This window comes from Crocodylus siamensis, chromosome 4, assembly GCF_052110815.1.
Source record: "Crocodylus siamensis isolate JL-2025a chromosome 4, ASM5211081v1, whole genome shotgun sequence".
In the NCBI taxonomy this organism is placed as follows: Eukaryota; Metazoa; Chordata; order Crocodylia; family Crocodylidae; genus Crocodylus; species Crocodylus siamensis.
In genome coordinates this window covers 198,232,527-198,376,705 of record NC_143398.1, presented here as the reverse complement: position 1 = coordinate 198,376,705, position 144,179 = coordinate 198,232,527, and the positions used below count along the sequence as shown (strand labels likewise).

At 40.2% G+C, this 144,179-nt stretch overlaps 1 protein-coding gene and 1 long non-coding RNA gene across 4 annotated transcripts; both read left to right on the top strand.

Moving 5' to 3' along the window:
• The first annotated feature begins 31,488 nt into the window (after positions 1-31,488).
• UBE2E3 (ubiquitin conjugating enzyme E2 E3) lies at positions 31,489-115,681 on the top strand. 3 transcript variants are annotated; one of them, XM_090045305.1, is made up of 6 exons: positions 31,489-31,612; positions 33,366-33,568; positions 35,847-35,897; positions 108,157-108,289; positions 109,763-109,910; positions 113,289-115,681. In XM_090045305.1, exons 2-6 carry the CDS (start codon positions 33,375-33,377, stop codon positions 113,384-113,386), a joined length of 624 nt encoding a protein of 207 aa, XP_089901431.1. In that variant the 5' UTR covers positions 31,489-31,612; positions 33,366-33,374; the 3' UTR covers positions 113,387-115,681. The 3 variants fall into 3 exon arrangements, with proteins under 3 accessions (XP_089901431.1, XP_089901433.1, XP_089901432.1); XM_090045307.1 differs by lacking the exon at positions 31,489-31,612 and adding an exon at positions 31,753-32,110; XM_090045306.1 differs by lacking the exon at positions 31,489-31,612 and adding an exon at positions 32,272-32,604.
• Positions 115,682-116,330: 649 nt separating this feature from the next.
• Positions 116,331-126,159, top strand: LOC149867402 (uncharacterized). The gene is made up of 4 exons (XR_016441627.1): positions 116,331-116,484; positions 117,184-117,247; positions 122,281-122,373; positions 124,908-126,159. It is a non-coding gene; the product is annotated as an uncharacterized LOC149867402 (long non-coding RNA).
• The last annotated feature ends 18,020 nt before the right edge of the window (positions 126,160-144,179 follow it).

Below are 144,179 nucleotides of genomic sequence, written 5' to 3'. Positions count from 1 at the left end.
CAGTGGGGCGAGGTGGGCAGGTTGATCCCAGCTGGGGAGGGTTACTACATGCCTAGTAAGGGCAGGACACAACTGGCACTTACTTGTAGGTGAGGAACCAGCAGAGATGAAGTGGCACACTGCGCTGCTGCGGCACTTTATCAGCACCTGCTCCCTGCAGGTCAGGTGGTGCATGGAATGTGGTGTCACACCCCTGTGACTTGGTGCCACTAGAAAAGTGGGAGAAGGGCTGCACGAGCAGACAGGTCACAGTGCACTGGACAGAGGGCTAGGAGCAAGCAGTGTTGTCTCTACAGCCTGGAGACCCAGAGGGGTTTCTAGCTAACCACTCACTTGGCACCACGGGGAGAATGATTCCCCATAGAGCACGGCATCCATACCCTTGGAGGGAATGACGTGAGTGAAGTAGCTGCTGGAGCCAGGAGATCTGGGTCCAGTAAAAGGGCTGCCACCTTCCAGGGTTTTTTTTCCTTTTTCTTTTAACTGAGGCTAATCCAAGGGTAGCCACCTGAAAGCAAAGGGGCATGGACTTGAAGACTCTGAACTGATAACCATCCAAATATTAACCAAAAGGGGATTGAATTCATGCTTGATTTTTTTTTTATTGCTAATTGGTTCATTAGAATTTGATTGAAAAGGTCATCAATTGATATCAACCCCACGCTAAAAAGGGGGGGAACACTGTTGATTTAACCCAGCTTTAGACTTATTTTCTACTACTTAAGCTGTCCTATAGTCTCACAGCTGAGCTAAGAGCCCACTACGTAACCCATCATGCGGAACCTGAGCTGCATCTCGGCGTCATGAGGACCTGGGTAAGGTCCATTGTCATGAGACCCAAACAGCCAGAGCACAAGCCTGCTGTCATCACTAAGCCATCAGTTGGCATGTAGATGGGGTGTAGAGGAGGTGAAGCCCCAAGGAAAGCCACCACAACACAAGTGCATCCACAGAGGTACCCATACAACCCTAGGGCCCTCCTTTTTTTTTTTAAGACCATGGTAAGGCTGGCGAGTTGAGGGTGGTGCCCTGTGCACTCACCATATCATCACCTTACCAACCCAGTAATAACATCACAACTTCCAGTTCTTCCTGCTGGTTTCCCAGGCTCCGTGCATTTGTGTACAGGAACCTAAGGTAATTCCCTAGGCCATATGAATCTTATCTGAACTAGAATCAACTGACAGTCCAGGAGTATTTAATTTTTGGAAACTGTTAAAAGCAAATCTGAAGAATAAGTGATAAAAGTTACTTGGAAGATGTTTAGTGTTTCCAGTCCAGACTCACTCATGCTTTTCCTACTACTTTGTAACGCAATTGCACAATTTTGTTACTAATTTGTAACCCAATTAATGTCCTAAACCATCATGGTAGTTCTCTTAAGTCCACTCTCACACATTCTGCTAATGAAAACAACTATTTAAGTAACGGACCTACTTTTTCTCTAATGTATGAAACAAATCAAATGGACAGTAAATGACATTACCTGAAAAAAAATCCTTACCAGAAGGGGAAGAATACTAATTTAACTGGCAAATATATTAAAATATTAAACAAAAGCTGAAGGAGGATTTTAGCTTAAAATTAAAAGAGCCATTTTTTTTAAGTCGTTGAATAGGTTAAAAAGATGTTTTTAGAAAAGCTGATCTGTGCTAAGGAAATAATCTTAAAGTCTGCTGGTTCATGTGAAATATCATGCAGAATAACATTAAAAACATTTTTCTTATTCTGTAGTTTTTATTTTATATTTATATTAGGTGAATGTAATGACTCTGCTGCGAATACTGAATTCGCACTGCCTGCTTTTAACACAGACAAATGAAGTATTTGCCTTTAACAATGTCTTATATATTAAATTCATAACTAAATCACAATTTTATGAATGACTTTTTAATTTTTTATTCTTCTGTTTTAATACACTTTCAGAGATAAATCATTGTGTATAGTGTGGGGGGGGAAGTGGGGGCAGATGGGCAATAAGAATCCTGAGAAATGGGTTAGTTCAGGGGTGTCAAATTCATCCCAGGCCCTGGGCCAGATCCAGACTTCAGGGGCTCCTCCTCAACCATGTCCAGAAAGCCAGCAACAATTGCAGTGGGTCCATATTTGGATGGCAGAGTGGGCCTGGGGGATGTGTTTGGGTGGCAGCACAAGCCTGAAACAGGGTCCAGGCAGCAGCCAGGACCATGTTTGGGAGGCAGCAAGGGTTTGTATTCAGTCAGTGGCGTGGGTCAGAGGGCCTGCTGCCAATGCCATGTCCATCAGGCTCAAGGGATTCTGAATTCTATATCAGGCCATGCCCACCAACTTGCAGGAGCCTGCCACACTACGGTGAGCTGGATGCAATGGTTCTGTAGCCTGCATGTTTGACACCCCTGGTTTAAGTCACAATGCACTGGATCCTAATTAATTGTTAAGTTATCCAAATACAAAACTTGAGAGATTCCAGCACAGTGAAAATCTGGGCAAAATGGAAAGAAATAGTTCTGAGAACTAAGCACAAAATTGCATTATGGTGAGAAGAGCTTTTTTCCCTGCTAGGGACATAACTTCAAAGCAATTATGAATATCACAAGTTTTCTGGGGTGAGTAGGAAAACTTTACCAACTGGTCTTAGAAGAGCATATCTTTGGGTGGGCTATAAAATAATTACATTCAACAGTAGGAACAGCAGATATCATGGAAAAACAAATATGTTCTTGGAAAAAATTTTGCTCTGCTACATTACTGGAACCCCATTATAATAAAGCAATGGTTCCAGTGCAGTAGAAGAAAGTGGCCTTCCAAATATTAAGAGAAGGCACAGAACAAGTTTAATGGATTATCTGGTAACTGACATTCTAACAGGCAAGCACATAGCCAAGCACTAACTAACATAAAAAAAAAAACTAGTTAAAGAACATATTGCACAGCCTATGTGCACAGGGAAAAAAAGGTATATTTTACATAAAATAATCATAGAAGATAAATTTTTATTCTGGAAACTAGAAATTGTTTATCATTGTATGACATCATTCCATACAGAACTAGAACACACCAGTGCAAAGCAGTTTAAAAACTGATGACTCCTTTATCTTAGGTTTTCAGTTCTTAAGCTTGCCACCGGAAACTGCTTTACTTTAAGTTACTGACACCAGATAATGCTTTATGTTAAATTCTTGCAGACATTTGGTAAAGCATATTTAGGTATCTTTATATTTTAAGGCACCATTATAACATTACTATAGCAACACGATAGTTATGGCTGAGAAGACACTTTTCTAAATGTTTTTTATCCTTCAGGTGTTTCTCACTTGTGAAGCTATGTGCTCTAACTGAAATATCTCAAGCTTGTTGTCAACCTGTTCGTGAATAATTTTGAAAAGCTTTTTGGGGGAAATCTGTTTGAGTAATTTAAGTGGAAAAATATTATCCTGTTTCATAATTACATATGTTCAGAAGCCCAGGCAACTCCGTGTGCTCTGTGTAAAGAAAACTACAAGCAAAAAAAGGCTGATGCAGTGCCATTAGTTGTAAGTGTATACACACAGTCAGAGATTTAAAAAATGATGATCCCCACGGCACTTGTAATACTGCCCTGTACACAGAGGATAGCATAATAAGCAGTGAACACATTAAGCCCTTAAAGTAAACTGCATACACAGTAATACAAAATAACCTGTGAGCACAAGTTCAGGTTTCTTTGGGAAATATTTTTTTTGACTAGAGTATAACAAAACATGCTAACTTGTTTTGCCAAGAAGGTTTGTGAGATTACTCTTGTGGAGTTTTCAATTGAATTTTTCGGTCAATGAATAAGGGTTTGCACCCATTTTAAGCATTCAGGATTTCAGCCTACAAACCTACAGGAAAGCCTGAGGGTTCAGTTTACCCTCTAGAGAAAGTTCTGCTTTCGCATGGACCCTGGGTCAGCCTAGAAATCTGTCTTACTCCCTGGTAATTTTGAACTAGATTGCTGAGCTTTGCTTAGCCAGAGCTTGCTTTTGTTCCCCAGAGAAGCAGCATGCTGGGAAAGTTAGGGTACTCTGAATTAAAAAAAAAAATCTCTTTCTGTAAGAAACAATTCAGAAACACTATCAAGCCAAGGAAAATCTCCCTTTGATTCCCACAGGTATCAAATGAGACCTAACATTTTGTATAGAAGAAAATGGACATTTCTGCCTCTATTTAAGTTTACTTCCTAGCCTTTGGTGTCCACAGAACTAAGATTTAAGAGAAGAGTAAAATACTGATGTGAAAATACCTCTATTTTTTTCCCATATGGAGATGTGATCTGTACGTGGGTAAATCTAATCTATATGATTAGTGCTGGGAGAAAACTGAATTTTCTGTTTCACCAGAAACTAACCTCTTGCAAATCTTTTTCATTCTAAACCAGAACAAAAAGACAAAATTTCTCATGGACAAAATTCCCCAAAACTTCTGTTTGGGAGCATGGAATCATTTTGATAATGGCAAATATCTTTCTTCTGATCACAGTGAAACAGCATCAAGTAATAAATATAGAAAGTTACATATGCCTTACAAATATATATACACAAATCAGAAATAATTCAAAATAAGGAAACTGAAACAAAACATCTGGATATTAAAATATTTGAAATATTTAAAATATATAAGATATTTGTTGAATTTTCCTGGAAGTTCATTAGTTTTAATAGACACATTTTTCTGAAAAATCTCACTTCTGAGGAAATTTTTCTTCTTCAGCAGAAGAAAAAAGGTACTATCAAATTTTTGTTCCAATGTAACTTCTTTGACCAGCTCTTCTCAAAACACACACTAGCTGTAATGCTTTTTGAATGGAATGTGTGTTTGCATATGATGGCCATTCTCAATAACCTAGATATTGGAAAAAACCCACAAAATGCAAGTTCATATGTTCACCCATAAGCCACCTTTTAAATAAACTGAATGAAAAAGAGTGACTAGAACCTTACCTTGAGGATCAGAGTTAGATATTCCTAATATAAGCAATGGAAAATAAAAATATTTACTGTATTATCTCACATACAACATGTCCCAAATGGGACATACATCTTGTTTCTGAGAGGCAGATGAAAAAAAAATGTAAGCATGGTATTTTCTTAAGGAAAACAGGTACCTGTATGTAGGAGGGGAGCAAAAACTTATGCCTGCTCTTTTAACCCCCCAGCTACAGGATATGGTGACCACTAGGCTCCAGAGGCAGGGCCAGGCATTTCAGCTCCCCCAGAATTGGGCTGTTCTCTGATGCCTCTGGCTGAGCTAAACTATCCAGCCCCATTTTTCAAGGTGTGTGGGATTTTAGCCAGCTTGGCAGGCTCTATTAGCTGCCTACGTGGCTCAAGGAGGGACTAAGCAGTTCAGCTCCTGCAGGATCAAGACCTCTGCTCCCTGCATGTCCTAGTTCAAGATGTATACTTCCTATTTCCAGCATCTAGTTTTTGAAAGAAAGGCATGCATCGTAAGTGAGTAAATATGATAATGTTGTGAAAGGTTGTTGCATGGATTCCTCAGGCAAGCAGCTGCAAAGATCCACACAGAATGAATTAACAGAGATGTCATGTATTGACAGAAAATGGTTTCCTTTAAGGAAAGAAGAAATTTGACATTCCCTGAGGTCAAAGACCCACAGCTGTTTTCAGTGTAATCAGAGAAGAAAATACATATGGAAAATATACTTTGACTAAAAGGTTTGTTTTCATCTGCTTTTTTCTCAGGAACAGCTGACTACATTTAATGGGTCAAATGCTTTCCTTTTTCATAGCTTCATTTTCTACCATAAAATGCTGATTAAACATGACAAACAATGGATGAGAAAACATATTTAAAAAGCCACACATGCCAGTAACTGCTTGGGCATGAACTACAGAGAATTTTAAACTGAAGGGCAGAGCAGGGATGAGGCTGAAGCAAATTTTTGGATTGGAAACAGGTTTTTTTAAACTCAATATGCACATCAGTCAAAGAAAGGACTAATACTAGATTCTGCTAGGAGCGAGAGCATGCTGACCTAACCTGTTGTCTGAGCAGATCTGCTGTTTATGGGTAGATGTTAAGGAAAGACTGCTGAAGGACTCATCAAATCCTCTGACCACTACCCCCTTCCACCTAATCCACGTTGGCACTAACAATACTTCCAAGGATGACTGAGAAGTTCAAAAAGTGTCATTCTAGGGCACAGGAGTAAATGAGACAGAGGTTCAGACTGTGTTCTCATCTATCCGTTCATATAAGACTATAGGTCCAAGCAGAAGCATTTTAAAGATCATCATGTGGTTGTGCAGGTGGCATTGCCCACAGAGCTTTGGCTTCTTTGTTCATGAGGTGGAGTTCACAGAAGACCTGATCAATAGCAGTAGAATCCACGTAATGAAGAACAAGGGACCATCTTTACTTACAGACTATAAACAGACCTCACATTTCTCCAGGAGAAAGCCTTTTGTCCTGGGTTCCTACAGACAGATAGGCCCATTGTCTTGATTGAAGTGACTGTGAACTGTGTGAGTTAAAAATATGCTAACACATCTCTGCATGTATCTAAGTTAACTGCAGGTCATTCCAACAACAATGCCTGCCTAGTGCCTAGCTGTGTGCTCTTGCTGGCCACCTACTGGCTGAAGAGGAGCAATGCAGCTTGGGCATGCAACACTGTAAATGGCTGCGCCATTCCTATTCTGACCCAGGTCAAAACCTGCAACAATCAGGACTCTCAAATGACAGATTTGTTTATACCCAAAGACCCGCTAACCTAGTGAGGAGGCGATTTAAACTGGGTCCAACTAGGATGACAACAAAAAGCAATAGATGAGTAAAAAAAAGAGCAATCTTGACAAAAGCCTAGAAATGGAGGAAACATGGGAAATCAAGGTCGTGAGAGAGAAAATATCTGAGTAATCAGGTAGTCTTCTTAAATGCCTATATAATAATGAAATAGTAGCATGGGGAATAAGAAAGAGGGACTAGAAATGTTAATACAGCATTATGAGTTGTGAAAACAGACTCAGTGGGATTGTTCACATGACTGGAATAGTAACATGGATGGTGTTAGCAAATAAAAAGCTAGGATTCTGGACTAGCCTCGGGATTGACACGACACCTCATTTGATGAGGGACAGAAAGGCTTTATTTACTACAAGTAATCAAAATCAAGTTAAGTGAGCCCAAACCATATCAAAGTCCAGTAATTAATTATAAGGTGATGATTTTTCACCAAATAGGCGACAAAGAAGTGGTCTGTTTCTCTTCAACTTCTCAAGTAAGTCAGGCACATCAGCAACTGGTGTCAGAGAGATTTCTCACTCTTGAACTGCGTGCGCTGTTTGCTGTTTTACTGCCTTCTTATACCCTTAGCTTGGTATCTTCTAAGCATTCTTTTAGTTGTGTAAATCAAAAGAGAGTCCCAAGCAGCAATTGACAGGAAAATCCTGTTAATCAGCCTGCTCATTATTTGTCATCAGAAATTTTTAATTTGAATGAGTTACCTTCCTCAGTGACAAGAGGTTATCCAGTTTGGAACATGTCAAGAAACTGATTAACAACAAGGAAAAACATACGTGTCCTTGGAAAACAAGGTAAATCATTAGAGAAGAACAAAAACAAAACTAAATTAGAAGGAGACACCTATCGCATATGGAGAATGTCTCTTCCTGCACATAAATGTGAGTTAATCACAAAAAAAATATTTACCATACTAATTAATCAAGGATAGACATTTCATACGGTTACAAGCCAGACAACTAAGAGCCTGCCTGAAATCATCCTGAATATAGCAAGATAAGCTGGAAGAGATACCTCATTATTTCTTCTCAGATGGCCTAGCCATTCTTGTATTATGCAGTTAGCATTAGTATTGTTTTTTAACTTTTGTGAGTAGGCCCGAGCTTAGAGTTTCAGAGTCATCAGATGGATATAGCTCATTTTGGAAGGACAGTGGGGGGGGAGGGGAGGGAAGGAGGTAGTATTGCCTTGTTCTAAGGCCCAGAACAAGAAGGAGATAGATCCATTGAAAGTCTCTGAGTTAAGATGAAAGTAAATAACAGTAAGGGCAATGCCACTGGGGGTATTTACTACAGACTGAGGGTGTCAAACATAGGGCCTGTGAGCTGGATCCAGCCCGTGAAACTGCTCTATCCAGCCCACTGCAATATCAGTATGGCCAGAGGGAGTGGCCTACCACAGAATCTGGGACAGTTGGGCCCTGGTATGCATGATGACCAGCAATGGGTGGGCAAGTGAGGGCTGACACAGCCCCAGTTACCCTCTGGCCACTTTGCCTATCTGCATTGCCATGGCCCTACCACCCCAGTCACCAGGCCCCACTGTGTGCCATATGTGGGAGCCCAAGCTGGAGCCATATGTCCTGGGTCAGATCCAGAACCACTGCTGTATGCTCTGGCTTTGGTTCCAACCCATCGCTACCACAACGTCCTTGTCCTCAAGCTGGATCCAGCTTGCAAGTAGCCTTGTGGTCCAAATCCAAACTTAGACACAAAGGAAATTTAACACCCCAGCTACAGAACACCAAACAAAGTAATGGATGAGGCTTGCTTCTCTCTTTTTTTTTCTTTTTAAACAGTTAACTGATTATTATTTCATCCTCAGAGAAAGCAGCAAGGCACAATTTAGCAAGCTCTTCAGCAAGAGGAAAGACAGTACAGACTAACATTTTATGGAATATTTTATATAAGGATCATATTGCCTAGAGCATGGGTTGGGACCAGATCAGGGAAAAACATAGGACCCATGATTCAGACCCAACCTGCAGATCCAGTTTCATCTGGATCACAGGGTTCTTACGGGGGTTGAGAATTTGAGGACAGGGTGACCAGGAACAGAGCATGCCTCTGAAATCCCAGGCATAGAGCCCTGTTGGGGATGTGGTGATGTCCACATTAACCCCAGCAGCTCCCTGATGCTGCTTGTCCCACTGCAGTATCTGCCACCAGGGCTGTCCCTGGTGGGGGAGGGAGCAGGGGGCAAATTGGGGAGACCGCCCTAGGCCCGCAGTTAGTGCTGTATAGGCATGCACCACTGCCGCCACTGCCGAGTGCTGCCATCTCTGGCTGCTTGCCACCCCCTGCCACTCCACTGGCTCCAGCCGCTTACCAGCCCTCCACCCCCCTGGGCCCCCCACAGGCTGATATGCCTCGGACCCCGTACACCCCTAGGGAAGACTCTGTCTGCCACTTCTGGATCTGGCCTGCAAGGGACCCCATAGTCTGGATCTAGTCCAGGGAACCAGGTGAGTTTGACATCTCTGAACTAGATGAGCTCCCAAGGTCCTTTCTACACCTATTTTTCTTTAAAGTGGTCAAAACATAAATGCAAGAGAAATATTGGAAGCACTACTACAATCTTTATTTTATAGGGGACTGAAGTTGCCACTGCTAAGGATCTAAATTAATTTGTTTTCTTAGAAGTCTAAAGGAACAACAACAGAATGCATTGTTATTAATATAGTTAAGAAAAATCGAGAAACTAGAACATCTGAGAGCCAAAGATATGTTTCTGTTTTGAGGCAATTTGATAATTTAGAAGCAGAGAAAGCTGACAAAGCACAAGACACAGATGACATATAGTGCCCCAGAGAGTTTGGAAAGAAATACAGAAAGCTTCTGGCAAAGACTTTTAGCAAGACCTGGTATAATGCAATTGCAACACCATGGAAATCACTAAATTTAATCATATCTAAGTTTAGGTTTTATAAAGGTGTCAAATTCAGTTGTGAGCTTCCTTCCCCCTTTTTTACCATAGTAATAACAGCTAATCTAACAGTCATTGACTTCATGGAAAGATAAATTATAGTATTAAAATAGTCACCCCAGAATTTTTAACTGTTTTTGTAGGATGTGACCGATATATGCTTGCTTACAAAAGTGCTGAATGGGTGACTGGTGAATCATTACTTGTGGTTTCTTGTTACAAATGAAAAAGGCTAGGGATCCCACTCCCTTTGAAGTCAACGTGGAGAGGCTCCAAAGAGAGACACCACTGTCTGGTTTAATTTTCCACATGAAACGTTTCACACAGCTCTATTCTACAGAAAAAGAATTCTGAAGAATCAAAGATACTGAAGTTTGTGCCTGACAGTATATGCTATGATGGCTGTATTGCAACTGGCTACATTAATCACTTACCTAAAGTGGCTTAATGGCATAATACTTTTTCTCCCTTCCCACAGGATTTGCCTACTTTTTTCTGCCAACCTTTCTGTGAAATGCTGTAGTATTCAAGAAGCCTTGTGAATTTTCTTGTTTTTGGTATAAAAGTCAACATGAATCTGGTGTCATTTTAGATATGAAATCAGACCTGGGTGAGTGCTGACAAAACAAGGCTAACATTTCAGTTTGATAACTGATGCCGTAAAGGTGATGAATAAATGTGTTTGTTGTCAAGATTACTTGCTTAGCACTTGACATGGTGGAAATGGGACAGAAGTATCTAGAAACTTGGAAGTGGTGGTTAAGATTTAAATATTTGCTTTACTGTGTATTTCAAATTTGCAGTTAAATCTCTGATTTGGTTGCATTGATAACAGGTTTGTCTTTGCTACCAGCTCAGGCCCTGAATTGTATATAATGCATTCTAATATGTAGGAGGTGTCTTTGTTTTAAAAATTAAGAACTGATTAATCTTTGCTCCGTACCTGTGTAATTAACTAAACCAGTTCAAAATGTTATCAAATAGGAACCTCAGGATTTTGCTCTCATCTGAATATACAAAGTACATAGCAAAGTGAATCAAGATACAAAAACATTCCATTCTTAGACAAATTCATCAACGTTCCCTAATATATCTTTTTATATAGAATAAGATTTTTAATATGTTTATTTCTTTCATGTAAGTACTAGGCCTGTGCAAAGTAGCAAGTACTCACTTCAGATTCAGATTTGGCCAACTTGGAGGGACAGTTATTTGATTCAGTGATTTTAATCACTGTCCCGATTCGATTTGGCTGATTTGGATTTTGAGATTCAGCCATAGACTATAATGGGGAAGTCACTAAAATACCTGTAACTTTGTCATTTTTTTGCAGATTTAAATGAAAACAACAGGAATGGTAGCGCCTTCTGAGGGCATGAAGCCTACTAAGTTCCAAAGAGATAGGTGCAGGGGTTTCTGTGAAAGCGTACCTCAAACTGTTGAAAACAAAAATTTTTGAAGATCACCCCATCCCCCTTCCTCTTCTCAGTTTGTTTGCTACAAGCCTTCCAGATCTCTGAATCTCTCAGAATCAATTCAGACCTTTTAATGGGTCTCCCAATTCAATTTGGAGATTTGGCTGCTGAAGCAGGCTGAATCTCCTCCAAATTGAATTGGCTACCGAAGCCTCACACAGCACTAGTAAGTACCTGTACTTCATTGAAGATTTATTGGTTGCCTATAAAATTCAGGTTAACTTTTATAGGGTGAAAGGTTCTTTTCCATCTGTATTCATGCTTCTGGTCAAGTATTTATTTCTCTACCTCCCCTTAGAACCAGAGCTCATATGGTAATAGGCAACGGTTGTTCCCTTATAGTACACTCCCTGTTCTTATCAATATATGCTGCACAGGTACACTAAAATAATTCATCTCCTTTCAAGTGATATATCTATTCTCTGTTCCGATTATACCAGGATGACAACACTTCCATATGCCCCAATATTTATTGTATGCTACATGCTCGTATATTCACACTATTTCTAGGGAATAAATATTGAAATATGTAGAAATGCCACTTCAACTTACAACTGTATGAAGACACTTTAATCATAGAATCATAACGTAAAATCAAGATTATCATCTTCATCTTGAGAAAACAAAGCTTAACCTATGCTGTAATGTTCTTCAGACACGAAGCAACACTTTTGATTGTTTTGATTATGTATTGTTTGTATTATGGTATTCTCTATAGGCAAAGAACAGAAATAGGAGATCCCTGCTTCAAAGAGCTCACAAACTAAACAATGAACATAAAGAGCATCTTTACGCATACTCCGGGGTGGGGGGCACTTTATGTAGAGTGGCTCCAAGAGCCATTTTAATTAAAGAAGATGCAGTATCTCGTGTATTCAATGTCTTGCACTTCAAAATGGCAATAGGGGCACTTTAAGTAAAGTTTGCTCAACGAACTTTACTTAAAGCACCCCTGCCACCATTTTAAAGTGCAGGAACACTTAATACGTGAGGTGCAGAGGCTGCTGGAGCATGCTAATTAGCACGTTCCAGCAGACACAATTAATCAAACTGATTAATTAAGTCTGCTCCAATACTGTAATTGCAGCACATTGGAGCAGCATCCCCACACGTCTACACAGGCACCTAAAGTGATTATAAGAAACTACTAGAGAGAAAAAAAAACTAGTATGAAGGAGATGGTAACAAGGACCGTGTGTTGATAAGGTTGAGCAAGCTGCTGAATTTATGAGTGTAAGAGCTGCTCCAAGATAGTAAATTACACAGAGGATTAGAAGGCAGAAAGCCAACAGATCAGATGAGATAGGATTATGAATGTTTCTGTGAATGTTAGGAGGAGGGCCAGGGATCAAAATCAGGGAGGAAGGCACTATATTGATTCAAATACAAGATGAGATTTTTTTTCCCCAATTGGCAAGTGGAAAAAAGCCCCTTGTCTTATAATCACATACAAGAAAACCTCATTAAATACAGTGTCTATTACTAAACTGCTGCCAAAAGTAGCATGCCCTCAATAATGAAAACCAACTATGAAGTTGAATTAATGTAGCCAACACTAAACGTGACTATAAAACACATGGCCCATATTGGTCAAACTTTTGTCTTTATATGTATACAAAGACAAATACAAAGCCTCTGGGCCTGGGGTTTGCAAGTAGGATGCCTGCCTGGATTTGGAGAGTATCTGAAGCCCCAGACTGATGCATCTGGGAAGGAGGATACTTGCCTGGTGGTAGAACCTCACAGACTTGATGATTCAGTCCTGCTCAATTATTGGGCTTTGCCCACTTGAATCTGGAACTAATTTTCCCCTTGAACTACTACTACTAACAACAACAACAACAACAACAACAACAACAACAAATCTGAACCCCAAGGTCTCCGGGCCTGGTGCTTACATTTAGGATGCTTGCCTAGATTAGGGAGCATCTGAAGCCCCAGACTGATAGGTCTGGGAGGAAGGATACTTACCTGGAGGTAGAGCCACACAAACTTGAGGACTGAACTCTGTTCATTTGAATTTTGGAACCCAACTATTGGGGTTTGCCGAACTGAATCTGGAACTTATTTGGCCTTTGAAATTAAATATTAAAAAGAAAAATATTTTGTACTACATATAAGTAGGTGCCACAATGCTGCTTAAAAGTGTGTTTATGGAGTACCTGTGTTAAAACTTGCAGTAGTTTCAAAGAAAATGTAACATGCATCAATTGTGAATAAACTAAACATATGGGTACTATATGCAAACTGCTACAACCATGTTTAATTTCAAGGTTATTGTTTGCAAATTTGCTTCTCACTTCAATGTGCTCAAGGACAGCAGGGTCTGACAGTAAGGAGTGAGGGAAGGGGCTTCCAGGGGAAGAAGTTGGGGGGAAAAAGAGAGCAAAGGGGCTACCTGACCTCCCCCTGCCCCGCCCCCCCCCCCCGGAATTATTTTCCCTGCTGTAGGACTGGGAAGGGGACAAACTTAAGGCCAATCTCTAATAATTAGATTCTATACCTGGAAAATATAACAAGTTCATACATTTTCCAGATATAGAATCCAACTTTTGTGGGGAGGGTCATCTTCTAATCAGGGTCATTTTCTATTGGAGTAAATGTGGTAGATGAGAAAGAAGCAGTGAGGAAACTGAATGTACAAGAAAAGAACAGGAATGGTAAGGTAGAAGAGGGAGTTAGAAGTGGTTTGCTTGGTTGGGAAGTCTGATACTTACATCCTAATCCTCTGGGAATATTAAAGGTTGATGCATGTCTAAAAGGACAACAATGTAAAAAAGGGCAATGGCAGAAAGGGAGTTTGGGTTTCACAAGGTGCCAAAAGTGGCTATAGGAAGAATTGAAGAGGTTGCGGATGTCAGTGATCTCTGAGGCAGAGGCAACAATGCAGAAGTAGCAAAATTAGAGGAGAGACTATATAAGACACTGCATAGAGTCAGCAAGAGCTGGCAAGTGTCCAGCTCTGATGCTAAGAAGGACATCTAAAAACTGACTTTAGCAAAAGGAAGTTTACGCTTAAGGACTGCCTTGGGAGCAGGTTATGATAGAATATGTAGTGTGGGTCTGCGGAAACTAAGCTACTAATGTGTAACTGAGTAACTGTTGAGATGAGAGCTGGTTAAAAAAAATCTAATGATAATGTCTTATAAAAATGGGAATAATTTCTCATGACTTCTTTTGTCAACAACATCTCCATTATTCAACTAGTTGTAGTTGAAACAATTTTCTGAAGGGGAAAACAGAAGACAGTACAACTAATGCACAGTTAGAAATGCCTATAGTCAGAAGTTTTTATGTATGAAACTAAACAGCTCCACATAACCACCAGCCTACTGGCAAATAGATACATGCACAGGATATAATCACATAATCATACTTTCTCTCTCTGTAACAGGAAGACACATGCAACTAAAAAAAGGTAGTGCTAAGTGATAAATTACTAATAAGGAAGGGTTGGGAACTTCAGTGGTCACAAGTGCATACAGCTATATCATGTTGAACAGATATTTCATTCACTGATGAGTCAGCAGTGCTCCACAGGTTGGCCATTTGGCTGTACCTAACCAAGGACTTTAGTAGCAGTATATCTCCTTATTGACAGAATAAGGAAGAATTTCCTTTCTGAGCAGACCAGTGGTCTATGCATTTCAGTGGGTCCACCTACACATGCACTATACTTCAGAGTAGACTAATTAGCTTCACAGTAAAGCATCACCATCTACACATGCACCAGTATTAGGGCACAGTAAATTAACTAACTGCCATAAGATAGTATTGTCAGAGACAGTACTATCTTAGTCGAGTAATTTACTGTGCTGAAATGCACATGTGGATGATGTCCATGGATGTAAATTGTGCCCAGTCAGCCAGGGACCTACTCTGCCCCAGCTCAAATTGCTGCTGTCCCAGGTGCACCTATAGATGCAGTGCCCAGGAACAGTTTCCTCTGGCTCAACAGGTTCCAGGGTTAATTGTGTCACATTAATTGCATATGTAGATGCACCCTGTATGTTTGAAATGTTAGTACCATGTATTTTAAAGGCATTGCAAGAACTCTCAAAGTGGACAGTTAGGAAATAAAGTGTTCACAGGAAGAGTTTTATCTTGATTCCTGTCAGTTAAGTGGATTATTTATAAAATAAAACAGGATTATTCATTTTATGAAATAATAGGAACCCTCTTATCTTATTCAGAATTGGATGATCTCATTATGTATATACATGTCTAACCCATTTGAATCCTGCTAAAATCTTGAATTTTCTAGTAGCGAGTTCCATAGAGTAATCATTTTCCAATATTTCAATTTTCAACGTCTCTTCCTATGGAAGTCTTTCATACTTCAACCATTTGTGTTGAAAAGCTCCAAATCATTTTCCTACTTGTGCGAGCATTTAGCAACTCCAGTTATGTGAATGAAACACAGCACTCCAAAAGAGGAAATGTTATTCCTTTATGTGTCACAATATTTTCAACATGTTTAAAATTACTTTCCATAACACTTCTGACCACTGCTGCATATTGACTTCTCTGAATTGATGCCCAATTTATTTTTTGAATGTTTTAATTAAATTTAGAAACCAGAAATATGCTACATTTAAAACTATAGCATTTTGGAGAAGGATTTTTTTTTTTTGCTTTATGGAAAATGTATATTTATCTTTAAATTAACAGAAGAAATGAAATCTAGTATTTCTGAATGAGAAATGAAAATGTCATCAGGCTGTCTCATAGGAGCTGGAGTCTGACTGCTCTCATGACTCCATTCTCCTTGCCAGACTGTATCTCCCTTCCACTGCATCCTCTCCTCTTTTTCTCTAAGGAATTGGGGGTGTCAGCTCTAGACTTCATCCAGCCAGGGTGTCACCACTCTGGCAATTCTGCAACATGCTATTATTATTATTTTCTCTCTTTTTTGGACTGAAAACTTCAGGTTTTGCATGTTCACTTTTTTGAGACAGTTGAATTTTCGCACAGAAAAAAAATCCACTTTGCAAAAGACTAAAACAGAAAATTGCCAAACAGCTGTAGTATCCGTACAAAAGAAAGACAAAACAATTGTGTTTGCCATTGTGTCATTCATTTGTCCTGTTTTTGCTAGGTCCCTGTGAAGTTACTGTCTTCATTAGCCTACTTACCCCTAAACAACTTCTGTCACTAGCAGTTTCCCATCTCACTATTCACTGTCTTTTCCAGTTAATTGATTAATATACTGACCACTGATCTGACACTTCCACCACTGCTGTCATACTTTCTCCACATTGGAAATCGACTGCTCATTTTTCCGTTTATCTTTAACATAATCTATAGCACCCTCCTCATGTGTGCTGGATGGGAAGAAATGTTACAAAAGAAATTTCAAAAGAGTCCACACACTTTTAAAAGATTAAAGTCTTTATAGCATTTATTCCAAAACTTATTTTCCTTACTGTGTTCTCAATTATTAGCTTTGTTCATTGCCTCAAGTTATGCGCCAGTCTATGGCTACCTTTAGCACTTTTGTAAGACTTCCCATGGTCAGACTGTTATTTAATCATTAAATAATTAAGAACCGGATTCTGCCATTAAGGTACAGCCATAAGTAGAGCATGAAGTCATAGCGGAGCATCAGCAGGCATCCGAACTGAAAAAAACATAAATGTGTAAGTTTATTTCCGTTTCTTAGCTGCCATAATCAACTAGATATCAGGGCTGTGCAAAGCTTCGGTCCCCGATTCAATCTGGTGGAGACTTGGCCCAATTCAGTAGTCAAATCTCCGAATCAAATCAGAAGGCCCTTTAATCTCTCCGAATCAATTCAGAATCCTCCAAATCAATTCAGAGAGATTTGGACAGATTCAGTGATTCAGACATAGATACAGCTTTAAATATTTTTCTATGTACCTCTAGGTAGCCGGGGTTCTGAACGCTGTGATGCTGGGGCAGATGCAGTATCCCACAGAAGCATGAGGGTTCCTCAGCACATTTGGCAGCAGACCCAGAAGTGGACCAGAAGCACTACCGGGTCCACTGAGGAGTGTCCTGGGGATCCCCCGCATCTTCCTGGGTCTGGGGGTGGGGGGAGCACCCGGGGTCCCTCTGTGGTTGATCACTGAGCTGGGGAGGCATGGGGGGCCCCCAATGTGCTCCCTGGCAGACCCAGAAGCAGCCTGGAACTACTTCTGGGCCACTTCTAGGTTCGCTGCTGAGCACGCTGGAGAGCCCCCTGCACTCCTGTGGGATGCTCCATTTGCCCCAGCACCACAGCAATCACAAGCCATGCTGCTACCTCAAGCTATGTAGAAAAAAAAGTTTAAAGCTGTGCCTGTGTCCAAATCACTGATTTGCCAAATCAGCATCAAATCATCAGATTCGGATTTGGCTGAATCGAATTGGGGACAGTGATCCAAATCAACGGCCCGAATCACTGTCCCCAATTTGGCCAAATGCGAATCAAATAGGGCTGTTTCGCATACCCCTACTAGATAGGGCAAAGGGACTATGGCTGTAGCACAGCTTCTTCCTGCCTGATTTTGAAGACATACCTGGTCCATTTGAAGGCTGCAACAGGTGCGGGAGAGATTCACTGCACACCCTGTGTCTTTTTATGGGCTCACCTCTGGGATTTCCACAATTTGCCCTTGCTTGTGACAGAGGCGTTGAGTGGTTCTCTAGTACTGAAGTATGTAAAGCATGTGCTGATGGGGGAAAGGTGAGGCTGGTACTTTGTTTTTAATTGCTAGAAGTAAGCAGCATCTTGTCTTTACAATTTCAGTTTTGTTTCCAGAGGCTGTTCAAAGAGCCTTAGTAGTCTCTGATGCCCTCTTGTGCTTGACGTGCTATGATGGGCACGCTGACATTGTTGCAGCTACAGTAAAGGTGCTTAGTCTTTTTGCATTTTAAAATTAGGTGTGGTATTTTAGAACAAACCTCCCCCTTTTTAATTTGCTTTCTTGAAGAGAGACAGCAATGTTTTCCGATATAGAGTTTATATAGGGTCTTCCAATGAGGATCGCTAGAATTTGGTCAATGCTTCTTTTAGTTCATGAGAGAGACCCAGTGTCAGAAGTTGTCCTACACTTCGATAATGCCCTCCAACTAGTAAGCACAGAGAATGTTAATACATAATTTTAGCCTCACAAGATCCTGCGATGTAGGCATTATCTTCATTTGTCAGGTGGAGAAACTCAGAACTCTCTAGCCTATACCAGAAGTCATTATGGCTGCATTATCTACCTTGTCTATCAAGTCCAAGTTCTTATAGTGCTTCCCTTTATTTAAGTATTTTAGCATATCTCTACCAATAATTTCCTAAATTATGCTAGATTAGTAACTTCATTTCTAGTTTTCTTCTCTCCTGATAGGGTTTGTATTTTCTTGTCCTTACCTTCCTTTTTTTCTAACTGCTTTACAATGTGGGAGAACAATTGTAGAGCTAAAATGTGAAAATTACATTTTACTCTCAGTAGTGTGAGATTCCTCATTTCTCATATTTACTCCTATAATGAGCTTGAAAGCCTCTTCTCCATTCCAAGAAATCCCTGTTTTCCACTCCCACAAAAATCTACTTCTGAGGTCAACAGCATCAATGCCCCTAAAGAATATGAAAGTCAGAAAAACAGGAAGAACATGAGGTGCTCTTGTGAGAGGTCATGGCTTGGGAATACCTCCTTGGAGATCTCTGAGAACTGATGATTCACTGAATATAGTGAAATCGACTCAGAACTGTAGGGGGGAGAGCACAGTCCAGAGATTCCTCAGTTGATGTGTTGTTAGGCCCCAAGGTAATTAAAATACTAGTAGGATAGAAGCACATGGAGGTAGTCCCACTAGCTTCTATATCATCTTGCTAAACAATGGGATAATTTGATACTCAGATATAGTTTGTAGGATCTGTTGGATCCGGACATGGTTTCTGGACAACTGGTTGAACTGCAGAGTGGAAGGTAGGTTCCCTTCCTCACAGCTGGTGTTGACAGTCTTTCAGCAGCACTGCCAGGTGTTTTAGTGTGATTCATCAGACATTAACAGGCATGAGTCCAGCTCACCAGTGGCAAATGATTTCTTTCAGCATTTCTACGGAGTGCCTTTCTCAAGGAACATGCTGAAATCTGTGCAGCAGCAGAAGATAAGTATACTATGCACCAGGCTCAGTGTATAATTGCTGCCATCAAGAACAAGCAGACATGCACACACACATGCACCTCCATATGCAAGGCAATCTTTGAGAAAGATTACCTTCTTCCATTATACAATGCTAGCTTCTGGCATGCAGTGTATACAATGCAGGTTGTGAAACCAATTTAGAATCCAGAAAAGTCATACTGGACAGAATATAGGTGCTGAACTAGGAAAGGGGAAAATGTCTTAATTTCTATCTTGGCTACCATATAGGACGGGGTGGGCCAAATGCAGCCCGCAGGCCAGATTTGGGCCGCCAGGCCATTCTATCCGGCCCATGGGGCCCTTAAAAAATTTAGAAAATTAATATTTATCTGCCCCGGCTGCCTGTCATGCAGCCCTCGATGGCTTGCCAAAACTCAGTAAGTGGCCCTCCGCCAAAAAATAATTACCCAACCCTGACATAGGACCTCAGGAAAAGATTCACACTGGACATTTTTTAATGACTGTTTTCCCCAAACAACAATCTAATTTCCTTTCCTTTCAATCCATCTGAGGAAACTATTAGGAAAGGAAGATATGCAGAGACAGTGTGGGGCTGGGTATATAGTAGATGTGCAGTGGCAAGGGTACTGTCATATGTATGCATCATCTACTCTTCTGTTGATTGATTCAGACTGATAAAGATTTAAGACAATTCATACATATATGAAACTTAAAGGCTGGACCACAATGGTTGAAATCTTATCTTTTTAAATCAATTTGGGCTTGAAGGAGATAAAGAAATTGATCAGAGTAGGTCATATACTTACTCATGCCTGCATCTACATCAGTAATTGACTGTGGGGTCTGACCAATATGTGCTGAGCTGAATTTCACTTATCCATGGTGGATAGACTGTAGACCATTTGTTTCTGTTCTGCCTGGAGTTTGAGAAGTCTTCTAGGAAACTGACTGATGTAGTGACTGAGCTCAGTGTCATTTGTGGCAGCTCTCCCTCTCTTGCTAGTGAAAACCAACCTGCAAGCTTCCTGTCATTTTGCAAATGAAGGTAAATGCACTCAAATGATACTCTTTTGTCTATTTTGCATTTGTGGCTGGATGAAAGCAACATAGCCATTAATCCCTTTGGGCAGGATGAATTAAACTAGCCCTGGAAATGTGATGTCAGTTAACCAGGTTTTGATCATGCAGGTCAGGGTGTGATTTTAAATCTGCCACAAGACCAGAGAAAAAGTTTTTTTCAGATAGCACTGAGCAGCCTGACTACTGTACAACAGAAGCACACACATTCACTTTGGTCCAGGGCCTTCAAGCAAGTGGCATAATTGCTTTTCTTCTGTGGAAACTTCCTACCAAACAATAGTAAAGACACAGCTAGTGAAGGTCATTTCCCGAATTCTGAAGAGATATGGGTCTTATTCCTCCCATTTCCATCTCTATTTTTTTTCCTTCTGCATATAGAACCTTGGAGTGTTACCTCCCAGCCTTGTACCTGTGCACAAAAACATGTTCGGCTCTTCTGGACATACTACTTTTTTGTGTTGGTTGTGCCTTGTGATTATTCAGAATGAGCTTCTCAATAACATTTAAACTGATTAAAAATAAAAAGAAACTGAGTTCATTTGGACCTGCAAAGCTTATCTTTTAGATGCACATTATATTCCAATCAGATTTCTTAGAATTCTATCTAATAAAAAAAAAAATAAAGGCAGATTTAGTAGTTTCCAAAGTATGCAGGGAACTAAAATAAAGGAATGTATTGTAACATCGTTTCTGCCCCCACCACTGGCATTCTGCATTACTTCACTGTCTTCACCAATTGAAAGAGTAGTTTTTCATAGTTCCACAGCTTGATTGCCATTAATTTCCTAATGTAAATTTGACTGAATTTGGCCAATTGGAGTTTTTATGGAGCATCTTAACTTCTTTATACAAATAAAGTATCATAAGGGCATGTCACATGAGTTTAGAGTAAGTTTGAGGGAAAGGCTAGGCAAACTCAGGAAATATACACTAAATAATTAAAAATGTTCATAAAAATATTAAATGAACATAATTTGACTATTCAATTAGCATCTTTTCATTGGCTAGAAAATGTATATCTTTGAGGTGATGTAATTACACCAGATATAGAAAGATAAGATAAATATATTAGAACACTGACTTCACTGAGCACCACTAACTGCTCAACACTTGAAATCCATGGCACCTGTTTAGGCACCTGAACACGGGTTTCAGGATCTAATTTTAGGCACCTATTTTTTAAAATCCTGATTTCCATATATTATCTCAGTTCATCTCTAATTTCATGAGTGGAATGCCACTGTCTAACAAGTGATCCAGTTAAACTATTTTCTTTTTGCAGTAGTAGCATAAATACGGACTAGTAGCAGGAAAGTAACTACTCAAAAGTCCTGATCATGCTAATAGCAAAAGCCATAAGGATCGTTCTCACTCATGGCTGAAACCAGGACAAAAATAAGCAGACCTCAAGAAGCATGATTTCCATTTAGCAAATTAATTATAATAACTTAAAGTAACTTAGGGATAAGAATACCCCTGAGAGAGGTTGTTTTTTTATGACTTGCAAGATCATGAATACAGTACAAAGTAAAGTAATCTTTTGATGTCAGAAGAGCATAAGCAGCTTCATCAGCATATTCTTCCACTGTTTTGAAGTTAACATCAAGTTCTTATTTGTTCTAGCCTAATAGAGTCTCCTTTATTTTTATTTAACTAGCCACTTAAAGAAAATATCAATATTCATATCATAGGTATTAGCAAGTATACAATAAAAAGGAAGTAAAAAAACAACTGAAATTCAAAGTTGAATAGGCAAGATTATACACAGAAACATGCAAATAAAAGTTCAGTTAATCCTTGTTTTCTCTTTAAACAGTCCTCCGAACCCTTGCTGTTTAAAACATAAGAACGGCTTTTCTGCCAACCCAGGTTGCACACATTCACACATTTTAAAGTTGTATTTGAACAGACATTCTCACTGTGCTAATTATAGTTTCAACTTTAACCTCAAGTTACAGCCCTTCTAGATCGTAACTTCCTCATAAGTAGCATGTTTGATGATACAGAAGTACAGTAGTGCAAATCTTCCACCTGAAAAGATACAAAAGGTTGTTTTACATATTTATCAAACACGGTAAGTGGAGAAACACACTGCAGAGCCACTTTCCATTACCAGAGGGCCTCAGTAGCAGCCAGGACTACTGCACTAGGAAAAAAACATCTTGTTACATTTTATTTGCAGATATAAAAATGAATAAAGCTACAGAAGAGACACTAGAAGCCTTGGAGACAAAGACAAGTTTAGGGCCAGATATGCTGCTGCTCTGAACTGTCCTGGGTGAGACCTATAATTGATCTCTCATTTCCTTAGCTGGGAGTGCTAAGAACACCCTGCACTCAGTATGCAGGGCTAGCCTCCTGTCCCTTGGTAGCAAACTATCCAGCCAGTTAAACAGTAGTATGAAAGGGTCCAAAGGGAGTGTGGGTTAGTCCTTGCCTGAAAAGAGAACAGTAGCCAAAAGCTGCAAAATAGAGAATTCTATTACACTGCTATTTGAAGAAAGAAAGGAAACACAGGAGTTCCTTTTTGGAGACACAGGGCAAGTAGGTAAAACTGTAGTGGTATCACAGCTTCAAATCACAAACTCTTTAAGTGAATGAAGATTGGTAGCAAACTGTACTAAATGGCTGCATCCACAAAAGCATGCACGTGTGTTCTGTGGTGCCTCAAAGGCTGTTGAGGTGCTGCAAACACACCCCACACGTGTGATTTGGTTCTCCATGCTGCATATTTGCAGCGTGGAGCCAAATTTCCTAACGGGAAATCCCGGTATTAGAAAAAGTTTGCTACCAATCTTCATGGAAAAAAGCGGGGCAGTGCATGGGCAACACCATGTACACCTGAAACTAGAGTCTGGCTGGCCAGAGCCACCCATGCTCCATGTGCCCAGATCGCCACTGCTGAAGGCCTGGAAGATAAGGCTGTTGGGAACTACCCCAGGCCTCCCCTACCCCTCCTGGAGCATTTCCCCCCATGCTATCCCCACATGCAGGGGCATGTGCTGGGACAAGAAACTGCATCATAAATTTGTGCCACTGCTTTTTTCCCCCTGGCATACATATACCCCTGCTCGTGGGGATGAGGCCAATGTATTATTTAAAACACAATTTCATCCTGACATCATACAAGCAGGGTGTTAAAGCATGTGGTTAACATTAATGTTGTATAGGCACTTTAGCATTTGTACCATTTAACGTATTTAGACTTTTGAGTAATTTTTCAGCCTATATACATAGTCAGTAAAATTTGTGTCCTTTTTATATCCTTGCGTCAACCCACTCTTAACTGCCCTAAGTTTTTGAGGGCTCCTTGCACTTCCCGTGAAAGTAGGCTGATCATGATTTCTTGAGGAAGATGCTCTCCTCAGCTGATCTTTTCTCCAGCGCAAAGTAAACAACAAATGAAAATATTTTATAGGCCTTATCCTGTAATTATGCATACTAAGATTTTGTAAGCATTGCATGTACATCAATATAAGGTCTTTTACTTAGAAAATGTTGAGACTGCATTCAAGGAAGTGCAAAGATTTTTTAACAAGGTGGCTTCTTTCTTGTTTGATGTGATGTCATAAGTGATGTTCTTTTAAGCATTTAGATACCAAGTAGGTTCAAGGTTATTTTTTCCCCCTTAGATCAGCCTGGGAAGTTGCTCATGCCAAATTTCTGTCACCACTCCTAAAATTAATGGAAGAAGTCTCCCTCACAGGCCAATCTCAGATAAACACGTTAGCCAGATTGAAGCACAAAGGAGCCAACTAACATCCAAATATTTTTTTAAATGGCACCCTAGGGATGCACCAAGTTAATCATGCAAATGGCTAATCATTAAAAAAATGCTCATCAATCAGCTTGTGAATAATGTCATGACCCGTGTTTATGTTTCCTATTGCCCTCAATTCACTCAAGTGAGCTTGACTTTTTCATTATCTTGCCTTTTTATGGTTGGCATGAAAGAGGATATTGACTCTAATACTAGGGTTGAATTTCCCCCTTTAGTTTGATTAGTATAAGCAGGCGTTATGGAGCCAAAGGTTTAAATTCTACTTCATATTTAGGCAGTGAAAGGAAAACATAGGCAAGATAGTATGTGTTTGCATAAATGCTTGCAGATGAAATTATCTGGAGTATCTTAAAGTGGAGTATCTCTATTTGCAACATGGAAATAGCAGCAGCACCAACAGCAACAACCTAACAGGTCCTCAGTAACTGGCTGTAAGGGCTACGAGAACCATTGTGGATTACCGCACACTAGGAATTACAGCCTGTTCTTATGAGGTTGTGAATGTGTCATGGAAAGTGCTGTGTCCTTAACACCGTTAGTGGTTTTTTAGTTTGTTAATCACCTTGGCCTAGTGTGGTATCTTTTGCTGACTGTGGAGCTCCCCAACAGTCAATATAAATTGAAAAAAAATATTCATAGAGTTTATAGATGCATCATGCACACACTTTGATATAAATAAGTCCATGAGCATTTTCATTATGATCTATTCTACCCAAAGACCTATAATCCTACTCATTGTGCTAAAGTACGCCAAAGCTATCAATTAAAAGATAACTTGGCAATTTTTATTTTTATAAAAATTTTAAAAGATGCCTTTTATTTTGCATTTGTATGAACTGAAATGGCTTCAGTACCATATATGATGTACATTATCACTCCACTGAAGCTTCATATTGCACCTGAAGTACTGCCCCTTAATTTGCCTTGTGTTTTTCTTTAAATATCCAAGTAAAAAGCTAATTATAGACGTTAAATGTTGGCTGCTACAAACTGCCATCAACAAATATTCTTATGGATTTTTTTTTTTTAGCACTGACACTCACTTTGTTTGCACAGCCACTGGGTTAATATAAATGACTACAAGAACTCCAAAGGGGCTGTGGTGTTTTTTTTCTTGCATCAATAATCTATAGAGTAGGAAAGATTTACACAATACAAGGATGCCCTGGGAGCACTGAAATAATAAAATTTTCAAAATAATTGTGTGCTCCAAAATATGCATTTACCTGATAGGTTTTTAAGTGCTTAAAATTAACCTACCCAATAAAACACTAGTTTCCAACTGACCTTTTTCCTTTTCAGATATACAAGAGGTCTACCAAAATAAGAGGTACTGCCTAATAATACATACCTTCTACCTCACAGGGGCACTGTGAAGATTAATTAATATCTGTAATGCTTTGAACATATGGTAAGTATTATAAGGATTTACATATTATAATGCTCAGTGCTACGACAGCTACCCAGCTGGATCATTCTCATGCTCAAATAAGTACAATTGGCCAGGCTCTTTCTTTCTGTGCTTAATTTGGGAACATAAGGAGCAGGGAAAAGCAAAGGTGGCTTGAAAACTTTTTTTCATTTCCCAAATTCTGGTTCAGGCCATAGTTTAAGTTACAGCAGGCTCAGGATTGCTCTAGTTTATGCTCCTCTGCTATGACTTCCTAGGGCAACCCCCAGCAAAGGTGCCAAAGTGTAGCATGTAAAAGTATTTTGCTTGGCACATGCACCTCCACGTAGACAGCAGAGAAGGGGCCAAGGCTGTGCTGCCACAACAAGGATCAGGCCCCTCGTGGGTCATCCACCCCTGGCACGCCAATATCTTACAAGTCGATGATGCACTCTGACCAAAAACGTTGTCGACCCCTGTCCTATGTGGGGCACTCATCAGACAAAAGTAGCAGCATCGTTGTACAGTACCAGCACAATCCTTCCCCCCAGCCATCCTCCCTATCCTAGGATTTCTGAAGGTGTAATATAAAGGTACTGCATGAGCTCTTCATCAAATAGGAACCACTTTAGATCAGAGATAAGGTCTCTCAAGGGTTGGTTATACCATTGGATGAGCAAAAAGGGGCTGAAGCAGGTTCTGACCCACAGTGGGCACTAAAATACATACTTAACTACATATGAAAGATAATTAACACAAAGCACTGTTTCTTATGGAATATACACGCGTGCACGCTCCTCATGGATAGATTCTGAAAAATTATAGTAATTTTTTGTTCTACTTACATTTTTCCCCAGCAGAATAAGAACATAAAAAGACAACTACTTTCCTGGCTTTTATAGGTCTCTAGGTAGGCCATGATGAGATATGGCTTAGGCCTGCAGGCCTCAGACATCTGTAAGAGCTGTAACACACCCAACATTATTAAATATTTATAAGGTACTACAGTCCAGGTTTCCCCACAAAGAGTGGCACCCTACTGTAATAAGCAGTGTAGAGACCCGGTTTGTTCCTGTCAAAATACCATATTTCATTCAAGAGATAGAAATGTGTTTCAAAGAAGTAATTTATAAATTTTGGGTGAAAATAATCCAACTTTCTCGAAGTATTTGAGGTAACAAAATTAATTAGGCACAAATGGAGCCAGACCATGCCAAGACAAGAAATGTAAAACCTGTCAGCACATCTCCACCAGTTCCACAGTAACTACTCCCCAAAACAGAACCATCACCCTTTCCGATCTTATACCTGGGCCTCCAGAAATATAATATATTTTATCCAGTGCACCAAATGCGTGATGCATGGGCGACTAGTGCCGCCTTAGTCAAGGAGGGCACATGTCCTACCAGCGACCAGTCAGTGACGGGGGCGGGGGCCGCAGTGAGCGGCCGTGCTGCTCCTGAAAGCAGCCACAGCACTCCTGGAAGCGCCCGCAGGACTTCCGGAAGCAGCCGTGGCCTACATCTGGTGCTCACATGCCCCAGCCGGCGCTCGCGGGGTGGGCACCGGCACTCCTACTTGCCCCCTCTGCCTGTTGCCTGAGCGGAAAGCATGGCCTGAGGGGGTTTCAGGGGGTGCACATGCACTCCCTATGCGTTACCACTGCTGTGATAGAAAATATGTAGGAGAAACCAAACAACAACTGCGCACCAAAATGACTGCACACCAAAAATCCTTCGAAGAAAAATATCCAATCACCTATGGGTTAACACTCCTCACAAGACAATCACTCCCTCTCTGATCTCTCAGTTCTAATCCTCAAAGGTACCTTACAAAACACCTTTTGTAGACAAGCCTACAAACTTCACTTCATAAATCCACTGGATACAAAAAAAATCATGGACTTAATATAGACATTGGACTTATAATGCCTTACAACCTGCCTGATATCTGACACACCAGGTAACCTGCCTCCAGCTGACCACTTGCATTCCTTCACACGTTTCCCTCCCTTCCCCACCCTTCCCTCCTATCTCTTCTCATTGTCTTCCAAACTTCCACTTATTTCCATTTTCACAGACTTCTTGTTTATTTTAGCTTCTTTTTCACCTTGGATAACACTGAAGAATAGCAGACTCTCCCAGTGCCTGAAGAAGGGTATTTGTGCCTGAAAGCTTGCAAAGAACTTTTTTCCAACTATTTAGTTGGTCTAATAAAAGATATCACATCTACCCAAAGAACCTTGCCTATGTCCTTAGACCAACATGGCTACAACAAAAACACCTTGAAATAAAATAGGAATTTGGTTTTTTTTTAACCACACAAACAGTTCTGCTGTCAGACAGTCTAAATAACTCTATCCTTAATTCATTGCAAAGCAAAAAGATGATAATTTTGAAGTTCAAGTTACTGACTTGGGATTCAGGAAATGTGGTTTCAGTTGGTGTCCCTATAATAGACTTTCTGCATGCCCTTGAGTAAGTCACTTAATCTCTTTGTGCCTCAATGTTAGACTGTTATGTTGCCATTCTTGTCTGCCTTTGTCTATTTACACTGTATGGCTTTTTTGGGAATGGGATTTTTGTGTATTTGCATGCTGCCTTGCCTGACTGGGCTGTCTTGACTGGGGCTTCTAGTTACTCCCATAAAACAAATGAACAGCAGTAAAAGTGTGATTTGATTTTTATCTCATAGCAACTCTCTCCTAAAAATACTTTATTCATTTTTCAAACTGTGCAACTGTTGTATTTGCAGCTCTAAAATTGCAGTTGAATTGCAAAATGTGTTCAGTTACCACAGTGTGGTATGGAAACACAGATAGAACAGAACCGCTCACTGCTATTTGAAAATATATTTGCTGCCAGGAACGAGTGATTTTTGTGATGAAGATGGACCACATAACTATAAAGTGTTTTCAGTCAAGTTGCTCTTGATGAGGAAGTGACACTATTCAGGCTTCTTTTTACCATGTACAGGGCCTTAAACTGTTAGAAGCAGGGAGTTCAGGCAAGGAGTTTATCTATGGATAGAAGCATGTTCTGTCACCAGACAATGAGTTACTTTCTGCTTCATTATAAATTTTAAAATGTGGAAGAATAAACTATTAATTCCCAAACCTACAAAAATGTTCATGTACACAGGCCTAAGCAGCAGGTAATATACCAAGAACACGGAAATATCTGTCTCTGTCAGAATAGTCATTAAGCCACGTCCCCCCAAAAAAGAACTCTTTCTGAAAAGATGACCACAGCAGTTTAGGGCAGACCTTGATGAAAGGACAGCGGCCAATGCAGGTATTTAAGGTCAGGAAAAATACGATATAGATCTCACTTCCAGGCAACTGTCCCAAATCGTGAAGTTAAACATAAACTGTCTTAAGTGGGCTTTTTATACTTTCTATTTTCTGATGTTAAATTTCCACTTTGAAATGCAACAAATTTTGAGTGATGCAACAAATTAGCTGAAAAACAACCACCATGGTACATACATAGATGATATGTGTAGCAATCAAACTGATATCAACTCACAAAAGTCATGTAACTGTCAGTGGCTTTATAACTTGTTAAAGTTGGCTTTCAGACAATATCATTCCACTCGGCACACTGCTTTACATGCAAGTTCGTTTTTTTGATATTTTTAAAAGGTAGTTGAGAACCTACAAGTGGCAGATACAAACTCTTAAGAGAACGTGTCATCTTTTGGGACTTGAGGTGAAATGAACAAATGTACATGCAAATAAACACCTGTTATTAAAACAGATTTATTACAACAACTTGGTAATATAAGGTATAAAAGCTGGGGGAAAAAATCACATCTAGTCTGGCTTTTCAATTAATATCTGTTATAAATGGACTTTTGATACATTCATTTGATATCCTAAAAGCCACAGAGGAAGCAGTGCATTGCAGGTGACAGTGAGCAACCCTTGACCAATCTCCTTACATTTACCTGGCCTACTCACACTTACTATTTTCCTTCTTTTAAATGTCTGGGTTATATTAACTTTTACTTAAAACATGATTTTAAATGCATAATCTTGCCTTTAACAACTCCCATAATCTAGTATGTGTTATCTGGCAGCAGCATCCACAGTTTAGCAAGAAGCTTGCAATGCTGACTGATAGATTTTTGATATTTTCATGCCTCTCTTTTACTAATTATGCCCAGATTGCTCATCATGCTAGATACTGTTTATGCTAGGAATTTTCTACAGCATACCTCAGGGGCAAATTGCCTGTAGTGGTGAGCTGGGAATTGTCTACAGCCTACTTCAACAAACAAACTTCCTCTATTTCTCCCCATCATATCAACACATACAAACCAATTCTTTAGTGTAGTTTTTGTTTGATCCAACTTGTTACTCAGAAAGCTATCACCTCTGTCATACTGATTGTTTATTCCTTTTAGACCACAATACAAATACCAGCTCTTTAAAACCACCACATCTAAAACAATGGAATAGTTTCACTATAGTAGGCCATAAACTGGGCAGTAACAGTCAGTAGAGATTTCTTGTTAGTTGATATATTGTGTCTTGACACAAATATTTAAAATTTGTTTTGAAGTCTTTCTTTCCTGTTCACACCCCTCCACATCAACTTCCAACCGCTTTTATCAAACATGGTTGAGCTGCAATCAATTTTTTAGTGGTAGGCAATTTTACTTTCAGTATGATCCGACTTCTTGACAAGGTTGAAATATTTACATTTGTCATCCTGCCAGTACTAGGTGGACAGTGCTTCTACTTTTGCCACAAAGAATACTTTAATAGCAAATTATGATTAATTGTTTACCTCATACACTAGAAAGGTAACCACAAGAAATGAATACATGCATGGCTAGAAACGAAATGAATCATCCTATACCATCTTCCCTGTAGCACATACATGCAGATATATATTGCAATAACCATTCTTCTTGATAGCTTTCGCCCCTTTAAAAAGGTTAACAATTGTACAGCTTGGTACAGCTGATCATTTACAAGGAAGCTGAGATCAGAAGGCTCTTCCTATTATGTTATTATTATAAAGAATTAGAATCTATATTGCTAACTTTGCTGCTGCTTCACTTGTAGATCTACTGCATTTCCTATAGTTGTGAAAAATGCTCCACCACTTCTTAGCATTATTGCACTTCAGGAAGGTATTAGTGGATTAGGAGAAACTGTATGCATAAAAGTTTAGATGGCTAAAAGGAAAGGCACAAAGCCAAAATACCATCTCCAGAAGTACACAGGTGCCAAATTAGTTTCTGTGGCTTTCCTGTTGTCAGGATGTGTTTGGGTCCATTTTGGGGTGAGGGAAAGTGGGAGATAAAAGCAGCATTTCTTTTCCACTTTGATGATCTGGTTTCTGCAGTTGTAGTTAACATCTGTCCAAAAGCCTAAAACATGAAATGCAGAATGAGCCTTGTGCTGTCCTGATGTTTGGAGGCGCTGGTGTTTGAAGTCTTAGGGTGCAGTATTAGAAATTAAAAAAAAAACAATTTACACTTTTTTAATTTCAGGGGCTGAGGCCTAAATATTTGGCTGGATCCAACAGGAGCTGGAATGTCATGCCCCGGTGAACTGCCTGGGTGCCTTTTGCCTAGTAAAAGTAGGTAAATTTTGAAGCCATTTAAAAAGCGAAAGCTTTGGACTTTGGGGCAAAATAGGGCTTTTCCTCACACTCCTTCATCCCTAGGTTAGGTCCCAGGGTGCCCACTTGGCTCGGGTGCCCAGGGAAATCTATTCCCCTTCCCCTGTGTTCAGGGCCCCCCCTTTGCAGCCAGCAGGCCGAGGGACAGCTGCTTCAAGCCTTGCTCCTTGCGCCGGCTCCACCGCCCCTGCCAGGCACGAGCAGGATTCTGCACACGCGCTGGTGCCTGGCACGGAACAACATCCAGGACCTCATGCCCGCCCTCCCCCCGCTCCTGCCTGCAGGTCTCCCTCTGTCCCCGCGGCTGCTCAGGGGGCTCCAAGCCGCTAAGGAAAGGTGCCTGCACTGGGGGGATCGGCGGCGGCGAAGCCAGCGAGAGGCAGGCTGCAAACTTAGGGGCTGCAGAGCCACCAACTCTTTGTCCTTGGCCAGCACGGGAGAATGCACGCACTCAGCAAAGGTAGAGAGCGCGTGCGCGCGCCCCAGCCCAGAGGGGGGCGCGCTCCAGCAGCCGAGAAAAGGGAGCAAGCGCGCCCCCCCATCCCCCCCCCTCCATCTCGTTTGGAACTTTGCTGACTGCAACATTCTGAATCCGAACGTAGCGACACAAGGGGGCGGAGGCGGTAGAACGCTCGAGTCTCCCCGTTCCATCCGGCCTCCTTCCCCCGGGGGAAGCTCGTGTTCTCTCCCCTCTGACCCCCTGGCCCGCCGCGGGAGCCCGCTCGGCAAAAAGGGGGCACGCCAGCGCCACCCTCCGGCTCTCGGCCCGCACTGCAGCCTCCCCCCGTCTCCCCCCTGCTCCGACTCTCAATGTTCCACACTGCCCGGCCACAGAGCCTCCTCTGCTGCTTTATATCCCCCCGGCTGCCTCCATCCCTTCCACGGAGCTTTTCTCCCCTTCCCTCCCCCCCTCCATCCCTCCCCTCCGACCTAACACCGGGACAGGACGTCTGCGAAGGTAAAGGAGAAGCGGGTTAGGTGGCTGCAGCAGGAGCCTGGGCGAGCTTGGTGGGGGGAGGAGGAGACGGAGGAGGAGGGGGGGGGAGGTTGGTAGAGGGAGCTTTGTTCTTGTTTTCAGCGCTTGCTGCCTGTCGGTGGCCGGGAGAGAGAGAGGAGCCGGGACTGAGTTCACGCCTCACTTGGTGCACACACACCATGCTGATCCTGGAGAGCCTCCTACCATAACAACCCCTCCATACCCTCCTCGCTGGGAGCTCGAGCTCTCCCCACAAAGCCAAGCTGGGAGGGGAGGGGAGGGGGGGCCGTGTGTGTGTGCAAAGCTGCATTTCAACCCTGCTGCAATTCCCTACCAGGAGCTTCATTTGCTTTCCAGAGCCTCCAGTTGGGGTTCCTCCCGGGTGTAGCTATTTTTTTTTTTTTTTGGTGCTAAAAATGTCGGTCTGTTTTGTAGAAACTGATCAAGAATCGGTGGCGTTGAAAGCTTTGCAGAAGGTGCAGTTTGAATTATGCTTCTTCCCCCTCCAGCAGCTCTGTGGTGGCCAAATGCAATTCTTTGCTGCTGGCTATGTAAATAAGCCAAGCTTCTGCTTTCTGAGTTGTCTTGAATGCATCTCGGGTTTTTTGTTTTTTTGTTGTTTTTTTTTTAACCCAGCAAACCCCCCCCCCTCTTCCCCACGGCCCTTTAAATGCGAGGAGACAGAGGGAGAGTGTAAATTTCAATCTGAAATGAGCCCAAGTGTTATTGGCAATATATTGTCTCGGAGAGAGAAGGGAGGGGGGGAAGAGGGGGATCTGGCTTCTTGGACCCAATAAAATGCTCTGCTCCAGTGTAAATATTTACAGGGTATTAGTGACTTTTTAAAAAACATTTTCAGGGAGGGCTGTTATTTACAATGTGTCATAAGTTATTAATGCTCATTGCCTAAGTACCCTGCTAAATCTCTGTCTCATGCTTCAGAACAAAGTCGACCATTGATATATTGTCCAAAGTATGAAAAAAATGTGAGTGGGATTTTTTAAAAAGGCAATATCAATATTATAAATAAAGGGTAAATATTGCTTTCTACCTGTCAAACTGCAGTCTAAACCAAGGTTGAGAGGAGGGGATATTTTTTCAGCTGATCTCTTGCTTTAAAATTGGTGACAACTGTATTGCTAAGCGCTGTGTTTTGAAGGAGAACTTGGGGAATGGCAAAAAAAATTGTCCTGATTGCCACATTAACTCTGCCTTTTTTTTCTCTCCCCCTAAAAAGTTCACCACGATGTCCAGTGACAGGCAAAGGTCAGATGATGAAAGTCCAAGTACCAGCAGTGGTAGTTCAGATGCAGATCAGAGAGACCCACCAGCACCTGAACCTGAAGAGCAAGAAGAAAGAAAACCTTCTGCCACTCAGCAGAAGAAAAATACCAAACTGTCCAGCAAAACTACTGCTAAGCTATCTACTAGTGCTAAAAGGTAATAATTATTAAGTGATAGCAAAATAATCTGTAGTAGTACATATCTCAGTGTTTGCTTGTATAATTAATTCTTGTGAGGGTATGTTGAGTTGCATACTGAACTTCTACATATTCTACATATCATATATATGTTGTCAGTCAGTATCTTCACCAATTACATTGATAGATAGTTGAACAAACTTGCTACATGTCTTTTGAAAAGACATTTAGAGATTTGATAACTTGTACATTGGCAAATCAGTGTTTAGAGCCCAAAGTGAATTTCAAGTAGCAGGAGAACAACAAAAGTCTTTTCCATCTGAGTTAAAAGTAGTGGCTCCCCTGTCCCCAACCCCTGTACTGGTGTAGGGTACTGTCCTAGTCTATTTTAATAGGCCTTGCTTATTGTTAACAAGGAGTGCTGTTGAATTCAAGTATTTACAGAAGTTCCACTGCCTTTTGATGGCAAGGGAAGAGGATGGGACATGAGGGGCACATACCAATATTTTATAACTTTCCATGCCAGGGAACAGCTCATCCTTACATGCAGTAAACCAAATATAGTATTATCAGGCATCTTACTCTGACAAAACTAACTTCAGTTGGACACTTGCCTTAATATGGACTGCAGGATTAGACTCTGGAGATTAATAGCCTCTGCCTTTAAGGTATCAGAACTGCAAGAGGTTTCTGGAGCTTTTATCTGCCATATCTGTATTTGCATATAACATTTCTGGAAATATTTTTGGGAAGTTCACTCTGATGGACTCAGCCATATGAAACAGACAGACTTTAAATCCCTTGACCTGCTGTGGTCTTTTGAGAGGAATGTAATTTGCCAGTACTTTTCCTGATGTTCCTTTTTCTTTAGAATATTGGCTATATTATAGCCAATAGTAGGGAGGTCTAAGTAGTAATAGTAAGAAAAACATTTTTTTTTTTTTTTTAAAGAGGTCAGTTCTTAGATTAATTCCCTTCAGTATGCACACTGTAGCCAAACTTTCATAAAAGTCTCAGGAATTCTTGTCAGAATTAAGTTAAACAGGTACCTGAAATGTGTTAGCCATAATATAAACCCCACCCCCCCCTATGTTTTGGGGGGTTTTTTTTCCTGTTGTAAAGAAAGTTTTGGAAATTAAATGCCTGAAAGGTAGACACTTCAAAAATTGGTAAAGGCAAGAAGTTTGATGTTTTAGTAATATAATATATTATGTATATAATATTTTAGTCATGTGTCTTGAAAAGCTTCACATATATTGTATAGACTCTCATCAGTGGGGTTTCTCTTAATCATCATGGGTCTGTTTCCTTGAGTGTTGGATAACTGAGAGTAGTCAAATTAAATTTAATGGGACTTGTGAAAGGTCTGTCAGGATCAGGTTCTATTTCTCTCATTTAAATTAGAAACATTACAGTACTGACAACTCCTCAGTAGTATTTTTATGGGTCCTTGTCTGTAAGAAGCCAAGTAGCTGTTCACGTGAAGAAATTTAGAGGCAAGTAAAATCTCTTTTCCTAAAAGTAGTTTAGCTTGCACCTTATTTTCTGGATTACTTATTCATTTGACAGAAAGTTTTAAAAAAAGATTTCCTTCCTGGATACTAAAACTTCTAGGACTACTATTAAAGAAACAGCAAAGCTGTCACTGGTCTTTCTTTTAAGATCATGATTTATTTAAAGTGATTGTGTAAATAAAAATAAGAGCTACTGTACAGGGTTGGCAGAGGACACATAATAAAAAAGTATGTATGGAAACAAAGTTGATTCCCGGGTATTACTCCAGTAATATAGAGAGCTTGACAGATTCACTTTTAAAATGCTGTATGAAGCATCAGGTAAACATTTTTAAGCATGTATTTTACTTTAATGAAGTTTGTTAATTCAGCCTCAGAGCTCTGCAACACTGGTTTAAAGTCATTGTCAAATGTGCTTGTATCGCCTCCCCCTCCCTCCTTGCCTCATTTGCATATTAGCTTGAAAAGAAAATCTCTCTGATAAAAAGTGTTCAGATATGGATAACAGTTACTTTTCTGAGTACTTGTGGGAGATTCCTACCAAACTCAGATGCAAGTGTTCTGTATATTTACAGTATCAAGTAAGAAAAAAAGCTGAAAAGTTTCTCTGTTATGGGATTTGGGTTATGCCTCTGAGAACAAAGAGGAAGCAGCCATGTTAGCATTACTGAAGGCAAAGCCAATCTTGCATTTAACTGCATGGTGGTAGAGGGCAGTGTAATTCCCTGATTTATTCTATAGACTATCTCAAACGCTTTGTGTCTGTTCTCATTTCACCAACAGAATTCAGAAGGAGCTAGCTGAAATAACCCTTGATCCTCCTCCTAACTGCAGGTATGTAACAACTTTTTAAATCGGGGACTGTGATAGGAAATTAACAGGAGATGTTAGTTCAGCAGAACAGAGAAGCCACTCTCTAATGCCTGTAAACAGTTTTTGGTTACAGTAATTTTATTTAAAGTAAATTGAACTGCTGCAGGGAAACATTTGATAGAATGTTTCACAAAGTTTGGATTTTTCTGGGCACATTGTAGGTGTCACCAATTAATATGAATGGTAAAGCAGATTTTTTGTAGCTATTCATTGCTTATTTTAAAAACACAGACATTCATTGCGTAAAACTTCCAGATGTACTTAAGCTTTGCTTTGAACCTACTGCTTGTGCACAATTTGAGCTGACTTTAAGTGCTGAGGTTTATAAAAAGTTATGTTACTATGTTCTATAATTAGATAAAGAACACTGTGTGATGTTTATGTGTTTTATCTTACTACTCTATAGTGCTTGAAGCACTATTACCATTAAAGTTTCTGTCTGTTGGCCAGATATTGTATTCTCTTGATTGATGGTATTTTAAGGAAATTCTCCTGTTATGTGGTAGCCACTCAATCGTTTTAGAAAATGAAGTTGCAGGGTGAGAGATTACTGAAAAATTCATTTTTAGAGAAAGCAAAGATTACTGTGCCCATATTTTTATAAGAAAGTCACAGTACCATAATTGACTAAATAGCTTCTTTATTTTTACTCTTTCTTGAGATTTGCTTAATTCTGGAAAATGTTTATTTTAAGCACAAATTCAGGTAAATGTCATGTAAGGCCAGATTTGAGAAACCCAACTTAATGTTGCCTATAACTTATGTTTCAGTGGGATTTCTGCCTGTAAAATATGTTATGTTTAATGACTGCTATGTAACAGGCAGCACTGGTATAATGTGAAAAAACTGCCAGTGCCCTCTATTTGTTTTTTTTCCCTTTGTTTGGTGTGTTGAATAGTTGGAAAAGTTTGGTAAAAGGATTTTTACAATTCAATAAGGATGCGGTTGTTTTGATGCTTATTATGAAGCATAATCTGTATGACAAGAATTAATCATAGCTTAGTTGTTTCGTCTGATTTTTGGTAAGGGTGTCTTACCTGGAGGTCCATGCTATGGATTTTTGGTGACAGACTGATGTATTTACATAGGGAGGCACTGCCTTCCCTCTTCAAACCAGTACGGCTTTCTAGTTATGTGCCTGCTGTGTTTCAGCACTTTCGAGATCCTAGAATGATATGGCAGGATGCATTTCAAAGAAATAAGCTACTGGAACTTAACCTTTTCCTTCCAGAATTAATGCAGCACCAGTTTGGGTCACAGTGAGTTAGACTTAAAAGGAAAAAAAAAAAGTATCTGATATTTAGTTGCTTGCAAAATATGCTCCCCTGTGGTATCAGTGTAGTATATTTTAAAGAAAGTCTTAATTGCTAATGTTACCACCCAAAGCATAGGGACCCTATTAAGATGTATGAGAGAAAAAAAAATGTTTCAGATTATACAAGTTTCTCCTACAGAGTATGGAGGAAAGATTATTTTTGGCCAGCGGTGAAGTCTCTAATTTTGTCCCCGCACTAAATTTTAAAAAGGAAATTCACCATTCTTAGAATCATAGAAAATTCTTCTCAGAGCATCTTCATGACTAATACCGTCCACTTAAGACATCTTGGCATTCCCTACAGAAAGGTTAGATTTGCATGAGAGAATTCCTTAGGATTATAATTTTTTATTTGCATTTTTAAAAATCCTAATATGAGGACACAAACACTATTTCATTGCATGTTGCATGCAGGGCAGCAAAGGGGAAGACATTTCATATGCCTTCTGGAAGCTTGCAATAGCGTAGATCAGCAAGCATAAACAGACACAGCAGGCATGCGACATACCTTCACTTCATTGCTCTGTGTGCAACTAGCAACAAAATGCAACATTAGCTCTTATCTTTTTGATTGGGAGTAATGCAAGGAAAAAACCCCTGCTCAGTAGTTTTGCATTGTAGATTGTATGTGCTTTACAAAATTTAGACCTTGCCGGGGGGGGGGTGGAATCCAGACAATACTGTCAGAGAAGTGTTTTCAATTTTACCGTAAACATACCCCCGTCATTTGCAATCCACACTGCAATGCAAAAAAACCCCAACTAGAAAGTGATAACAAATAAAGTTATAAAAACATAAAAATAAAGTTGTTATTATTTTTTAAATTATTTAAAAAAAATTTTCAGTGGTTAGTCTTTAATAAGACAGAAGCAGTCATAATAAGCTTAGTAGCAGATACCAGGAAAATATTAGTGCTTCTGTAACAGCATTCGATAGAAAAGTTGAACAGTGTATTCAAGCCTTTTGTTGTGCTTTTTTATAACATAATACCCAATTCAGTAAAAGTTGTTGGATAATGCAATATCAAATTGCATTTAGTTTCTTGTCAGTGACTCCAAGTGCAAGTACAGACAGCTCTGTATACAAGTTATATGTTTAACTCCTTTTAAAGTGTAATTGTATTATCTGGTGAATATGCTGAATTCAGCAGACAGACAGTTGAGGATCTTAATGAGTCAATCTTGTTTACCTTTTTCCTGGTCTACATTTATCTAACAGCTCTGTTAGCAGTACAGGTTTACAGAAATAGCCATGGCATGAGCATGAGAATACAGCCCATCAGCCATGGAGATATTTAAGGATTTAAAATAAACTTAAACCAAATGCCTTAAAAGGGTTTTTAATTAAAACTTTAGAATTGTATTGTTTGTAGGTCTAGGTAAAAGTACATTTTTAGAACTACAAATAAATTGTACTAAAACTTAAAAAAAAAAAATGAAAACTCAACTTTTTCTAGTCAAGCGTATGTCTGTGGCACCTCAGTCCTCATGCAAGACAAGTGTACATTTCCCCAGCTGTTAAGCTTCCTACAGCCACATCTTCTACTATCACATCTTTTAAAAGATGCTAGGGCCTCATGTGAAAACCACATTGCTTGGGTGTAGAGAGTTGCCTTTGATTTCTATTTAAAGCACTTGGATACCACAGTGATGAGCATAGTATAAGAATTTAAATACAGATTTTTTTTTGTCTGCTTGTACAAATCAAACTGTAGGGGTTGGTCCTGCATTTCAGACTCTGCTCAATTGATTGCATTCTTGTCATGGTAGACAAATCAAATTGCTCTGTGTGTGTGTGTGTGTGTGTGCGCGCGCGCGCGCGCATGTGTGGAAATAAAGATAGCCTCCTAGTGGGGCACAATGTATAAAATCTTTGCTTTAACAATATTATAGGATATTGCCTTTTGCAAGTTACATGCTGAACTCCTATGTACTTTGTTCTATTTACGGAAATCCTAACAATGGCATTGTATGGTTCTAGACATCTGTGTTAAAATAAAATTAAGATTCAGACTCGCCCAAGAAGAGCAAGGAAATTGTCACTTTATCCTGAAGTCCTCCTCTCTGTAACTAATGCAGGAGTCTTGGATGAGTGAGTCCAACATATACTGTGTAATACTAGGACATAGAGGTAAATTGAGGACAGAGACTTAATGCTGAATTGTCTTGCTTTTGTTGGCTTAATTCAAAGCCTTATGATTTGGTGCAGTGTGTTGCACTTAATTTCTTTTGTGCTTTTAATAGTATAAAGCAAGGCTAAAAAAAGGCTCTGGCCCCATTGCTTCTAGGCAGCTCTATTTCAAACCATGGGCAAGTGCTGAAATATGCTTCAAGGTATGGAAGTGTGCCAAAACCCACCTTTATATATTCTCAGAATACTACTGCACGGATCTTTCACATAATGCATTATAAATCCATGCTGTAGAGATTTTCTTAAATAGGTATGACACAAATATCTAGAATAACTATTTTTAGTTCATAGCATAAAGCTGTTAGGAGTGGAGGTCACCACTCTGTAGTTAAGGTTATACCTGAGGCTACCATTCTCAGCTGCGCAGCTCAGAAGCTGTGGCTTAGATGGAAGGGGGAGAAGCTAGATTTAACATTTGTGTATCTCTGGGATTCTGGATTTGACACTTGTCACAGTTTAGAGCACTTCCCAGAGCAGCTGCAAGTCAGGACTGTGCAACTGGCAGTCTGTAGGCTGCAAGAGGCAAGGGAGTCCATGAGACAGTGCATCAAGGAAGACGTAGTAGAGGCCACCTATGCAAAAAGTTGAAATTTGGACAGCCCTGCTGTAAATTGCAGCAACTTCCTTTACCTGCTTTGACCTAATTCGCTTGTTTAAAATAGCTGGAGTGAATGTCTTTCTGGATTCTTTCTTCTGTTTTCCACCTGAGAAAGATGCATCAGTTTAACCTAATGTGTGAATTTAAATACATTTAGTTACACGAGTGCAAGCCTTTGCGTGGACACTTATTTCAGTTTAACAGCAGGGGTTGTCTATTTTGGTTCAGCTTACTGGGAATGTGTTGAAGTTAGAGTAAAATGCCAGCATGTATCCACTGAAGAGCTTTCACTAGTTTAACTAACTTGGTTTCAAAGAGGAGATAAGACCTGGTAGAAGTTTTCTATGACTGCGGCCTCTATCTCAGAACACTACTATTTTCTAGCTTATTCTGTCAATTGCTTCATTGCAGCCAATGCTCAGAAATGTTATCAGACACTTGATAGCTAGAGGCCTAAACATACTGGGGAAAATCTGCAAAGGGAAAAGATGCAGTCCTCTTTGCCCAAGGACAATACAAAAGTCAAGAGTTAACCTTCTTCACTAGTTGTTGGGAAATGGTATTCCTGGGGTTTTCAGCAAGATGCAATCCTTGGATCTAATACGACCATATATTCTTGTGACCCATGGGTTGAGAAATATTAAAGGGTTGCGAACAAACTTTAAAAATGGATTCTCCTCTAAAGGAGAAAAACGTGGGAAATAGTGGGTTTTCCCTTGCAGGCTGGCAGAGCTCCAGCAAGGGCCTCTTTGGGGCCTCCCATGTGCCCTGTGCTCCACACACTGTGAGGGGGGGGGATAGGGCCTGGAGGTGCAGGGCAACAGGTCGGGAATGAGGGGCACCAGCAGGGCCAGGGGACTTTGCGTTTAAAAAAAAAAAAAAAGGATTTACTGGGTAGGGACTGGCCATTGATGTTTACGAATAGGTCCTGGTCCTACAAAAAGGGTTGAGAACCACTGCTATTGAAGGGTATGCTCTGGTTAGTACGTAGGCTGATTAAATCTGAAGGGTGCTCTATAATTGCATATGTATTTTCAAACTCTGTAGTTAACCTTGTTACATAAAGTCTCTTGATACAAGAACTCTATTTTGCTGTTACTTAAAAGAGAGGTATTCTTTTCCCTTTAAAGTTTGCAACCAGACTCAATTTGTAAGTTATTAATTTTGAAATAACTTACAAAATTGATTAAAAGGTGATCCTGGGTTATAGCTGTTTATTTAAAATAAAACCAAACCAAACTCAAAACTTTTCCTTAGTTTGATTCATGTTATGAATCACTCATGCCTTCTTTGTCACACCTTTAAAAAAATCTTTTCTACACTCATTTTTGGTTATATTGCTTCTGTAATTAGCTTTACATTAATTTATTAGCTTAAAATATAAATCGTGATGGTTCTTTTCCTTTAAAAAGTGCATGTGGTCTGTACTTCCATCCTTTTGATTTGAGTGATCTGCAGTTGTTGCCTGTGAATGTTGGTGTGCCTATATTCAAATAACTGTACTCTGCCAAGTTCTCTCTTTACCATATTTCTGTAAATATGGGAACAGCATGCAAAAGGCTGCCTTAAGCCGACCCGGTCTAATCTATAGGAAGAGGTATTTATATTGCATTGCATAATGCAGTAGTTATGTAGGATGTATTGCAGTACAGTGCATTAGGACTCTTGTTTTTCAAATATTGCTTTGTTCTGTTAAAACCATACTGCGTCTCACACCCAAACTACATCTGTATTACAGATCTGTTGGCAGAACTAGTTTGGTGATGGGGGAGGGGGAACCTCTTCTCCCTTGCCTCCTCCCCCCCACCCCCGCAACCTACCTTTTCTGACAAAAGGTATGGTGTAGGTGTAGCTACAGGTGCTTTTGTTAGCTTCATTTGTCATTTGGAGAGATGGTATAGCTAAGCTGGCACAAGTTTTCCTTTTTACCAGTGTGAACTAAAAAAAGGCTTAGCCTAAACTGGTGAGGAGATGAGAGAGAGGGGTGTAGACCATAGCATGGCACAGTATAGGGGATGTATCCCCTAACAGCTCCATACTACCAATTTTAATTCAATAAGACCATATCAATATGACAACCTATTATTAAGTTTAGTCACAACAGTGCCGTCAGATGCCCTTCAAGTACCTTTGTCCTTTCCATGTGGCTTAAACGTTGGCACTAACTACTAAAACATCCTTCCACGCTGATGAGTACAGCCTGTTCCAAATTATGTAAGAAGCAGGATGCTGTGAGCCTAGATTACTCTATATAGTCAGAAGAGCTTTCTGACAGAACACTGTGCACATGCTTCTGGGCAAGCAAGTGATGGAAAGCCCAACATGGGGAAAGTCAGACCTGCCAGGAACTCTTGTTGGCCCATGTAGCTCTAGGCCTCTGATTTTTAATTCAGTGGGACCATATTGGTATGATAAGCTACTATTAACTTTTGTCAGTCACAAAAAAAGACAGGCTTCCTGCCCAGGTAGCTGTTAAAGATGAGATTCACCCGTAGGGGGGGCAATAGGTTATTTGGAACTGGGTTCATTTGTGGCAGTACCTAGTCCTTATTTCTCTTCTCCTCTCCTCTCAGCTTGGGGAACAGAACTAGAGCTCCCTTACCCCATCTGATTGTTAGCAGCTGCAGTGGTTTCTTGAAACTATTGGTAGCTGTCGCAGCTCTGGCACATCCGGACAAAGGTGTCTGAAAGAGGATTTTCTGCTTGGCCACCATCCAGAATTCCCAGTAGTATTCTGTAACATTCTTAAACCCAGTAGTTCCGATTCCTGAGCTGAAGCGAGTAGGGTTCTTCTTCCTAATACTTATTCTGAACCGGATTTATTTTTCTTGTTCTACTATCTGCAGGGGCTATGAACAAATCTACTGGTATTCCTTCAATTGTATTATCTTGAAGTTATTATAGAGTTGGATCATATCCCCCCAAAGTCTTCTCTTTCCCCAGTAAAATTTAATTCTTTTTTTTTCTCATCCTGTGACTCTTCTAGCTGTTCTTTGCATTTTTTCTAGTTTGTGTACGTTTTGAAGGGGGAGAAAGCTATTCCAGGTGCAGGAACACCAAGGCCATGTAGAGCTGCACTAGGTTTTCATATATTTGAATATGGGAGGAATTACATCACAGAAGATTACTGTCTTTTTTTTTTTTTTTTTTACTGCGGTCTCACATTGTAAGCTGTAGTAGCTGTAATTTACTTTCTATCACGCTGCTTAGACTTCTGGTTTTTAGCTTCAGTTACTGTACTTTAATTTTGCATTTATTCGGTTAATTTCCTCTGATTAGGCAAAAGTCTTCAAATTAGTATGTATAACATCTCAGTAACAAGACTGTTGACTGGCTTGTTTATTACCACATTGCTTGGGAAAAAAGAGAGAGAGACAGAACTGTGAACATTAAGCTGTTCCTAGTAAAGGGAGGAGTTAATTAAGCCATGTAGAAAAGAGGGTGGATGGGGAAGAGCCACAAAATGCCTATGTTGAATTAGAGATTGAGGGAGATTGAATTAGAGAGGCCCAAACTACTTAATATAATACAATATACTAGTTAATTTCCTTCAGCGCTCTCCCCCCCACACTTATTTGTTCTTCAGTATACCACCGCCTGCAGTAACAGTTTCACTCCATGGAAACGAAGGTATAAAGCAAAGGTTTCTGAATAGTCCTGCATGTGTACATTTCTTCAGTTAATTTTAAATACCCTGCCTTATAAAATAAATGCAATAGCATTTGTATCAGTATATCTTTTGTATCAGTATATCTGCATCTATATAGTTATATATCTATAGATATACATCAAGGAAATGTGCCCCTCAAACAAATATGTAGTTCTTATTTCAATGAATGCTTGAGTACTCCGCAATTGTATCTGTCCAGCTCTAGTGATAGGCTATCAGTTCCATCTGAGATATTTTCTTCATCATTAAACTCTTTGAAGGTAAATCAATGGGTTGCAGCCATTCAAAGATATGTTTATCTAATGATAACCTTAATTTGGCTATAACTACTTCCATCATGTTTTTTTTCTGTATCGTTCCTTTTTTCTTCTTCTTACCAGGGCTCAGTTTAGGCCAAATCAATGAAGAGTGGTATAATTTACTCCAGCAGTCACTAAAATGAAATATTTTTGTTCACACACATTTGCAGCCCGATTCTGTCACCTTCAGTCATGCAGAGTGCTAATTACCTAAATTTGGGAGTAGTTGATGGTACTACTTGAGGACTAAGATATCAACAGAATCGGATTCTTAGGAAGAAGTAAAAATAAAAAGAATAGGTAACCTGTAGCTAAAGCATATTATTACTTAACGGATTTTAGATAAAACCGGCAAGTAGAAGATGGCTGTAAAAATACAGCAGTACGAATCAATCAGCTCATGCTCTTTACAGGGTCATTTAGTTAAGGTATTATCCCTATTTTTCCATGCTTTGAGTATGAAAACTATATTCTTCTTCCACTTAATCTTTTTCCAGTGTGGTATTGGTAACTACAGCAGTTTCTTTTCTCGGTACACGGTAGCGCCTTACAAGATGCATAAGAGCAAAACCTTGCAAAGAGTTTCACATATGATTAACTTAACCATATGAATTCAGGTACTATGGACAATACAAGTCTACTTGTGGGAGTTCATTGACATGCTTGAGTGCTTGCAAGTTTGGGCCCTTACATAAGAAGTGTCCACAATTTCCCTTTTGTAGATGCTCTTGAGAGGTAGCTGCATGGTAGTCACAGGCTTCATAAAATTCATGCCAGTCTTCACCAGTAATCATGTCAAATTGAAGAAATAGAAAAGAATCCTTTCTCTGGTCATCTTGTATTTACTGTGGAGCTGTATAAATTATTTCCAACATTTATTGCCCAAGAATTGGTCTTGGGAAACAGAACATGGACAGACAGAATGAGGTCAGTTTGGAAACCATGAGAAAAAATCCCTCCCCCAAATCCAAAACAGAGTTAAACTTTAAACTTACTTTGGTTTAACAGATTTGTAAAATATACAGAAAAGTATGCACTGGTTTAAAGGAAAACTCATCTCTTCAAATACCATAGTAGTAATATAAAATCCTTTCAGACACTGTGTTAATGCTGATTACTGCACACCTTGTGTATGCTTTGCATCCAGCACACATTAATCAACACTAGGCTATTGTGTTTATTGCTTACCAAACAGGATGGATGTATAGTAAGGCCTGTGCATGTGGAACATGTTCCCTGGATTCTGTTTTCCGTGCATCTCAAGTCAGATAGAAAAGCAATTTCTACTCACTTGAGGCCTGTTGGTGTGGGGCACTTAAAAAATGTTGAGTCTAAATTAACTAAAGGTGTGAATAAAAGCAGTTTTCATTAAACTATATAAAATAAAGTGGACTTAATTTACTTTTGCATAATCTGAATTAAGGCCACTTTAATTTTGAAAGCGTGTTGCAGGAGTTTAATGTGGTTTAATTAATGGGCCTGTCCATATAGGGAACTACATGGTCATTCTGCACTTCATATTTCTGAATGACTCCATGAGGACATTCAGAAAGCAGGGTTAAGATTTGAAATAGTGGGTTAAATTGAACACAAACAACTCCCCTGTCCTGGGTTAACAATGTCTGACAGGATGTTACACAGCAAAAGCCATTGTTGCATTCTGCATTCATATGCTTAGGCACATCTTACTAAGCTAAGATGTGCCTAAGCACTGGAAGTTAATTTGGATTAAGTTTTCCGTGACCTTTTACTTCTTAATTTTCTGGTTTGCTTCTTAAATCAGGCTATGATGCAATTGTAGGCCATCTACAGACTGGCTGAACCATCATGAATAGTGTCCCAAGTACAGGTAGTGAAGAATATTTTCAGTTTTCTTAGGAATTTAAGTGGCATATCAGAAGTGTTAACCTACCAATAGTTCTCTAGTTGCTGTATTATTTTTTCATAGAAGCTATTCTCTTAAAACATTATTTTAATGGTCCTGAAGCAACTCTCTTATTTTCTCTTCGGTTTATTCAGATTGCTTCATTAGAACCTACCAATAAAAAAAAAAGAACTACATTTAACACAACAGCAGCATATATATTCCAGAACAGTACAAAATTCTGTGCAAAGTTGTTAATTATTTCCAGTCCCTACAGCAGATAGCAACAAACCCTTTTCTCCTCAAGAAGAACTTAAAACAACCAGTAGCTGGTTTCTGGTTTTTTTATTTTTTATTTACTAATTATTTTAATTCCTTTTTTGGTTTTGTCTCAGTTGTGAGACTGTTATAGACAGATGCCACAAGACACTCAGACAGACTGAGCATACTGTGGAGGTGCTGAATTCCTTCAGCATATGTACAAGGTTCCTAACATAAATTATGCAGGGAATACAGGATCAGTCCCCTCTGTGCAGCCTTGCAACCATTGTCAAGGATAGCACTATCCTTGGATTAGTATTTAAGATACATATAACATTTACTGATTGCTTCTGCTGTACCAGTGCACAAGTATTATCAGTGTATACAGAAACAGGGCCAGGGTTCCCAGTGTATTGATGTAGATTAGGAACCTTGTACATATGCTGAAGGAATGCAGCATGTAAATTAGGAAGCACCTCCGCAGTATGCTCTCTCTGTCTGGGTGTCTCCTGTGGTGTCTGTCTACAAGACTGCTCTGGAGTCATGGCTTGGAAGAGGGAAGTGGAGATGTAAGCAATCTGGCAGATTTCCAGCTGATGAGTTAATGCTGCTATAAAACTTCACTCACTCCTCTCTGAAGTTAGTCATCTCTGATGCCTGCAGGAGGGTGCAGCCACTGGGAGAGTAGCCAATAGAAGCAGAGACCAGAGAATAATAGTCATCCTGAAGGATCCACATGATTGGGCACTTTGAGGCAATCCCCCTGCAACAGCTAAGCAGGAAGACTCAGGATAAATCTTCATTGCAGCTGGGGATCAAAGTAGCTTAGCCGGATTGAGAGCAAGCACACTGCAATTAGTCAGTGCTCTGCAAGAAAAGGCGTGTCCTTAACATTAGTTTGGTTACTTGATTTAAGAGTGGATTAAATAGCTGAAAGGTCTATATGTGCTGTTAACCCGAGTTAACTGAAATCAAGGTTAAGTCTAGAATGGATCCTACAGGAAAGTTGTAGAGAATTTTGAAGAATATTCCTCACCTGAAATTTTTCTGTCAAGGCAGTGATTCTCAACCAGACACCAGTCAGGGCAGTGCCTCAGGTCAAGATGGGGCAGGGAGGGGGATTAAATTCCTATCTCCCTTCTCTCCCACAGGCATGGAGAGCCCGGCCAGGATCTGCCCAACTTTACACCCTACTGGTTGCTTGTACAGCAGGGGGTGTGGCCAGAGATGGCCAGAGTGGCCTTACCATCTATCTGTTGAGACTGGGACTGGGGGGCTGAGCCAGGCCAGCCCGCAGGCACTGCTGAGGGTGGGCGCAGAGGTGCTGGCCCAGGCCAGGCTGTGGAGGCAGGGCCCTTCCCAGCCAGCTGCAGCTCAGCGACAGCCCAGTCCAGCCTGGTTACCCCTGGAGCAATCCAGGCGCACAGCTCCCGCAGCCCCAACCTGAGCTGCAGCTGGCTGGGAAGGGCCCTGCCTCCACGGCCTAGTCTGGGCCAAGCCCTCCATGCCTACCCTCAGTAGTGCCCGCGGGCCGGCTTGGCTCAGCCCCCCAGCCTCATGCTGGGATGTAGGAGGACTCATTTAAATTAAACCAGGAGGGGGTCTCAGACAGAAGTTCCCTAAAGCAGTTTGACCCAAATCAGTTAAGTCTGATACTACATTTAACCAGGTTTATCTTAAACCAGTTTCAGCCACTTTGCACCTGGTTTGTGCGCACTGAACTTCTGTTCTGTTACAGGTTTAAACCAGTTTGTGATCATTTAAATTGGTTTGTGTGTAATTGCTGTCTCTAGCCAGTGCATACTTTTTTATTTTTTTTTGATTACAGAAAAAAAAAAGTGAAAACTAAGACTGGCATTTTCCTAGGGGCACCTTGACTCTGTTGAGGGGTACCTCAAGTGTAAAAAGAGAACCACAGCTGTAGTGCAGTAGAGTTTGCGCCCTAAATCTCAAGCAACCCAGAGAAAGGTTATATTTATTTTTGTTTACATTTCAAATTGGATCTGGATTTTAAATGTTCTTAAAAATATATACACATCAGAAAAAGGTATAGTAATTATTATATAAACGTATTTCTGAAATGGCTGCCTATGCTGTATGTTTGTGACAAAGTGGGAAACGCCGTAGTAGCAGGAAACATGGATGGCAGCTTTGGATGTAGAGAAGCAACGCAGTCCAGTGAACAATCATTGCATGCAAAATGGTTTCACCTAGAAATTGCCGTTAGTTTCTGAAACACTTTCATATTTAGCAGCAATGGAAAAGAAGGTATAGATTTCCACTGATCCTGCTTGCTGGCAGCAGCAGTAACTGTAAGTTCTGTTTAAGTGGATGATGGACAACTGCTGTGGATTTGTTTTTTCACTCCATAGACCAAGGGCATGTCTACACTAATCACTGCTTAAATTGCAGTTTTATGGATATTCCAAAACTAGCTTTAAGCTAGCTACTTCATGTATTGCCAGTAGTATAGCCCATGCAGCATGGAGCTCAACCAAGGTATGAAGTCTTCCAGAAAAGCTGATTAAATAAGAAAGCAGTTAGTCCTTTGCTGAACTCAGTGTTGCCACAGCTAGGCTATTGAGCAGTACCTGAGTTTACTGTTTTGGGTATACCTACACAGGTTGTAATCACAATAGCATAGACATAATCTAGCATTTAGAGAGAGGTTACAGTGAAGAGGAGGCTATGATGTGTATACTAAAAGCACAATTTAACAAATTTCTAAAACACAGAATTCACTTTGATTTTTTTTGAAGCTCTGTACACAAATAGCTTGCTTTATTTTCAGTCTAAAGGAAAAAGTGAAGATATGAGGTCTTTGTCACGAGAATAAAATCCATCTACAATTGAAAAATAGCCATAGTCCCATGAATCTGAATTTGGGTGATACAGATATATAGTGAGACCTGCTGCCTGCCTGCCAGATAATGGTTTTCAGGTGATTACACAGCTCACACAAGGGAGAAAAAATGCCACTCCATCCAAGAATGCACAAGCTTAGCAAAAATTATCATAGGTCTTGGAAAGCAAACTTTATATGGAAAGTTTCTTTAAAAACAAAACAAAAAACACACAGTATAGCACTACACACAATTCCATTTGCCAAAAGAAATTTTCTTTTAAGATTTTATGTAAATATGAGGTAGTTATTGTAATGACCAATTTAACTCTCTTTTATTCTCCAGTTCTTTATTGTGGGTTTTTTTAGTACTTTGAGGTTGTGAACTAGCAAACAGATTGCTTTTTAGTAAATATTTACTGGAAGAGGTACAAGCTAGTAGGCTCAGCCTGATTTAGTTTATATTAAAAACAAGAGGTCAGATTCACTGCCTGTAAGAAATCCTCAATGGAGCTACACCAGTAACACTAGCAAAGGGCTTGACCTTATATATGGTCATTTGAATTTTATACAACCAGAGGCAGACAACCAGAAAGAGAATAATTTCTATCAAAACAAACAGGAAGAAAACACAGCAGATCCGTGGGATAAGTACAGGAAACCAACTAGTACAAAGTATTAAAAAAAAAATAAAACATTTAGCTTCTAGATAATTGTAAATTTCCCTTAAGTTGCTTCTAGTGTAAAATTCCCCTTAAGTAACTGCTTGTTCTTTGCTGTTTGTAATGCCCTAAAGTCAGAAGTTTGGCAGAAAAACAAAATGGCAAATACTAAAAGCAAGGTGTTCTTCAAGAATAAAACAAAAAATAAATGAAGGTCTTACTAGTTAAAACAGAGGAGTATATCAGTCACCTGGTTCTGAAACAGCCACTTCAGACCTGCAGCTGCTTGGCTTTGCCACACACATGGATTAAAGACACCTCTTCCCCTGCCCCAAAGCATGCTGGCGGGGAATGCTGGTTCTATAAGACTGCTGGAAGTCACTGAAGATTAGGAAGTTTTGTGGTTTGATTGTTATATGTGTTTCTCGTACTGCAAAATAATTTTGTTATTAGGATTAAAGCTAGTAAAATATGGTATAAGCCTCAAAGAAGAAGAAGAAAATTAGTCACAGGTGGTGTGGATGATGTATTGGAGCACCTTCTTGTTGAGTTGCGTTTCATCCGAATGACTATTTTTCAGTCAACAAAGAAAAGGGAGAAAAAGAAGAACCGAAGAACAGCTGTTTTGCTTATTTACTTCCATCTTAAAAAAGCAAACCAGCCAATCAAACAAAATTAACTTTGTGTTAGACTCTATTATTTTGAAGTAGATTAAAGCTGAAATGCTAATGATGGGAACAGCCCCCTTTAATATGTTGGTTTTCTTCAGGGAGGGGAAAATAAAATGGGAGCACTAGTTCTGCAAGTTCATGTGTACCTGCCCAAAGTGTTTTATTCTGCATATGTTCCAGGAGTTACCAGTATCTTGGAGCTTGTTGGATCGGGGTTCTCTACCTCTCTGTGTCCAAATTAAAATTGTTCCCATTGTTAACTCTTCACATAGGTTAGTAAACAGACAAACAACTAGCAGCTGTACTTGTCTCATGTTCTTCTTGTTTGGCAGTTTTTAATTTAATTCACTTTAAATAGGCTTCAGGAAGCAGATAGCTTTCTCTTCTGCCTTGCTCATTTTATAGTGCAAATAAAATAAAGAATAGGTTCTACATGCCTGCATCATGAGGCGATCCAAAGATCTCAAGGTTTTTGTGGGTGTTCAATAGAGAATGTTAAGTTGTCTTAAAATCCTAGTAGTCTTCAGACCCACAATGAGGGCAAAGGAAGCTACTTGTTACTTTTCTTTCCTCTAAGAAAAAGTGTCTGTACAAGCTAAAAGTTTGCAGCTAAATAAACAGGCTCTCTTAAGAAGTGTAGTTTTATCTTTGGCTTTACATCTTTCTGTGGACGGGTCCCAACTGAGATCTGTAGGCCCTATGTATTCTGCAACACCTAGATGTAAATTCTGCAATAAGGTCACCATTTTCTGCAGTGGTGCTAAGAGGCTGGCTGGAAGTACTGATGCAGCTTCAATTAAAGATTTTTAAAGGTTTTCTAATTAACTACTCAAATGATTTAATACATTCTGTACAGTAGCTGTTTCATGTTGGTATTACATAAATGCACATTGTGCCAAGACTTTGTACTGACAAGTCATAATCGCATTGGAGAAGCTGTTTGCAGAAACTGCAGTTCCTCAATGTGTCATGTGAGGGAAGGGATGCAGTTTGGGATTGTAGCACAAGGCTTGTTAACAGGTTGTTTCAGTAAAATGATGAGCAGCGAAATAGTTAAGTGTTAACAAACGCTTATCCTGTCACTTTGAGGTTTTCTGTTTAATGCAGAATTGCCACTGATGTCACTTCATAACTCATTCTTTTTCAGACTTCCTTTAGACTTGTGTGGACAAAACTGCATTAGTTTGTGTTTTGGGCTCATATTTGCAAGTTATTTTCACAAACGTGTTGGCTTAACACCCAAGCATATTCAATAAATCTTTAAAACTGGAACCCGGGTCTGAGGCGAAGTATGGATTTTATGTCAAACTCTTTGGTTGCTCAGTTCACATTTATATGGACATACCATGTCATAAACTCCCCAGCAAAATAAAGTGATTCTGGGAAACAAAAATTGCCAACAGAATACACTTGTGTGCTAACAGATCTGTTGTTTAATGTCAGACATGATCTACACTTCAAAATCTATGCAAGTGAAGGGTTGTTTGTGGAGGAATCTCAATCCTTCCCATTCTATCAGATATAGCTTCAAGGCATGAACAAGACTGCCATCTGTGTCTATCAAGGGCTGATCTTTGTTTGTCCTCTATGATGTTAATGTAGGAATAGTCAGTATTTAACATTCAACCTTTAAAGGGCTGTCATGTAATACTTGTAAGGCAAAGCAAGGCACCATTGTAAAGCAAGGCTAGGAGAATACTGCTTTGCTTCATTAGCTGTTGCACTATTTTAACCAAAATACATTCTGAACTTGCAGCAGTTTTATGAGCAGTACATAAGTACCTGCTATACGTATTCTTTCCTCTTGCAACAGGCATTTTCAGATTCTGATCTTTGAAGAATAAACATTTTCTAATTCAGTTTCTGTATAATAAATTCTGTGCTATGAGTGTATGTGTTTATACCTGGGATATGTTGGCTTCCTCCATTTACATTTCTTCTGAAAACTAACTACCTTGGGACACCTTCCAGTTCCGGTGATTGCACACCCACTTTTGCTGTTACCTGTGTAGCATTAATTGTAGAACTTATAGTGGTACATTTATTTTATTATTATTCTTAAACAAGTAATTCATGTACTGCTTCTGGTTTTCCACTGTTTTTAGGTCCAGAAATGTAAAAATTCAAAGACCACCAGATATTTGTGAATAAACAATTTTCCCCAAATCTCATTGGAGACCAGTTTTCATCTAAAAGTGTGTGCTAGGTTTGTTAATTTTAAAAACAAAAACATTATACTATACACCTAGATTCTGGGCTGAAAGTTGTGCAAAATATTTGTCTTTGTTTTTGTTAAGTGTTCACTAATCCCAGAAATGTGGATTCAGATAGGGCAAGATTTGCAACAGATGTCATTTGCAATGAATAATTTGACAAGCAATGTTTGTAACATGGTTTGTTCTCTCCCTACTTATACTTTCAGTATGTAAAATATTTGCAGTGGGGGATTGTTAGTTGTGTAGAAATCTGGCAAAGTGCCGGCCTCTGAGAATCACTAGGAAACTACAGAAATAGGTGAATATATTGGTTAAGACAGATAAGACACCAGACCCCGGAGCCTAGTCATAATGTACATGGAACAGGTCAGAGAATGGTAGGGAAGGTATCTTTCTGCTGTTAAGTCCTTGGGTCACCAAATGCAGTGTATGTTACGGTACTTTGAGGGCTGTTTAGAATGATACTGCCTGTTAATGATCCCAAGGGGATGACATTTCAGTTGGGAATTAATGGTTTTAGAAAACCATTACCCTGTTTTAGCACCAACTCACAGAGTAGGACTGATTAACAGCCTCTCTCCTGGCTGAGAGGTGATTCTGGTGGCCCAGCTATGATAACTGGTGTGTGGTTGGATTCTTGCAGACCACGATGCCAAGTGGCTACTCTGTTCTGTATCCCAGGATCCAAAAGTAAAAAATGCATCTGTAGTTGCTCCAGTTTCTCAACTTCTTGTAAAAGGTCTTATGTTTGCAGTATATGTGGAGCTTGGAGTAGTGGAATGGAGTCCTCAAAACAGTACATTAGAGCAGGGCTGAAATGGTACTTCTGTATATGATTTTGTACAAGGAAGCTTTACAGGAGACCGTTCCATTTTCACTGTTACCGTCTAAGTTGTTCCTGCTATTAGATTTTATAATTCTTTTCCTTTCTGCAGTTAATTTGTTTGTATATTAGTATTAGTGCTGCTGGATGGTTTATAAATTTAATTATTGTCAGGGGGCCCAGAGATTTTTTTTTTCTTTTTCAGTTAGTGTTAAATCTCAAAAAAAAAAAAAAAGTTGAATTACTTTTTTCTCTTGTTGGATAAGTCTGTTTATCAGGAAAATATTCCAAAATATATCAAAAGAAAGGGTTTATACTGAAGAGCTTTTTAAATCTTTGGAGGAGGGTAGAGAGGATTGATGCCCTTTAAGATACTACTACCTACTTTTTTATAACTACTGTATAGATGGAAGTCCTTTACTTTATTGTATGCAACAGTTTTCATATTTTTTCAGAACAAGTATGTGTAGCATTTATAGCCAGGAACAAAATAGAATTAGCATGGCCACAACAAGAAACACCTCCTGGATTTTCTGAGCAGATATGAATAATTACCTACCGTGTACCATTTTTAACATTCATTCTCTTCTTCAGTTATATTATTTCTTACTCCTTTCACTGTTCCTAACAGAGTTTTATCCACAGTCCTCAAACACCATCTTGCTCAGTAAGGTTGATTCTTTTGCTTCATATCCCCAAACTTATTTTCCTTTGTGCTTTCTTTAAATACATGTGTGGTCTCAGTTTTGTAGATAACATTTTATTCCATGAGGATACTCTATACAACTAGATGCTCTTTTTGCCTAGTCAGAGTACAGACCAAATTTAATGAAAAATTAAAATGTTTCAATCCAGCCAACTCTTACATTTTCTTACTTTATTAAACTATTTCAAAAGCCCTGGTGTCTGTATTCTCCCTATTAGTATTGCTACTTTCCTATTAATTTTCAGGGTCCTGGACATATGTGGCTTCATTTTCTAATTTCAATAAACCTAGATTTAGACTGTTTCCCAACCATTGCTTAAATGCCATTGGATTAGAGCTTTCTTCCTTAGGGAGCCCAACAGTACACAGATTAAGTTCCCATGCTTTATTTATTCCAAGCTATGGTTTAACTATTCTCTCTTACAACGGTAGATCTTACTGCGTTGATCTGTTTCATTGCTAGGTTTGGGCTTATGCACTAACTCAATAAATTGCTGTTCCATGGTTTCTCTGTGACTTTGCTAGGCACTTCTGGTTGAAAGCTGTTTGAATTTAGTGAATTTAACGTGACATTCATCTCTTGTAGGATCACAAACATCTGTCCATTTTGTTTACTGCCCACCACTTCTGCAGTAATGTAGTCATGCCTGTGGGTTTCCCTGATGTTAAAGGGATGCTAATAACTTGATTTTTTTTTAATGGCTAATTTTTATAGAAGATCAAGCAACATTTTTCCTTTTTTTTTTAAACTTATCTGTGGAAATATAGAGAATTCCCTCCCTCCTCTCTGGGTTTTAAAAAGATTATTTGGGCACGACTCACTGTGAGCCAAGGCTTTGTTCCTCATTTTTCCTCTCCCTGCACACATCTGCCTGCTGTGTCCCTATGCTGCAATCCTGATTCAGGAACGCTCTTGCATGTTATACATGTTCATCAGAGGATCCAGGATTGTGGCATCAGGGGTGTGGCTATACCCCCTCCAGGGGTGGGGCATATGCACAGTGAAAAGACCTCATGGCACATGTCACGCAGCCCCTTGCTGTGATCCTGAATGCCGTTGAACTTTCAGAAGCTCCTGCTGGGAGCCCTGCATGTAAACTCATCAGAGTGGGGTCTTCCCAGAGGCCCTGCTTTCAAGCACATCTTGAACCAGCTTCTTTTTGCTCCTCCCCTTGCTAACCCCGTCTTCCCAATTCAGGAGCAGGGCAAGCAGCTGCGACACAGTGTGTTGAGCTGTGTGAAGGCAGGGGTCACTACCAGCTATTCCTCCCCTCCTTTCCGTTGTTGCTGAATTGGGGAGGGAGGGATGGGAAAAGCAACGAGAAGCAAGGGACTATGGGCCGAGCCTGCACTGACCAGCAGTGGGCTTATAGAGCTGGCAGCATGCTTGGAATTCCCAGTAGGCGCTGCAGTGACTTGCAAGTGAGCTGCGAGAGCTCCCTGGGCACATCTACACATGCATTAACGCACCTTGATTACTGTGCATTAAGTTTTAGTACCTGTAATAACAGGTACTCAGTATGCCGTAAAACCAATACCGTTGTGCAGCAGTGCTGGCACATGTCTTTTTAGTGACACCAATGCGCAGTAGAGTAATTTTAGTGTGCATGAATGCAATAGCACAACTTTTGCCATGGTGTGCTTCTCCACGGTAGACTTAGTGTACTGCACATTTAGCAGTAGATTTAGTCTGCTGCACATGTAGCAGTAGAATTGGTCTACTACACATTTATTAGCAGTAGATTTAGCAGTAGAATTAGTTTACTGCACATGTGGCAGTCTCATGTACAAGCCCCCACTATTCATGAATCACACAGCCAGAGCGGGAGAGGTGTGACTGCACTGCTGTACCACCCCTGGGTCCACCACTGTACCTGTTCCAACCATTTTCAAGGAAGTGTGAAATTAAACTTGTGTGTATCCTAAAAAACGTGCCAGAATTGGCCCCGTTTCCCCTGAAGACAGCCAGCCTCCGGGAGAGCTTACGGAAGAACATGCATGTTCCTAGACTAGAAGTGCAGCTGGCTCTTCCCCAAAATAGTGAAACTGATTATGCGCACAGTGATGTCAGTTGCGTGGGATAAACAAAGGAGTATTTTTTCTTTCAGTCCCTTCAGTTTCAATAATCTTTGTTGTTACTTGAAACAATAGCGGATACAAAATTTTCCCATGGAAATGAGATCCTTCCCCTTTCATTTACATGTCCCTCCAAGGGAATTCTTTGAGGATCTTTCTTTTTTTTTTTTTTTTTTTTTAAACTTTTTGGAATCCTTCCAAAATCTGTTATTCTCTAAGGGGAAAATGTTGTTGCTCAGGAGAAGCATCAAGCTAAAAATACTTATTCTTGTGCTTTCCCACTTCCTTTGTTGACATGTAATGAAGTTACCCTTGCTGTCATTAAAGATAATTGTAAATGTTTGTAAAAGTTTTGTATTGTACAAGCTGGTATAACTCAGCTGTAAAATTTTCATACGGAATTTCTAGAATTCTTATAATGTGCTTTATAGCTGGCTTTCCCCTAAATACAGTCTGGATTCTTTATTTTGGCCAGCTATTCCTTTGGCCTTCTCTGGCTTTTGGATGCTTCATGTATCATGGATGGTTGAATGTTGGAAATGAAAAGTGAGTTTGTTTTGGAGGCAAATCTGTCTGATTTGGGACTTAATAATAACCGGGAGATGGAGATGAGAACTGAGGTTAATCTGTATATTAATGCCCTTGTCTTAACTGGTGATTTTCTTTTTCTTTTCTGTTCTTTTGGTGCCTGATTTTGTCTGTGGCAAGGGATTTTTATCAAATTACCATTAACTGCAGCAGGTCAGCTCTATTAAGGTTAGCATTGTGGGGAACTGCAGGCTCAATATTGTTAACATTGATGGAACTGAAACTGGGGAAAAGAATATACGAAAAACCTCTGTTTTCCTAGTATACACGATGACCTGCCTTTAGAGAACACACTTGACCAGTTTCAGTGCTTAATTTAAATATTTGTTTAGCCTGGTGTTAAGTTTAGAGTAAAATTAGGGAGTAAACTCTTTTTAAAGGTTTTCCTGCTGATAGTACCTAACATTAGCTAATGCTCTATATCTGTATAATCATATCTCATAGACTGTCTTACATTTTGTGGATTGCGGGGGGGGACAAGGATAGGGGGAAGCAGGGACTGGAAGTGTAACAGCTTTCCAGGTTCTTTATTCCATAAGGAAATGCATCAGTCACAGCATGTAAACTTGACTAAGCCTAATTACAGTGAGGCTTTACATAACTGTTTTCTGTTAACTTAAGCTATGTCTTCATTCAGTACATTTGTTCATTGTTGTGTCCTTGAATTATTTAATAAAGCCATGCAGTGAGACAGTGCGTTTCTGAATGTTGTATACAGAATATAAAGCATGTGGACTTTGTTTTTCAAACAGGTACTGCTATCAAAGCATTATAATATACTTCATGTTTTAAACAACAGTCATTTTCCCTGGCAGTTAAAAGGAGATACATTTACTCTGTTCACAAATGGTTATGTATCTTTTTTTTTTTTATTTTAGTACTTAAAATATATAGAGAGAGATTGTGGCTTTTCCGTTGTCTAATCTGAAAAAAAGTAAAGTTCATAATGCCTTTGGAAGTAAATATCCTCCTATGTAAACCCTTTGAGTTAACATTAAAATGACATGGAGAATCAAATCACCAAACAAATGTATAGGTTTACCTTGTTTTGATTGACAGGCGACACTAATTGTTCTCCCTGGTCTTATATGCATGCATTTCTGTTTGATGTTGTGTAGGTGATTAAAACAAGATACGTAGTATCCTGAATAATGTTTACACTGCTGAATTGTAATCAGTCTGATCCTATCATTACTTCTGCATCTTGGTTCAATATAGGCACACTAAAAATTCTCTGTATATTTTCGTGCTCAGGAACCTTTTCCTTTTAAAATTGTGTGCCTTTTTCATGTGTCATGGCTCAATTATCACATTCAGTTTTGGCTGCCAAAATAGCCATATATATTGTCTAGCAAGTGACAGCCTGGGCCTTTATCTCCTTCTGGCTGTTTGCCAGCTGTTTAATTGAAGCCCTGTGTTTGCTATGTGTCAAATCTTATGGCGGTCTATTATATCCAGCTAAAACAATATTTTGAAAATGTTTCAAATGTAAACTAATTCTCTGAGTAAGAATTTACATTTTCCTATGAGAAGATCTGTTGAGATTGTAAAGTTGGTATTTTTTTTTCCTATAGAGATGGACATTTAGACTTCAGTTATCATGATGTTTATTAGCAAGATAAATAGAATACAGACTTTTGATGCTAGCAAGTTTTTTCTCTGGGCTGTATTAATTAAAGCTATACATTTTTAATTAATTCCTTGTTTGAAGAATGCATTGAAACTACAGGCAAAATGTTCCCTTTAGTTGTGTCTTTAAAAGGCAGAAAACTTACATAGACTGCACTAAAAATCTCAAAGCAGTGAGCCACTGGGTGTACTCATTCTCAGTAGAGATTGAGTGAAAACTTTACAACTGGGTTTCAGAGTTATCCTGAGTACTTAGCACCCTAAGGACGTGGTGTCATGGCACAGTCATACTTGATTGCATATATTTAGGCTGCCCCATTGGTTATATCCAAAAAAGATAAGAACACTGAGAATTCTGTGTAGTCACGTGAGAAGAGACCTGTAGCTTGTTACACATTTTTGTCACAAATTAAGGGCAGCCTTAGAAAATCAAAGTGCAGTGGAAACATATTGAACATGCAAGTTTTTCAAGGTAGCTCTTAGAAACAAGGAAATTCAGTTGAAGATAGACTCTTGAGTATAAAGTTATGGTTTATCTGTCATAAACAAACGCTTGGCCAAGCACCAAGGAGAATTTCTTGTCATAGCTGAACAAGTAGTATCTGGCTAATGCAGGCTGGGTGAAGGAGAACTTCAACAGAAAAGATCCAAAATGCATAGCCCACATGACAGTACAGGGCAGTGAAGCTGTGGTAACAAAGATAATCAAAGAATGATCAAATTAAAAAAAAATTCTAGATGACTTTGTACATTGACGCGAACCAAGAGATAATGTGATGCTTGTTCAGCAATTGCTGACATTTTAATCAAAAGGGCAAGATTCATGCCAAAATGCAGAACCTAGGACCCTTGAGGTGACAGCTGAACCAAGTTGTGTGATTTGGGGTTTTCTTTGGCTGTCAGTTCTTTAGACCCTTTTTCCACTTGAACGTCTGGTGACACTTCTTCTCATCTCTTGGTTTTGCACCTGTCCTTTCTCTCCTTTCATGTTGGGGTGAGAGGGTGGAGAAAAAAGCCAGGACTAAGAGCTGAGCCTGCCTGTGAAATATTTGCTCTAGTGATTTGCCTTGGGGGGCTTATGGGGAAAAATATTTGACCTGGGTATCAAAATATATCTAGTAGTGCACTCCTAGTTGAAATGAACCACAGAAAAAGACACTTCCCTTTCTTGTCAAATTCGTTTTGGTTTCTCAGATCCAGCACTCTTGAATGCAGCCTTGAAACTCCAATTTTCTCATGAAGTGGAAGCAGAGCCAATTGATTTAAACTCCTGGTTGTGTCTGTTGGCAATTTCCACTAGCAACTAATTACAGCTAGCAGATAGCTGTGTTTGAATAGTGCCATCTCTTCGAGAAGGTAGTGAATTTCAGTGATCTACGACTTTTTCCCAAAAATTTGTTCTGTACAAAGCAGCACAGGTTCTCCAAATAATAGTTCCATAAAGACACCTTAAAATACACATTTTTCCAGGTACATACCAGCAGTAGACCCTTTGTAGCAGTTCTTATACTCTGAAAATTCTTGATGGGTTGTACCTTGAAATACTAGTATTTCAAGTGTGTGCATACAGTAAATTCTGATGCGAATAATCAGGTCTGCCCCACTACACCTGAGGTTTCTTATATTTAACCTGAAATGGCTCAGTTCTTTTCATGAAATTATATTATGGGTTTTTGTTCTAAAATGTTTGTACATACTAATAAAAGTATACTAGTTGCAGTAATAGCTCTACCAACTCTTGATTTTTCTTTTAGAAGAACTGATGTTTTATGTGCCTGAGGCATGATTTTTTCTATTCTCTTCACTAGGTGGCATTGCATATTAGTGTAATAACTTGAATTTTAATGTTAACTTTTCATTATAGAATAATTGAAATTAAAATAGTTTTAAAAATTTGAAATCATGTAGGCATGGATTCTTTTTCTTACTAAACAACATGTTGCTTTCCCAGAAGAGAGAAACTATTGCTTACATGTTACATCTGCATGCAGGAAAACAGTCTGATCTGATTTAAAACTGATTGACTTCTGTTATATCATGTTTCCTCCTGTGCTTCCTATAAAATCTTCATAAAATCATCACTTAGGACTGAACCTCATAGTTTGCATTAGGAAGAAACGCTGCTAAACCAGGCATTTCAACTCGGTACCTATTCAGATTACAGATGCAGCACATGTGAAGCGTTGCTGCAGTACCTTACCTTTTAAGAAAACTAAGCTCACATTATCATTTCATGCTTTGATCCCTTTAAGCAACTGATTGTAGTTTCTTCTAATCCTGTGGCTTAATACTAGAGTGATGGATGTCCCAGGGATGTTAGCACTTTAAAACTATATTTATGTTTCTTAAACATACATTATCTACTTGGAAAGCCCATTCTGTCTGCTTTTTTTAAACCTGGTTTGGTTGTTACAAGGCAACCTTTGATTGAAAAAATGGGCCTTTTTTGTTCATTTACTTTGAGTTAGGCTGCCCTGTGTGTTTGATCAGCTTCTATCTCTTATTAATGGTCAGTCCTACTTCCTGTCTCATGCACTGCTTTGAAAGAAGCTCCCTAGGTGACTCTGCCCTGAACGTTGCCAGCAAGGGCATGCTAGCATCTTCGGCACTTAAAGTTGAATGCAGAGAGACATTAGGCAGGTGTGTGTGCACGGAGAGGAAAATATAAGGGAAGTAAAGGGCCCAAGTGTGTTGGGTGGTTGTGGTTTCTCTAAAGACTTTAAAACATAATCAGGAATAAAGAGAGCTCCTTAATGTTTTATTTTAATTCTGTACTTCATTTAAATTTCAATCCAAATTTAGGATGCATTTAAATTAGTTATTTGCAAGCCACTGAAGTTGCATTCCTTCCTTTCCGTTCTTTATCAACTGAAGAATTACTATGACCAAATGATGTGTAATTTGTTTCTGTTTGTTTTCTTGACTTAAGTAGTTGTCCTTATTCATGTTGGTTGATTAATTTCTGGCAAGCAAGCTATACTATTAGGTATAAAAAGATTGCCTTCCTGTAACATTTGTATTAGAAAACTAACATTCCTTAAATTTTTACTCTGAAGCTTTACTAATTGCATTAATGACTTAGACACATAATTTTGCAGCTTAGTAAGAAATGAAACAGTTTAAATATCAAGCATGTACTATCATTTATTTTGACAAGCCTATTTCAGCAACACTCCCATGTACTTAAAGAGATGCAGAATCCGGTACTAATTGTTACAAAAATAACACTTTAGGGAACCTTAGTAAAAAAGCTACAGTGTATTTCATTATGTTTAATGTAGTCTTACCTCATCGTGGAGGAAGGAGAGGAAACAATTACATTTTTTAAGAACTGGAGTGTGAGGATACCTGTCCTGTCTTGTGTTTTAGAAGATAGCAGGCAGCATGTGCAAGAATGTTGAGGTTTGCTGGTGTAGGTTTAAGTCAGACTGAACTGAATAGCTAGGGAACACTAAATAACTTTAACGGCTGCCTTTAATTCGCCACTGTATTCACAGTAATATTCTAAAGGCCATCATCGGATGAGGCTTGCATTCAGTAATGCACCTCTGTTTGCTGGAGTTCCTGTGCATGGTATGTGCTTAGGTCCTCTTGAAATCAGTGAGCTTTAGCACGTGCAAGAATGTTTTCCTGAACTGAGATTGGAATGAATGGAGTCAGTTAAATACAAGTCTGTGCAGCTTGGGGAGTTGGGGTGAACAAGGTACAATGACTATGAACCTTAAAGCAATGGTTTTCAGGGATTCATGACAGAAAAGTCTGGCCCTAGTGCTCAAGGACAAAGTCTTTACACAATGAACTCTGGGTAATATTTTGAAAAGTGTCAATGTTTCATCTTCAGAAGCGGCTGGGGAGGAGACTAACTGCTGTCATCTTCAATGACTTCACTCTATGAGCATTTATACACATGCTCTGGGAGTGGGGAGTGGGATGCTTTAATTAGAGCAGCTCTGGGCATTACTAATTAAAGCACCCAGAGCATCTCAGGTATCAGCATCCCTGTGCTGAAAAATGGTGGCGCAACATTTTAACTCAAGTGCCCTTCCCACCATTTTTCACCACAGGGACAGTGGTATACAAGACGCTGGAGTGCAATAATCACCATGCTCTAGCAAACTCAGTCAATTGTGTCTGCTCTGACGCTGTAATTACAGTGCATCGGACCAGCCTTGCTGCTTACGTGTAGGCTCCTTATGTGAGTAATGTTTGGGGCTAGGCAGGACAGGGAGGGAAAGGAAACCCATGCAAGTGTGAACTTGGCCTCCCCAAAACTATTTCTTATTCTGAATGATAATTTCCTTCCACTTCTTCCTCCAACCCCTTCCTGTACTGGGCTGTAGGTGCTCGCTTATATGGCTCCAGTGAAATGAAAGGAAAATACCTACATCCACCTAGTTTACTTATACATTTCGGGAAACAGTGAAATCCTTTTCCCTACGTTACTGTTTGCAGACCCCACCTGATGACAGTACTTAGCATCATAATATAAATTGGGTGCCAGTTTTTCCTCTTAATTTTTAAATTTCCAATGGGCTGAATGCTCCTCTCTAACCCTGTTTATTTGGGGGCATTCAGCACATAATACTAAATTTGCTTGATTTTCTTTTTATTTGCAGGTCACCTTTTAATGGAGCTGTAAAAGTAAGTGTAAACTGCACCTTCCTTTGTCATCAGTAAGTGCTGAAGGGCTTAATGCTCAGAATGATAGTAACTCTGAGGTCAAACACTGAAACATGGAGAACTATGGGCCACATCACTAGCACCTTGTAAGTAAGTAGTTAGCAGCAAGGGAGACTGAAGGGTAGATGTGTGGCACTCATATTTTTCACTATATTCTTGTATAGCCTTCCTCGGGGATCTCAGTGCGGCTTTTACATTTTTTTTTTTTTTTTTTATTGTGGAGCCCTCTAGGAAGCATCAGTGAAGGAACAACCCATACATAACAGAAAAGAGTCCCCAGTCCAAAATACTTACAAATGTAGTTATTAGTTGTATTAATTATTACTTGTATTGGAGGGGGTGAGTCGGGGGAAAGGGCCAGGAAAGGAGCAGGGAGAGCTTGGGTTGCCATTCTGGCTGTAGTATCAGTTTGCCATGATAACTTCATGTATCAGTTTGCCATGATAGCATCTTCTTAAGGACCTTGAAGCTTTGCAGGCATGAAGGCCTGCACATTTTCTCTGCCTGATGCATGCCTTTTATCTGGTATGAAGGTGTTTTGAACACCCACAAGAGTGGGCAGTTATGTGCCCACAAAATTAATTTAAACAGTGGGCAGTGTAATACATTTGGATGTCATGGAGGAGCACAGTCTCTGAGCCAAAGCCTGGCTGGGAAAGAAATTCAGATGAGCTATGTGAAGAGTGAGAGAAGAGTCTCTCTGAGCTAATTTGATATAGTGCATAATGGCTCTCTTTGTCTTACCCATTTTGCTGGCAGCGTTGTGCGGTTTTTTTTGGGTGGGGGGCTGGATGTACAGTGCTCCCAGGAAGTGGCTGAAGATGACCATTATCCCATTTTAGACACCAAAGGAAATGAACCATTCCAGGAACCAAGCAGAAAAGGGTACTATCTCACTCCCACTGTTATTCTTGGTGGGAATTGCCCACACAGCTCTCAACAGTTTTTTGTCTTCTCTTCTTTTCTCACAGCTGGGTGATACCTTGGGTCATATGGTTCAATGAAGGATAGAACAGTTTTGGGTTGGAAGGTGTCAAATTGTGGGAGTCAATTTTTAGCGGAGAATTAAAAATTTACTACAAAAGTCCTATTCCTCTACATAGAATTTAACTCAGTCGTGTGTTAATTTGATTCCAGTCATGTGATTCCTCTGTTTTGCTCAAAACAGTTAGAAATTCTCGTCTAACCAGTGTCATTTAATGGTTGTTTTTTGGGGAAAAAATAGCTTATGTACAAGTTTATTTGCTCTATTCTAGTAGTAGAGTGAGAGAAGTTACATATTTACTACATGGGGACCCTGAACCTGTTCAGTTCTGCCTTGCATGAGGCTGCCACAAACTTCAGTGCTACAAGCACATCCTTCCCACTCCTTTTACATGGAGTATGGCAGGCAATAAAGAATTTAGGCCAGCTCCAGGTAAATGGAACCCAACTGGCACTGGCATATGTGGCATATTTTTTTGATCTGCCTCTTTCAACTTTGAGTTGCTGTCTGGTTGAAATTGGAATACAGCTATCTTCAGTGAAGATGAAAACCATGCTAAGGCAGGACTCAGAGTTAGTGACTTCTGGCTGAGTTCCCTTTACTGTACTGTTCAGAGAATCCAGGAGGAACAGCCAACTTTTAGGCAAGCTGTTAATCCTGATTAAACATGCTAGAGGAACTATCAAAGGGCAGAACTTTACAGAAGAATGAATAAAATTAAAAAATACGAACTGACCTGGAGGCCACCTCACTTAGTTACAGCAATATCATTGGTGTCTAGGAAAGGAGTTGGGTTCATATGCCCAAGAATACGTGTACATGAGCATGACAGCCGTCAAGTCTGCAAATGGCTCTTTGACCATTCTGTTTTACCCCCCTTTTCTGGAAAAGAAGAAAAATGAAATTGTCTGGGACTGTACAGGAAGAGCTGGCAAAATAATACTTCACAGGGAAGAAGTTATTCTTTTCTGTCTTTCTGACCTTGCAATTGTATAATGGCATAGTTTCAGCTCAGAAAGCACTGCAGAAGTGAAATAGTACCAAAAAATATCTGTAAACTAAAATATAAATTACAACACTGGAGTTTGTCTGAGGTGTCAGAAACATAATTGTAAATGTCTGTGGGTAGGGAAGAGGAAAAGGTGTTTGGAGATGTGTGACAGTTTGTATAAGGGATCTTTTTTTTATGTTCCACTAGAGGGGCAGTCTAGGGCATCTCTTTTTAGACTCTGAATGGGTCAGCCATTAGCAGGATTTTGAAGCAGCAAGACAGCTGGTAGTCTCTCCTTAGGGACTGGAAGGCATCGTGCCACCAGGCCAGCTTATATTACAAGTACTAAACACATTCAGTTCCTTTCTTCTGTCTCCTTGGCATCCAGTGTTTAGGGCAGAGACTGTGGAGACTGAAATTAGCCAAATTTGTAAGGGGTAGGTTATACCGTTAATTATTTAATTAACACAGTATGAGAAACACATGATCTGGAGATCTTCTGCTCCAGTTGCTAATTCCTACTGTACAGACCCACAGAAGAGGGCTGCCCCTTGTTCTTTACCGTATCCCAATGAGGGCATTCACAACTGCTTCATTTAAATGTCAGGCTTAAAAAGAGCACACTTTCCACTGTTCTGTAGGATATCAGAAGATATGCCTGCATGCAGCAATGACTAATGTGGGCATGCCCAAGACTAGTACCTAGCTTGGGTACTAGTAATCAGTCCAGCTATGGCATCATGAAGTTCAGCTCAGGCTGACAACTGTATAAGCAACGGGATAAATTAGCCAGCAATAAGCAGTTGCAGATAGATTGCTATCAGTGCACAAGCTAGGCAGTTTAGAGCTAGCCTGGGTGCATTTATAGCATATTGCAGTCATTTCTGTGTCTGCAGTATAGATATGTTCTCAGGCAAGCATGGATTGCCTTCCCCAGCACTCTACAGTTTACGTGCTAGAGCACTGATTTCAGCTTTTTTTGTTCCAGGACCCATTTGCAAGATCGATGGCTTGTTCTGGCCCTGCCAGTGCCCAACCCAAAATCCCTTGCCAGTGCTCCTCACCCCCAAGCCGCAGCCTGCTGCCCCTCCCTCCCGGGCCATGTTAGTGCCCCTCACTCCCAATCTGCGCTCCCCTGCCCTCCCAGCCCTGCGGGAGGGGGCCCCCAGCTGCTCCTGTCCTGCTTGGGCTGCATGACCAGTGAGTGCAGGCCCCTGCATGAATGGGCACCAGCCCTGTGCTACCCACCCAGGCATGCAGCTCCCCACTGCAAAGAACTGCCCCCACCTCCTTCCCTTGCTGAAGGGCCAGACACCTCCTCACTGCACCCCCTTCCCTGCTGCAGGCCCACATCTGGGCACTGTCTCCAGCACTTGCACGCACGCATGCACACGTTCCTCCCAGTCCTCTGGACAGTCCCTTGGACTTCCATCTCCCACTCCCCATACACTTATCTGCATTCAGCGGCTGGGGCTGCTCCCACAACCTGGCCTGTGCCCGCTGCCTCTAATTGTCCCAAGCAGCGCTTGCAGGCTGGAATGCTGCCAGCCTGCAAGGGGAAACCTGTACTTTCGCAGGTTTTTCTGGGACTTTTTTGCAACCCTTTAAAATATTCTTGTGACCCGCTTTCGGGTTGTGACCCACCGGTTGAGAAACACTGTGCTAGAGCACTCTGTAGGGTGCATAGTAAACTATGTTAATTTTGCTCCCCAGTTTTCTGGTTTCCTGAGTTTTGAGACAGGTTCTTGCCCTCTCTTGTTTACAGTTTTTGCAACTTTTCCCTTTCCCTTCTGTTTGGTCACTATCTATTAAGAAAAGTTTATTGAGAAGAAAACATTGAGGCTTTCTTAGTAGCAGATTTCCCAGCTCCTTCAGTAGCTAAAGAGGGTCAAGTTGGTAATGTCAGAGGGCTCCCACCCCTTACTTAAGTGTCACATGCTGACAAGGAGGCCTTCCTTACCATCTACCTCCTATCCTAGCTTTTATATCATCTCCTGGCAAATTCCATTCCAATACCTGACAATTTGCCTTTTTATTTACAGCCAAGGCTACATTATCTTTCTGTCCTGCTGGCTGCTGGCTTCTGCACCATGATAGCCAGAAAGCCTCAGTTCAGTTAGAGGTGGTGGGGGAGATAAAGCTGTCATGGGTAGATTTTATAGTAAACAACACTCCAGGAAGGGCCTTAGGATCGGTGCTTGCCTGTTTCCTCCCTCATTCCCTTTACAACTTGCTTTCCATTTCATCCAAGAGCTTCCAGGTCTTTTCTAACCTGTGGCTTTTAGTTAGAGGCTCCTGATTGCTCATGGTTTCTTGGCTCCCCAGAGCTGGAGCATTCTTGGCAGTCTCCCAGAGTGGGTATGGAAAGCAACTCCAGTTCCTACCCCCATCCTTTCACTGGCAGGCAGTGTAGATTCCTGTCTACATCTCTCTCTTCCAGTAAAAGGCCTGAATGCCTGGAGAGAAGCCCTGACCACGGACTGCTGTGTAGCTGGCATAGAAAGAAGAAGCAGCCACTGATCTAGTAGCCATTGAGCAAGGAGCCCAATCCAAAGTGCACATGAACAGGGGTGAAGAACAGAAGGCTGTTGCATAGTTTAAGCTTATTTATTCTCTCTCTAAACATTCAAGATCATATTAACTTTTCAAATCAAACAGATTCTATGGTCAAACCATAGTAAATCTACTTCCAGATAAGAAAATCATAGAACTTTAGGGCCCTCATACACATCAGACATCTGCTCCGATGTGTGCTCGATTAATCGAGTCTGCTGGAGCATGCACATGTATAGACATCCTTAGGGACTTGTAACAGCTGAGTTGATACAAGATGAACCACTGTGTGACTATTATACCAACGCAGTTTGCTAACAAGGCAAATGGCAGTCTGACTTCAGATTAATAGGCAAGTATGTGAAGAAAGTTTAAAGAAATGATTCCAACTGGAATTGAGGTCCCAGTGGCTATAGAAAGAAACATAGCACGGAGGTTAGATAAATATATGCATTTGAAAAGGAGGATCTCATTGAGTATGGACAGTATATATTGGCAGCTGAGAGAATTGGTTTAAATTTTTATTAGGTGCTCTCATTAAGGAAATGGGGAAGTAGGATTTATATTCTTCCCATCCCATAAGACTTGTATGGAATGTTTCAATATTTGAATGCTTAAGCATCTCTCAGACTAATGAAAGGATTATTGCAGGGCCCTTGAACTGTTTTATAGCTTGTGATGGCTGAAAAGATGTGTTTATTTCTGGAAAGATTATTTAACTGGTACAGAAATGTGCGTGTGATCACTGCAAGAGTAATATGCCAGCAACTGTGTAACACAGCTGCATCTGTAGATGTAGTGTGTTTACTAAAAGATCCACATGTTAAGACTGCATTTTTTGCCTTTGCTCGAAAGAGCAACACATTAACCTGATGGTATTTTATATCATTTCAGTCTTAAAAAGTTTAGAACTACAATTCACTTTAAAACTAATATCAAATTTAAAGTTAAACTATGTGACCGACTTTTATTTCAACTGCTGTAGATTGGTTTATTTTCAGTTTCATTGCTTGCTTTTCAGTACTAGTTAGTTTACTACCCATAAGTCGAGAGTATTCATGTTTGTTACAGAGTATGTTGTAATTTATAAATATTGAATTGTATAAAATAGCAAGTTTTGGTAAAAAGTTAGTGAAATAAAAAAACAATTGTTACACTGGTTTAAATCCATGGGAACTCTTTTAGGTTTAATGGCGTTACTCAAGATTCAGACCAGCGTAGCAGATAATGGGACTAAGTACAATTAAGTCTTATTAGTATTGTTCAGCACACCCTCTGCTAGAAAGATAACTTGTTACCTACTAACTCAAGAACTAAGTGTACTGAATGGGGTGAAAGATTCATATCCTAACATATTCCTGAAATTTAATGGAGTAAAGCAATTGTCAATAATTACTTTTTTTCATATATCTTGTATCCTATATCCCCCACTATATTTTGTCTCTTCCACTTTTCCTTCACACACATCCTGTCTACACATACATCTCTCCAAGGTGCTTCCCTCCCCCATTTTAAGACACTTGCTTTGTCCTTTGCACAAAAATAGAATTAGACAGCTAATAGAGCGCTGACTGTACTAGCCAAAGAAAAGGTGAAGAGATGTCTTCTCTACACCAAGAGCAAAAAGTAGGTGAGAAACTAGCTATTTCTGCAGGATTTCTATCAAGGTAGCTCTTTTTTTCGTATCACCCTTAACCTACACGTGGAAATTTTCTCAGTTAAGGCAGAAGTCAGAACTGTCATTGGAGGTTTAGGCTGTTGAAAACTAGACTCCATATAATTAAATTACTGAAATTACTCTATGTCTAAAGCAGAAGTTTTGAAATCTGTTTCCTTACAAACACAGAGGAAAGAAAAGTTTCTCTTATACTGGGGGTCTTCTGGCATTAATAAGACAGTTAGCCACAGAAACAGGTTTTCATTTTGCTTCATGGTTTTTTTGTCCAGACCACTAGACAAGTATATGCATCGAGACTGAAAATAAGGATCTTTGCTGATGTGAACTCCATAGTTCTGCAGTCAGAACTATGTCTGCTGTAGATACCAAGTACAACATTACTAGAAGTCGCTCATGCTTTCACTTAAATTGGTTAGATAAAGGTTCAAGAATATATGGGACATATTTGCTGGCATAGAACTAGTCCCTATTTCACATTCTGATTTTAAGATCCTCTGTAAATGTCTAGCTCCATCTTTGTTGACAAAGTGCATCAATGGATCTAATTTCTGCCTCCTTTCCCATACTTAAAGGAGGTTTTTTTCCCCATTAATAAGGGAAGTATGATTAAAAAACCCTAAAGCCTGGGTTTCTGTTACATTCCTGTCTCCGAATAAAAGTCTGAGGGCAGAACTTGGTTCTGAACATGGTAATTCTGTGAGGGTGCCGACGAAGGCTGGTTTTGATGAGCACCTTCAATGTTTGGCCACTTTTGTTTGTGCAGCATCTACTTCACAGGAATTATTTTGTTACTATCTATTACAGGTGTTTAATACTCATCTAGACTGTTACTATCTATTGCAGTGGTTCCCAACCTAATTTTTTCTGTGGACTGGCACAGGAGCAGACTGGGGCACATGAAGCCGGCTGCCTCCCTCCCAGGGCTGCCCCATCACCCAGCATGTGACTGCTGCTAGCCCAGAAGCTGCTTGCCCAAACAGCCAGATGGGGGTCCGCATGGGGGTCTTGTGCCATGACCCGGCAGCCAACCCAACATGGCTGAGTGTTTGGGAACCTCTGATCTAATGCAGAGGTATAAAATGTACCAGTCCTGTGAGGATTGTTGGGCCAGTCTGCAGGCTGGATCAGGAGCATCCACTAGACCAAGCACACAGCCAATTCAGGGAGTTGCATGCAGTGCACACCCTATGCCGGCCCCCTGTACTGCATGCAACACATGTAGCCAGTCCAGCCTTGTGCAGCATGCTCTGGCCCTGCTCCAGGGCTTGTACTGCATGCAGTGTGCAGGCTGAACCTGGCATTGCAGGCGCTGTATGTAGCACAGGGTCTGAAGTGAAGGCTATATGCAGCGCTCTGCTGGACTGGCCCTGGGCACTGGCTCTGATGCTGGTCTGTATGAGGCCTCAGGCTGTCTGTGCATACTGGAGCCAACACTAGGGTTACCATATGTCCAGGTTTTCCCAGACATGTTCTCTTTTAGTGTTTTTTGATCTCTGTTCTGGAGTTTTATGGAAATCTGAACAAACGTCCAGGATTTTGCTCTGCTCTAATGGTGAGAGCAGGGACAGGGAGACTGGAGGCAGGGGGCACCACATGCGAGTGCACACACATGCACATGGCTGGCATGCAGCCAGGCAAGGTGGTGGGAACAGGCTCAGCAGCTGGATGCAGGTAAGTCTTTGCAGGGTGGGGGTTGGAGGGCTAGGGTTTGGGGACTGTCCAGGGTGTGTGTGTGTGTGTGGCAGGGGTATGTGGAGGGGGTGGGTGGGTGCCTGCCAGCAGTGGGGGAAGCTGTATGGGCGTTGGGGCTGCAGCAAGGTGGGAGAGAAATACCCGCCTCTCTAGCAGGGAAAGGGGACAGGGAGCACACTTTGAGGGCACCAGGAAGCTCCATGGCTGGGCCAGCACCACCAGATTCGGTGCCCATGCTGTTGGGTGGTGCGGCCCAGATGCTGCTCATGGTGGGGTGAGGCCTGGCCTCCTGGCATGGCACTGGAGCCCCAACCCAAGGTGGGTGGGGTGCCATAGACATCCCCTCCTCTTCCCTCCAGCTAGGAGAGGACTCACTCTGCTACCACCTACACAAGTTAGAGTCGCCATGCTCTGACCCAGTCGGGAAGGGGGAAGCTGGGGGCGCCCTCTGGCAGAGCTGCGCAGGGAGCAGGAGTCTGTGGGTCGGGAGTGAGGAACACTGGCAGGGCCAGGGGGGCTGTGGTTTGGGAGTGTGGGGCCAAGAGGCTGCCGGGAGTGAGTGGCACCAGCATGGCCCCGGGGTAGGTGGGGGGGCTGTGTGTTGGGAATAAAAGGCACCAGCAGGGCCAGGGGTTTGCAAGTCAGGAGTGAAGGGCAGCAGCAGGGACAGGGGGCTGCAGGTTGGGAGTGAGGGCACTGACAGGACAAGGGGACTGTGGGTTGGGAGTGAAGTGTCCCCACGACAGGTGTCCGCCTGTTTGGAACTGGAAATATGGTAACCCTAGCCAATGCACAGGCCTGGTCCATATGTTATGGCACACCTGATTTACTATTAGATCTCCAGCTCTATTGAATTCTAATGGTTTTTGAATAATCTCCATTTTAACTATTCCAAGATTCTAAAATGATGATTGGGCAACTGATGCGTCTTGAGTTGGGGGGGGAGACATGTGTGACCAGGGGGGTCGGTGCTTTCAGGGGAGTGCACTGGCGCTCCCCTCTGCCCATCCCCTGAACAAGGAGTGTGGCCTGACAGAGGGTGCACCAGCACTCTCAGTTGCCACTGGCCTATAGCTTGGGGATGGGTGGGGGGTGGTAGTGTGATTTATTTAGGGTGCTTTTGCTTTCCATCTTGTGCTCATTTCTGGCTAGTAACAGCAAAGGATATTCAGCCTCAAACTTATAGAGAAGTAGTTTTAGGAGTGTGCATGCAAACTTCTTTTAGGCTGGAACATAGATTTTGAAACTGTATTCTGGTGAATAGGAAAAAACGGCATTTTCTCAAAAGGGATAAATCCCAAATGGCCATGTTTACCTGATGAATGTGCCCACATTATTTTCTTTATTGGGTTTGAACTAAAGGATAAATGAGATTTATTTCTTTACAGATCAGTCATCAGCTTCACTTTTGTAGCTCTGCAACCTTGTTTACTAGAACATCTGTCTTCAGTTTGATAATTATTGATCTAAGATACGTAAACTATGCACCCAATTCTGTTACTAGTCATATCAAACTAGGTACAGTAGCTTTATATAGGTAAAAGGAGGGATATCATAGAAATTCTTTCTTTTGACAGTTGTGTAAGAAATAATGACCAAGGGAATAAAACCAAGGAAGTACCTTACATGTTTAGCTGTGAATTCGCTGTGAAGAAGTTAGATTTAAAATGCCATGTGACTCAATTGTAGTGCAAAAAGTAAGCAGGTTTTACTATAAAATAGTAGGCAGGTCTGTTTAGGAAAAAAATATTGAAGCTTGTTGGATAGCTTTACACATGACTGAGTATGAATAACTAAAGTAAATTCTGTGTAATTACATGGATGTGGATTTAGGGTTAGTATGAAACACTAGTTGTTTCAGTGTCTTTTAAAAAGATATTTCTGTTTAAATAATCTTTCTTCTGCTGATAATTCTGATATATAATCATGGTGTAGGCAGACATTTAGCAACCAGATTAACCATTTTTTATTTGTCCTACAGCTCTACTACAGCTCTTTCGCATTAATGTAATAAAAGCTTCAGTTATAAATACATAGTCAGGCTTTCTAAATGGTCACATGTAATCATATGAGTATTTTGAACCAAAATTGACCTACAATATCAATAAGAAAACTGTCTTGTCTGTAACATATGCTAAAGATTCATAGACCTACAGGATAAGTACTTCTTTTACCCTATTTAACGTGTGTTTTATAGCAAGCATAAGAGAACATTAAGGAGATGACTACATTAAGACTTCCTGTACAACCTCAAATCTCTCACATGCTCATACCGAATAATATCCTTAAGTTACATCCTCTGCCTCAAACAGATTGTATTTTTATTCCCAAATTTGCATAGATATGAAATACCACTTGTTACATTTCCCTTCTTGTACGCTCAGACTATTTTCACTTTTTACCAGTCCACTACTGCTTTTAGTTGGAGTTTTCTTTTCCTATAGAAGTTTTCTTCCCCAAAGTATTTATTTAAAATATATGGCTAACTGCTGCATAAATTGTATCAGTAATTTATTTCCATGACAGACCAGTTTTCCTAATACTAGTTCCAGTGGAGGAGTCAGTTAACCGCATAACTAGTTTAACTGGAAAAGTTCCATAGTTTCATAGTAGCTAGAGTCGGAAGGGACCTAGGTAGATCATCTAGTCCGACCCCCTGCCTTAGCAGGAAAGAGCACCGGGGTCAGATGACCCCGGCAAGGTGCTCATCTAACTTCCTTTTAAAAATCCCCAGGCTCGGAGCCTGCACCACTTCCCCTGGAAGCTGGTTCCAGGCCCTAGCCGCCCTGACTGTGAAGTAGCGCCTCCTAATATCTAATCTAAACTTACCCTCCGCCAGTTTGTGACCGTTATTCCTGGTCACTCCTGGCAGCGCACGGGGGAACAGGGACTCCCCCAATACCTGCTGATCCCCCCTGACCAGTTTGTAGCAGGCCACAAGGTCCCCCCTTAGCCTTCTCTTGTGGAGGCTAAACAGGTTCAGGTCCCGTAGCCTATCCTCATAAGGCCTGCCCTGCTGACCCCTGATCATACGAGTGGCCCTCCTCTGAACTCTTTCCATATTGTCCACGTCCCTCTTGAAGTGTGGCGCCCAGAACTGGACGCAGTACTCCAGCTGCGGCCTGACCAGTGCCGCATAGAGGGGGAGGATCACCTCCCTGGACCTGCTCGAGATGCATCTGTGGATGCATGATAGGGTACGATTGGCCTTCTTGACTGCCTCCCCACACTGCCGGCCCATGTTCATCGTGGAGTCAATGACGACTCCAAGATCCTTTTCCGTCTCCGTGCTGGCAAGAGGAGAGTTCCCCAACCTGTAAGTGTGGTGCCGGTTCTTCCTCCCCATGTGCAACACCTTGCACTTATCAGTGTTAAACCCCATCCTATTCTCATCCGCCCACCGTTGCAACCTGTCAAGGTCAGCTTGTAGCCTATTGCACCCTTCTAGTGCACCCACATCCCCCCACATCTTAGTGTCATCAGCAAACTTGAACAGGGTGCTTTCTACCCCCTCATCCAAGTCACTGATGAAGATGTTGAACAGTGCAGGCCCGAGGACCGAGCCCTGCGGAACCCCACTGCCCACATCCTTCCAGGTCGAGAAGAACCCATCCACTACCACCCTCTGGGTGCGGCCCTCCAACCAGTTGGCGACCCATTTGACCGTGTGGGCATCGACACCACAGTCTCCCAGCTTTTTGATGAGGACAGGGTGAGAGACAGTGTCGAAAGCCTTCCGGAAGTCCAAAAAGACTACATCCACAGCAACCCCTGCGTCTAATGATTTGGTGACCTGATCGTAAAAGGCCACCAGGTTGGTCTGACAAGACCTGCCACTGATAAACCCATGTTGGTTGCCCCTGAGCATGCATTCCCCCGCAAGGCCCTCCTGGATGTGTGCCAGGATAATTTTTTCAAAGAGCTTACCCGGGATTGAGGTCAGACTAACTGGCCTGTAATTTCCCGGGTCCTCTTTTTTTCCCTTTTTGAAGATAGGGACCACATTGGCCCTCTTCCAGTCCTCCGGCACCTCGCCAGAGCACCACGAGTGCTCATAGAGCCGTGCCAGGGGTCCCACAATGACCTCAGCCAGTTCCTGTAGAACCCTAGGGTGAAGATCGTCCGGACCAGCGGACTTGAACACGTCCAGCTTCTCCAGAAGTACCCTAACTAACTCCTCGCTAAAGTTGATCATCTCTGAGCCATAGATTTTTACCATCCCAACGTAAAACACAGAAAATATTGCTAAGGTGCTGGATTTAATATTGTGAAAATACAGTACATATATTTGAAATCAGTAGGCAATCATGTAAGCAAAGGATTTTAACACAGAAACCATTAGAATGAAGGTGGTTTGTACAACCTTAACATTGACATGTTCTGGTTCATGAATAGTTAATCACAACACCTTAATGTTCTTTTTACAGGATTTTTTCCTCTATGTCCTGGAATTGAAGTCTTCCTATACTAAAAGGAAATAGTTTAAGAGGCAATAAATTTTGACAGTAAAAATGAAGACACTGTAACAATTCAAACTATTTCAGGTTTCTGTATCAGATTTACATTAACATAGCTTTTTGAGGTTAACAGCATTAAAACAGCTACAGAGAGATTTGATCCTCTCTAGATTCCGGTTATAGTAGAAAACATGATGGATTATTACTATATTATATTGTATGTAAAAGGTCTGTCCTTTCCCAGTGGAAATGCATGACAAGCATTTTCTCACATTTGAATTTTTTTTAATTGAGCTATTTAGTTATGGCATTCTCTCTTAGAGAGAGGGCTCATTATAGCAAACCTTGCCAGTTTGAATATCAATCAAAGGATTAAATTGCCAAAGAGAGATGACTGGTTCTAGGATGGAATCCATGGCAGTGATGGATCAATTGCACTGGTCTGTCCGATTACAGTTATTAATCAGTATAAAAGGATGATATGATAACTAGGTCACTTATATCTAATAGGCTAGAATTTCTTTTTCAAAGGTAGCTGAGAGTTTACACCAGTAAAAGGGAGAGTGTTAGAAGAAGACCAGCAAGTTGGAGGCATTTCAGGGGAGCATAACTGAATGCATCTTAAACTGGGTTAGATAAAAGACTTCAACTGGTGTGAAGAGTGAGTGAGAGGTGGGGAAAATGTCTGGAAAGTTGTGAGAGCGCTCTGGTATTTGGGAGACAGGACAGGCTTGACATTTTAGCAGAAAGCATCCAGTTGTTTTAAGTTTCCAGACAGGATTGAAAGGGCTGTGAATGGAGTGAAAGTGTGGGAGAAGAGCTCCAGAAACTGGGCTAGATTGCAAAGGGCAGGAGGAAGAGAGCTGTGGAAACTGCATAATGCTCATGCCATTAAAGTAGTATTTTGGTGCTGAGGAGTCAGTCAGTCTGAGTCATTTGGACTCAGTAAGCAGGGAAAGCAGGCAAAGGTAGACTGGGTGGTCAGTATTTGTAAATCAGGTTCTGTTTATATGGATCTTGTTACACTGCAGGGTGCTTCTAAATATTCAGGGGGCAGTTGTGTTTGTTTCATTTGCACTTGGTTCAGTGAACACATGTTTTTGTTTCAGATGTGGACCTTAATATGCTGATTTGTGCTTCTCTCATCTTGTGATTAGGCTCCCCTACGCGGTCTGCTTAGAGCAATGCCTTTGGGCCATTCAGAACCTGAAATCCAGCACGTGGCCGTTAAACTGGGAGCGCCATAGCAGTGGTGCTCTGTGGGCTGTTTCTGGCCTTCCAAATGGATTCAAGTGGCATGGCTGACCTTTTAAAGTCCTGAGAATTTAAGCCTGGTCAACCTGAGAGACTACCTCTCTTCTTGTTCTGTAGGACTGCAACTCCAGTCAGTGGAAGTTATTCAGATTGCCTGCATGTACAGCAATGTCTATGTTAGAAGAATTAAAGTGTGTTCGTAAAGTGTGTAGCCAAGGGAGTCATGTGATTCATATCCCATCTGTTGCCATCATTTCTCCGGGCCAAATGATCAGCTGGATCAGCTGTGGGTCGACTTTGGCATGAATCCGGAATAAGGCTCTCATACATGCCTCTGAATCCATAGCAAGACAACTTCAATTGGTTTACCGTCATGTCCCTCACCCAGCACTATACACCTTTCTTTTTAAAAAGCACTAGGAAGTGTCTAGCTGTTCCAAGAAAATGGGTATCTATAGACATGCTTGTTTGCAGTCTCATTAGAACACGTCAGAGGAGACTTGATTAATCAAGTGTGCTTCACATTCTGATTCGAATGCTCTGGGGTGGCCTCACCTTCATGTGTATCAAGGCCCTGTGCATTTCAAAATAGCCATGGGGGCACTTTATCTAAACCTTGTCAAATGAGCTTTAGATAAAGCATCCCACAGCCATTTTGAAATGTGCAGGGGCTTGATACACGTAACAGTGAGCTGTTTCAATTACAGCAACGGTCCAGAAACTGCTTTAATTAAAATGCCCCCCTCCCTCCTGATCACTTGTGTGCTCATGGACAAACAATACGATTATCAATATTGTCTGAGTTTAATATTTTAGTATAATTGGAGGAACCACTGCTGTTGCCTTGGGGCAACTTTTTTGGCTCTTATGATATTCCCACATGGGCTACAAGTTCATCTCATTTTTGTACTGCTAGAATGGCACTTTCTTTCACACATTGTTATACTGTGTTTGTTTTCTGACATTGTTCTACATGCTGCCATAGTAGAAATGACCTCCTGTCCTTTTTTTCTGAAGAACCAGGAACACATGTAGTAGATGCACACCATCTTCTCATACACAATGTCTTTTAATTTATTGAATTATGCCATTATTATTTATGCAATTTATATTTTGAAAGTAAGTCACTTAGCAGCCAGTCCCATTTTCAAAGGCCCCGAATAACATAGGTTCTTAAGTCCTTCTGAAAATTGGTGAAACCCAGATACTGTTTTAAAAAATCACCCTGTATCTAAAGCCTTCTGAAATTAGTTCATTTTGGTGCATTTTGGATCTGGCCCACAACATGAAAACAGTCATACAAATGTTCATACTTAATAGAGTGAAATGACATGAATGTATTGTCAAAGTAATTCAGCTAATGACTAGTATTAGTTTTTGAACAGCTAGTGTTACAGTATTGAACATAGTTGGTGGCTGAAACACAGGTCATTAATGAGTACTTTATATGGATGATAGTTTACTGACCATTAGTATCTTCTGTATTGATCCTGCATATATTAGCACTTATAGATTAGTTCATTGACTTTTTAGAGTACAGGATTAAAGAATAAGAAGTTAGAAATTCTGTTTAACGTACATTAGAAGAAATCACAAGTTGACAAAAGGCACACCAGGTTTCAGAGATCCATGCTGACATTTTTGTGTTCTCTCTCAACATTTGAAATTACTGGAGAAAATATTTAATGGAACACAAATGACATTTTAAAATGAAGGTCCCCTTTACCTGGCAAGGTTAAATTAAAGCAATTAAGCTAATGGTCATTTCAGAAGCAAATAAGTAATACCCTTAGCAGTATTGGATCACTTTTTCCAGAGGTGAAAGTGAGTGTCATTAGGTAGCTTCAGAAATTGTCCATTTAATTAGCGACTTGCAATATATGGAAAATGTATAGCTGTACCTTCTTTCACACAACTGTATGTATCTCAAGAAAATGATTCTGAAATCTTTCATTGTCTTTAATGAGAGAGGAAATGCTTATTACACTCTTTATTTTCAAATGTTACAAAGTATGTCCAGTAGAAGTAATTAATTTATGAGGAAGATGCGAGAGGCATCACATCACCTATTCCATGACTTACACATTTTCAAATGTGTCGATATTCATGGTATGGTCAAATTTGCTGAGAATTTCCAGTTTTCACTACTGGGTCTAGGAGAAAATAGTTTCCCATTCACATAGATAAAGAGGACTAAAACATCTGAATCATGGAATATTTAAAAAACAAGCTAAAGAGCAGAGTGGCATTTTTCGTGTGATTTGGACTGGATCTGTTTTGCATTTATTTCTGCTTTATGACCATGTTTGTACTAAGTTGTTACATTCAGACTTTCCAAGCTGAGGAGTAGTAGGAGTTTGTTTTAAGAGAATCAGAAGCTGTCACTGCTTCAGCAGGAGGCAAAGTGCTCCGAGGCGATTTGTGAGTAGAAGCCACAGCGGACAGGACAGTACTCTCTCGGTGGTACATAGGGCAGGGGAGGAGGACTGACTAAGCAGATGATGCACACAATTATGTACCAGTGAAAAGGAAGAAAAGCAGTATTAAACATTGTAGATGTGTGTGTCTAGATATGTATATAGATTCAAACTAGTAATGAAAAAATGGGTTTTCACTAAAGTTTTTATAGGACTTTGTCTTGCTTAGATTTTTTTCCATTCTTTACATTTCAGAAGTCTTTTGATTTGTTTCAGGAATCTTTGTTATTATCCCTTTTAAAAATCCCTTTTCCCCTTTTCCTTCAGTGGAAAAAAAGAAGGGCATGGTATAAAAAAATGAGATCCCTCCCCCAAAGTGCACATTTTTCTCTCAAGGATTTAACTTCTTCATTCTTTCCATTCCAGGTGCAGTGGGGAAAACAGGTGGGGGCCCTGCGTATTAGGAAAAATCCTACTCATTAAAGATAAGGATTTTACACTTTAAAAAATGGAATTTAATTTTTTTTTTTTTTTTTTTTTGTGAAATTCTAAACGGACTCTATGTATGTATACACATTGTACTTTTTTATTAGGTCTGAAGTGGACTGCATCTTAATGATTCAGAACAGCAGAAATCTGTTTTCAGAGAGAATGGTGGACCTTTCAAAGTCAGCTGCTTATATTTTATTCACTGTTCCCCTTATTGATTTAGGAAATACAATCCTATTCTGTTTCACATTTTTTTTGATTCAAAGTGAATGCTTGTTAGAATTTAGAATTATTTTAAAATGTCTTTTGTTAGGTAAAATTCTACATCTCTTCAGAGAGATATGGTGCTCAATTATTTAATTTTCTTGTGTGGGGTTTTGTCCTTTCTAATGGTATTTTTCCACAACTCTTTCAGCAGAAGAGGCTTTATGTTTAATATTGCTGTACTGTTTCAGTTTAGTTTGGCTTTTGTTGGCAATAGTAGCTCAAATCAACCCTGTCATTTAAGGGCATCTTGTTTTTATTGGATAACTATCCAGTCTACTGTGGCAGGGTCTATATGCTAGTTTTGTTCAGAATATTCTCAGGGGTTTAATCTGTTGGTAAACTTGTATGTTTGTTGCAAACCACATCCGCCATATAAGATGCATGCCTTGTTCTTGGGAGGGCAGACTGAAGAAATAAATTTTCCAGAGTTATAACCACATGGAGAAGAAACAGAGCCTAATCTACAGTCTAAAAGCTATGGTTTTAACCATAGCTGAATTGGTTGCTTTTGCTTGAGCAGGAAAAGAAGGATGATTGAGTTGAAGATTAGACTGTGTCGCTGCTCTAACTCAGCAATTAAACGATTAAGACTGTAGCTGCTGCTGCTGATGGCTGACTGGACTCTGCCCATCCCTCCATACAACCATGGGGAGAGAGAAGGAAAGGAAGAAACAGTCATCTTGCAGTATCTCCATGCTTCAGTTCTGGGCAGAAATTCAGCTTCTGCCTTTCAGGCATGCTCCAGTTTTGGACAACGAACTTTTGGGAAAAAAGTCTAGGTGGTATGTGAATAATTATGATTTGAATTTGAGAAATACACCTCTTATGGCAGACTATCATCAAATTCTACATTAGAAAATTCACAGTTGCTATTCAGGAACAAAAAGATAACCATCTAAAACATAGGTTTGAATGTCTAAGATATATCCTGTACTTCCACAGGATGCAAGTCATATATATCACTGAATCAAAGTAAAATCTATGGTTCTCCTTCCAAAGCTGCTCAGAACAACATAACTACAGAGTTAAATTGTAGCCTTGGGTAATTTCCTTTGTATTCGGTGGCAGAGCTACTTAAATTGGGTTGTTGTAAATTTCTCCACTCTATTGGAAGTCCCCAGCAGGCAGAAAGGCATCATATTTGACTTTATGTAACCAACTACTTTCCCACCTTGGCAGAGGAGTGTTCAGGGCACAGATGCAGCAGAGCTAAGGCATGAAACAATTCTGAGTTTGCAGAAACAACCTTTAAGAACTGCAAACTAAGGTAAATTACAGTTTTAAGTACTCTTACTAATATCCTGGGGTAGTTGGCTTTGGCTATCCCTTCCTGACTGTCCAAGACTAGAGAGACTGATAAGTGTCTCATCTGTGTTTGCCTCTTAACAATACTGAACTTAAGTTCAGTACAGCTCACTAACTGTATCTTTCCCAAAGAGGAGAAAAAAGAAGAGAATGGAACATTTTTGTGAATGTGGGCCTGAACATACCATGTTTGGCAGAACATCTATGTATATCCCTTACCAAATGGGTATATAAACCATACCGAGCAATGAAACAGATGATGTTCAGTTCCGGTAGATATTGATAACCTCCCCTTCTCTTTGAATAAAATCTCCATTCAAAGAGAAGATACCTAATCTGAGAAGTGGGTCTCTAATATTTACACTCTTGACTATATTTTAAATATTATGTAAGGAGAGCTTGTTGCTAAAAAATTTCAATCTGTTGAATCATGGAATAAGTCAAATGTCTTATTTGTCTGCGTGGCATATGCAGATGAAGAGGAGAGTGAAAGGCAACTTGTACTTTTTTAGTTTCCAATTCCAGTAATTTTTTTTGAAATGATAAAACATTTAGTATAAAAGTAACTTGGGGTATTCTTTTTCTAAGGGGGGATGAGAACTCAATTATTGCAGATGATTAGGCTCCTGCATTACTTTTTGTTGCTATAGCAATCTCTCTCTAAAGATCTTGTTATGCATTATGATGCCATGAATAATGTTGTTTGGGTAATGAAAGATTTAATACAGAGGTTCTCACTATAGTGGTCACAAACCCACAAGGCACTGCATAAAAGTTTGAAACATCACGTTTCTTATTTGCTAGATAGATGAGAGAGAGGTCCTGAAATATTTTCCTAGAGATCATAGATTCATAGATGCTAGGGTCGGAAGGAACCTCAACAGATCATCGAGTCTGATCCCCTGCCTAGGCCGAAAAGAGTGCTGGGGTCAGATGACCCTGGCCAGATGCCTGTCTAGCCTTCTCTTAAAGACCTCCAGTGTAGGGAAGAGCACCACCTTCCTTGGAAGCCCATCCCAAATTTCGGCCACCCTCACCATGAAGAAGCTTTTCCTGATGTCCAGCCTAAATCTGCTCTCTGTCAGTTTGTGACCATTGTTCCTTGTTACCCCAAGAGGCGCCCTAGTGAACAGAGCATCTCTGATCCCTTGCTGTGCCCTGCCTTATTAATTTTTAGGAAGCCACAAGATCCCCTCTCAGCCTTCTCTTGCAGAGGCTGAAGAGGTCCAGGTCCCTCAGTCTCTCCTCCCAGGGCTTGGCCTGTAAACCTTTAATGATACGAGTGGCCCTCCTCTGGACCCTCTTGAGGCTATCCACATCCTTTTTAAAGTGCTGCGCCCAAAACTGGAATCAGTACTCCAACTGTAGTCTGACCAATGATGGATAGAGGGGAAGTATCACCTCCTTGGTTCTATTTGTCATGCATCTGAAATATCTTCTTGTATTTCATATTATCTTACCTTTCTTACAAAAGGTTGAGAACTATTGGATTATTACATTCTAACAGAGTTGAGTAGAATATAAGCAATTTACAGATACTTGTTTGTGTACCTTGTATTTCTTTAGGAATGAATAGAAAAATGTTTGATTTCTGTATTTTTCCAGGTTTGGGAAAATATATTTTCTTGGAGTAAAAAAAACCAAAAAAAAGCAAAAACGAGAAAAAAAACCCTTTCCAAAAACAACCTTTGTGAGGCCTGGTACTGACATTACATGTATACTGGTATAAGTGACTGGAAAACAGAAGTCTGACACACACAGACTGGTTTAAAAGTGGCAGAACTTGGTCTAAGATTTGCTTCCCCCTCCGCCCCCTTGGGCAAATGTGTGGTCTGTTCGCTATTGATCTAAACTACTCCTCTTACAGAAAACCACATAACTTAGATTGATTCTGCCTTGGGCTTTTTGAAAGTCTGTACCTAGCCCAAGGCAAAAGGTGGAATGTCTTAGGCTGCTTGCAGACATTTAAAAAAACCAAACAAAGCCAAGCTTTACCAGAAGCAGCAGCACGTTACTTCAACTCGGTCCACAGCATCTGTAAAGATTGGACCCTTCTCAGGGCCTTTTGGTGCTTTTATCTAAAGCTGATTCAATTGACTGTTAAATAAAAGCACCAAAAAGCCCCACTAAAGCACCCCATCTATACAGATATTTGAGCAAGCTGGATTCAGCTAACACACTGCCTCTTCTGGGCAAGTGCTGAGCTCAGTGTAGGAGCACACCAACTTTCTCGTAAAGTGCCAGGTTTTTTGTGTTGTTTTTTTTTCCCCTCTAATGTCTGCAAACAACCTTAGTGAAGACTAGAAAGATCTTATCTTGGATCACATTCAGGTAATTAGTTGGCTTTTTGGAATTAAACACTGAAATAATATTTCTATCAAGGACAGCACTCTTAAAATGAACATCTAAATTTTTACCCTGTTATCTTTTCAAGCCCTTTCAATATATCTGTTTAAACTGTCTTTATAAACCTAGGATTTTTAGTGGCCAAATGATTAGCAAAGCATGTCAGTAATTCAGTAATTTTTGCTTTTATTTTTACAGTTCTGTTTAGAGTCACATTATTTTTTAAGAAACTGCCCCAGGTTTTGTTTAAAGGATTAATACATTTTCATGTAAAGCTGGAAATTCCTACCCTTTACCTCCAATCGTTAGAAAACTAAATTTAATCCATTAGCATCATGCTGAACTGTTAACATTTTGGTTGTTTTATTAGAAGAGAACAAAGAACTCCTGGTTTGTTTAAAATGTGTTGCACAAAAATAAGAATGAAAAGGTTTCAAAGCATTGATGTTAAACACTGTAAAATGGAGTACATTGTGCAGATTGGAGAGATTTTCAAGACATCTGGTAATTAGCAACCAGCTCCCATGGAGTCTCTCTCTACCACAGCTCCTGCTTTTTCTTGAACAGAAAAAAAAGATGAAACCTAACCTTGGAGAGCTAGAGCCTTGTGATCACAAATATCAGCGGGATTGTAAAGATTCCTTGATTATTTTTTATTTCTACTTTTGGGGGGCGGGGGAGGAAGGGAGGGAGGCAACTACCATTCTGAAGAAAGATTAAGTACCTAGCCTGGTCCTGCATTCAAAAATATTGGCCTAGCTTGTCTCTTGTACTATTCCACTAAGTACAGCCGGGGGGAGGGAATGACCTATCAGAGAACTGTTTATGGCTTTCCTGATCTGAGCCAATCTATAGCTCTAACCTACACCAGCCTCCTGGAGTTCCTAAGGGACCATAAAACAGCTGAGAATAGCTGAAGCGTGCTATTCTCTGGTCACACACCCCTTTCCAGCCCCAGATGTCGTTGATGATTGGGACTGATATTGGAGCCTAAATTGACTCTATACCTGGCAAGCTGGTGAGACACAGGGGCTTCCTGCTCCTTTTGTATTGAAGGAATATCACAAAGAAATAAGTCAAGCCAGATAATTCAGCCCGTTATGTCTTTAAGGCGCTACTGTTTCATTTCAATCATTAAAACTGGAGCAAGAAATAAATCTTTCCCTTTTAATTTGTGTTACTAATTAAATGTTATCAAATGGAACCATCTTACTCTGTATTACTTTATAGGACATTATAATGTGTGTACATGTGTAGGTGTGATGTTTCTTAAACAATGAGTAACAGGGCAATGGATTACAGAAATAATAACACAAAATGTTAGAAGCAATTCACCCCGGGTACCAAGAGGAGGAATTGTTACACAATTATAGGTGACAATAACAAAGCAGATGTCTTTATCAATGATGAGAGGCAGTATATCTTAGTAGACAGATCACTTGACCAAGAGTTGGGGCATTTGGAGTTCTGTCTCTAGCTCTGCTGCTGGTCCACATGATGACCTTAAGTAAGTCCATTCCTCTCTTTATACCTAGTTTCTTTATCTGTAAAGTAATGATACTGATCTTTTAGGGCTCTGAGCTCTAATGATAAAGAGTGCCTGTATAGAGCCAGGGACATTACTGTCTCATAGATGCACCATCCAAAGCCGAAAGGCTCATGATTTATCATATAGGTCATTGGGCTGGGCCCCAGCAGTTAACAGTGTTTCAGGCCAATGGTGACCACATAGCTCAGCACTGTTCAGTATGTGTATGTACTCTGGATACCCTCCACAAAGGATCCATGTTCTAATTAGCCCCCTACTTCTGACTGGAACCAGATGTTCTTGTCACAAGTCCTGGGACCCTCCAAAAATGTATATAAAGATGAGGCACAGGGCAACCTGGTCCAGCTCCACCTCATGGTTTCTCAATTCGGAAAAGATTCAGACAGATTTGGCAATTTGGGCAGTCCCCACTTGCTGCCGCAGGGAGCTGGAACTGGGTTTTGTGCTACTAAGTAGGGGGCGGGGAGGCTGGAGGAGGGGGAAGGGTGCCATGGGGGGACCCCCACCAGGCCCCTTCCCCTGTCTGCTCCCCCAGGCCCCCTGAGCACCTCCCAACCCCTGCCTGATCTCCCAGCCCTGCCAATGGCTGCCCTGCCTGGCCCCAGCGTCCCAGCACTTTTAAAAAATAAATAAAGCCCCGCACTCACCAGCTGCTGCAGTTGCTGTTGGGGCCTCTAAGGGCTCATGGCAGAGCCCCCACATGCAGTGCGGGGCAGGGGGGATCACCCCCACCTCCCTTCTGCCTGGCAGCAGCCAGTGAGTATCGGGCTTTTTTTCCTTTTAAAGAGCCAGGATGCTGGGGCCAGGTGGGGCAGCCATTGATGGGGTTGGGAGAGTGGGCGGGGATGGGGGCTTGTGGCAGAGCCCCCCCACACACACAGTGCGGGGCAGCGGGGATTGCCCCCGCATGGCAGAATCAGGTGAGTGCAGGGCTTTTTTTTCTTAAACAGCCAGGATGCTGGTGCCAGGTGGGGCAGCCATTGGTGGGGCAGCCATTGACGGGGCTGGGAGAGTAGGCAGGGGTGGGACCTTTTTGATTCGGCCAAATCTCCGAATCAGGTTTGGCCGAATCAATTCGGGACACTGACTCAAATCACTGAATCGAAACTCTGTCCCCCAAATCGTCCGAATCCAAAGCGAACACTAGTCGCTTTGCACAGTCCTAGTAGGTTCGCATCCAAATGTTTGTTCAATATAGGTCATGTGTTTTATAGTCATGCACAGTGTTGGCTGCATTTAAGCAGTTTCATAGTTGGTTTCCATTACTGAGCACATGCTGCTTTTGGCAGTAGTTTGATCATAGACAGTGTGTTTAACAAGGTTTCCTTGTAAGTGAACGTAAGACAGACTTTTTCCCTCATGCTGATTGGGGGGAATAATAAATAGTATAATCAAGTTTTTACTGCATGAAAATATAAAGAAGACATCTTGGTTTAAATAGTAGCACAATTTCATTCCAACAGCTCTGATTCTGTGAAGTAAACCGTATAGCAGAAAGGGAATTGTGAAATGCCTTAAATGCTGTTTCTTAGTAATATCCAGGTTTTAAAAAAAATAGCTTTGTAGCACATAAAACATTTAACTCTAGCTGGACTAGCTGACAGAAAGGGCATAAGTCTCACTGGATTACTGACTACATGTTTACTTTAACGCATTAAATTATGTGACAGAAAATATTATGAAAACAGGGCTATATCTCAGTATGCAATATCGAGACATGGTAGATGAGTAATTACACCTAATTTGTATGTAACCTGATGAATTTTACAACAGTGGTAATTAAGTTTACTCTTGTCTCAGAATAAATCATACTCAAGGTCTCCTTTTAAAACATCACACAGTTTAAGTCTTTTATCTTTTAAATTGCATCTGCGGTCAAATACTACAGTATAAATAATAAGTCTAAGGTCCTGAATGTAGTGTGACTGTTATAGCTCCGCTGCTTCTTGAGGAGAAAGGAGATTAGTCCATGTAAGATTTTTTTGGAGTCCATGTACTCAGCTGAGCTGCAGTGTAAGCAAGTGGTCCATGTGCCCCACTTTGGAAAGGAGACTACTGATTCTTTACAGAAGGGTGGTTATAAAGAGGATGGTGAACTGCAGTGTGGCTGCAGGATACAGGACAAGGAGCAGTGATCTTAAATTGCAGCAAGGAAAATCCAGGTTGCAGGTCACAAAGTTCATCTCACTATAAGGGTCATTAAGCATTGGGATAGATAGACTATCTAGACAGGGTGTGGCATTTCTATAACTGGAAGTTTTTAAGAGCAGATCAGACAAATATTTGGTTGGGATGGTTTAGATAGGTATGGTCCTGCCTTAAATGGGGTTAGACTAGATGACCTCTTGAGGTCCCTTTAGCTCTGCTTTTCTATTATTCTATCTACTGACCAGTGTGAATATGGACAGAATGGGAGGAATTAATGGTTGCTTTTACATGAGTCTGCAAAGGAGGGTGTAATGGGCAGGTGTCTGTAGCACATCTTACTCTTTTCACACCTTTGGCATCTCTGGGCTGCTGTAATTTCTTAACTTGTTCTTAGTAAATTTTTTGAATCCCTTCTGTGTCTAACCAGAGAGTGTTAGTGTGATTCACCTGAGCACCTGCCCCAACTTGGAAGGGTTATTTCATAAATTAGCATTGCTAATAAGCACATGCAGTTGTATGAAGCTGTATTTACATTAGTTTGTTTGTCTTAAGCTGATTTTTCTGAATAAGGCAGTATCCCATCTGTTTTAGCAGAAGCTCCACTGCTTATCCATACTTCTGAAATAACTATAATTTCCAGTTGTCTTTAGCATTATACACTTTTTGTAGTGCTGAGTGCATTTTTACACACTGCTTTTATATCTTTTTAATGCATTATACTTCTCAAATACTTTTATTTATAGTAATTTTCATTAAAAGCTGGTATTTGTGTTTTATTTTTTAAATTACACTTTTATTATATTGGTTGTTTTGAGAATCTGCTGAACACAAAGTACAGTTTCCAAAATTCCCTGTTCCACAATCCAGGATCAGGTGTCTAAATGTCTTCTTGTTGAATAAGTTTAGATAAATTAACGTGCTTGAGTTTTTGAGAGGCAAGAATTCTTTTGGATGGTATCTTTCATTGAACCAACTTCATACTTGGGATAGATGAATGTCAGGTAGATTATAATGGATGAAATTACTGTGTTTGTTAAGTCCCTGGTTCTTAGCATGCAGTAGGCCAATGAATTCTGTTCCCATGTTCATCTTGTAAAGGTGTTGGTCAGATTTTCTTTGAGCACAAGAACTGTGAGGTCAAATGGGGAGTGAGCTTTTTTTTCTGTGTAAAACATTCTCCAACCTGTGTTCTAGTATCCCTGTCATTTATCTTTTATGGTGATAAACTATGCAACAGAAATAAATTATCTGGTTTCACCCATATAGTTGTCATGAGGGCATTTGCTGCATTGTATGAGTTCGATCCTTATAGTTTCAAGTGTGGGACCAGCTAGGAATAGAGTCCATATATCCTTCCCGCTTGGTGCATGCCCCATCCTTTGGAGCACATTGTCTCGTGATGCTTGTTTGTTCAAATAAAACGGGGTTGCATTGTGTTATTTTTAAGGGTTTGATTTTTACCTGCAGTAATCCTTGTAGAAAGGGATAAGCTACTGATTGGAAAGTGTTACTTTATTGAAGGAATTGGCTGAGGTAATTTTGGAGCCATTGGCTATCCTTTTTGAGAATTCATGGAGGTCGGGTAGGTCCCTTATGATTGGAAAAGAGCAAATATAGTGCTCATCTTTAAGAAAGGGAAGAAGGAGGATCTGAGGAACTACAAGCCAGTCAGTCTGACCTCTCCACCTGGAAAGATCATGGAGGTCCCCAATGACTGGAAAAAGGACAAATCTATCGCCCATCTATAAGAGAAGGAGGAATATCTGGGTAGCTATATTGAGGTCACCCTGACATCAGTACCTGGAAAGATCATGGAGCAGATCCTTAAGGAATCCATTGTGAAGCACCTAGAGTAGAAGGTGACCGGGAACAGTCAGCCTAGATTCAACAAGAGGAAGACATGCCTGATCACTCCGATTACCTTCTATAATGGTGACAAGTTTTGTGGAGGAAGGTTGAGCAGCGAATAGGCTGAAGAAATGGTCCCCAGTTCATCCGATATTCAACAAGGACAAGTACAAAGTCCTGCACTTGGGACAGAATAACCACTGGCACAAATACAAACTAGGGAATGACTGGCTAGGTTTCAGTACTGCGAAGAAGGGCCTGGTAGCCACAGCGGACCACAAACTGAATACAAGCCGGCAGTGTACTCTAGTTGTAAAGAAGGCCAAGCGTATCCTGGGTTGTATTAACAGGAATGTCACTTGCAGATTAAGGCTTAAAGTAATTCTTCCATTCTGTTAAATACTGGTGATGCCTTGCCTGGCCTACTGTCCAGTGTTGGGCCCCACACTTCGAGAAGAACATGGATTCTTTCCAAACTGTCCACTGGAGAGCAACACAAATGATCAGGGGCCTAGAGATGAGACTTATGAAAAAAGGCTAAAAGAGCTAAGGTTATTTAGCCCGGGGGAGAAGACTGAGGTGGGATTTAAATATCTGAAGGGGGTGATTATGGAGAAGATGGAGATGGGCTTTTCTCTGTGGCTGCAGGGGACAAAACTAGGAGCAATGGACTCAAACTGTAGGAGGGGAAATTTAGAATGCAGATTAGGGGAAATTTTCAGACTGTGCGGTTGGGTCAGGCATTGGAACAGGTTATGTAGAGAAGTTGTGAAATCCTTGGAAACTTTCAAAAGCAGGTTAGTGGCTGGGTTGATTTAGTCAAGCATGATCCTTTCTTGAGCAGGGGACTGGACCAGATGACCTTGTGAGGTCTTTCGAGCCCTACTTTCCTATGATCTCACATGAGCACAGAACTATAGATCTGCTCAGTATTTCAGACCCTTATATCTTTTTGTGGAGAAGAGAAAGCCTTGTTTAATTAGACTTCAACATTACAGATCTTGTGGAAGACAAATTATAAGCTTTCTGGATATCTGGGCATTAGAAAGACAGAAAGGACCTTGTCAAAAGTGGATGGATTAGTGTAATCACATTCACGCCCTTTCAAACAGTTAATTTTTTAACATTCAGGCCAGGTAACTGGTGATCACAGTATTGCTCCTAAAGGAACAACAATAGGTAAGCCACCTAATTGACGCTGGCTAAAACATCCGATTCTCGCTGCTTTTTGCTATGTATATTGAAATGGAAATACGTGTCTCTCTTTCCAAGTTCATTGTGGAGTCTTTCAAAGAGTTGGTCTGTACAACTTACGAGTTCGGGCACACTGCCGAGAAGTTCACGTAGCTGAAATTCATGCCCTCTTCAGTGGAAAAAATGTCAGCCCAGTACTCATTAAATATTAAATTTGCTTTAAAATACAGTTTCTGATGCTTTGAAGCTTTGTACTTTTCTGCAGCTTTTTGGTGTTAAGAAATGTGTTGAGGCATCAAAGGGTGGGCTTCACAGTACCTGTATGTTCCACCTTAGTCTCTCACCTCAGATTCTGTTGTTGAGGGTATTTCTTGTATTAAAGGACATCTCCACTCAATTTCTTTAGTCCAGCAATCCAAACATTCAAAAGGTAAAGATGCCGTTCTTAGCAGAAGGTATGCTCTGAGGTGAATTTGAAAATAGAATTTCTAACTTGCCTTGGTATTTTTGCACCCACTCATAATTCCAAGAAGCTTCCTAAAACATATTGTGGCAGTCATCATTAAAAAGTCAGAATTTACCAACTTGTACTATATTGTATTGTCAGAGATACCATCACATTTCCCTATTTCTAAACTGATGAACTGGCTACAGATTCCTTATTGCACAAATGTGAAAATGAAAAGCAAAAGCTAACCATTTTAAGTACGTAAGCAATGAGGTTATATGATTAAATTAGGGTGGAAGGTTGAAACAGACATTTACCCCCATTATCTCGACTTTTATTTTCATCCCGAGGTGCCCCTTCTAATCACACTGGTGAATACTACAGGCTAGATCAGCAATGCTGATTGTTATAATTAGGTATTATTTCAACTATATTTTATTTTGCAAAATAACTTGGATCCATTACCAGGTTTCCCACTGTTTAAGAGCTAGATTCCATTTTGTTGTTTTCTTCCTTTAAGATTATTGTTCTCCACTTACTTTCAAGAGATCTGGGTCCTCCTATAGGTTTCCTGGTGGTCATGATCCTTATGATGGCAGCATGCTCGTGAGTCATGCAGACTGATTCCTAATTCAGTTTCTTCCTGTTTTCTTTTAATGAAAGAATAAAAGTTCAATGCAGCAGGTGTGATTTTAGAAGGAGATAGGGAAATCTCTTATCTCTTACACAGTTATGCTGTACCTGCTTTACCCCAAATCCAAAAGAATACTGGTAGCTGATAATAAATTTCTCCAACTCTGAACTCGTAACATATTAGTTCCCATTGTTGATTCATCTTTGATCTTTGAGTATGATGACAAGGTAAATTTCACTGTCTCACCTCAGAAAACCAAAAAAAAAAATATCTTGCTGCCACAGTGATTACCAGCAAAAAACTCTGTTACATGTTACTACTCCAAAAATAGGGCATATTCATGACAAATTACTGAATTAGCAATTAACAATATTTAAATCACATCCGTTTCTGAAATAAAGCATCTGACTTGTAAGCAGGAATAGGACTGTAATAGGAAAATTCTGGAGGGTATGAAAAGGTCAAGTGTTTGGGGAAATTCACATCTTTTTGCTCATCAGCTGGGATCTGGGTTTTCCATTTCCCATGGAAAAATGGAGTAAACTGTGGATTTTACCTTTTACCAGAGGCAAACCATTTTACCAGAGAAACCCATGGATTTTGCAGTTTTGCAAAGAGCTCCGTGTAGGCTGGAGTGTGAGGAGGGTGGTCAGGCAGGAGGTACCATGTTCATATACATGCATGAAAGACAGTAGTTCCCGCAGGTAAGTGGGGGGGGGGCTGGAGGGAGTCCCCCCACTAGAGCTGGGGTTGGGGCTGCTGGCCAGCCATACAGTGCCTGGGGCTTGGGGCCTGGAGCTGCAATGGGCAGCTGCAGGTCCCCAGCTGGGAGCGGGATGGGGCAATGGGCGGTTCATCCAGGGAGTGGGAGGGGGGTGAGGTTGGCTCCCTGCTGCTGTGTGGACTCTGGAGGGGGACTCCATGCAGAGGGGTGGGCCAGCTCCCCCTTGTGCATGGGGTTGGGGTGGGATTGGGCATGGGCTGTGCACCCAGATCCTGCTCAGCTGCACTCTGCCCTGCAATTTTGCTGTGCAGCCACACTCTGCCCTGCAGCACCAGGTCACACCTGCTGGGCTGGGGAGGCCTGGGGGGGGATGGCAGTAAGGTGGGAACTCACAGTGCACAGCCTGTGCCTGCCCCCATCCCCACCCCACATACAGATCTGGGAGGCCTGGGTCCCCCTGCTTCCCAGGATTGCACGCCACGATGGGGAGACGCCCCCTCCCCCTGCCCACACCCATCCACAGGCAGCCGGGGGAGCCAAGCTCTGCTTTGCTGCAACAGCTGCTGCCTCCTGCTGGGGCAGGGGACTGCAGACCCAGGTCCCTGGCCCCAGAGCCCTGGCAGCTGGGGGCCCTCTCCAGCAGGGCTGGGGGAACAGGGGCTGTGGGCGAGGGGCATGAGCAGGGTCATGGGATTGTGTGGGGGAGGGGAATGAGAGGCATCAACAGGGCCAGGGGGCTCTGAGTGCGGAGTGGGGGACACCAGTAGGGCTGTGGGGAGTCTTTAATTTTAATCCCAGATTTGGCAGGGTTTATTAGAGAATTTGCATTTTTTTTTTATCATGGAAAACCAGGATCCCTGCTTATCACCTAAAATAGGTTAATACAGCATTGGGTCCCAAAGGGGTAGAAGATTTGGGCTTTATAATTGCCAGCTTTAACTTACTGCTGAGGGTTGCATTTTACAAGAACAGATTCTTAACTGTGAAAACAGTGTTCTCAAATATGATTGGATTAAGCCTGTGTTACCCTTGTAAAGTAAAGAATGAGTTTAATGAGCTGTATAGGTGAAGGCCGGGAACTTCTCTGAGAATGAACTGTGAAAGGCTGTGTGGCCCTCTCTGTGAGAAGTGGCAATTTCATTTTTGATAATTCTCACCACTTAGTACTATTTAGAGGGGGTTTTGTCATGTTGGTACAGCCCTTGAGATACTTATCCAGTACAACGTTTTGTGCGTCTGTTCTGTTTCGTTATGCTTTATCCATGCTTAATCTTTGATGTGGAAATGAATGGGAATTGGGGGGAAGAATTTTAGAGAAGTAATAGAATTAAACTTCAAAGCAAGTATATTTTGTACTACCAAGACTACAAAACCAAGAATTGACTTTGAGTACAACAATACAGTTTTCTTTGCAAAGGAAATAAGAGTGCTTGCTATCTAAGAGCTAGTTTACGTGGGTCCACTAGGAAATTTAAGATGAATCAAATAATGGCATGAGATTACGGTACATTAGTTTAAAAGCATTAAACACCTGTGTGGATTCTCGCATTCAGAATTACCAACATGTTTTCATTTATTAACATTAATTTCACAGGTTTAGTTGATTCATTTTAACTTTCTTGGGTGGCTCCATGTTCACAAGCTCTAATTTTTTGTTAAAGATATGGATAGTCTTTTTAAGAGAACAAAGCCTCATCATATTGCAACAAAAGCAGAGCAGCACAATCCTTGCTAGGCCAAGGGAGAGAACATTCACTGTGAAACATACCAAGAACCTTGGGTACTTATCTTCCTGGTAGAAAAATGCATATAGATTCATGTGACTGATTTCATAGCAACTTTCTTTCTTGGTTCTTCTCAAAGTCTCTGAACAAAATCAGTTCACTTTTTTCTAAATTACATTTTTCTCCTCTGCTGTTAGAAGAAGGATTTTCCACAACAGAAACATCTCTAAATAGTTTATTCCTAATGAGCCTTTTGACCTGAAATGCAGCCTAGGATAATTGTGCGTAAAATGAGTGGATCTTCTGTGCTGGAAAACACCTGTTTGCTGGATGGAGTTCAAATTCTCCTAGCTGGAAAAAAGTATTTAACATGTCTTTTGTCAGACGGGGGAAAAATATTAAATATTTATGCAGAAATATTCAAAGTGCCTGAGTCTTTTAGGTGCATAAGGGAAGCTTGATTATTTTCCTTTAAAGCAGGGTTGTCAAATATATAGCTTGCAGGCCAACAGAGTCATTTCGTGCAGTAAGCAGGTTTCCACATGGGCCAATAATTGGGGGTGAGGCTAGCAGGACCGCTGCCAGATTCCCAGTGCTGCTTACCCGGCCATCGCTGCTGAGTTCCAGTCTGTCTGGGGAGGCTCCTTGTAGTCTGGTTCTGACCCACAAGGAGGCCCATGGCCCAGGGACGCAGGATCTTGATGTCTATATTTCAGACATTGATGAAAAGTATTACACTGGGCGCATCTACACATGCAGTTAATATGCACAAGTAAGGAGTGGGGCTTATTGCTCTGGACTTCTTTGCTTCCAGGCACACTGTTTCTGTGTGTGCCCAAGAGCAAAAAACTCTGGAGCATACTGCTCCAGAGTTTATTCATACACAGCATGTGGAGCCCAGTCAGAGCAGCCCGAACTGGCAGGGGATGTGGGAGGTCAGCCTGCCACCCCAGGGCTACTCTGACAGGGCGCCACGTGCTGCAGAGTGGGTAGGTGGGGCGCGAGGGTGCTTGACCACAGGGGCTGCCTGCCAGCCAGCCAGGACAGCATTTATACATGCACTGCTGCACACAAAAAAAGTCTCCACAGCAGGTTAGGACTTATATTTAGGGGCTCACATGTAGACGCTGAGAAATTTACTGTGCAGTTAATTAGTCAACTGTGCAGTAAATGTCTCACGTAGATGTTCCCACTAAGTTGCTGCATTGATGGATATTTATTACAGCTCCACAACTTGTGAGCCATTGGAAAGGGTGGCATATAAATAGAATAAAATAAATAAATATTTGTTTTACTCTTGGTTATTTTTATTACATTAAATTCACACTTTCATTATGCTAATTTATATGCAATGTGAATTCTCTATCTCCAAACTATGGCCTGGGACATAAGGGTGTTCTCTTTGTTGACACAGAGATGGCATATAATATACTGGCAGGAAATTCCAGCCTGGATTAATTAATGACATTTAATTTTTTTTAGATGAGTATTTCTCATGGCATATTAAAGGAGGCTTATGTGTGAAAGTTTTGGATCCCTTTGATCAGGGCCTTTTAGGGTTAACTTAGTGTAGTGGGCACTACACTGGCATTCAGGAAAGTTTGGCTCTCTGTGTGTGCCAGCACTGACTTCCTCTCAGCTTTTGGCAAGTAGTTTAATCTCTCAGTTTTTCAGTTCACCATCTATAAAATGGAGTGAGTAATATTTCACTATTCACAGGGTTCTGTATTATGTTTCCATTAAAGACTAAAAGTGAACCGGATTATACAGTAATTGAGGTCATGTAAGTGCTATAGATAGATTTGAAAAGCCAGATATATGCAGTTTACTGTTTTAAGTGAGATCCAAAAGGGAAAAAATGCTTGTTTTGCCTGGACTTCAAATGCCCTGTATATTACAACACTTGTAAAAATAGCATTCCCCAGAAGTGTTAGCCAGGGCACTCATCTCTTCACCATGTCACACTTTTGTTTGCTTCAGTGGACTGACACCTTAACTTTAGATGACAGGTGATGCTTTGAATCAATATGGACTGTAAAAAAAAAACCTTGAAAGAAAAGTTGCATATCCATCCAAATGTTTTGGGTAGAGAAGGGTGTGATCACAATAAAGGAAAGTGTACAAAGCAAATGCTAGATGTAGTTCTTTCAGTAAGTAGTGTTGAGTGGAAGCAAGGTATAAACAATTTCTCTGGTAGATGAAGGAAGAAGGTCATTTCTGTAAGTGAGGACTGGTACTCTTGCAAGTGGTTTTCACATATGTAGAAAATAAAATGGCAAATATACCATCATTTATTTTACAGGGTAATTTAATTTTGACAGGTATAAAAACTGTCCTCTTGCATTGTCAAGTATTGAAATATTATGAAAATATTCTGAAAAGGCTGGAAAATGTTTTCCTTATTCACCTAGGTCCTTGTCAGGTAATGATGTACTTACTACATGTGTGTTTGTGGCATAATTGGAGTATTACATTAATTTCAAGATGTGTCTGGTGGGTTTTCCTTCATAATTCAAAGTTCAGGTTCAGCATAGGCTCAGTATCTGTGATTTTAGGTTTCTTGTATTTAAAAAACAATCTTTTTCAGATTTGCAGAGCACCCCATATGGTGTCTGGAGTGCAATATGTTTAATTACATGTCAACTATTGGAGTTTAGACTAAATCAAATTCAGAGTTGGTGATGAAGCAACAAAAGTTGTATGGTTTAAATTCGATATTTTATATCTTTATAGTTTACCAAATTACATCTTAGAGATTCTGTTTTTCAACAGAAAAAATGGCAAAAATTCTAACATATCTTCATGTGTATTCGAAAAATGGACTAAACCTGGCAAATATTACAAAATCAGTAAATGATAAGAATTAGGTGGGGTGTAAATATGCAAGAAATCACAATTCAGCGAGTTTCTTGCTACTGTAGCTTGTTCTGTCATATGTCTTCTGCCAAGGAAAAACTGTCAGCTTTCCAAAATACATTATTTGTTGTACCTCTGTGCAGTGTCTTTGACAGCATTATCAAGTGATCAGCAAATTATCCAGCTGTGTTTAGTGTATTCATTTATTTTTAACTGAAAAATAGTTGAAGGTTGGCAGTTATAATTGTTTTTTAAAACCTAGGTAACAACTGGAATTTTTCCTTTATACGATGCTAAAATTCTTGGGCACAAGCCCTTCACAGCTTCATGACCAAGTATGAATTAGCAGGGGATCCATAAGAGGAAAAAGCAGGCTTTCCAACAGTAATTTCTCAATTTCAGTCTTAAGGGCATGATATACTTAAGGAAGTGACAGAAGCAAGGGTTTGTACAGTAAACTAGACTCCATGTGTCTTCAATTACATTGGGCCTTTATGGATGTTTTAGAAACAGTAAACAATCCCTCTTCTTCAGCAAACAGACATACCAGATAGTTCAGTGGCAAATAAAATAATGACAGCTACAGCTATATAAAGAACACAATGACTGGAATTTTCTCTGTACAAAATTGGACATAAACTAGAAATTGATGATATATCTTGTCACAAAAAGCAGTTTGAAAGCTAATTTGATCCATCACTATACACACCCTGCTCACTGAAAAACTTGTCCTGTGTCCTAGAGCTACAAAATCCTATCAGTCAAAAGTTACGGTGCAATAGTTAAAGTTTCACTTGAGGTTGTTGCTGGCAAAGGCAGTGTAGTATTACGTATGTGGAGGACCTGAGCACTGAGATTGCATGGTGATAAGCAATCTAGCAATTGCTGTACACTAATAAATAAGTGAATATATATCATATTGTGATTTCAGTCTTTGTGCATGCTGAATTCCTATTAAATGGCTCAGGATAGAAATCCACAAAAGTTTTATTTTAATTAATGCCAGATTCTGTACTTACAGTCTCTGAACAACGTAGCCAAGGTTGCAAAATACCAAAAGAAAGGTCAAAACCGTGACTGAAAATGGTCTTCAGTATGCCAAAAATGAATGAAATCAAGAGAACTAATTCAGTAGCATTATATCTGTATCTTTAAATCTCTACAAATGGAATGTGGTTTTATGTCACTCCAGGATTGTATCTCGTGTCTCACCCTGCCTGCAAAAAACAACATGCTGTTACATTTTTATAAACCAGCAATGTGCTCTATGAGCCAACAGTGTTCCCTCGTTGCAAAGAAAGCTAACAGTGTACTGCATTAGTAGGAATTTTGCCAGCAGATCGAGAGAAGTCTGTTCAGCACTGGTAAGACCACATCTGGAATAATGTGTCCAGTTTTGGGCCCCCAACTAAGGAAGGGAATGTGGACAAATTGGAGAGAGTCCTGCAGAGGGCAATGAAAATGGCTATAGGCCTGGGGAACACAACTTCTGAGGAGAGGCTGAGGGAACTCAGCTTATTTAGTATGGGGAAGAGACGACTGAGCGGGGATTTCATAGCAGCATTCAGCTACCTGAAGGGGGTTCTGAAGAGGATGGAGCTAAACCATTCTCAGTGGTGGCAGATGACAGAACAAGGAGGAATTTTTGCAAATTGTAGCAAGGGAAGTTTCGACTAAGTATCAGAAGAACCTCTCTCACCGGAGGGTAGTAAAGTACTGGAACAGGTTACCAGAGAGGTTGTAGAATCTCCATCCTTCAAGATTTTTAAGATTTGGGTAGACAAAGCCTTGGCTGGGATGGTCTAGTTGGGAGCGGTCCTGCATTTAGCAGGGATTTGGACTAGATGCCTCCTGAGGTCCCTTCTAACTCTACTTTTTTGACTCTATGATACTGTGATTTCTGGACTTCATAAGCTATTAGCTGACAATGTATCCAGAAATCATGCCGACTTTTGAGTGGTTAACAGTTTTGCTGATTTAGAGGACAGATGTTACGAGTCTTCATTCAAGAACGTCTTCCCAGCACAACAGTCAGTTTACCATATTTACTCAATTCCAAGACAAGATTTTTTTTTCTTCATAACGTCTTGTTTTAGAATTAAGATTTGGACCACTCCCACTGGGAGCTGCAGGGAGTAGCAGTGCAACCTCCTTGGCCAGGGACAATGGTGGCAGCACACAGGTTTCTCCTTCCAGTGCCTGCGCCCAGCCAGCAAGGGAGACGGGGGGGAAAGGGAGACAAACGGGTGCTCTCCGTGGCGTGTCACGGGCGGGTCATCAGCAAGACCATGGTGGCAGCGCCCAGGTTCCTCCTTCCAGCACCTGCTCCCTGCCTGCCTCTCCTCCCCTCTCCTTCCATCTCCCCAGCTGGCAGGGAGCGTGCACTGCTGCCACTCTCCCCAACTCACGTAGGTGCTGGGGGTTGGAGGCAGAGGAGGGCATGGAAGGCAGCCCTAGAACCATTCCTGACATGCTGCTGTCCTGAACTGCAGGGAGTAGCTGTGTAGAAAGCCCAACCTAGCTGGGAAGGCAAAAGGTATTGATGTAAGATGATGGCCATCTTGATAGTTATTATCAGTGGGTCTGCTTTATTATAACTGATAACAAATTTAAAAAATTCTGTATGTGGAATCTAGTTGTTGTGGATCAATTCAAGGTCATGTTGGATCCAAGTAAATGTGTAGCGTTGAGATCCAGAGGCAAAACAATTCTGACTATCATTAGACAGAGATCCCTGTAGGAGTTTGGGAATCAAAGGTAAATTCCACCCTGTTGAGCAGAAAGACTTGTTGAAGATTCTCCTTTTGCACGTTACCACTGGCACCATAGAGCTTGTCTGCCAGCATGGGGAAGTTAGTATGCAATAAGCAAGGGTGTGAATTTATAGCTCACAAGCTATATCACCTTAACTTGGCTCACTGACTGTAACTCACTCCAGTTCTAAAATGTAGCATGCTACTTCTCACCGTCATTTTAAGTGCTCGCAAAGTGTGTCCACATGGGGAGTTAGTACAAAGTAGCAAGTACTTTATATATCTATATAGATCCTGTCTTAAATGCACATTAGTTTTCCCTATAACAAATCCTGAGTGTTCATAGATTTCATGGACATTAGGGATGGAAGGGACCTCGGAACATCGTCTAGTCCAACCCCCCGCCCAGAGGGCAGAAAGTCAGTTGGGGCCATAGGATCCCAGCAAGATTAGCATCCAATTTGCTCTTGAAGGTGTTCAGTGTCAGTGCTTGAACCACCTCCAATGGCAGACTGTTCCAAGTCTTGGGAGCTTGGACAGTAAAGAAATTCTTCCTTATGTCCAGCCTGAAATGGTCTTGTAGTAGTTTATGACGATTCAACCTCGTCATCCCTTGGGGCACTCTGGTGAACAAACATTCCCCCAGGTCCTGGTGGTCACCCCTGATCAACTTATAGGTGGCCATCAGATCACCCTTGAGCCTGCACTTTTCAATTATAAGGATTTCCTCATGGGGAAGTACAGCCATTTTTCATTTTGGGCACATTACCCATACTTAGATGCTAAGATGATAGAGCAGTAGATGTAGGAGTCAGCATCATACAACCTACAGATAGAGCCTGGCAGAGCTACTTTATCCAGCCCACAGTGTTGAGGGGCTTAGATTGTGTTTGGGTGGAGGGGGGCTATACCTGGGAAGCAGAGAGAAATAGCAGTACCAATACTGTTGGGGTGGGGAGTGGTGGCTGTGGCTGCAGGTCCATCAGCAGTGGTGGTAGCATGGGCCAAGTCATAAGTGATCATAAGCTCCATTAAAGTGGCCCTCTGCTGAATTTGTTGCCAACCCCAATATATAACTTAGGGAGAAGTAGAATATTTCTGGGAGCAGCATCACATTCATAGGTTGAATATCTGTGCAGGGACTAGGAGTCCAAATAGCAGTGGCTGCAGTGGGATGTGCTGAATCCATTTATTACCCAGCCTTAATAGTCACAGCTAGTCTAATTTTGCATGCGGGGCTAGCTACCTGTGGAGGTCTTTGGAGGAGAAGTGGGCAGGACCTTGTCCTAAATACAGATTGTGGAAAAAAGGGCTGGAAGGGACCTTGATCACCCTACCTCAAAGAAGAATTAACTATATTCTTCAAAAACTCTTTAAAATCTTCAATGATGGAGATTCCAAAACCTTCAATTATTGTGCCAATTACAGTATATTTTAAAGCTATAATGCCGGTAACATATACTTACATACACACTGGGAATTTATAGTGATCAAGAGCCAGTATCTCTGAACTATGTAGACTTTACAGTCTACAGTAAATCTTTTCCAGTGTTGTGTGCTGAGTCCCTTTCTTTCTCTTGTGATTTTTTGTGGGTGAGATCTTTTATTGGACCAACTGCATTATATGGTTGAGATAGACAGACATAGGCAAATGTTTGGGTATTACAGTACCCAAGCCTCCCCAAGCATTCTTACTCTAAGCATTTGCAAATCCAATACCAAACTTTGAGTACTGGGCCTTTTAAGTATGTGGCTGCAGATCATGCTTAAATGTAGGCCTTTAATTTCCTTTCCTTTAAACTTCCTGATGAGTAAGTAGGGGGAGGAATGTATCCTATTTGCCCTGTAAATGGCTGCCTTGCTTTATGATGCTGTAAAAATTATAATGAGATTTTCACCTAGACTAAATTTGACCTTAAGGAAGGTCAGCTATTTCCCTGATGGAGGACATTGTTCCGTGTAACTCTAATTCCAATTAGAGCCCAGGCTAGTTTCCCGTTTTATGAGATGCACTTGAGGAGGCTCCAATGTCAGCTTTAAGAGGTAGAGTTCTGAAAAGAGAGTTTAGAAAAGGTTTTGGTTGTTGAAAGCTTAACTACAGTTTCAAATAGCATGAAGTAAAGCACTTAAAAGCTTCTCAATTGAAAGTCATCTCTTTCAGTTCCCCATGGGCCAGAGCACAACATTTTTTCTTACTTAGAATTTTATTCTGTAGGATTTTTTGTATATCTGGCATATTAAAACTGGCCTAGAGTTTGCTAATTGATGCTACAGTGTAGTATAGAGAGTGACTGATTACTCTGAATATCGGGGTTGTATTCCAGTGTATGTATGGGATTGTATTCCAGGAAATGACTTCCGCTTCAAATTAAAAAACAAACAAAACAGTCCCCCTGTAATATTCCCATGGTATTAGACAGCAACCTGTTGTGGTTACTGAAAAGGTAAAGTATGACATTATCTGGTGCCACACAGGCATTTAGGGGAAGAATTTTTTTTGATTCAGGAGGTGGCTGCAGGATACCTCCCAAAGAAGCAGAAGTGTATTTGCATTTGTATAGTGCTGTGCCCAGCCTAATTAAATCAGCCTCTCAGAGGAGCTAATTAGCCTGCACATCACCTTAGGCACCCTAATGCAAAGCTATCTCTAGTCTACTAGATTTAGAGGTTGGTAAAGTATCCGGGGACTGTGTCCTGGCATTTGTTCCTTGAAAGTTGGTTGCTTTAAGTGTGTGTCAAACTTGAAGTCTGTTATCCTAACCCCCTTTCCGAATTCCAAACTGCTTTTGAATTTGTTCCTGGTAAAGGCCTGGAGATGGTGCTTTGTCTATTCATTACTAACAACCTCTGCCTGGCTCCCCCTTCTCTTTGTCCACCTTGCAGTTTCTGCAGCTGGCAGAGAACTTGGGCATTCTTCACTATGAATTAAAGTGCCCTTAAATTTATTTTCCTCTCTGTGTAGCTTTCAAAGCCCTCAAGGGTCCACTTTGGCAGATGGGGGTCTCCGAACATCATTGCTGTCTTGACCATCTATCTACCCTTTCTTTTAACAATGCCTCTCAGATTAATGGCTGTTAGTTATAGTGTAGGAAGTGCTGTGGCTGCTTTATGCTACCTGAGGATTCCTACAGACTAGGAGAGTAGTAGACATAAATCAGTATTATGGTGGTGGCCACAATCTGGTGTAGATTTAATATTTTTCTTATGTTGTAGTTTAATATTTAAGTTACGGACAATGTGCCAGAAATGGAAAAGTCCTATTTGTTCATTAGGGTCACTTCTTCTGTTTTAAGAGCTCGCCAACCAATCACCTTTCTTGGGGGACAGTTTAGTAGCTGACATCTCAATGTCAAGAAACTTCTCTGATAATCAGTCCCTTTCCCCCCCCCCATTACATCCCATTAATATCAGTGCATTTCACAGGCTCATATTGCCTCTCATAATGAAGACCAGCACAGAACTTCAAACCTCACTAAATTTCATCCTCTTTCCTACTTATTATTTTCTAAGTTCCAGCATTATGAAAGTATGTATCAGAGGAAATTTTATGTCTAGCTTTATGTTCAGTAGCCCTAGGTTAGACATTTTTGTCCTAGATTCTGGAAAGTATGTTCTGTTTATGCATTTTGTAATTAATTGTAACCAAGGATCCTGATCATCAGGATCAAAAAGGCATAAGAAAGAAAACCTGGAAAGGTGGAGTCAAACATGACATAAAATCATTAATTCTTTTTTACAAGCACTTTTATTAATTAAAATAAATTTATTTCCCAGGTTTGAACAGGTGTGTGTAACAGGTTGCAGAATTTGGCAGACGAATTCTGTATCATTTTAAACAGAAGTAATACATATAGATTATATTCTGTGGAAAAAAATATACCTACCATTATTACGTCTTGTCAAAACAGTGGTGGCATCTATAAAATATATTGAGCTGAAAAAGGCTCCTACAGAACAGAGTACACTATGGTATTGATATAAATGCCATGGCAGTCTTTGTTTAAATAGTTTGAGCCTTTGATGGCTGAAAGGTTCTGGGTATGCTGTGCTTTGTTCTCTTTCTTGAAAGGAACACAAGTATGTCTTGAGATTTTGTGCAACGAATATTGATCATTGGCTTCTTTTATTGAAAGCCCCGAATCAGGTCAATCTTTCGTACTAGTTTTTGTGTTAAACTCTTTATAACTCTGTGCAGAATGCTTTATAAGAAGAGAGATGTAATATGACAAGGAATACTCTCATCTCTGTGGTCACAAAATGTTACAAATCTTAGATCATAAATCATTTCTCAGTTTATTTGTCAATTCTCCTGTAGTATCCTACGCATTTACAAAACCTTATGAAAGATCAAGTCCTTGCCCCCAAAACCTAACAGTCTAATGGCCTGTTCCTGCCTCCACTGAAGTCTGTGGTTAAGTACCCTTTGACTTCAGTGATGCTGAAGGCCTTGATCTTATAATTAGTGCTATGCATGTGATTCTTACCTCACTCACAGAAAGTTCACTCAGTGTGTACACTAACATTTTCCCCTAAAAGCACTGATGTAGACTAGTCTACAGGTTCTGACATCTTATTTTGCTAAGAACTCATCTCGAGGTTCTGTTATATTAAATCTCTTCTCACAGGTGATATTAAACAAGGTAGTGATCACTTTAGTAATTTACTTACAGTGAAGTCCTAGCTGTGAAGGTTAATTTTGACGACTTTTTCTCTTGCCTGAATTACTGTACCTGAACCACAAGTCATCAGCATTAGAAATACACTAAAACTGCTGTACTGAAACTGGTCTCTCTCACTGACTTCCTAGGTATCTACATACTGTAGCATTGCATTCTGATTCCTAGGATAAACCATTTCCGAACCTGCCAAACTTCCTGTTTAAATGCAAGGAAGTTATCTCAACCCAGTTGGGTTTAATTTTTCTAGAGCTTAACTCATTTCTCAAATTCTGAAGGCTCAGATATTCTCATGTAGAGAAGCTGGTGCAGCTCTTTGGTTTGGAGAATACTGCAAGTTCTTGTCACTCTTTTAATCTGTGTACATGCTCCCTGTCCTATCTGTACTCCTCAGTGAAGCAGCATGATGAACATGCATTTAAGAGCCAGCTGTTTCCAGTCAATTTTATTCCATCAGAAAATCCATGTAAATTTATTTAAAAAAACAGTGTAGGTCTTACCTATTACACAAAATATACTCAAATGTGTAGAGCATAAATTTCAATATTACAACATTTTGTCCAATTTTATGTCTTTTTAAATGAATAGAACATCCTTATTTATAGCCCACAGATGGTGTCCTGCACAAATTTTGAATTTTCTGAAAACTAATGCAATAGAGCAGCAGGAGAATAGCTGCTAACTGCACGGGTATGCTGCATAGCCACAATACTTCAGTAGTCATCAGTCCTTGTGCATTGTCAGGATTTTGTATTCTAAAAGACAGGATCAAAGAGGGTGTTTTCTTTACAAAGATTTCATTAAAGTAAATCAGAATGTGCTCATTTTACAAATAGCCAGGTTCTTCAATAAAAGCAAGGAAAGTGTGGAACTAGTAACTATTCGATCTGGTGCCTCAGATCAAGAGACAGAGCCCTCCACTCCAAGAGGCAGATAGAGAAAAGACACAGTTCGTCAGTCACAGTCTCATGGTGGACTTATTTCAAGCACATGTCTAACTTCAAAGGAAGCAAGTCATCCCCTTGTACCAGCAGAGGTGAATAGAAAATTTCCCCTAACAGGAATTTCCATTGGTAAACAGTTGGCAGTCACCAGAGCCACTTTTGTTCCCTGAAAGTTGGTTGTTGCATACATACAAAACCATTAATATGCTATATTATCCTAGAATCCTAGGCTTTGATCCCAGATTTCATTCCTGCCCGTTGATCCTGACTCTCAGCACCAAAAGGAGAAGGAAAGTCCCATGGGTGATGTTCACATGAATGGAACAGTACAGGGAGACGGCTCTGATCTAGAGGAGCCTAGTTTAGGGTTCCCCTGTGCTGTCTTAATTGATATTAGAGGCACCTGAGACTGAATGAGGGAACTGCCAGTGACTCCTTGAAGTTTGCCAGTTTCTACTGGGTCCAAGTTTCATTCTGATGTAGTAGAAAATCAAGGCAATTGACTTCAGTGAGTGTAATCACATGCTTTCCATTTGTTATGCAATTGAGAACGTCATTGAATCCGGATTTTCATTTCCACTGTTCCTTATGGTTGCCCAGAGCCCTGTATACTTGGTGTTCTGCCCATTGAACAGTTCTGCTATCCCCGTGTCACTGCTTATTGTATGGTACATACGCCATCAGTGCTTTGAGGGAACAGGTGTTGCCTTGTTTGCTTGCAGAGGGAGAGAGAATCATAGCTTTGTACCTTAAGCTATATTATGTTTTCTGATTTGTTCTTGAAAGTGATGTACAGTGAAAAAATTGAGTGGAAATAGCCTGGTGTGCTGTCTCGTCTGTGTAATCGACTCACATATCACTAATGTTTCATTTGCTGGAATGCTCAGGTCATTAATGAAGCAATGGTTTCTCTTGCGCCACAGGGATGGAGGTACCATTCCAACTGGTATAGTAGAGATTTCATAAGCTGCAATCAAGTGCAATAAAATGACCAACCTTTCAATTTAACAATTTTCTCCTTTATTTGAGTGTATTTATTGTAACAGTATTATACTAGTTCTGACACTTTGACAGTCTTTTCTCAGTTGTCAGAGGGGTCTTAAACATTGTATTAATGCAGCATTTTCTTCCTCTGCTAATGAGTGTGAATAGTCTAACCTTTAAAACAGCACTAATATAACACAGAAGATATTAAATAATAAAATAAGAGTTATTACAGCTAGATGCTGGGCTGTTAACTGAAAGAGGCCCTTGTTGTGACTTGGTGAGTGATTACCAGATAGTTTGGCACAAGACTTGATGTTGTAGCCACACTTAATTGTGACTGATTCATTTGGCTGAAATATGTCGCTAATTTAATTCAGCTGTTTCATTAATCTGATTGAATTGCATCCAGCCATTAGAGGTGTATGAAAGAAAGGTAGCTGACACATGCAGCAGGAACACTAACCTCTGCATTAAACTATAAAACAACCATTAGGGCAACTAATGTTGAAATTGAATTGCTCCACAGAAATTTGGTTTCCAAGCATAAAACTAATTAGCTATATGCCTGATGAATGTCAAGAATTAATTAAAACATTTCAGTGGCCTATGTGGGTTTTAAATATTATCATTATTGCCCCAATATTTTTAGTTCTTACACTAATTGCATTTTAGAAAGCATGAATGGAATCAGCTACTGTAACAACCTGACATATAAACAGTTTACTGCAGCATAACAACTTGACTTCCTCTCCCATATATTTTTGCTTTTCTTCCAAAATGTGTATGCAGGTTTTGATCCAATTTGTGCATTTAGAAACCCGAGGTTTTAGTTCCTGAATTTGTTACAGTAATCTCCATAATATGATTATCTTGGGTTTCTTTCTTTCTTGGGGTTTTGGTTTGTTTTGGTTGGTTTTTTTTGGGGGGGGGGTCTTTTTTTTTTTTTTTTTTTTTGGTAAAATAGCTCCAGTTCCATTTTTTAAAAATTAAAACAGATGTTATTCAGAATTCCTGGTTGTTCTTGTCATGTAATAAAAAGGCTTGTTACTGATTAAATTTTTGGTACATAAAATGATCACAGACTAACAAGTATTATGAGTATTGATTGAAAGAAAATTCATTATTACAATTAGAATGAATGCTAAAAGGGCCATTATTTAAGACACAGGAGGTGTGAATGTATGACAGTCAGTATTAAGGAAGAAAAGATTCTGGTTTTCTGGTCTGGACAGATGCAGGTCCTTGTGCTGCCACCGTCTCAACCAGTGTTTCTTTCCAGTGCAATCAAGCTGGATCCAACTGGCAGAGGATTCTGAAAATGTAGTCAAAGCATTACCATAAATAACATTTTTGTAGAAGATGACTTGTTCTTTTTTATGAAAAAAAGCTTACTTTTTCTTTGTAGGCCTGCTTGACATGGTTTTGTTTTAGATATTTGCAAAAGCACATAGACCTTTGCTCGCATTCCTACAGCATTAATTCTGATGGCTGAGAAGGTGTTAGTCCATTCTTGTATAACCAGTCTTGTAATATTACCATCATTTCAAATGCCAGAAAATTTGTATAATATGTCCTTTCATTGCTGAGGAATGTATGCCTAGTATTACATAATATACAGTTGATCAAAAATGACTTTAGAAGGTCTGTTAATTATATGGGATAAATGACAGTTTATTGTAGTTTATTTGGAATGATGGTATTAAAAAGAATCAAATTCCGTTTCCACCAAAAATATATGTACATATCTCTCCATTCATTTTTGTATAGAAAATACCAAATTTTACTCCACATAATATCAGGCTACTGCCTGTAAACACCTCTGTACACACTTATCACATTTTCATACCCCTGAGAAAGTCAGAGTGTGTAAGATATATATGTTTTTATTAGCATGTCTTAGGCAGAAGGGACTGCACCACACAGAAGCTTACTGGAAGCACATACAAAACATAAAAATGGGAATTGTGCTTTAAAACAGCGGTGGTCTCTCAATGCTCAGTTTATTCTTTTGCCAATGCAATCAAAAGCTGAAGGCCCTGAGTAAGCATGGTATCCAAGTATAAGGCCAACTTTAGCCAATAGTGGCACTGAGTTAGTATTTAGACCTACGCTAAAGACATGTAAATTATTACTATTAAAAATGGGTTTAAAAGGTAATCTTTGTAAACATTCTTCATAAAAGTACAGTTAAGTTTCTGTCTTTTTACATAGTGCTGGTCCTAAAGGAGATAACATTTATGAATGGAGATCTACCATACTTGGACCCCCAGGCTCTGTATATGAAGGAGGTGTTTTTTTCCTGGATATCACATTTTCATCGGATTATCCATTCAAGCCACCAAAGGTAAGGGTAAGCTTTTCACAGTGAGTACAGTTATCAGAAGTGACTAGTGACTTTTGGATACTTCCAGTTTTTTGTTTTTGGAAAGGCCTTGATTTTCAGAGTAGGTGTTCATCAGTCTCTGAAAATCAGATCTCCTTAAGCTGTGCTGAAAATAGAGAGATTCAAAGTCTTGGATTTCATTCAATGACTGCAATAACTCATGCTTTCTTTCTGCTTTCCTACTTGTAAATTAGATGACAGTTCAAAGTAACTGCTCAGGAGGTGAAAATCTAGTTCCAGTAAAACACAGTTTCCCTTTATATGTACATCTTAGTAATCATCAACAAAGGAAATTCAAGTATTCAACAAGTAAAAATATTATATTGTAACCTCCAGTTATCTAAAAATCCAGTGCTGACATATATTTGTAAATGTGTATCAGCAACTGATTATCAGCACCCATGTTTGGTAACATGTTTATGAAATGGAAGCAATATATTATTTAAAATAAAATCCAAGCTAAAAATGCTCACAAAACACTATGGACATTCATGCCAATATAAATTCAAAAATTGTAATTCAGTAAGAGATATTGAGGATTGGGAATTCAAAGGCCTCTTTTTTTTTTTTTAAAGCCAAAATTGGAGTTTACTAATCTTGTCAATGTCTCCAAGAGGGATACTGCAAACATTTAGAAGGGATAAATACGTTCTGCCACACTGCATTTCCAACAACTTGAGGATGTTCTGGCGGCTGCTGCTATTACCATTTCAATGTCTTTTTTTCCATTCCAAAAATAGAAGTTTTGCTTACCTCTTTGCAATCAGTTATGCTTTTAAATATTTCTCACTTCTTTTGTTTGTGCACAGAAAACTGCTTTCAGTCTAGACAAGTATTAGTTAGGGATCAATTAAAACAGGAGGGTGATGACACTTAGCACAGTAGAAATGTTTTATATATACGCAGTAAGTCCTACCTCACCCAGGGTTTAAGAGAATTTAGTTTGTAAAGTGTTTTGAGGAAGAGTAGCTCTACATTCCGTTAAAAAAAATGAAAGTAATACTGTATTAAGATTGCAGAATTAGGTACTAAAACCATAGAAAAGATAAATCTAAGATTTCACATAGGAGCTCATTTCAGTCCACTTGTTCACATGCATTGCAAAATTGTAATTATACTTGTGCTTATCATCACAGAGTCCTAAAATACAATATATTATTTATATTGGGTACATATTTATGTACCACTACCATATGTGCACTAAAGGGGGCCAGTTCTCGTGCAGAGTAACAACAATAATGGTAATGAAATGTGTGGGGGGTTTATTGAGCCCATCTTACAGACTGTGTAAAAACTGAGAGGGGTCCCTGTGGAAATTCTGTCTTGCTCAGTCTGCACTGCACCATTTCAGACAGTTGCTACAACTCAAAGGCTAAGGGGGGGCAGGATACTCATTTAATAACTTTTCCCCTATCTGTTCTACTGTAACTGTAGGTTACTTTCCGTACCAGAATCTATCACTGCAACATCAACAGTCAGGGAGTCATCTGTCTGGATATTCTGAAAGACAACTGGAGCCCTGCTTTGACTATTTCAAAGGTTTTGCTGTCTATTTGTTCTCTTTTGACAGACTGCAACCCTGGTAAGCAAATTGTAATTTCCCAACCACAAACTCTTACTTATTTCCCAGTAAGTGACACCATAATTAAATAAAAATGAATAGTAGTCTACTACTTAAAATTAGACATCAGAACAAACCAATTCAGTTCACTGAACTGTAGCTGTCTATAATATATGCTATATTATAATAAAATGTATTATATAATATCTTTGATAATCTTTCCATGTGGCAAATGCCAGTTTCACAGTTTAATCCTTAGCTCTCATATTACTCTCTTAACTCCTCTGTCACTAAGGAGATTAAGTAGCATTATCCCCATTTTACAGAAGGCGAGCATAGAGTGAAATGACTTGCTCAAGGACACACAACAGTTGGGGGACAAATCCCAAGGCTACCAGGATTTCCTGATTCCCAGTTTATTGCCATTTCACGTGGTCTAAAGGAAATAAGTTTCCTATATAGCTTTCTGTAGTAGAGCTTCTAATTACTTTCAAACAAGTTGCTGCAGGGTACAAAGAGGCAAAATTTTACTGCATCTCAGTACACTCTTCCTCTGGTCCTTTGTCTTCAAGAAGGCAACTATAGATTAGCTACCTCAGGTAAGAGCACGTGTGCACAGGCAGTTACTACAGAGCAGCTGTAGTATATCCTGCCTCCTTTCTATTCCATGGTAAATTGTTCATTTGTCCTTACCCAGTTATTCTGGATTTACATACAGTTAAGTGAAAATTGGATTTGATCTAGGGTTTTTAGTCATGAGAATTCCTGTAAGTTAGTAGTCACAGTTATTATATGAAATACCTTCAGATTCATTTTTGATCATTTGAATTTCCAATTTGATACCTCCTGGTAACGAAAAGAGCAAAAGCAAGCAAGCTGAAGTGCAGGCATGAGATTTTTACTACGGAGCTGCCTAATTAGCTCTGCAGTAAAGTCTCAGTGTCTACATGGGCAGGCCAATTAGGTCGCAGTAAACTAATTAACTCTGCTGTAGGTTAGTACTTGTAAACACAAGTACAATTACTATCCTATGGCGACATTCTTTAGTGTGCAGCAACACACGTGTAACTGCTGACTGGAGCATTGTCAATGCTGACAATGAGTGCGTTTCAGAGCAGGGGCTTCCTGCCAGCTAACCTCACTCTTTTGCCCCAGCCAGCCCCTCCACAGCACATTGACCTAGGTTAGAGTAGCCTCAGGCTGGGAGACTGACCCCTGGGCCCCCTGCCAGCTGGGGTGCTCCAACCCAGCTCAGCGTGCTATGGTCCCAGGCGCGCATTCAAACACAACGTCTGGGACCAGTAAACTCTGATGTGATATGTGCCAGAGTTTATTATTACATTCATTTCACATGTAGATGTGCCCTCTTATTTCCAGATGCCAAAAGTGGAGCTAAGTGTGGAATTAGTTGGTCAGGGCAAAGAGGTAGAGCAGGGTAGGGAGAAGCAGGAAAGGAGTTTGGATTGAAGTAATGGTTACTAGAAAGTTGTCTGATTAGCAGTAGTCTAGACACCTGTTACTTTCCTACTCCTCAGCCTCCCTCTCCTTGACTTTTATTTTGGCTGCCCACCCTTATCAGCTAGTTCCTGCCTCAACTCCACTTTTGGGAGTAATCTTTTCCCTAGTCCCAATCAGCCCTGAGTCCCAAAGATCTCTTGCTATTCCCTTGCTTTTCTACCATTTAGCATCTGGCACACTCCTTAAGCATGTTCTGCTTGATTTCTGCTACCTGCCAGCAGCTTTCCTTCATGACCACACTCCTCTTCACCATACATAAAGAAAAAGGCTGTATTAGTAGCCTCCATGACCAATTTGCCAATCCATTTCCTACCAGCTTAGCCAATCCCACTCCTAAAACAGCAGATTTGCACAGCCTATTCAGTTGCTGCTGTTGATGCACCTCTTTGAAGATGTCTGCTTTCACTTCTTGGCTAGGTTGGATCAGACCCTCTATACCATGGGGCTGCAGCCAGAAAGTGTATTCAGTTTGTGAAAACATCCCATATAAAATGTAGTTGGGAAGTGCAGTTGCACTGTATAGGTTTATGTTCATCTGTGTTGATGAGCAAATATTATAGTCCAGGATACAGTGCTGCCCTCTATAAAGTATCAACCAGTGTGGTGGTGTCCAAACTTAATTTGCAGAAGGGCACAGTTCAGCTGGGGAAAGTTCAGTTTTAAGCAGTGAGTGTGATAAATGAAATGAAGTGTCTTGTGCCTGATGAGAGAACCAACGAGAGAAAAATGAAGGGAATATATAGTTTAAATATTTAAATATGTAAATGCACAGTGTGCACTGGTTTGGAAGATTTTTGCCATTTTCAGAGAGATTCTCTTTTTCATGTTTCTGGGAATCCCAAGAGAACAAGTGACATTTCTCAGCAGGAGAAATGTTTGATTGTGGTCACTAGAGTTATAAACCTAATCTGGAGCACCCTAGTTTAGAGCAGACCTGGGAGGCAAAGGAACCAAGAGGGAACATGAAAGAAGTGTTTTGCAGAGAATAAGCTTTCCTGGGGCAGGATGGGGGGAGGAGTCATATGAGTACATGACACAAAAGTGTAGCTGACTGTAACAAGCTTGGAAGCAAACAGCTCTTCTTTCTGTGATTCATGAGGGAGTCACCTCGTTCCCCCCACCGTCCCCTCCAGGATTCTCGTCACCCCAAATGGGCTGGCTGTGTGTTAATCTGATTAGGAGAAGTTTGCTCTCCTGTGGCCGGTTAAGTTTGCAAAAATGAAAAATTTTTCTAAAGTTTTAAAAAGTTGGAAGTGTGAATGTATTAAACTCATTGCAAAAACAAATGGTTCTAGAGATAAATCTGTCCATTACCCAGCCTGTAGCTGACTTTGCTACAGTGTTGGGTAGAGAAAAGCTGTAATATTTTAACATGGATGTCTTTTCATTTTTAAAATAAACTAAATGTTGAAATATGCAGATAATCAAAATATTAAAATCCTTCCTGTTCATTCAGCTTTGTGCACTTCTTGTAGGAAGTGTCTCATTTGTTAAAATCATGCTGCAGAGTACAGCCTACCAAGACTACACAGTGGGCGCATTTACACAAGACCCATAATGTGCATTGGACTAATTCTACTGCACGTTAGCATGGCTGGCAAAAACCACGCTAATGCGTTTAGTCCAATGAACATTAAGCATCACAGAAACTATTCATCAGCGTTAATAATGCTCAGTAGTGCCAATTACAGCACATTAATTTAGTACCTGTTATTACAGGTACTAAACTTAATGCTATGTAATTACGACACATTAATGAACGTATAGATGTGCCCATTGGGAGCCAATTCAGTTTTTAAAATGTTTCCCCCTTTTCTTTAGTTGAAGGATTGCTAATGTAGCTTCTTTTGCTTTTTTCCCCTTCCCTTCACATTATTACAGCTGATCCTCTGGTCGGAAGCATAGCCACTCAGTATCTGACCAACAGAGCAGAACATGACAGGATAGCCAGACAGTGGACCAAGAGATATGCAACATAAATGACATAAACTACTTGTGCAGTGTGAAGGTGCAGGAGGCAACTTTACAGTGTGCAACAAATCTTTATAGCCTTTACAATACGGACTTCTGTGTATATGTTATACTGATTCTACTCTGCTTTTATCCTTTTGAAGACTGGGATACTGCCCCCAAAAAGGTAAATGCTATCAAGAGTAGAACTTTGTAGCTGTAGATTAGTTATGTTTAAAATGCCTACTTGCAAGTCTTGCTTCTTTGGGATATCAAAATGTATTTTGTGATGTACTAAGGATACTGTTCCTGAAGTCAACCAAATATTATAGTGCATTTTAGCCTAATTCATTATCTGTATGAAGTTATAAAGGTAGCTGTAGATTACTAGGAATTATGTCATTTGTATTAAACCCAGATCTATTTCCAATATGTGGTACATGCTGTTGTGAAAACTGTTTTAACTTTTACCTTTGTCAGTTTGTAATGAAAGGTTTTCCTTTTTCCCTTTGTAGCTCAGAGAGCACCCTGTGTATCATCTCACACACAATAAACGTGTTCCCCAAGGAGTAGTTTCTTTGTTTTCCTATTTTAAAATAATATTTGAATGAGTTTAAATATAATAATAATGCAGGGTTATTATATCACAGATCCCAGTGGATCTTCGGGCAAATTGATACACAAAAGCAAAGTCTTGCTATTAAATAATGTACACATTTGAATTGTTTAAAAATAAAATAGTCAATTGGATATCTTACCACAAATGTTAATTTTAACATTATTGTAGATAGGTGCTACAGGCTCAATCCTGCTCCCATAAATCAGCGTTTTACCATTCACCTTTTCAGCTGGAGCCAGATCAGGATCCAGATAGCTTGATGCTTTGCTTCTAAGTATAAATCACAAGTATATGACTTGCTAATCCAGAGAACTGTAGTTGTCCATTGAAAACAGTCTTCCAAAGTATTATTGGTTGTTTTATCATCTATCTGAAAAGGAGTAGAATAAATTTAATCAGGGATTAGGAGATTTTAAGAAGATAAAACATCTTTTGTGGGGGGAAACTTTTGTAAGTGAAACTGCTTTTCAGAAGACTCTACCCTTTTACTTCCTCCCAGAAATCTTGTAACAGCTATCTGTAACAGAGGTGCAAGTTTATATGCTACACAGTTTTTAAAGTAGTCACTAATTATTTTATATCTTGGGCATTTGTAGGTCACAGGTCACCTTTGCAGAATATAACTAAAATGTCTGTTGATCCCTTTAAAATTAACTAACAAAGATGTGGGTCTAATTTTTAAAGTTAATCTTCCAAGTTACCTTGTGTTTTTGGAGCATTTCTGTTAAGATGTTCTTTCATCAAATATATAGAAAACTGACTTTCAAGTGTTAATATCTAAGCAGTAACGGAATTTGAAATTAATTATCACTGGATAAATCCCTGTTCTTGGGTCATGTGGCCCTTAGCACATGTCATCTACCTTTTTCTGAATATTGCTAGTGTCCTTAAGGTAGCTCAGAGAGCTATGTATCCCTGTATCTCTAATTAGAAGTCAGTCTCTTTTGGTAAATGCACGATGGGCTTGGAGTACATACAGGCTGTGAAGTGCAAATGAGAAATGAGAGGAACCAACAGGTATTGTGGAGACCTTTAGTCTGGTAGCAAACTAGTATAAAATAAACAAAGAGCTGGGAACCTCTACAGAAGGCAACCTCAGTTTCTCACTATATAATTGTACATAGTGAGAAATAATGTACCGTCACAAAGAAACAACATCTAAGAAACTAAGAACTATGTGCACTGGACAGCTAAAATCTGGGAAGAGAATCCAAAGACCTTGCTGATTACTGTATGTAGGCAAAGGCATACACGCGTTGCATGCATGCCACTCCAGTGACTTTCCAATAAGGGACAAAATATATATTTCACATATTAAATATGTGACCTACAGAATTTTCAGATATTTTATCACAAAATATATGGTATAAAGTTTTAATCCTTATTTTAAAGTACTTGGTTTTCTTATCACACATCACTTGAAATATCGAGGCGTACAAGTGGGATGCCTTCTTAACATTACCCCATTCTAGCTTTTCTGGACATTTGATCCTTTACTCTGAATTCCCATCCTTTTGTTGGTTTGTCATGACTGTTCTTTTTAATGTAGTTTTTGTGTGTAAATTTTATATTTACTGAAGTAAAGGTTGTTTTGTGTAAACATTTAAAGTTAAAAAAAAAGCTAATTTTGTTTCTCAACTTTTCTCTGCTAAACCAAGCAGTAGAAAGAAATTTGTATTGTTAAATAAATCAATTAGTTGTTAAATGAGAATGTGTGTCTGTTTCTGTGGGGTTGGGGAGAAACCTCCTCGAGTCCTCACTGCTCCCAGCACTTCCTGTCTCCAAGTTGAAGTACTAAGACCAAAGAAGCTTTCTGACCACAAGCTGCCAGAGGTGCTCAACTCTCATCAGAAACCATCAGCAGAAATGACACTTTGATAAAACACTTGCAGAACATGTTACAGCTCCCTCCACCTGTCCCTCAATATTTGGACCTATCTTACTTTTTTTTCAAATGTCTATGTGATTTGTGAGGCTAAAACACAATAAATGGGTTTAACCTAAATTCTTACTCCAGCTCGTTTGCACCACCTGGAAAACTGTGATATTGGGACAGTCAAGGACACCTCATCACAGGGAATCCTCACACAAGCAGCTAGCACTGCCAGATCTGTGTCGCTTCTCTTAGCATGGGTGAGAAGGGACGGAAATGGGAGAGGCCTGGTAAAATTATCCTTACACGTTGCAGCAAAATAACTTAGCTCAGTTCTACAGCTGTGTGTTATGCTGATTCCCACTTACTAAACTAATATTTAATTTCCTGTATTAAGTGAAAAGGGATGGATAGATTATTTAAAGGAACTAAAGATACCAATGTACTAAAGCATTCTTATTTTCTGTGTTTACAGAGGCTCCTGAATTATCTGTCTCTTGGCCTATGGTGGTTATCCTTGTAAAACATGGGCTAGCTGAAGAGAGATGTTTTCACACACAATTGGCCACAATGTCCTGTCTTTGTCACAAATGATGAAAAAGCTGGAAAAGGAGGGGATCACTTGGGGCTAGATGGTAAGAATGCAATCTGCCCTGAGTAATAAGCAGTCCACAGCTGTACAGCTCAAGGAATTGAATCGGCTCAGAGCCACAATCTGGTCCCTCCCCTCCTCTAGGGAAATAGGAATCTGTGCCAGCCCTTTAGCTGGTACAGATTAGTTCTTGCTCTGCACTGGCTCAGCTGTGTTGGCTGGGTATTACAGAGGCTGTATCGCAGACTTGGCCCTTTCCCCACCTGTCTGTGGAGGAGAGCAGCTTGCAAAGCCTTTAGAAGCTGCTCTTTCCCCTTCCCTTGTGACTGGAAAATGTGTAGCTCATGTATGTGACCAAAGGGGGTGTCTTATGCTTATTTTATGACAGCCCTTAAGGCCAGATTTTGTCTTTACTTCCCCATTACCTTATACTGGTGCACTGATCTTATCATCCTTTCCATTTATTAGATTTGTAATTTGACTAAACATATTGAATGTCAAATGATCTACATAACCACAGAACCCCCTCACTCACTAGCCCCACTTACAGGAAACAGACTGTACTGAAAATGGGGGCGTAGTGTTAGTGAAGGTTTCTAGAATGTTAGTAGTACTTTTTTATAATCTTGGCACAGCAATTTTGGGAAAGGAAGAGCTCAGTATCACTTTTGGACCTAATACCTACTTAAATTATGCTTCTAAGTCAAAATTCTAAGATTCACTGTGGTTTAACTCACTCCAGACAGTTGGTTACAGCATGCAGAGACAGTCATCAGTCAAAAATTGAACCAAGCTCCCCAAGAACTGTAAGTAAACCCAGAAACAAGTTTTATGCACTGTTAACTCTTTGAGAAGTTAAGGGGTAATAGCAAGGTATGCTGTGCATGTCTCATTGCACAGAAGTGGTGGACCCGTGGAACATGTTATCATCCTGCTTCTGAAAAACACATCTGAAAACAGCTGCCATCTTTTTTCATCAGTGTTGGCTTTGTCTCCCTCTAGGCTAAGTACAGACAGTCAAAAAGCCTGAGGCTGAACTGATTCAGTATTTGCAGGTTAGTCTAAACTGCAAAGATTGAACCAATAGGCAAATGAACAGACATTCACTTTTGATTCAGGAAATGTAGCTACATGCTTGCAGTGGCTCAAGCCAGAAGCCAGGGGGTGGGGAGGTGCTAGAGCATGGCTCTCTGGCACATAGCCAGCATGGGCTGTGTGTTTATTTCCTTTTCCCACTGCCCGCAAGGTCTCTGGGATTTGCAGTCCACAATCACAGCAGCAGGACATTGCAGGGTTGCTCGTCATTTTCTCTTCCTGCTTCCAGGTGCCTTTTGGATTTGTAGTCTACAATTGCAGCCAGCAGTAAGTAAACAAGGCGGGGCAGCTCCATACTCAGGGGAAGGGGAGTTTAAATCCCCTCCATGGCCGCAGACACCAACTGGGTTTGCCTGGGGGGAGCGGGGGCAGCGAGCCAACTCTCACTGCTTTGGCCAGTTAGCAAAGAAGAGGCAGCCCTACTCTCTGGAGCAGACAGCACAGCTCAGCCCAGGGCTGCAAAGCATGCTGGGATTGGGGGGACTCTGATTTAACTTGAACCAGGAAAGGGTCTGGGACATAATTTTCATAAACCAATTTGACCTAAATCAGTTAAGTCTGATACTGTATTCAACCACGTTTATCTTAAGCCAGTTTGAGCCATTTTGAACCTGGCCTATGTGTATTGATCTTCTGTTCTATTACAGGTTTAAACTGGTTTCTCATCACTTAAACTGGTTTGTGTGTAACTTCTGTCCCTAGCCCTATAGAACAAATGTCAGGTCATCATTTAAAGAGGAATTCAAAGTGGATAGATTTGTAGACTCTACAGAATGAGTTATTCCTATAGAAAATTTCTGGGATATCTATAAATAATGAACAATGGTGAGTTCTCAGTCATTTGGGAGACCATTTTTCTGAATACACAAGCTGCATATGTCAATGAAGTATGCCAACAGCCTACCACTTTTTGAGGAGTAAGTCATCAATAATAGAACAGGAGAATATAGGGACAATAAACGGAAGCTGAATAGAGTATAGTTGTGTGCAATGGGATTCATTTCAGTCAGCAAGGTCAGCTGCTGTAACAGTAGAAATCTGTGTTTGTGCTTATATATTCTAGATCGCCTTTATATTTGTTAAAATTTGGGTCAGACTGCAACTTTTTTGTTGCTTAAGTAACCTAAAATATAAAGGATAAGCTATTTTTAGCTAGATGGCAGTTTCTGGATGTGTAAAGCCTGCACAAAATCATGAAAACTTATTCTTTTCTGTTATTATGATGGTTTTTGTTACTTAGGGCATTAATCTAATTTTTCATTTTCAAAATTATTACAATTATGCAACAGCATTTTCTTATTCTCTCTTTTTTTTTTTTTTTTTTTTTACTGTTGCTGATATCCAATTGCATTGTTTCATAAGTATGGATTTAATGAAGAAATACATTTCTGTAACCTACCTTTCAAGTCGCATGCATAGGTTCAGTTGATATTTTAATGTAATATGACTTGAATTACATCCTTTAAACAGTAAAAATTAAATTACACAGTAGTTTTTCTTCATGATTATACTACTTACCACCATTTGCAAGGATATTTGTTCCCTAGTATAGTATGTAAGATATTCGTGTACCATCACAGAATTTTAACATGATTTTGTACTGCCTACCGTATAATGTTTGATCCAAGCATTTCTAATGTAACTAAGGAATATAAGCCCAGAAAATAAAGTTCCAACTCAAATACAATTTTAAACAAAGAAGTATTTAGAGACTCATGGAAAGATCAAATCTAGGCATGTTTCATACAGATTTTGTTCTGCATTATTGACTAGACGTTAAGAATGCTTAGAAGTATACTAGAGCCTGTGATTAGTTTACAGTCTGGAACACTAAATGTAAAAGATACGCTGATTAGACAGTAAGATTCAAAGGAAGCGTGCATGAATTTGAATTTTCATTCATGTGTGTCAAAAGAAATAAGTTGTCCATTAATATAAAAGAACATGAAAGCCCTGAACTTCGCATAAAATATTAAAGCTTGCACAAATCAGAAACCTAGTCCTAAATATTGACCTTTATGGCTCTGTTGATCCTTTGGATTTTCATGAAAGCTAAATAAAACATTTGATGTTTTCCCTTAATGGGCTGTATCTCAGAGTTTCAAACCTCACCTTATTGGGACCTGTGTCTGCTCAGCATCTATATCAGTTCCTGTATTCAGTCTTAACTTTTATGCATCCACTTTTCTACCTGGCACAACATCTGAGGCTTAGTTAAGCCTTTGACAGGGTCATCCACAATCCTGAGCATCCCTCTCTTAAACCATACTAGTTCAACTTCATTTTAGGTAACAAAGACTGAACGGTATTTCCCATCACATCCCCTCAGCAACAGTCCTGTCAGCTGAAAGGGTCCCTGCTAACTGACTCAGGACACTGGCAGCAATTCCATACTTGCCTGCTTCCTAGGACCAGTAATGAGTACAGGGTCCTCTCTGGGGCACAGTCTCATGAAACAGAGGAAAAGGCTCTTCCCTGGTTACTTTCAGTTCCTTAGAAATAGATTTGTTGCTCTTGCCAGCTAGCTCCCACCATGCCTAGTTGTGAAGAAAAATTAGGGAAGCAGAAGAACCTTACTGAATAGTCTGTATAGTTCTCTGTAAGCCAGGTCCTGGGTTATATCAATCCAGGTCCAGCTTCAACAAGGAAGGACCTGAGGGCTATAAATAATAAATTATCATCTAAAATCAGGCAAGACTTTTTTTAAAGATGTGATTGGAGGTCTTTGAGCATGTCAGTGAGGTGGGCAATAACAAGTGTCTGGGGAAGTCTGGCATAGTCTATCAATGGGTGGTCAAATTAATGGGGTCACAAAGATGAACTGGCATCACAGAGACTGGTGCTTCTCCATAGATACAATAGCAATCTGTAGTCTCCCAGGTTCATCAGAATGACTGGGAGTTTGAGTTGTCAGTTTGTTTTCTTCCGCCAAAAAATACAAGGCATGAAGGACTCAGTGGAGTGGATCTGCTGCTGTACTGCATTTGACACAAGAAGAAGAGCCAAAGACCTCCGTATAGCACATAGAATGCATGTGGAAAGAGGAAGAAAGGAATTCCTTTTCCTTCTTGATTGATATGACCCAGGAAGAGGTGATGATCTTCTAGGGTAATTTGTTATTTACAGAAGGGTTTGCCTCTGCTGAGTTTGGTTTTTCCCTTGAGGTTCTTTTGGTTTGGGCTGATCCATTGCAAGAGCTTTTCCAGCTAAGAATTATTCTCAACAGAAATGGTGCTGGCACTTTTTTCTTGTAAAATGAAATAAATCTCCACTAGATGGCAGTGTAACACAGTTTAGCGCCATGAACTTGCTAGCATTTGAAGATCTCAAATGTGTTCTCTCTTCTAAAGCAAGCTTTTAAAAAAACAAATATCCTGAGCTCACAAGGATTTGTAAATTGGATACAAAACCCGGAGTTTGAAGGAAAACCTGCACAAAAAAAAGCTGAGGATTCAGGTAACTTGCAATGGGATACAGAAGCTCTTCACCTCTAGGTCTCTTGTTCAGTGATGGTCCAGCCAATGCTGTCTGAAAACAGTTGCTATTATGTTAGCTCTATGGTGTTACCTTTTTAATTATCTTAGTAAAATTTTTACTGAGCAGTTGTGCCAGCATAACTGGGGTCACCTTCAGGAAGGAGACTAAAGAAGGAATGGACATGTGACACCTAGAGTATTAAATATGACTTAATGAACCTAGCAACTTTAGACAATCACAGAACATTTTGGCCCTGGTCAATACCCACCTAACATTTTCATCTTTGATTATTATCTTTGTATCCCAGAAGATAGAGAATATATGTGCAATCCTGATGTGTAGCGGTAGTGCCTGTGAAAATTAAGTTATACAAAATCCAGAATTTCTGACTTTGATAACTAGCTTCCTTAAAACAACAGTCAAGAGTAAAAGGAAGTGGAAACATGAATTTGGAAGTGAAGAAATCAGATCCTTTTACTGAGTTCTGATCTTTGAAGGTGGGCAGTCATGGTCAGGATGAAGTAAAATATACTGCTCAGTTCTCTGTTTCTTGTTACATTAAATATTAGACTGCCTGGATTGAAAGCTCCTTTCCTTTTTTAAAATTCACATTCATTCATATCTGACACACTGAAAATTAACCTCATATACATTTGGTACAGTGCTTTAAACAACAAACTATTTGTCTTTCATTGTAGTAGTTTTTATTTTCTGCTTTGCGTGTTCTGTTCCAATGCTGACATTTTAGAAGAGCTTATTCAAATGAATGAAAGTCACGGTAAACTATTACTGTGTAACTGAACACGGATTTTCCTGGCACTTGACTTATATTTTGTTACTTGAAAGGTGTCCTCAGATAAACATTATAAATCAGGTAAAGCTGACAGAGGTGACCTGTAGGTTTCTCAGGCTTTCAGCTTTGATGATATACTTGCTTATTTAGCGATAGTGCACTAATATGATTCTCTTACCCTCCAGCAGCAGTTCTAGAGTGGAATAAATGAAGTTCTGCTGAGTTAGCACTGTCCATTTCAAACGATACATGGTTAACTGTTTTAAATCCACCAAACTGCAATGATTTTCAAAAGCTTTAATTGAGTGATTAAAGTGGGCCATTGATTTTTTTCATGCCTCAACCTATATTGTAATTCACATACTTCGTAAAGAAAGTCTTGCACAATCAGATTTAGCCAGGCTTCAAAGCAAGACCTAGGTAATCACCATTGCAAACTTCTTGTATTGTTTTTCCCCTATTAACTTATATTAGGAACCTGGAGAGAAGCTGTGAAACAGCAGACATCCTAAGATGTTGCCTGTGGTGGGACTTTATTAAAGCCAGGTACAGTCATAAACTGCAAAGGTGGGTGAATTCATACAAATTGCTAGAATTTACACTTTGGTCACCCCAACACAGTTCTGTAAAAATGCTGGAATCCCTACAGAGTCATTGCCAAGTCCCTCAAACTGCACTGCAGGGACCATTACTTTCTAGCTGGTGGCGTATACAGCAGCATCATATTGGAGAGAGTAGCAAGGGATTTGTGTGAAAAGTCCTGTGGGCGGTGAGCCATATAATATATAACGTGATCATGGTTCCTTATTTCTGGATAGAGATGAATTATTTTAAAACAGAGCATGCCTTGGGGCCCATTATAAAACCATCAAATGCTAAAATTATATAGCAGGTACTTGTGGCTCCGTCTTGGTTGCAATATGCTTGTATTCCGACACTACTGGGAGAATATGCACTCCACAACTTCAAAACTAAGCTTAAAATGATCATCTCATAATAGCACTGTTGTGGAGCAATGATTATGTTTCTAGTTTTTCTTGGCTCCAATCCTTTTCCTTAATCTTAACTCCTTTGATGTGAATGTGGATTGTTCTGACCATAGGAAAGTACAGTTCTCCTTCAAACATATTGCAATGATATCCCATGTCATGGTTAAATATGATTGGTACTTTACTTTGATAGAAAGCTTGGAAGACTTAAAAGATATTTTTATTGCATCCATACACAGCTTATTGATTGTGTTTTCTCACTCTCTGCTCCTGAATGGCTGGATTTGGAATAACATTCTGAAAAATTGAGTATTGCAACAGTTCCTTCTCTGTCAAACAGTGCACAAGCCATAGTGAAATTCTGAAATAAAGCAAATGTAATAAGAGGTAAATATTTAAGTATTTTCTCATCTTGGAAGCTGACTTATTCATTATGCTCCTACGGGTAGGTTTGGGGGATTTGTACAAATCATGTTAAAATAACGTCCACATGGGGCTCTGGCGGCCTCTCTCACATGTTAAAATAGGAATGCCCAAGCAAACAAAAATAAACGTACAAATTTCCTTAAAGCTGAGGAAGAAAATCAAAATTGTCACTCACAGGAACCTGTCCTGGATACACAAATCTCAGCTCTTCTGCCATAAAAAAATAGATGAGCTTTGTTGTGTCTTGCAACTCAAGAGGTTTAGCTGTATGCACCCAGGGGGAGAGGGAGAACTAAGTATTTTCAAGACTCTTGAAAAAAATCCCCTGCTAGTAACTCACCTATTGTTCTGTACACAAACTTGGATGTAAGCACTTCATTTGTCTCTTGCAATTTAAGATTTTTGTCTTCTGAGGGACAGGATTCAAATGTTAGTCATTATCAGTTCTTGCTGCATTTTGTTTTTTGCGTCACGTCCAGCAGAATTTTGAATCTGACCCTTTCAGTTATACATAGTCAACATGGTCATTATCCAACACTGTTATGGAAACTGAGATACAAGCTATTGGAACCACTACTGTTTTTCAAAGACCAATCATGTTAGTACTGCAGCTGCCAAGTAGTCTGCAAGCAGTAGGTGCACTCACCTACTGTTTTTATTACAGCACATATTATGTTGGCAAGGATCCATCTCTGAAGATAACAACTGATAACTTTGCTAATTTTGCCTATTTTTTCCTTTCCCTTCCTCTTCTCTATGTTTTGGAAAGAAGTCATTTCCCTCTAACTAGTTTTATGATAAACAAGCCCATGCAAAACTTTGGGCTTGCTTTTCATCTAACCTGACCTTAATGCTTAGTCTGAGGTCAAGCTGAGTTGTGGAGAAGCAAATGTGGTTTGTAATGACAGCCAAGGGACCATTACACAGGCAAAGATCATTACCCTAGGGGATTGCCAGGACAAGCCTTATCTGGACACAGAACAAGGCAGCTGTGCTGCTTTGCTCTTCTATTATATCCCCCCACCATGCTGCCAGCTTTATTCTGCCACACACTTGTTACACCAGGTACACATGAGATAAGTCCAGCTGCAATGAAGACACTGTGTACTGTTGTGTAGAGAGCTATATTCTAAGTCAGGTATTGGCAGCCTTTTGCCACTGAAGGATGTTGCTTGCAACCCCGCTCCCCATCTTGGCACCAGGGATCTGCAGATGCTGTGAAGAGAATAGATAGACTAAGGCCCCAGTGACACCTCTTTTACTGCTGTGGTCGGAGCATAGTGCTAATTTTCTGACCTGCCGCCAGCCAAATCCAGTCCTTTCACGGGCTGGATCTGGTCCCAAAGGCTGCAGGTTGCCAACTTCTGTTCTAAGTTGTCTAAGGTAACAAAACTCCAGCGTGGCACGTGGACATAGAATTGCTTATAAAAGTCAGTAAAAGAGAGAAAAAAAATTAATCCAAACAAAAAGACTTCCTGACACAATTAAGAGTATGTGAAGATTATGGCCAGTAAACAAGAGAAATAAGCTGAAAGTCAATGAACCAAAATTTGTGCATCAGAAAATCGATTTAATTGTAAGAAAATGATAAGAGTGCTGCTCATCAGCATTTGGAGGGGCAGTAATAAGCAATCAAGAGAAACACTAGTCAGAAAGGAATGACCTCCTGTATCATGTCTGCCACAGGCACCACCTACTGGGACACAAGGATCCACCACTATGACACTGCTGACCCTTCATTTTCCTGACCCTGGGAGACATCCTAAAGAAGAGTATGTGGATTACACTGCCACTTTCACCAACTTCAGCTAAACTCCAAAACTGCTTGGCATGTGAGACTTCTTGCTGTCAGCCATTCCCTCTTGAACCTTTCGTCAGCTTATTTCTTTTCTTTCCTATTCCTCTTTTAACCTTTCGTTGCAGAAGAGTGTGCCTTAGCTAGACAAGGCTACATCTATTGCTGTGAACCAGTAGCTAGAGAGGCAGCTGAAGGCAAGGTTTTAAGCAGTCTGACACTGACACAAATTTGTAAACTATCATGGTGGCTATATAGACCATGGACTGTGCTTGTTTTTCTCCAGTAGCAAGATTGCAAGTAAGATTTAGCATCAGAAATAGTCACTATTCTGCTTCAAAGAAACAACAGTAGCCTTTAGAAAACACAAAACTCCCCCCCACCAAACCCAAAACTCTCCTTAGAACAACAGCACAAGCCCATCAACTAACCTCTCTTTTTCTCAAAAGATACAGTTATTGCCATCCTCAATGCTACATAAAGGACTGTCAAATAGGGCCCTGTCCCCTTCAGATATTCTCTATAGAGAATAAGGGACCTTGTTAGAATAAATCTCTTACTTACTATTTTAGATTTCCAATGTTTTAATTTTTCCTGCATCATAATAGAACATTTCAAATATTTTAAAGTCAGTTTTTTGCCCTAGTATTAAGCAGGTTGTACCTAAACCCCAAATGAATTTATATTGCTTAATATTGTATAGGGTCATGTGAATGTCTTTGATTCTTTTGGCCTGTTTTTCCCATCAAAATTAGCATGATGATTTCCTTGTCCCTGGCAATATCCCCAACCCCCGCTTCTTAGCCTTGGGCCAAAGGCTCTGCTTTATAGTCTAAAGCTGAGTTAAATACATTGTTCATAGCCAAATTCTCTTTTGTGAATGAGCTGTGGAGCCAGTGAAGTTACATTGGTGCTAAAATGCTCTAAATGAGATCAAGCTTGGGTCCTTGTAATCATGTAAAGTATCTATGAGTTGCACAAAAAATTAAGGACCGTTTACTGCAATCATTCGACTCATGTTCCCTTCCCATTTAGGTCAACACACATTGTGTATGAGAATTGATGATCATATATAATCATTAATCTCAATTTGTGGTCCAGTAGCCAATTTTTTTTCTTGTGGTTACATTGGAAAAGCAATGGAATTACATCAGAGTTACAACAGTGTAATGAGTAGGTTTTAGATTTGTAGACTTGTTTCTCTTATAATTTATAAAAGAATAAATCACTCACTAAAATCAATGGAGTTGATTGTCAGTGGCCTGGGTTTCATGTCTTATACTAAAAATTTAGGATTGTACATTCTGGTTCCTCTTTGAGTTCTTACAAAAGGGAGGATAGAAATGTAAGACGGCACAAGCTTGTATTCATTTCAGAGTTACATGAATGTATCCAAGAGGAAAATGCAGCCCTTTGTCTGAATTTTGACATTAATGGGAATTCTGGAGTTCAAAACCTTTGAAATCAGGCCACATTTTAATGTGTGGATATATGGATTTGCATGCTTACCTTTTGCCACACTTGAAAATTCAAAATATGTATTTTTCCACTGATCTCATTGGGAGTTCTATATATGGATCAAAGGTGTTATATGACCTGTGAATAATGTATTCAATAGTTTATTCTAATCTTCTGAAAAATACGTTATTGTATCCAACCTGATAATCAACGTTTTGAGATACTTTGGGCCCTGTTTTCAATGATACTCTGATGACATATAGATCTATATCTTCTTGACTGCAATCATGCTTGGTTATGTCAGAAAAATAACATCAAGCCTCCTAGGGATTAACACTGTAATGATTTAACAGCTTGGTCCCCAAACTTGGTCCCCAAAAGAATGAGGTCACAAAGAGCAAGTTGTGTCTGTCTCTGGGTTTGTGGTAGCAGTTTCTGTTGACGTAAATCTATTTCCCAGAATACTGTGAACCTTGTGGCAAAAAAATTCATGTTTGTTTCGGAAAAACTGCTTCCGAGTCTGTACATACTATCATGAGAAAAAATTGTTGGATGGCGAGCCTCTACAGCTGAAAATGAGAAGAATATAACCTGGAGAACCAGTCAGAATGATTAGATTGCAGGTTTCCATCCCAAAGAAAAATGGAGACATTGGCAGAGGCCTTGTAAAGGGAGAGCAGTCAGAAAGTGGCACAAACACTCAGTGGCTCAGGTTTTGTGTTCTTCTCGATGGAATAGAAGCCAACAGGCAAAATGTCAATCTGTGAAAATGAAAATGCCTGGCAGTGAGGATCAGAGACCATGGGAGACAATAGGTGTGAAAGGTAGGTGGGGCGGGGGAAGGAATGTTAACCTGGTGATAGACTCTATCTGGTAAGTAGTAGAGGCATTACCTAGGGTTATCAGATGGCAGGCAGGTTATAATGTGTCATAAATCCAATATCTATATTTAGTCCATGATTTTTTTTATACAGTAGATTTATGAAGTGGCATTTCTAGACTCATCTACAAAAGGTGCTTTGTAAATTTCCAGTGAAGCCAAGCATTTCATATGCTTCACAGAAGCAATCAAGTGTGACCTGGAGCTCTTCAACTGAGTGGGCACACATGATACAATTGTCAGTGTACTGAAGAGTGGTAGTGGAGGTGTTTATCTTGCATTTGAAATGCAACTGGTTGATATTAAAGAGGTTCCTGTGCATACAATACTAGATAGTGACTCCAGATGGAAATCTATCAGCAATAAGATGTGGAATAGCTGAGACAGAGATGGAAAAGAGTGTTGGTGTAATCACTCATCCTTGCTTAACTCCAGTTCTAATAGTGAAGGGGCCATTTCTGAACCATTGCTTAGGATGGTTGCTGTCACGTCATTGTGAAGAAGTCTGATGGTAATGGTAACAAATTTTAGCAGGCATCCAAATCTAATCAGGATCTTCCATAAGGCCTCTCTGTTAATTGAACTGAAGGCCTTAGTCAGGTCTGTGAAGGCTATATAATGGTCTTGGTGTTGCTTATGGCACTTCTGCAGGTGTCGTATCTATTGTACTTCTGAGTGGTCTGAAACTGCATTAGAACTCGGGTAGACTCTCCTCAGTGTAGAAAGTAAGTCTACTGAAGAGAAGGCAGGTGAGACTCTTCCCAGCTACAGACAGAGGGCAAAACCGCAATAATCACTGCAATCCAATCTACTGCCTTTCTTGAATATGTTAATAATTCCAGCAACTCTCAAGTCACTATGATGTGTAGCTGGTGAGAGAGGTTTTTTCCACCTTGTTTATAAATTTCAGCTGGTATTCCATTAGAACTACATGATTTGTTGTCCTTCGTCTGCTTAATGACTTTCAAGGTTGCTTGATAAGTTGGTGGATCTCCAAGGTAGTCCTTAACAATGTGTTGTGGAATGACTTTGATGGTATTGTTTTCAACATTACAATCTTGGTTCCAGAGTTCTTGCAAATGTTCCTTCCACTGTACATTGAAGGTGGAGCTGTCCTTAAAAGGGATTGTTCCATGCTTGGACTTCAAAAAACCAGATTATTGTGTGGTTGGTCCCTAGATAGGTTTGGTTGTGCTGAAGAAACTATCTATTATCATAGCTCTCAGCAAACTTTTGGATCTCTTTTACTTTGTTTTCCCACCACTTGTTCTTTTGCTCTCAAATTTTCCTCTAGATCTTGGCTTTAATATGGCAATAAATGTCTTGTTTCTATTTAGGATTGATATCATTCTCCCAGGATTTGCAGGCTCTCCTTTTTCAATCAATGAGAGCTTGAATTTTTCTATCATTCTCACTGAACCAGTTCTGATGTTTCTTTGTCGAGAAGTCCAGCGATTTTTTTTTTTTGCATGCCTCGTGGATGACTTTTTTGAGGGAACTGGGATGAAGGTATTATTAAGCTACCAAATTAGTCTTTTATTTGTAAATCCAGAAGCCTAGAGGTTATGGGAGTTGTTCATCCTATCTCGACTATTCTTCATAATTGTCAACAAACCCTTGTATGCTTGCTTCTCCCTTCTTGCTTTTATACTGCTTCATATACTTTTATTCAAAAACACTTCACAGTGAGGCCACAGTTTTAGATGCTTTCTGGTTATAACAGGCTTGTCCAACATACAGACTGCCATGCAGCCCTCCAAGCTGTTTTCTGAGGCCCAAGGTGCTGCAATGGGAAACAAAGAAAACACTGTACTTTTGTTTCAGGGGGGTGATGTGATACCGCTTCCTGTGAGGTCTTTGAATCTGGCTGTCCAGCCTACTGGGTGATAAAAAGTTCATGATCCGGCCCCACATTCAAAAAGATTGGACACCCCTGGTTTATAATATCTGATATCTGTGAGATATTTGAAAACTTTGATCAACTTCAGGGGGAGATCTTTTCAAATAAGTACTACCACAGAACATGGCTGTAATTTATCAATGCTGTAACCCACTCCTTATCCCCAAAAGTTTATATATTATTTATAGGAACTTAGTTCACTTTTCTGATCATTCTTTAAATGCTCCTAGTGCTAAGAAACCATGCTATGTTGAGTACTGTGTTTTCAATGAATACACTTTGCTAGACTTACAGCATAAAAGAAGTGTATATATGTGTAACCTAGAAAAAAAGGATTCTGTCACCTAAATCCATAGCAAATGAATTACTATGGTGTTATCTGCCAAAGGTTTTAATAGCTTGCATTTCTTGGGCTTATAGTTCTGTTTTTCCAGCATTGTACCACAGTGATGTAAGAGTTGGGTATCAGAGCCCATATGTCTAAAACTCATCTCCTTGCAAGTAAGTATCAAAATAGAAAACACATATCTGCAAGGTAACTTGATTTGAAACACCACCCAAAAGTGAGATTTCCTAAGGGGAAGGCTTTCTGTCTGCATCCAGCCCTGATCCTCTACTGTCAGGCATCCATCATAGACACGAAGTATGGACTAATACTTATCCACTGAGTCCTGGACTAAGGTCATCAATTTATTTTATTTTTGTAAGCAAGATTTTGCTGACAACACTATTTATAGCAGTGCAAAGTACTATTATTAACATTATAATCCTAGTTTCAGTAAGTGGTAGGCGCTCTGATCTGACAGTTTCAGCAAAGATGTAAAGGACTGAGGCACATGCAGAGTGCATTACAACTAGTTCTTCTGAAAGTGTTTGGCAGGGGATTATGGGACATCTTGTATTACAGCTCCTTATGCTGTGTATTGGCTATGGAAAGAAGAGGCATTCAGTCTTCTCTAATCAACAGCAGCGTTCACAAGCATTAAATTCACTCAGTAACATAACTGATTTATATCAGTTTGTCTGTAGTGCTGCTGACTGATATCTGACTGACAGTCCTAGATGCTGAATTAATCTCACTTCAGAACAAGGACAGCACAAATGTTAGTATTAATGTCTCATAACTTCTTTCCTGTGCTTCAACCCTGATCAAAAGACTCTCCTTTGGCCTATCTCTGCTGTTTCAGTTGGCCATTTGTGCTGAGACTGCTACTAAAAGTGCTGAGATTGCTAAAGAAAACATACATTTTAAGGGGATTTGTTTGATATGGACACTTAGCATATCTGGACTGAGGCCACAGGCCATACAAATGGAGATGCACCGATTTATAGTAGCTGGGAAACATTTTTTGACATGTTCATTTCACATAAATGACAGCTATCATCACATAAGATGTTACCAAACTATCCATGACTTGAAAAAACCTAAGAGACTTGCTGCTAATCTCCTGAACTATTAGATGTCCAGGCTTATTTTACTAAGCAATGTATCACCTGAAATACCTTGAAACATTGCATGTTGCATGGGTTACCAGTTAAAAAACATGGAATAGTTTTCTTTAGCTCTTGCATTATGTTCAGAGATGGTTCTTTAAAAATACCTAACATGAATTTTGATGCAACAGTTCAAATGTATAAAGTTAACTATGTACATCAGCACTTAGCGCAAAAATTCAGAAAAACTTCCCTAGTGACTTAGTAATTAAACTCATATATATATTCTAATATTATAAAAGCCTTAATCTGCCTGTTTGTCTGTCCATAACACTTTATTTGTGCTCTGATTGATTGACAACCAATCAGAGTGTGAATAAGCATTCAGACAAGAGGTAGTGGTGCGACAGAGGGCCACCATGATGGCAGGGACATGGGATGGAGCGAGAGCCTTGCCCCCCCCCACTCCCTAGAGGTGGTGGCAATGAAGTGGACAGAACGGGGGCGGGGGGGCCGAGGCCAGCAACACTGGCCCCAACCCCCACCCCCGCTCCCTGTAGGTGGTGACGATGGAGTGGAGGAGGGAGCAAGGCTGGCCACCCTTGCTCCTTGGAGGTGGTGGTGGCACTGGCAGTGGCGGCATGGGGAGTGGGAGAGTGGGGTCAGGACACCGTGGGGTGGAGGGTTTGGGCCCACCCTTCCCCCCCTCCCCTCCCCTCCATCATCACTGCCTGTCGGGCCAAAATGACTGAGGTGGGGGGAGGAGTGCTTCCCCCCGTGCCTACCATGGTGGCAACAGTAGGAGGAGGGGAGGAGTGGGCCCAATGTCGGGAGGAACGAACCCGAGCAGGGGGAGAAGCCGGCCCACCGTGGCAGTGCGGGGGAGTAGCAGGCCCGGCCTGGCCTGGCCTGATGCAGCAGTGGCAGGGGGAGGGGAGAAGCAGGCCTCTTTCCCCCCTTGGGCCTGGGCCTACTCCTCTCCCCCCCCCATCAGCCCTGAGCCCGCTCCTCCTGTCCCACTGCCATCACTGGGTCAGACTGGGCCTACTGCTCCCCACCCCTGCTGCAACAGACGACCTCTTCCCACCCTTGGACCCAGTCCTCCACGCATCAGGCCCAGACCCAATCCTCCCTTCCCCCTGCCGCTGTGGTGGGGGAGGGGGAGGGGGGAACAGGCCCAGCCCCCAAGCAGCAGAAGGGAAGGGGGAAGCAGTCCCAAACAGGGGAAAGGGGCACAGGGCTCTGTCCCCACCTGCTCCCCTCCTCCTCTGTTATTCTTGATAGGCAATTGGCTAGTGTGTGTGTGTGTGTGTGTGTGTGTGTGTGTGTGTGTGTAAAGTTTAAGCCCATACTTTCAAGTCTTTAAAAAAATTAATCCTGTAAACTCTTTGGGACAGGAAACTCTCTTTATTTTTAAATTACTCTACACTTAGCACACATTTGCTACTATATACATAAAGAATAATTATTGTTTTGTACCCAGTTACACGTAGCTTACCACTTTGTATGGCTTCCTTGTATTAGTGAGTTGCATTACATTATATGTTATCTTCTGGACACAGGTAGATCTTTCTGGCAGGCTGTCTGGAAAACTATATTGACTCTACTCTTCTAATACTTGTTATCTTCTTTCCATGCACCAGACTAGTCACTTTTTCCCAATATTGAATAATTTAATTTGATATTAGAGTTATACATGCTTGATTGTGCATTTCTGGAGCTTGAGTTATTATGGTCCTTGGTGGTTGAAAGCTCTCAGCTTTCAGACAATAAAATTCATAAATGTACTCAAGGTACATATTGAAACAATTCCTACCTCTCTTCAAATACACCCTGTTATGTTTTATTGCTTCAGTATCTGTAATGTTTTGCTTATTTGTATTCAGACACAGAGTGACTTTAGTACTGTTTACTGCTGGGTATAGAAATCATGTGTATTTTTTTCTCTTGCTCTTTAGTGGGTTTATGTATACATGTGACTATGGGTTTCTTTTTTTCTTTCTTCTTTTTACCCTTGGCAGTATGCAATGTACATTCATTGACAGCAGTAAATATATTTCTGTGTTATACCTGTTCTGTGGTCTAGAGAGTAACTTTCAGATTTATCCCTGGTTTGTTTCATTTTAGTGGTGGCTGCCTAATTTTAAAGTGGGTTTGGATTTGTATCTGGAGCATACATACTGTGTTTTCTAGTGATCCCTGGCCATTTGGTGTATAGGATTTTCAATACCAATTTCCCAAGTCACTTTAAGAAACTAGAAAGCAGATTCCAGTGAATGGAGGTCAGTGTAATGTTTTTAGCCACTTCTTAGCTTGTTTATACAAATCCATTTGGTCCAGAAAGTAAAGCACTAGAGCTTTCTATTTTCAGTACATACCACTGTCATGCAGAGAAATATACAGTGCTTGGATATAAGGAGAATTTTATTCTCTTGATATAGAATAATAATTTTACTAGGTATTTTATGAAAATTCTCTTTTATACCCTATATTTTCTGGTTTGAAAAGAAGGTACTCTGTTCTGAATGGAAATTGAAATGTGAAAAAAGGCAAGAAAAGGGCTCTATTTGACTGCATGGAGTGTAATTCAGAGTATAATTTCACCTTCAGTGGACACGTCTTTGATCTGGCCTAAGTTTACTCTGGTGTAAGATACTCTGGAGTAAGTACTTTCAGGCAGATGTCTACACATGCTTCAAACTAGTTTCAAGTGTTAATGTGTGGACAATCCAGGGGTTAAAAGTTCCCAGAGTTGCCTAAAATTAATGTGCAAGGCTCTCACAGTGTTAGCTAAGCCCTGACATCAAAGGGAACAAGTTTTAAATCAGAATACAACATTATACCTTGCACAGATTTTAGAAAAAACACCTATTTTGCTAATGAAGTTTATTGTAGCACACAGGAAAAATTGCCGGAGTAGGGGACTTGAAGAGGTCCTGGTGAGGTTCTTTATTTAGAACGTGGGTCTGTACAGCACTCTGTGTGAGCACATGGTGCTCTATAGAGCTCAGCACCACTAGATGGTCTTATGTAGAGGACTACTAATGTCTGCATCTTTGTTTTCAGAGACACTTGGACCTGTGAGCTCTTGCACCTTTTTGCCATATTGAGAATAGCATTCCTGGTCCTGTTACCTCTGTCTCTTGCTCCCAAAGCCTCAGTGAGCAGTCCCATTCTGCCTGTGCCAGCCACTCCCGTTCAACCTGTTTCCATTCTGTCTACTACCACAGAAGTCCAAGTCCCTTCTCTGAGTTTTAGATATAAAGTCATCTAAAACGTGAGCCCTTTTTTTTTTGCTGCAGTGCACACATGTAGAGACTAGGAGTTCAGACCTCAAAGTGTCTGCAATGTGATATACACAAAAACAGAATCCTATTATAACTTTTATGTTATAATAGCACAAATGGCAACTTTTAACATTTTTGGTATGTCATTCCCATTCATTTTTTTCATTTGTTTTCAACACCAGCTATTTGAAGGTAACAGGTGAGAAATTATGAAAGAAACAACAGATTATATTATGGTCAGCTATTATTCATCTTATTTATAAAAAAGTAATCATTTAACCTCTTCCTGGTAAAGCTGGGGAAGGGATCTCTTCTACATGTTGGGGCACTGTATCTTTAATGCAGGCTGGGCAAATCATGAACATAAAAATGTTGGAGGATATTGAGTAGAAATGATTCATTGTATTCAAAGCCATTGGAGATGTCATTGAATGATACTGGACACTTCTTGACCTGGGCTTCAGTCAGGACAGTTTTGACCAGAAATTTTAGAAAGAAATCGGGAATTATTTTTTGCTGGGTCACATATCAAAAAATGGAGGTGTTTAGAGACATTGTCTATTCTGGATTGTCAGAAACAGTCTTAGGGAGACAGTCTAGCACAGGGGCAGGCAATTATTTCAGGTAGAGGGTCGCTTACTGAGTTTTGGCAAGCCATCAAGGGCCACATGACAGGCAGCCAGGGGCAGCTAAATATTAATTTTCTAAATTTTTTAGGGGCCCTGCCAGATAGAATGGCCTGGTGGGCCACATTTTGCCCACCCCTGATCTAGCAGGTAGATGGCAGGTGACATGGTCAAAGGTGCACGATTCTATAATTTATCATGTATTTGCTATTTAACAAATGATTTATGTCAATGTGTGCATCTGTATGCATACATATAGACAAATATATTATAATATTTCATTGATCATATAATGGAGGAAAATTTAATTTGCCATTTCACTTGTTGACTAATCAAGTATGCCATATCTTCTTTATAAGTGTTTTAAACTCTTCTAATTTTGAGTGTTAACAACATTAAGGACCACACAAGACTGTCAGTTAAATTTTCATTTAAGTATATTCCATAGAATAAAGAAATACTGCATTCAACATGTAATTGCAGACAGTCCAGTGGTTACCCATACTTTTTATCATAACAGTATTTGACTTTGTTATTCATGCTTCAGTGAGCATAGCTAATACTATACAGGTGTGATATTTTGAAAGCACATACCATACCATACATAAGTGCATGAGTGAACTTGCTTCATGAAGCGTATCATTTAGTTCTGACAATGTTAATAGATATGTTCCTATAGTTATAAGCCTGGAATAAAGTCTATATTTCATTTATTTTTAATTTAATAGTTGTGAAAATTTTCTCCAGACTTGAACATACTCTACTAAGAAATTTTCTGTGGTTAAAGTTGAATTGTGTTTTACCAATATTCACCAAAATACAATCAGGTCAGCTTTTCTGAAGAGACCATTTAAGCATCTAAACATCAGTACAATTCAAAATTGATGTGGATTATTGTAAGAACTTCCCAACACTTTATCCCTGGGTGGATCAGAGTCAGAATGAATTGAATTTAATGCAGCTTTATTGCAACTGTCTCTCTGATTCCTGACACCATGATTACTTTGCTTTGTAGAGAGCAGGGCTGGAAATTTGGGGAAGAGAGGTTTCCTTAAGATGTACATAAAATGAAGTGTTTGGTAGTGATGCTTATTTGGATAAGTGTCCACCCCTTCTGTCACGTGCTATACATTTTATGATGAATTTTAACAAATATATAATGCTTTATGAACATTAGTTCTCTCTAGCTCTGAAATGGAGTCAGTAAATATTATCAAGCATGTCTTTCAAATAATCACACAAGAGCAGAAATGTTAATTAACCAGGCCACAGCCAGAGCATATGAGTAAAAAAGAGAAGGCTGAGAGGGGACTTGGTAGCAGGTTGCTGCTATATCAGGGGAATACATCAAGGGCTCGGTGAACAACAGTTCACCAGGGCACCTTTGGGGAAAACCAGGAGTAATGGCCACAAACTCCTGGAAGACTGTTTCAGGCTTAACAGTAGGAAAAACTTCTTCACAGTTAGGATGTCCAGACTGTGGAATAAACTCCCTCCAAAGGTGGCGCAATCACCTGTGCTGGAAATCTTCAAGAGGAGAGGTCACTTTGCTGGGGTCACCTGATCCCAGTTGTCTTTCTTGCCTAGTGAGGGGGCTGGCTGGACCCAATGATCTTGTGAGGTCCCTTTCAGCCCCTTACAATCTGTGAATCTGTGAGTGTTAGGTCTGTCTCATTTCCATAGCTAATCCAAAATACATAACCAGTTCCCGTGCTTCTTATTTGTCCATGTTTATAGTCACAGAAACCTCTGAACTCTATATCTTAATCCCTGTGGTTGTTTTCATGTGTATGAAATGGGGATGAAAGCACCTGCCTACTGCCTGGCATATGTCAGTTAGGAAGTAACATGCAAATTGTTATACAAGACTCATCAGAGCATACACTCAAACCCTCTGGAGGCTGAACACCAAGTTACTGTTAGACCATAACTTATATGAAAGATTTTCTCATAAATTGTTCAATTTGTATGTAACAACTGACGCAGTGCTGTATATTAATGCAGAGGGGCAAGGGCAACTGGCCAAACTTGTAATTTTTTTTCTACAGGAGATTCTTACATGCTAACATTTCTTATCACTCCAAATCAGAACAAAAATGTTTGAATTTTAACTTTTTTTTTAAATGGAAATAAAGTAACTTTATAAAACATTTTGCTTTGATAAAGTCAAAGTTCTCTGGCTTCAATAATACTGAAGTATGTTATTCAGACTTGTTGGGTGTGATTATTGCAGTGCATAATATAATATAATACATTATTATAAATAGCATTGAAAAAAAATCAATTTTTTCAATTTTCATTCCCACAAAACATTTAGTGGATGTCAAATCAGCACCTCCCAAGGGAAAACTGTTCTAGTAGAAAATTTTTGATCAATCATAGTAAATAATCATAGAAGACAAAAATCTAATTTTCTTTGTGGTGTAAGTAAAATATTTTTGTGGGAGGCCAGTTAAAAACAAAAATGTTTCTAAAGACCAGCCTTCTTCATAGCCCAGCCATTATCTCTGTAAATAGGCATTTCACCTTTAAGGGTGTCTTCCTTCACTCCTGTTTGTTTCATGCCTGCACCTATATGAAACTAGAAGTACTTCCCTAGTGTAACTATTCTTTATGTATTTGGGGGCTTCCTTGCAGCATTCTTCTCAGTTTCCTTTTTGGTTTTTCAGTTTTTCTACTTCTTTAAACAAATGCCTGACACCACCTTTTCTGTGTTGTTTCCATTGCTTCAAAGACTTTCATATCCTTCTTTGCAATGAGAAAAACACCCTTTTCTCTTTCTCATCCCTCTGTAACTTTGAAATAATAACAGAGCTTTAGGAATCTATTGGCCTTTCTTTCAGAAAAGAAGAGTGCTAGCCTACTAACTCTAGACCCATTCCTTCACTTAGGGACAGTCAGTGGGACCAGCAACAGGACATTCATTCTCTGCTTATCTTTTAAATTAGCACTTCAAACTGACATGATATGCGGGTGCAAAAACAAGTAGTGGCTTCTCACTGGGGACCTTTGACATGCTGCTTCTTCTGCACTACTTCAAGCACAAAGTACTTGTTTTCACTTTTAAGGTCTTTCATGTCCTCTCTTCACCCTAGCTCATCATCTTTTCTGTAGGAGCTACCTTTCTTTATTGGGCAGATTTTCCAACAAGGAGATCTGTGCTTTCTTCTACACTTCGTTTTATGTGTAGAGTTCCTTATAAACATCCCCTGCGATATGTTATCATGTTAATCTCTCCTGAAAGTTCACGGGCAAGTATTTGGTGCCTACAAGTACTTGACAGTGGGCATGTCTTCATGTTCATTAATGTGCCATAGTTACTGCACAATAGGTTTACTACTTGTACAGCCAAGTACTAAATCAATGTGCAGTAACCGGTGCTACTGTGCATTAGTGCTGGTGCATGCCTCTTTAGTAATGTTACTGCTCAGTAGCCTAATACTACTGCACAGTAGCATATTAGCACTGTTTTTGATGTGATGCATCACTGCACAGTAGTATAGGGTTATTTCACATTTAGCATCTTGTGCAGAAGTGCTGACTGAGTAGAAAACTGATGCTGCGGCAACCCCTTACTATACGATCATATAATTTAAGCATTTGGGGGCAGTTGCCATGTTCTTGTCAGGGCAAGTGCACAGAAACTAGCTCAACTGAATTCTTGTATCCAGGTGCTAGTGGAATAGAAACAAATAAATCGTAGTAGTACAGTAAGAGTAATACGATAGTGATACTCTAGGAGAACCTGGGCTAGTCTGTGATTTGAACATAAAATTCCAAAGGACTCTGAATCTGTGCAAGAGTTCTTATAAGCCCCTTCAGATTAATCCTCGAAAGTTTTAACAGCTGTAGCTTTGGAGTTATGAGCTTGGAAGATGGTAAGTTCCTCTTTGAGGTGGTCAGTAGGGCTGTTCAAGGCTTCAACTGTGCCTTGGAGCTTTTGAACTGCTTTGGAAAAGCTTTGGAGCTGCTTCGGAAATCCAGCCATAGGGTATAATGGGAATCCATGAAATATCTATAACTTTGTTGTTTTTTGTCTGATTTGGATAAAACCTGCAGGGCTGGTAGCCTCTTCTGAGAGCATGGATCCTGCCAAACTTCAAGAAGATTGGTGCAGGGGTTCAGGGGGGACTGAACGCCAAATTCTTGAAAGCAAAACTCATGTCACGTGTACGTGTTACACCACAGGGCAGTGGAAACAGCAGGGGTAGTATCCCCTGACGAAGCCACAAAGCCTGCCATGTTTCAAGAAGATCGGTGCAGGGGTTTGGTGGGAACTATACTTCAAGCTGCTGACAGACAAAACTCGTGACATAGATGACTCTGTATGTGTTAAGGCGCAGTGGGTTGAAAACTGCAGGGGTGGTGGCCCCTGCTAAGGCCACAAATCCTGCCAGTTGTCAAGGAGATAGGTGCAGGGGGAGTCTGTCTTCTGAGGCCCTGCACCTCTGGCTGCTGACAGGCAAAACTTGTGACATGGGTGGGTGACACTGTGTGTGTTAAGGTGCAGCAGGGTGAAAGCTTGTTAGCCCCTGCTCAGGCCACAAAGCCTGCCAGCTGTCAAGGAGATAGGTACAGGGGGGTTCTGGGGCCCTGGTCCTCTAGCTGCTGACAGATGAGACTCGTGCCATGGGTGCTTGTGCAACTGACTGTGTCTGTCTTGGGGCAGTAGATTGTCTGTACTGATTATTCCCCCTCAGTCTGTGTTTTTGTAGGTGTTAGTCCATGCTCGTTAACTCATTATATAGTAGCTAGGTACTGTGTATTGAGCTGGTCTCTGAGTGAATCTGATTAATTGGTAACTGGTAACACAGTAGCTTAGCAGCCAGGCCTGCAGTAGTTCCCCCATCCTTCCCCCCATGCCCCAAGACAGACACAGTTGCACAAGCATGCATGTCATGAGTTTTGCTTGTCTGCAGCTTCTGATGCAGTTTCACCAAACCCCTACATTTATCTCCTTGAAACATGGCAAGCTTTGTGGTCTTACCAGGGGCTACTACCCCTGCGGTTTTCTCCCCCTTATGCTGTAACACAGACGTGACATGAGTTTTGCTTTCAAGAATTTGGGGTGCAGTTTCCCCCAAGCCCCTATACCAATCTTCTTGAAACTTAGCAGGCTTCATGCTCTCAGCAGAGGCAAACAGCCCTGAAAGTTTTATCCAAATAAGACAAAAAACAGCAAAGTTATAGATATTTCATTGATCCCCCATTATACCCTATGGCCAGATCTCCAAGGTAGCTCTGAAGCTTTGGAGCTACTTCGGCTGAATCAACGCAGGAACCCAGTCCAGAGCTCTGGATCAGATCACTGGCATCCAAAGTGGCCAGATCCGAAGCTGGATCGAATAGCTGCCTACTCGCACAGACCTGGTGGTGAGAGCCTTCGGTGCCCACTGGAGTGAATGGTGAAGGAAAGTGCACAGCACCTTGCCAGATCATAGTGCAAGATACCCCAATAAGGATTCAGGGAGTGTGTCTATACATTTATTAATACACAGTAGTTACTGAGCATTTAATTTAGTACTATTGTCACTGTGTAGTAGCATTGGTGCATGTCTTTTTGTGATACTTACTGCACAGTAGCCTAATAAAACTGTGTAGTAGCTTCAAAACCATGCTAATAAGCTACTGCAAAATTTTATCAGGCTACCATGCAGTAAGCGTCTCATGTAGACACAAACCCAGAAGCATTACTGTTTTGTCTTTCTATGTGGGAAATAATTGGCTGACATTCCTTTGTGTTAACAGACATCATTGTGATATAAAGATGAGAACTAATACATTATTTTAATAATTGTAATGACAGATGTTGGAAAACATAATCCAGAGCAGCCTGCCTGCATGTATACAACCAATAAAACTAAAGCAGTGGTGATCTGAATAACTGGCTCCAACTCCCTTCTTTTAGAGTCTTTCTGAATGTTTGCAGGCCCTGTTCTCCTGTATCACCTCCTACACCCAACTCTGTGAGCTCAATTCGGCAACACTGCAGTATCCCTCATTTAAAATACCACAATTTAAAGACCAGTTTGCTATTATACTCCTAACAGCTTCTTCCCTCCTACCAGTTGGGTGCGTCTACACCAGAGGTTTTACTGTAGATTAAATTAATCAAATGTGCAGTAAAGCATCACTGTCTACACAGGCACTGGACTTACTGCGGATTAAAGTAGTCTAATATGCCATGTGCTAGTACCAAAACATACAGGTACTCTAGATAAAAGGCACATTAGGTAATGCACAGTAGCACATATGTAGATGCTGATCAGGAGCAATTTTGTTCCCGGTTAAGCCAGGTATCAGGGGGCCACTTGCTGCCTGGCTAAACCCTGACAGGGGTGGTGTGGGGGGGAGGAACCATGCCAGCTGCAAGGTCATCTGTCTCCCAGCCCCTTGCATATTAGGACTGGCTCCCGATGTCCCCTGCCAGCCCCTGGGCTTGCACCTGGAGGTGTCTGCAGCTCCCCATGGTTGCCGCAGTGGGGCAAAGCAGGTGCAAGAGCAGCCCTGGACCAGGCTACTCCCATTGGGCACAAATCTGTGCCCGATAGGGCACACATGTAGACGTGGTCCTGGCCTCATCTTACTGTACCTTATTTTACTGTTTGGTAACCTTACAGCACATTAGTTGCGCATCCACAGTGTAGAATGTAAAGATGACATTGATCTTACATGTAAGAAATGTAAGAAAAAGAGCAAAACAACACAGAGTACTTCTTTAGTAAGTGGCAACTATTCCTTATACTTAAACAAATTGTGTTATGTATTCCTAGAATATTAAACTATAAGAATGGGATGAATCAGCTGCCTTTTCCAGTGACAGAATACTATACATGCTATTTAAAATGCAAGCAGAAAATCTGCTTACTCATTTAAGCTTTTACCAATAGTATTGTTTGTGTGATTGCTGAGATATTAAATCTATTCATCACTCACATCTTTGTAACAAAACAATACAACTCAGTAACAAGAAGAAGCAACTGGAGAGCAATAAAATCTTGTTTGCCTTTACTGAAAGTCAGGCTGAAAATAGTCTTGACCACTAGATGGCACTAAATGAATACAACCAGGAGAACTTTGATTTGCATGTTATGGCCTTGTTTTAAAACTGCTGTACACTTGGGTCTCAAAATGCTTCCTAAGGGATGTCATTGTGATTGCTGTTTAGTAGTTGAGCCTACATAAAATTGATGTTGAGCATTACCACAGCTGTTACACACCATTTTATGTTGATGTTGTGACTTTTTTAAAATGCTCATTATTTGAAAATGTTAACTCTTCAGGAAATAAGGCTGTGAGAACACGCTGGAGGTCTTGGTTACATTTTTGTGTGATTTGCTCATGCTAAGATATAGACTGCTTGAGAAAATATATTGTTAGTTCTTTTACTTGAGATTGATTTCTCAGAAATAAAACAAACACTGCTAACTAAATTTCCCTGAAATGTGAGCAATCCATGTGATTAAAATAGCCCTAAATGTCAGCTACAGAGTACTTTCCAGTCCTCTCCACAAACCATATCACCACATGGCTTACTTTCCTGATAGGATTAAGCAAAATATACATGGTTAAAACAACTGACGATTATTTGTGGATCATTCACATTTTTAATATACATTCCTAAATACACCTATTTTAATTGCACTTTCTGGGGGTGTTTCTGATAGTTTTGTCTTATTTGGATCATACTAACCACAAGATTTTTGGAGTGGAAATTAATTTGTTTTGTGTTATATATTCTGTATTGGTGGTCCATTTCCTCCTTATAAATCAAGAAAAGAATATGCTTCTCATATTTAAGGCACCTTGCAATTGTCAGTACTTTTAATTAAATATAATTTTTATTTAAATATACTTGAAATTTGATTTTTTTTAAACTGGTAAAAGGCTTGTGTGTTGCATATGCAAGGATAATAGCTGTGTAATTCATGTCTTAAGACACTGACCTAGTTCATGTGTTACATTATTACTTATAGCTTTTTAACAAATAGATATGCATCTAGCTCATTTCTTCAATATTTATGTTTGGACTGGCAAAGTAGTAGTATATTCTGTTAATATACTGACTCGTGGCACTTAAACTACTCCAAATCACTGGTATCACATTATTTTAAGTGGTATTGTGTGCTGTTGGTTATGAGACCATTACTTTCATTACTCTGTCCCTTTGTTATGACTATTTAACATCTTCAGCATATCTTCTAGAGCTTGAAGATAATTAACCAGAACATTAGTATTATATGACATTTGAACAACTTCTTTAATTTTAAAGGTGTTTGTGCATCATTGTGAAAGAAAGTATATTTTTTGCTTAAATCATTTGACAGAAGACAGGGGGTAGCTGTTCTGATTAGCAGCAAGTTACTGCTAAATAAAAATAAAAATTTGATGCAAAACACCTGTGGGACTTCAGTGTTCCCTCACACCAGTTTTATACAATTTTTAACTCAGTGGAGTTATTGCTTATTTATACCAATCTAACTGATAGGAGGATCATGTCTATTATTTCTACAGGAATAACATGGAACTGCTGTGCAGATCTGAAGCTACTCTAATGAATAGGGTCATCTGCATCTGATTTCTTTGTTTTACCAGGAAGGATAATAAAGCTTTCCTGAACTGCAGTATGTAAAGCAACTGAACTATGTGAAATCTCTCCCCTCAACTGCTATTACACAGCTTGCAACCTTTCGTTCAGGAGATTAAGTTTGCATCTCTTCACATTATCTCTTTGTAATTGGAAAACTTTCATTTTGACAGAGAAAATGTGCCAGCATCCCTATGAGCCTTGCTACAAGCCAATACTGAGTGCCATCTGGAGAACTGATGCCGAAGTCAAGCAACAACATCCTGTCATATTTTATCTGGAACTTTGCAAGAGAATGACTAATAACATCTTAAGCTTCATTTGTCTGGATCTCTAGTGCTCTTGGCAGAGGTCATAACCAGGAGTGGTTTTGTTGATTTGCTTCATCCAAACTAATTAGGTTACACCGCTCACTGACAGAGGCTCTGATAATGGCAGAAAGGCCCCAGGCTTTAACTTTACTCATTATGTCAAAGTAAAGTTTAAGACTCATAAAAAACACAATCATATCAGATTCTTAGCTGTAAACCTTAATATCTCTTTAAAATGCTTATTCAGCTTGACTAAGCTGTCTGTCCTTTACATATCATCCTTTTCCTTCCTTTTTTAGAAGCTCAGTAAGTGCGAAATGGGTGTCATGGTAAGAAAGCATGCCCCTGACATGACAGTATAAGGATTCAAAATCTCATCTGTATTTTTATCAGCCTTGGTTAGGAAAAATAAAAAACACAAAGCTTTCATGAATGGGTTTATAAATGACTAAACTGAAGCTACTCATGTAAGTCTGAGAGGAACATGACACATGTGACCTTTTAACCCTGTTTTATTGGAAATCTTTTCTTTTACCAGACACTTTCACACCTGTCTTCTCCAATGAGTGAGTTTTAAAAACCTGAGTAAAACTAAGATAACCGTTGCTGAGGGTTAAAATTAGGGCACTGCTGAGGGTAGAAGCTGGGCACTTTGTAACGGCTTTCCCTACAAGTGAGAA

Bases quoted from the DNA above. Each gene is read 5' to 3' on its own strand.
- UBE2E3 (XM_090045306.1), top strand. From the start codon at position 32,545: ATGTCGGTCTGTTTTGTAGAAACTGATCAAGAATCGGTGGCGTTGAAA. The intron at 33,569-35,846 runs GTAATAATTATT...TTTCACCAACAG, and splicing joins CTATCTACTAGTGCTAAAAG to AATTCAGAAGGAGCTAGCTG. The intron at 109,911-113,288 runs GTAAGCAAATTG...ACATTATTACAG, and splicing joins TTTGACAGACTGCAACCCTG to CTGATCCTCTGGTCGGAAGC.